This window comes from Phoenix dactylifera, chromosome 2, assembly GCF_051530095.1.
Source record: "Phoenix dactylifera cultivar Ajwa chromosome 2, Ajwa_hap1_PhDact_Kaust_v1.1, whole genome shotgun sequence".
Taxonomy (NCBI): domain Eukaryota; kingdom Viridiplantae; phylum Streptophyta; class Magnoliopsida; order Arecales; family Arecaceae; genus Phoenix; species Phoenix dactylifera.
In genome coordinates, this window is record NC_143191.1 from 7502171 (window position 1) to 7646349 (window position 144179).

General features: G+C 38.3%; 8 protein-coding genes, 1 long non-coding RNA gene and 1 pseudogene across 12 annotated transcripts in view; 5 read left to right on the top strand and 5 right to left on the bottom strand.

Moving 5' to 3' along the window:
- Window positions 1-738: 738 nt before the first annotated feature.
- On the bottom strand, window positions 739-5702 carry LOC103715895 (ubiquitin C-terminal hydrolase 22-like). Its single transcript, XM_008803683.5, has 3 exons — window positions 4582-5702; window positions 2943-3067; window positions 739-1921 (listed from the first exon to the last, which is right to left on the bottom strand). The coding sequence occupies exons 1-3, from the start codon at window positions 5508-5510 to the stop codon at window positions 1155-1157; spliced, it is 1821 nt and encodes a 606-aa protein (XP_008801905.3). The 5' UTR covers window positions 5511-5702; the 3' UTR covers window positions 739-1154.
- Window positions 5703-14028: 8326 nt separating this feature from the next.
- On the bottom strand, window positions 14029-18827 carry LOC103715894 (putative monogalactosyldiacylglycerol synthase 3, chloroplastic). Its single transcript, XM_008803682.5, has 8 exons — window positions 17964-18827; window positions 16977-17149; window positions 16065-16226; window positions 15822-15963; window positions 15520-15744; window positions 15356-15418; window positions 15194-15268; window positions 14029-14658 (listed from the first exon to the last, which is right to left on the bottom strand). The coding sequence occupies exons 1-8, from the start codon at window positions 18285-18287 to the stop codon at window positions 14398-14400; spliced, it is 1425 nt and encodes a 474-aa protein (XP_008801904.3). The 5' UTR covers window positions 18288-18827; the 3' UTR covers window positions 14029-14397.
- A 4788-nt stretch (window positions 18828-23615) lies between these two features.
- LOC103715892 (hydroxyproline O-galactosyltransferase HPGT3) lies at window positions 23616-37464 on the top strand. 2 transcript variants are annotated; one of them, XM_008803681.5, is made up of 12 exons: window positions 23616-24055; window positions 24319-24382; window positions 24471-24520; window positions 24608-24786; window positions 25986-26046; window positions 26237-26309; window positions 27625-27748; window positions 27877-27964; window positions 32911-32961; window positions 33328-33399; window positions 36324-36436; window positions 36568-37464. In XM_008803681.5, exons 1-12 carry the CDS (start codon window positions 23904-23906, stop codon window positions 36588-36590), a joined length of 1050 nt encoding a protein of 349 aa, XP_008801903.1. In that variant the 5' UTR covers window positions 23616-23903; the 3' UTR covers window positions 36591-37464. The 2 variants fall into 2 exon arrangements, with proteins under 2 accessions (XP_008801903.1, XP_088571294.1); XM_088715168.1 differs by lacking the exon at window positions 27625-27748 and having other exon boundaries at window positions 26237-26302; window positions 27890-27964.
- Window positions 37465-44111: 6647 nt separating this feature from the next.
- On the top strand, window positions 44112-66681 carry LOC103698575 (uncharacterized). Its single transcript, XM_088713476.2, has 10 exons — window positions 44112-44611; window positions 44745-44891; window positions 45005-47448; window positions 60322-60745; window positions 60868-61014; window positions 61228-61374; window positions 62327-62473; window positions 62689-62835; window positions 63041-63187; window positions 64434-66681. The coding sequence occupies exons 1-10, from the start codon at window positions 44200-44202 to the stop codon at window positions 66584-66586; spliced, it is 6315 nt and encodes a 2104-aa protein (XP_088569602.1). The 5' UTR covers window positions 44112-44199; the 3' UTR covers window positions 66587-66681.
- Window positions 66682-69807: 3126 nt separating this feature from the next.
- LOC103698574 (uncharacterized) lies at window positions 69808-74277 on the top strand. Its single transcript, XR_005514607.3, has 2 exons — window positions 69808-69946; window positions 73715-74277. It is a non-coding gene; the product is annotated as an uncharacterized LOC103698574 (long non-coding RNA).
- A 2637-nt stretch (window positions 74278-76914) lies between these two features.
- Window positions 76915-91240, top strand: LOC120105136 (uncharacterized). Its single transcript, XM_089929330.1, has 10 exons — window positions 76915-77377; window positions 77495-77641; window positions 77857-77931; window positions 78046-78192; window positions 78812-81018; window positions 87527-87549; window positions 87713-87819; window positions 87944-88090; window positions 88707-90876; window positions 91107-91240. Exons 1-10 carry the CDS (start codon window positions 76933-76935, stop codon window positions 91111-91113), a joined length of 5475 nt encoding a protein of 1824 aa, XP_089785456.1. The 5' UTR covers window positions 76915-76932; the 3' UTR covers window positions 91114-91240.
- A 3200-nt stretch (window positions 91241-94440) lies between these two features.
- On the bottom strand, window positions 94441-100138 carry LOC103698889 (glycerol kinase). The gene is made up of 4 exons (XM_039133118.2): window positions 99444-100138; window positions 99142-99363; window positions 98030-98996; window positions 94441-94858 (listed from the first exon to the last, which is right to left on the bottom strand). The coding sequence occupies exons 1-4, from the start codon at window positions 99575-99577 to the stop codon at window positions 94616-94618; spliced, it is 1566 nt and encodes a 521-aa protein (XP_038989046.2). The 5' UTR covers window positions 99578-100138; the 3' UTR covers window positions 94441-94615.
- Window positions 100139-110848: 10710 nt separating this feature from the next.
- Window positions 110849-116720, bottom strand: LOC103715910 (uncharacterized). Of its 2 annotated transcripts, none has more exons than XM_008803703.3 (6): window positions 116019-116720; window positions 115658-115804; window positions 115304-115450; window positions 114971-115117; window positions 114480-114626; window positions 110849-113252 (listed from the first exon to the last, which is right to left on the bottom strand). In XM_008803703.3, the coding sequence occupies exons 2-6, from the start codon at window positions 115683-115685 to the stop codon at window positions 111067-111069; spliced, it is 2655 nt and encodes an 884-aa protein (XP_008801925.3). In that variant the 5' UTR covers window positions 115686-115804; window positions 116019-116720; the 3' UTR covers window positions 110849-111066. The 2 variants fall into 2 exon arrangements, with proteins under 2 accessions (XP_008801925.3, XP_088573339.1); XM_088717213.1 differs by having other exon boundaries at window positions 116288-116703.
- An 8944-nt stretch (window positions 116721-125664) lies between these two features.
- Window positions 125665-132107, top strand: LOC103715891 (pyrophosphate-energized vacuolar membrane proton pump-like). Its single transcript, XM_008803680.5, has 8 exons — window positions 125665-126352; window positions 128320-128894; window positions 129149-129528; window positions 129610-129696; window positions 129785-130115; window positions 130791-131201; window positions 131280-131339; window positions 131476-132107. Exons 1-8 carry the CDS (start codon window positions 126100-126102, stop codon window positions 131680-131682), a joined length of 2304 nt encoding a protein of 767 aa, XP_008801902.3. The 5' UTR covers window positions 125665-126099; the 3' UTR covers window positions 131683-132107.
- A 10659-nt stretch (window positions 132108-142766) lies between these two features.
- Window positions 142767-144179, bottom strand: part of LOC103715890 (arogenate dehydrogenase 2, chloroplastic pseudogene) — a 1444-nt pseudogene continuing 31 nt past the window's right edge. The window contains exon 1 of the transcript XR_015975042.2: window positions 142767-144179. This exon is cut by the window's right edge and continues 31 nt beyond it. The product of XR_015975042.2 is annotated as an arogenate dehydrogenase 2, chloroplastic pseudogene (transcript).

Below are 144179 nucleotides of genomic sequence, written 5' to 3' on the forward strand. Positions count from 1 at the left end.
ATAACCAAAAGAAATGCAAAATTTGGTGTTTTAACTTAAGTTCTAGAATTGCTATCAACTATAGGCCAATCAACTGCTGTTTTAAATATAGAGATCACACATTGTAACTATATGTTGATGAATTTGCTCTGTTTTAAATAAAGGATATGATCTTAGCTAGAAACTGTAGCTTGGTGCGTTTGGTATGCCCCTACAAGCAAGTCCGTACATCTGCGAAATATTTCATGTTAGTTTTATCGTCTCCGAACAATATCTTCTACTTCCATTGACCAGAGTATGCACTTGTGAGATCATTATATTATAGATATAAACTACATGGGGCATGTTGTTAGACCATCAATTAGAAAGTATCCAAGAAGAAGCAAGCCACCAAGATACCAGACCTGAAAACAGACTACATGAAGAGGGAAGACAAGAAAAAAATGACACTAAGAAGCTTTTTATCTTGGTGGCAAAACTCACAGAACTTCAAGTAAAAGAGAAATATAGAAATATTTTCATCTGTAAGTGCCAGTTTCATGGAACCAAGTATGATATGCTGAACCAAAATGATAAATATGATTCAGGCTTTCTTTTCTCATGATAGGTAAAACTAAAGATTTCTAAGACAATTTACAGGAAGATAAATACCAGCTTCTATTTTTCCCTAATAGGAATTCTAACAAGTAAATAAAAATGAAATACCTCGTTGGAGTGTCACAAATGGACATGCAGTAGAGAAATTAACACACCAACACACAAGCCAAATATTGTACTCATGATGATTTACAGAAGGCAATATGAGAATATCATGTACACTTGTGATCATGCCCACGGAGAGAGAGTATTGAATAGTGCAAACTAAGGTCAAGATTAATTGCTATATAATACTATATCTTCAGAGAGAAGCTTTTCAATTGTTGAAAGGAAAACGGCAAAAATTTAGGTTCCCTTTATCCACAATCTCTTTTGCTTTATCAAAGAAGAGTAACTCATTGGTCAGAAAGAATCCATCAGATCGAACCAATATAATATATATTGGTTTCCCTGGTACAAAAATTGCTCAAAATTGTCTTCCAATCAGAACAACAGGCGAACCAGGATGCAGAAGTCTGAGCACTTTGATCCACTCTTGTTTCAGTTAGAGCTTCTTATTGACCACCATTCTAAACAAGTCACAAGGCACTCACATCTTCACTTGCCTTATAGTAAAGAGTTTTTTGTACATAGAACAGCATATATGCTTGTGAATCCCTCACAATATTTTCGCTGACATGAGCGATCCATGCATCATCACATTTATACCATTGATTACTTAGCCGCAGATAGGTTATGTAATGGCCAGCCTCTATTCTACCACTGTGTGTAATCACTGCAAATAATTCAAACTCTGAAGCTAGCTCAGTAGCTGCATCCGAATCATCACCATCAAAAGCAAATATACGGTTGCCAAATCTACTCCTCAGGATAGAGGATGACAGATAAGGTGCCATATCAAGAGAAAATGGAAACTGCAAATAGCGGTCAATCTTTCTTGACATTCTCTTGATTGATGAATGCTCAAACCTTTTAATATGAAAGCAAGTAACTAGTGGAAGCTTCCTTATAGACATCTGTTTCAGGGATTCTTGCCTCACTTTGCAATGTTGACAAAAGAATTTTTGATCAGAATCTAATCTTTCAGGCCTTGTGAAGCGCTCCAAACATCCCATGAGTGTAGATACTCCACAGATTTGGCTGGATAATATTAAATCTTTCTCCCCATTGCATGCATGTGATTTCATAGTAGGCACATTCATAAAATTGTGGTTTGAGTCCAAGTCTAAAGAGATGTCTAAACATGGGTCATATGTGGTAGATGTAAAACCACAAATTGTACAAGTCACATCAGATCTCAAGACACCAGAGAACACCCTGTGAGCAATGCAACAGTCTCCATTGCCTGTTTATGCATATAATAAGCTTATCAGAAAATTTTGACCAGAGAATCAGGGAACTTCATCTGAGATAAATTGACAACAATTCGAAAACATACACTAGATCTTGAAAAGCAGTTCAACAGTTTACTGTTAAACAAAAATAACATGAAGAGAAAACATCATCTACAATTTTAACAGCATACTTCACCAAACAATTTATACTCAAACTGTACCATCTCTAGCAGATCAACCTTGTATCCCAACTACACACTTTAAAAGCAGTTGCATAGCACCTGTAATCGAGGAAATATTCATCTGCCAGATTAGTGAAAAAAAGTTTGCTAGATGTTGTAACAAATTCAACCAAAATTGATCATTCTACAACAGAGTTTAACTGACCATGTAATCTACTTAAATTAGAAATTTTATGCTCATTTTAAACTAAAAAATGCTGACAAATTTAGCATACAGAGATGTTGCTTAGATTATTTATGACAGCACATAAATATCAATCAACCTTAAAAATGATGCAGAGCCTTCTAATTATGACCAGATGAAATGAAGCTTAGGGTATTCAAGTAATGCAGTCTGATATTGGAGTACATATGGTGCAAAGAACTAAAACTGAAAGTACTAGCTTATCAAGCTGGTAAATTTGTGACCTGGGATAGTATCCCGTCTTTTCACCAGGGTTTGGGTTATTAAGGATATTTAGGGGAGGCCTACATTAAGTAGTTCATGGCCTATGGATCCTTCTATCGCACAGAGAGAAAGAGAGAGAGAGAGAGCTGAAACTACAATTAAGAAGTCATAAGCTGCAAACTTGCTATGAAAGCAAGCAAACACAAAGAAAAAGTGAACTTCAAGGGTTTGATATAGATGGATAACTGAACATCACAATATGATGGATTAACCAGGATAAGCACGCGAACATCAAACTTGCCAAATTCCAGTAACTGAGTTGGCATTTCCAAATTTTAAACAGTGCAAAGGTGTCAAAAAATGCTAAAAGGAAATGGAACCAATACATCAGAAACAAATTACCTTGGCTTTGAGGCTTGTGTCGGTCTTGCTCTACATTTTCATGGATACCATCAAGCACAGAAATGAAAAATTCATGAGCATCCTGTTGTTCATAGCTTGCTAGGTTTGATGCATATTGCCACCACCTGCAAAGCACAAATTCAATAATCAGCACATCTACCAAAACTTTGAAAGGAATTATATCTAAGTAAACAATTTACTATGCCAAAAAAATTGTGGCATGTTTTTTTTTCAATTAAGAAGATAGAAGCAAGGGAATCATTATAAATGCAACTTTTTTTTTATCACTGTATGAGAAACTTTAGGAGGAAAAAAAAAAAACTAAGGCGGTAGCCATATTGTGCCTTGAGACAAACATGATTGCATTAGCTGACAGCTTACAATAATTATTGCCAACAGGTAGGTTCTGACCCATAACAACAACAAGCAACCATAAAACACACAACTTTTTACCGGACTGAATATAGATAAGACAATGCTTCCTGCAATTCAACAGAATCAACCAATACAATACCGTGAATGAAGACCAGGATAGGGTGACGTTGGTCATACAGCTGAGCTTTGGGATCTAAAGCACAAGTATCAAACGATTCAAGACATACTTAAATTATGTCCAGGCTACAAATATGAAAATAAAATAATATGAGATATAACATATTTTGCACAGAAACACCTTGACCCAACAAACAATGAATAAATTCAGCCTATGTCAATAAAAACAAGCAAATTGGTCCTGGGCCATTGCAGTTTACCTTTTAATGAATCTAACAAAGAACTTGATGGAAGAAGTATGTCACAATTAAATTATTCTCAGTAGATGCTTATACCATTGGAAACGGAGATGCAAACAAGCAAACAATGCAGAGGCACAAAACAAAAATTGCAGTTGCGGTAGTACATAGACCTTACCATTCTCAAGAAGTGGACCCACCACAGATTGTATGTTTGTACAAAAGGTTTAAGATCCATGTACTTGCATTTTACTATTTATGCAAAAAAAAAAAAAAAAAAAAACTTAAGTAGCTCAGCAGTCTAAGACAGTCACCATACTTGGAATATTAAATTCTTATTTGCTCTTTAAGCATAAAGACCCAACAGTGGTGTTTCAATATTTAAAAACATCAAAATCGCTTCCTAGAAGACAGCATTTTTTCATCAATGTAATGCCAATTTATGCAAAGGAAAAATACAAGTGATGAAAATGTATACATACATGCATACACATATATAGAAACGACCAAGATCATCAATTCATTTATCCGATCAAGGTCTCTCGTAAACACCCTAGCGTCTAAATGACCTCTTTACAAATTCTAAAATCATATCTCTTTGACTTAAAGCAGAGCCCTCCCACTCTAAAGGAAACTGTTTCACAAGAGGAAACCCGGACATGGTATCACAGCTATTTGGAAAAAGGCAAAAAACTATTTTTTAACACTCATTTCACGCCTTCTCGAGCACTAAACAAATGATAGCTTTTCCTAAACGCAAGTATTTAAAAGAAAAAAATAAAATCCTAACTTTTAAACAATAACGTACCGAGAAGATTAATCTAATAAACAAAAAACATATAAAAAACATAAAATAAATACAAGAATGATACAACAGAGACGTAGAGAGAGAGGGCAGCGGCAAAAACCTGTAGAGAAACCTGGCGGGGCTGTACGGAGACCGATCACCGGAGAAGACGGCGGAGTAGATTGCATCAAGATCGCAAGCCAAGCACACCGGCGACCCACCCGACGGGTTCCGGCGATCTCCTCCCGTGCTTCCGCCACTGCCGCCCTTCTTCCTCCGGCCCTTTTGCTGGCATACGAACCGATTGTGCCGATCGCTCAAGAAGTAATTCCGAAGCGGCGGCGTGTGGAGCAGCGCTTGGAGAACCGAGTTCATGAAGCACGTGTTCCCGAGATTGTTCAATCCCCTCAGCCCCCACGGCGGAGAAGAAGGAGACGAGGTGGAGGTGTTGGCGGTGCCGGCGGAGGAGGGATCGGAGGCGTCCGGGAGGAGGAGAGGGCTTGATCCCCGCCGCATCGCTGCCCACTCCTGCGGATCCGGCGCCCACGGCCGGTAGTCCACCCTCCGCTTCCCCAGGCTCTCTGGGAGCGGGCAGGAGGTGGAGGCGTTGGCTGCCGCGGCGGCTATCTGGGCGAGGACCACGGCCTTATCGAACTCGCGATCGTAGACCTGGTCGCCGCACGCACAGCAGAAGAGCTCCGCTCGGTCGACGTCCACGGCGATCTCGTGCCCCGGCCGGCACTCATCGGCGTGGGACGGCGCGTGGGCGGGGCAGCACACGGCAGCGCAGGCGAGGCAAGCGAACAGCCTCGGGCCCATTCCGCTGCCAGCGGAGTCGGCGGCGGAGCAGGGGCCGCAGCGGGAGATCTCGTGGGGGTCACGGCGGATCTCGGGCCGGCTGAGGGGGCGGACGCGGAGGCAGGGCTGGAGGGAGCGGAAGGGCTTGGCGAGGCCGTGGGCGTTGGATCGGTAGTCGGCGAGGTGGTGGCACGGCGGAGGGAGGTAGAGATTGCGGCGGCCGCCGGCCGTGGCAGCAGAGGAGGAAGACATGGGCGGCGGCGCGTCGATCGTTTGTAGCGGTCGGTGGCGGCGGCGACAAGCCTCATCGATCGGATCGGGCCCGGCCTCAGTGTCGCTCGTCTCGTCTCGGTCTCGGTCTCGGTCTCGGTTCCGGTGGATCGAAGGAGACCCCTATTATAGCTCCATTTATTTTATCTTTATTGTTCTTCTCATAGCTCATCTGCACTGCTATTAAATATTTTCTATTATATATTTTATAATAAAAATTTTATTTTTACGATCTCTCTCTCTCTCTCTCTCTCTCTCTCTCTCTCTAACTTAGACTTAAAAAAAAAAAGGTGGGGGGGGGGGGGGGGGGGGGGGGAGAGAATGAGAAGGAGAGCACTCTGCAACCGGTCTTCCATCTATTGATTCAGCTGGTAGTGGTTGTGCTCTGAGCTGATGTACTTTAAAAAAAAACTTATTTTTTTATTTTTATTAAATTTGTGTAAATATAATACTTACATAAAAATATTAAAAAAATATATAATTAACTCCTTCGGATGGGGAATGAATCATTGGATCGGAAAGGCGAGAGAGGTGGGCAGTGGGTTTAGTCCTGGGAGGGCGAGGGCGAAGGCTTCGCCGGATGCTCTACTGAGCACTGAGAGAGAAGCGGGAGGAGGCTTCGGATTAGATGTATGGATTAGAACAGGACACGATAGTGTGGGGTGGGTGCCAGAATTCCACGTAAGGGATTTTGTTTTGGGGTCTGGGAATAGGAGTATGTGTCACGTGGAGGGAGATTTGGGTCGCGTTGGGTCGAGGAAAGTGGGGAATTTGTTGGAAATTACGAAGAAACCGGGAGGGGGAACAGTGGAACCGTCATCCCGGGCTGACGTGTTTCTTGTTGCCGCGCATGGCATGTGTTTAAGTGGTGCATACACTACTTTACAAACTAGTTATGGTTTAGTTAAACATGGTTTTCATCTCGGCTTAATGATATGATGCACATATTTCAACCTTTATTATCCAAACTTATATAAATAATGATATTTTGACATATCAAATAATATTGATATATTGATCAATATTTGAATTGATGTGTTTTAGATATCTTTTTAGTTAATAAATTTCAAAATTAATGTCGATTTCCAATCATAGCCATACTATTGTGGTTGAGATTTCAAAATTTCGGTCTCCATAAATTTGCCAGAGGTCTTGGTAAGATCTCAATTCATCTTAGGAAGTTTCTCCATTTCTCATCTTAGTGAAAATGAGCTGGGATTTCAATTCTTCTAAATATTGGTCACCCAATAAGTTTATCAGTATCTAAAATTGGATTTTTAAACTAGAATTTATTGTTTATATTAGTATACTACACAAATAAAAGAAGTTTGTAGCATCAATTTAAGATAGACAGCATATTGTGATAGCCAATAGTCCGAATCCAAGTCATTGATAAAAGAGGTTTATCAAGTCAAATCAATTCTAATACCATGTAAAAAAGCTGAAATTTTTGTAAAGTGTTCCTATCTTATGTTGTGGGATTTGTTCGTTAAACTATTTATGACGAGTGACTCACAAATCTCACTCCTAAGTCACTAAGGTTTCTTTTCACCTATCACTCACTTCCCTTCATTATGTAGCATAATTCACAATGTGAATTCAAAGGGAGCAACGACTTTGAAGTAAATTAGCTGAGTGACATTTTGAGTGACAATTTTGAGTTATTAAAGCATTTTCCAGTTATAACATCATATCGTACGTTAGATGTGTATCAATAGTAATGCATATTTTACATTTGCAAGCTTTTATAAGAAAGAAGGCATTCATCAGCCATTGCTTTCATTTATAAAGGGAGTAATGTTATGGGGAGCAGGTTATCATGCACCTTGAAAGCTCATTCAGCTGCATGGTGTCACAAACAGGAATTAATTCTCCACACACTAGGTTAGTTGTTGTTTAAGTTACCCATTTTTGGATCCGAACTAGAATGATATTTTTAAACTAGAACTTATCATCTATATTTGTACATTACACAGCATAAAGGAAGTTTGTAACATCAATTTAACATTGACCAGACAACATGCAAGATAGCCGATAGTCCGAAACATAGCTCGGTTCTCAGCCACTTCCAAGTCATTCATAAAAGAGATTTATTAGGTCAAAACAATGATGATACCATGTAAAAAGCTGAATTTTTTTATGAAGTGTTCCTATCTTTTGTTGAGAGAATTGTGTGTTTACCTATTTATAATATCATATGATATGTTAAATGTTTATAGTATAATATCCAGCTTTATAAGAAGAGATACATAGGTTTTTGCAAGTTGTTAAGAGAAAGAAGACATATATTAGGCGCTCGTCATTTTTTAGAAGGATTATTCGTCTTTGTAACCGCGATAGTTTAACCCTAACAAGAGTAAGATATGGCAGTCTAACACCACATTTGGATAATTGTTGAACCCGTGACCATTACAAAATCACTCTTAATTCATAAATATTAGGTGCACATATGATCGAACATGTAAAATAGCTACTCTTAAAAGCTAAATGGATTGTGGTCTCTTGTAATAAGTATCACTATTTTAAGGGGCTAATCTATATTATCTAAGGTCCATTTGTTGTAATCAAGGTCGCAAAAAGGAGTGGGTGGACCTAATTCTAATTATAAATACTTGACCACCTATCTTGGATCCAATCCATACTCATTATCAGACCTATGATCTCAAGGACATAGGTTCCAAATTAAGAGCTACCTTCACTTCGCTCACCCTACTAGGACCCAAAAGGATTCAGTTGGATATAACAAAAATGCATGCGAAACTCAATTCTACCGGTTCAAGATAAGGCAAATACTATCCAATAACCGTGATTTAAAAATTCATTTTCAAACTTCGGCAATGGCATCTCTTTATATATATTACAAAAGAATTAAAAGAAAGATCTTAGGCCTAATATATACCGGTCTAAGTGGATAGGATCTTGGCCAAGACAGAATCTCACCCAACTGACAAGCAACCACAACAAGAGTAGAAGGTCTACAAATGTTTGGAGCCCTCAGTGGCCTATTACAGTGGCTTAAAAACACCAGAGAATATCTGAGCTAGTTTAGAACTTCTAGATTTGGCCTAACTTTATAATAGCCAACTAGATGGTTCATGTTGTTGTGTGCTGGTCAAGACAAAGTCATCATGCCAACTACCATCAACCTGCAGTCTCAAAATTCAACATATGAGAACAACTTGGTTAGAGGTAAATATTCAGTATTCGGCAAAAGCCTGACCAATTTATCAAAAGTTCGAACAAAAAATAAACAATTAATTGTATTAGCAAATTGAAAGACAACTAATGTAAAACTACTAAAATATTAGGATACATGTTCATGTGAAAATAAACTTGTTAAGACATAAGAATGAAAGATAAGAGTGGAAGGAAACCTATTGTCAAAGGTTGTCATGAATAATTTTGTGAATCATTCTTGAAGAAATCGTAAAATTTGTGAATAAATTGTAAATATTTTGTAAGTAGTTCTAGATCAGTTATCTTTGTGGGGAACAACATAAGGACTTATTCATCTACGAGTACAATTGTGAATAATTCAATAATCTTTCTTGTGATTATGCTTTGCAATTAATCTGGTGCATATATGCTAGCTTATCAAATTGACAGAATGTTGTGGTAAATAGCGACTTGCAAGTAACGTGACCATCTCAGCTCAAGCCTGCACAATATATGGATTGGTCCAAGCTCGGTCCTCTTCAACAACACCCAACTCAAGACTAGCCTATTATAACATGAGTTGAGCCTGGACTAGTAATAGTTCAGGTAAGTTCAAATGCAATTTTATGAACAATCCAAGAACTAACTGATTGCTTGGATGAGGTTTTTTTTTTTTTTTTCTCGGTTGTTTATAAGAGGCATGTCGAGGCATCACACAGGTATTTTCATCGTCAATGCTCATCTACTTTGCTTGTTATTGGCTTTTGGTACACAATATCAAGTTTAATTCTTCATTACAAGATCGTGTTGAGAAATGATTGGCTGCAAATATAGAGATATCTAAAGTTGTGAAAGATACCGAGGTATTGGGGTCCAGTATCAGAGGGGCTGGATGTCCGAGTTTGTTGTTGGTGTCAATACTCAAAGTTGGGAAGCACGTTGTAGAGGTGACGTGCTAAGAGCTGAATGACTAAAGCATTGCTATTGTTGACATAACAATATAGGAGCCTATGAAGGTGAAGGTCTACCAGTTTGTGGCCGAGAAAAGAAATTTAAGGTGAAGAATGCTCATGAATGCCGAGTTACTTTGGCTGCATGCAAAATTGTAAGGTAAAGCATCTTGAGAGACTAGAATCTCCAAAGATTCAAATCTAGATCAAAGGACTGAGGTAATAGCATGGATTTGTAGTTGTTAACACCACATCCAGAATGATGATTGTGATCTTAGATTGATAAATATATAACAAGCCTCGGAAGGTCATCCACCATAAATCGAGTAGCGGTAGGCATTCAAAAGGGATATCTTATGCAGGCTGAAGCACTTGTATAGTAGGTCGAAGTAGTTAGTAGGCTAAAGTTTTAATTGATCAGTAGGCTAAGTTGATCCAATCATGGAGAAGGAAGAATTCCCTCAAACCGCTTAACTTGAATCTCTCAAAATTATAGAAAATTGAAAAAGATTGCCGAAAGTAAGATTTATGTCCCATTTTCTTTTACTAATGATTAATAAACTAAGATACATAGCCTCTATTTTGTAATAGTGAGATCCATTATTGTATAATTCGAATCGAATTTCTCCCCTAGTTCGAATAGAACTAGCTTGTCCAAAATAGATATAAATAGTGGAAATAAACATAAAAAATTTAAAATTATATAGAAGGTAGATCTCAATTCTTGCATCGACTTTGCCTTTAGTTCCTCTATCTAATTTTTCACGAATTAAAATTTATGCTCGGTCAAAATTTTTCTGAAAAAGAAATTTTCGATTTGACATGCTCATTACGGGGTTTAAATAATAAAATTTGGGCTTGATCGATAGCTAAACTCCAAAAATTTGGCTCGCGATTCAGCTTTTCGATATGGCGGATCTTGCTTTTGGTCCATATTCAGCCTTGCTCACAGCAGCCAATAGTCTACATTGAGTCTTGTAATTCTCCTGGTTCAGATGTACTCAAATAATAAGCCGAAATACATGACTAGCAGGCTAAGTACTACTAGAAGAATGCTAACCTCAGACCAAGTATCAAAGAGGCAAGCAAAAACATCCAAAGTGCAGGCCGAAACACCGAAGGGTGCAGGTTGAAACACTCAAAATGCAAACTGAAATAGCAAGGCTGCAAGACGATGCGATAAGGATGCAGGCTAATACACCAAGATATGTAGGCTAAAATACCAAGAGGTGCAAACCGATGTACTAAGGAGTGTAGGCCGATACACATACTAATCGTGCAAGCCGAAATCAAGAGTGCAATTTAAAATACCAAAGGTGTAGTTGGAGCATCAAGATGCAAACCGAGTAACAAGTTGTAGACCACGGGAGGAGAGAGCTAGAGGGCTAGTATGAGGCCTTTCATAAAGTGGAACCCAAGAGAGTGGCTAGTCAATGGTTAATTACCAGTATCAAGAATATGGAGAAATGGCAGCACTATCCAAAATATAGGGGTAATAAACAAGACATAAGTATCATGCACTACAATAGCAGTTCACATGGTGAAAACTAGTAAGGATAAGTGTCAAAGTTAAGTAGTAACATCTATCCCAGCAGTTGATCGGAGCCACTTATAAGTATCAAATTATAATTCCAAGAGGAGGCCCTGTCAGCCACTAGTCGAATCAATTACCTATTTCTTTTATCAATTTATCTTCCAATTATGTTTAGTATTTTTAAGTTATAGTCCGTAGTTTATAGCTTGTAGCTCCTAGTTACCACTTTCTTCCTTAAGAAGGTCATATTCCAATAGCAAAAGTCAGGCAGTAGGATTTGCTACCATCTATTTCTTTCCAATTCTGATATTGGTGGCATATCCATGTATCTGTTCAAGCTTCAGTCATCGACTTGTTCTCCTTCCCATCCTCATCCCTAGAAGAAGGGAGAGCCAACAATAGTGTAGAGGAAAGATGTAGTATCAGAATATTGAAGTTCAAGTTGAGGTGAAAGCTTGGATAGACCCAGTCGACCAAATGTTATATGGGGAAATATTGCAAAGAGCCATCTATTGTGTGGGCAACCATAGCGCTAGGACACTAGAGTGGCAAAAATCAAAATTGAACTTCATAGAACTGCCCTCAAGGTGAAGGCACAAGAAAGAGGAGAGGTAGATATTTGGCTGAGATTACTTGTTAGTTGCACAAGTATATGATATCAGGTTGCAGGAGTTAAAGCATGAGGGCTACATAGTTTGGTGTTGGCTAAGGTGGCTATTGGGAATGGCCATGATGTGAAATAGATCTACTAGATGAGGCATTTGGTTCGGACATGCAATAAGGCATTACATGGCTTAGACGTTAGTTGTAAAGCATGTCGAGGTATTGGACTCAAAGAAATGAGGCAGGTCATTGGGGTAGCCTTACATTAGCACTATAGACATGGGATGAAGATATGAGGGCAGTTGGGAATGGGCTGAAAATAATAGGAGAGCATGGATAGAGTTAGTTCTCCAGAGGTAGATGGTTTAAGTCGGAGTGAAGATGGTTATATCAAGGGACTCAAGCAAGTTTGGAAGTGACCTTGATCAGATATCAGGATCTTGCTTAGTAGCACCTAGAGATCTATGTTGGTATAAGATCGCGCGGAGAAATGAGAACGACTTATGCATTCTTGATCTCTATGATGGAGCATAGAGGCAATAGTGGAATAGTCTAGCAAGGGTTTCGCCTACCCTGATAGGCAAGTCTGAAAAGCATTGCAAGGTGTGATGTCTCGTAGGGATCTATGGGAGCTGGCCATTCTTAGAGCAAGTGTGGCTAAAGAAATATCGATTGGATATTGTGCCTTGGAGCTGGGCAAGGATCAAGGATAGCTAAAAGGGACGTGTCAAAGAGAGGACAATGTGACACAAGGATTTACATATCAAATATATTTACTTTATGAACAAACTTGGATACCAATGCTGTAGTAATGTGCAATGATATGTGAGCAGGCCATGAACAAAAAATGTTAGGATTGTATGGCCATGGACCTTGAGGGCCATGGTAGTGCGGAGCAACATGTGAATAGACCGTAAACGATATCGAGTGGTATGGCCATGGATATGTAGGCATGCCAAGGATGCCAGACCAAGATCGTGGCACAAGAGCTTGTGGGAGAGATTAGATGGTAGAACCAAAAAAGGGCTTAGATATGCACAATCAACCATAGTTTCGAGGGACTGCATGACATGTCATCTTGGTAGTTTAGCTTCGCAACACTAAAGGTGATTAGCCTATAGCCTCATACATAATTGTGCATTGCATGGTCGTGTCATGTGAGTTTGGTCTGTGTATTCCTAAAGGACAACATGGTGGCTTCCTATAGTGGATATGTCGTGATACAAAAGCATTTTGTTGGGCATCAAGATATCAAGGTAAGTAGTCCTTGGCTTTTAGGGCAAAGCTAAGTAATTAGCACAATGGTACCCGGACAAGTTGAGGAGCACTCTTGGGAAGAGTCTAGGATATGGCACAAAGATGCATATGAGCATTGTCATTGACCTAAAGTTGTAGGCACTCAAGAATGTCACATATATTCAGTTTGATAAAATTGCTGAGTAGGGGCTAGGAGTGCATGCTTACTAGATTACCAAAGACTCATGAGGGCTAACCTTGTGGTATGTGGCATGGTCAAGACAATTAACACTAAAGAATGGATGCAACTTTTTTGCAACATTAATGTGGCGAACTTGGGAAATTGCACTCCTTTCTTTCTTTCTTTTCCGATTAACTGAAATTAAGAAAATGGAGACCCAGCCCGGATGGACTGTCTACGTCTCGCTACCTGGAGAAGCAGTACCGAGAACTTCAAAGTCAGAAACTCCTCCAAAGTGGGAGGTACCAGGCCACGCCCAGGTCACATCTACTCTGTTTCGTTAACAAAGCATGAGCAATATGGATGTTACTTCTACGCTATTATTTATACGAACAGCAGGATAATAGACACCATGAGGCTTTCCTTCCGGTTATCTTCCCCATCTTGTCAGAAAAATTGATGCCTTGGAAGTGTTGGCAAGCGTAACTTGGAGGTTTTAATTTACTTATTGCATCATGTAATCCTATTTGTAGAAGGTTTGGTCATAAATCATGTCACAGATTGCAAGTGAAAAATACGTCTCAAATCCCTTTCCAATCATGCATATCCCTTGCTTGCAACACTAGCCTATTTTTCTCTCCTCATGCTTTTATGTTTTTCTTTCACATTGCACCTCTCTTTTAATTTTCAGCTTTGGAAACTACTTGCATTTCATACGTGCTATCCTCCACCAACTTCAAGCTAATTTAGATCTGTATGAATCCAGAATGTAGTCACAACCAACAACAAACCTTCTAGAGCTCTTGGACAAATATGATAACAGTGATCTCGGGACAAAAATTTGATAGTTTTGTCAACAAATTAAACTTAAATAATCAACCACTAGTTTACACTCAATGAGAACATTGTCTTTGAGCATTTGACAGGCTCAAAAACCACAACAACAGGGTGATCAAGCAGAGACCAGTTAGAACAGGGAAAGAATACTGTCCTAAAAGAACAAACAATGCACAAACCAACAGTCCGAGTCCCAAGTCCTTTCTTGAACCAAGACGCCAGCTCACTCACCTGCCTGGTTTTTTCACAGGATTTTTATTGGGCAAATGAGGCCATTGTCCAGGCCAAAGAATGTCAGTGCTAGCTGTACATGTCACGCATGTTGAACTCCCAAAACAGAGGTTAGGTAACGAGCTGTTGACGGATCAGCTATTACATTGGTTGGTAGAATGATGAAGTCAGGGAATAGGAGATGCGAGAGAGGAGCCCACGCTGTTGAACCAGTTCATGGATGTCCTTGACAATGTCGAAAACAGCATCAGGCTGTGCCAGTTTCAATGCATTCTGCGACATCCTCTTTAACTCCTCTGTATCAGGGCCAAACCATCGAGCAACTAGGCTGGCTGTTTGTTTCGAGCTTTTGGAGAATACTCCAGCACCATTGTCGACGACATAAGGTACATTGCCAACTTCCTGCAGCAAACAAACAAGGCCAAGGTCATCCATGCCATAGAAAAGCTAGGAAACAAAGGCTGCTTGTGGGTGGTTTCATTGTGGCAATACAGCATGTAATGAAGCCAAATAACCAAGATGAAGAGTCCTAGACTCGCTCCTATGCATGGCATGCACCTAACACATACTATCATCTACCAGCCCAAACTTTGAGATGACCCCCTTGTAGCTCTCAGAAAGTGTTAGGTGGATATCACATGTAAACTATTTCATGATGCATATTACATGTCGCAAAACTAGACAAATGCTGCAATTTGGATCACAGCTGACCTTTTAGGAAACATCTCGCTGCGTTAACATGGCTTCCTATTTAGTGCAAGTGGTTAATTAGGGATTCAGTCGGTTAAAATTTAGAGTGTTTAAGACTATATTAGTTTATCTCGACTAGAAAACTTAGGCATTGATGATACATGATAGCAATGTGGTTCCATTGCTAAGACCATACTGTACAAATTGCTTAAAATGAGCTAGAGTTCACGTGTATTTCAGCACAAACCTGTCCAGGGATGAAATCATTCAGGATAATAGGAAGTCCCCTAATCAGAGCTTCAGCAATAGTACCTGGTCCCGCCTAACAAAGCAAAAGAGATGCTCAAAAGAATCAGTCAGTGCAAGAATAGCAGGATGGTTGATTCAGATCATTAAGAGAAAACCATACCTTTGTTATAATGCAATCACAAGCTCCCATCCATTTCTCCATCTGGGTCTCAAATCCTCTTATCTGCAGCCACGAAACAACTCGGAGTGGTTAGGCTTCTAATGAAAGCTTGAAATGTTATGCACGATTGATTTATGCTATAAAGTCAGTAAGCATTTCAATACCTTCACAGGGATCTTCCATGGATGGGCCTGCAGTGTGGAGCTCAAGGCTTGGTTTCGGCCACAGATGACAACTAGCTGGCCAATTGGTTTGTCATGCTCCTTGTCGAATAGTGATTCTCCAAGAGCCTTTGCAGTCTTCTTGACTGGACCCATTCCCTCACCGCCTCCCATCAGCAACACTGCAGGCAGTTCAGGATCCATCTCAAGCTCCTTTCTCAAGTCTTCCTGTTTAACAGAGAACTCAGATCACAGATAAACCGGAGAGTAGCAAAACTAGACCTGTTTGATTGTGGGGGGCAAACCTTGACCAGAACTGCACGACAGAAGGATGGTCGGATTGGCAAACCAAACACTCGAATTTGTGAAGGATCTAGGCCATCCAGCAATGCCCTCTTCGACACTTCCTCTGAAGGGCAGTAGCATCTGTTGACACCGGCGTGGAACCTGAAGAAAATTGGGTTGTTCTATTAAGCATTTGCTTTAAGCACTGCATGACCAATGCATACCGAAATGGCACTTGGAATTCCACAAGCAGTTGATCATACCATGTGGGGTGGCAAGTGTTGAGGTCCGTGATGACGGTAACAAAAACCACTCGGTTCTGAAGGCCCTGCCACTTAAGAACCCACAAAGGAATGTGCTGCATGAGGGGATGGACACTGATGATGATGTCTGGCTTGTACTTCTTCAGACCAGCCTCCACCTTCCTTCAGCCACAAATATTAAGCAAATCAGAACCACAACAATATTTCCTCTCCTGCACTTGTGGTGATCAATTTCCTCCAAAAAATGAAGTATGGTGAATAAATGAAAACACAAAATAGCAAGCCCTTTCTTAGTCAGGATTGCTGCTGTGGGCCCAAGCTTTTATTTTTTTTCAAGATTCCATGTTGCTCTCAATATCCTCTACCACTGTTTTCTTCTTACTTCTTTTTCTCAAGGTGGTTGGTTCGACCACTCATTTTCATATCATTTCATCCATTACTTGAACACATGCGATGAAAGAAAAGGAAAGAAAGGAAGAGAAAACCCCTTTCTGCAATCACATCAAACCAAATTCAAGAATCTTATTTGTCGTTACTCCATGGCTAGCAATTCAATGACCTCAAATAATTTGAAGAAAACCCAAATTTTTTGGCAAAAATTGGAGAATAAGACATGATTAGCAAACAAAAAAAAAGTGTCAGGTTGTCAACACTTGCCATTTGCAATTAATGAATGATGACAGCACAATAGCATGAAGAAGAAATCTAAATAATATATTAGATTAAAGAATGAGTCCATGGTTTCAAAAGATAAAATAAGTTTATATTCCAATTAAGTATTACCCACTTATAGACTAGAACTAAGTTAGTCCGAAAACATTCAGAATCATCCGGAGAGACTATTGTTGACTCTATTATGCATAAGAATTACGAGGAAAGAAAAACAAGATAACAGAAGGGAAAGGAACATACTTGGCGTAGAAGGCAGCAAGAGAGGCAAGATATAAGCAATGGACCCAACGAGGAGAAGTGCTGTGGAAGGCCACCTTCCAGAGCTGGACATGCTTCACCATGAACTTGTAAGACCTCTCCATGTCGGTCAGTGGCCAACCAGCATGTTCTTTGAACAAATCCTTCACAAATACCTGCAATTTCTCAGAGAAAAAGTAAAATCTAAGTAAAATCGAACAAATAAACGGAAACTAACCCAAATAATCATTTGAAACACAAACTATAATCGGTTGGTCAAATAGTAGGGAAGCCAAAACAATTTGCTGGGAGCTAAGAATTAATTTTTATTTTAAAAAAAATCAAAGTATCAAAGAAAACTAGCTGTATGAAGGATTATGATCCTGAAATCAAATTTGTAACAAGAAAACAAGAATCCATTAAAAAGACACAAGAGACAGAATAGAAACTCCAATGGAAAAAGAAAAAAATGAACAATATAATCACAGAAGTGCCCAGATGAAATTTCAAGCAAGCAAGCAAACAAAGATTCAGAAAAGGGGAAAAATATGAAAGCGAAAAATCGAACCATTAACCCCCCAAGAAAATCACAGATGAGAAATAACAGATCAAACAAATTAAAAAAAAGAGGGGGGGGAGGATAAATTCCAGCAGTCCAGGGACTCCGGCCAATAGATTTTTCCAGCAAACTAGAGAACGAAAACCTTTAAATTCATCAACCAAATCAAACAAAAACAGAACTTTTGCATGTAGATTCGAGAACTAAGAAGAAAAAGGACAACACTTTAACGTTCCAAAGACTCCAAACGTCAAGATCTCATCTTTGGATGGAGAACCGAAACAAAGATTTCCATATAAAAATAATGAAAAAACAGAACCTCGCAATCCGTTGACCAAATCGAAGAAAGGAGACACTTTTGCACACAGAAAGACCTAGAAACCGGGGGGAAATACAAGAAAGGCGACATCTTTCTATGTGCAAAGAAGTACCCTGTACTCATCCCCGAACTCGATGCGGAAGGCGTCGCGGATGGCCTCAGCGGAGGCTCGGTGCCCACCCCCAGTATCGCTCATAAGAATCAGCACGTTCTTGGTCCGCTCCGCCCCCAACTGGACGAGCTCCATGGTCCCCTCCTCCTCCTCCCAGAACCCGGGCTCGTCGTCATCGTTGATCCCGCCGGCATTGGCCGGCCCGCCCCACGTCAAGCTTCTTTTGTGCTTCCGCTCCTCCTCCTGCTGATGGTGGTAGGCCAACACGCTCTGGAACACGGCCTCCCTTATCGACCTCCGCGGCGACGCCACGGACATCACCATGGCTCCGCCGCCCTCCGCCGCCGCTGCCGCCCGAGGAAGAGGATTCGAGTGGGTGGCGCCGCTGTGCGCTCCGTGCGGTCTCTCAGGAACTCGTCGGAAGAGAAGGCGAGAGAGAGGCGAAGGCGAGAAGAGGACAACAGTTATATCTTTCCTGGCAACGGTTGGGAGAGAGGTGGAAACCAAGCTGGCGAAGCCTGAGGCCGAGACATTAGCGGGGGCTAATGAGGTGTTTAATTTAATCAAATAGCGACACTCCGTTGTTAGATTCGGGAATAATTCCTAGGATTTGCTCCGGTCTTTCGAATTTATTGCTACCGGCCTTTGATTCGCATCTCCAGATGGAATCTACTCGCCGAGAGATTCGCCTGCGATGGTGGGCTTGAGTTTGTCGGTTGGGGTGTTCCTCAAGATTGGTTTTGTTAAATTGCCACGTATTAAATGATGATCTGATGATGTTGAATGTTTAATGTTGAAAATGGCATAGATGATGATCCAGGAGAATTTATTCGTTGCTAAAGGAAGAGAAGATAAGTTTCGTATACGTTTCAGCAGCAGATGTTGGTGATAACTGATAAGGTAACTTAGTTAACACGTATCATTTAATTAATCGGCCAGTTAAATTGTACCATGCATGCATTATTATGTGGGGAAAACACCTTTCTCTTTGATTATTTATGTTAGAGCAGAATGTCCAGCACTAACTTCTCAGCAAAGCAAAGAGATTGTTTAGCAAAAAAAAAAAAAGAAGAAGAAAAAAAAAAGCAAAGAGGTTGTTTATGTTATGTGAATACGAGCCCGCAATGTCTAATTTGGATCAACAAAAATTGGCTCGAGCAGGCTCGAAACCAATCCTACCCGTTCCAAAAACCTAAGCTAAATAAATGTTCTCCTCCTTCTCCTTCACTCCAAATACTTCTCCTAGTTTATTGATGAATTTTCATTTAAACTAAATCAGCTCGACAATTATATCTCCTCGCTACTATTTTCACTTAATTAATTATATTTAAAAATTCAAATGTTCTTGCTCATTTTGATGGATTTGTGTATATATATATATAGTTTGAAAACTTAAGAATGATTAATTACTTGGATAAAATTAAAAGCTTTGAATGAAGATTTCAAGTTTAACTTGACTACCTTTAGTTTTACTTAAAAGTTTTAGTGATTTTCTATTTAACTATCAATTATTATATTTTAGTTGGAAAATGGTAGTTTGATGCTTGACTCAAATTGCAATCCCCATCTGACATGAACCAAATATTTTAGGATAGGTCCAAGATCATACTTGATACCGATCCCACTCAGATGGCCTACTAGGGCTAAAGTCCTTCTCGTGGACTTAACCCAACCCGACCCGAACAACTAATAGGTTTGACTTGGATCCAAAATCATGATCTATATATAAAATGGGGTTGGGTTATGGGTCAAGCACTAACTAATTTGTATTAACCGGGTTGCAACTCTATTGAAGATTGAAAGAGACTCTTCAAATTGTACAACCCATTGTAGAAAAAAAAGAGAGAGGCAATTATCTAGTTATTGACCTAGAAAAAAAGACAAACTAACCTAGGATATTTATTTCACAAAATGGCTACCTCATGACTCGAACCTATGGCATTGCACTTTCCAGCCCAAACATTTTACTATTGCATCAAGTAATGGATCCTAACAACTTGGATGCAACATTACAATCTATTTCTCCATTTCTAAAAAGTATATTCTTTCGAACTTCATTATTGACTTTTCCACCATGGGGCTTTTGTAGCAACATAATCTCATACCTTCCACAAAAAAAGACCATATCCCTTTATACTGTCGTCATAGCCGGATCTAAATATAATCATCAGAAGCAAATATTGAGAATAAAATTTTCAGTCAATAAAATGCTCAAAATACAATCCGGATAGGCAGCCTAGCCCAAATTATTGTTCCTCTTCAGCATGTTAGGAGACGAAGCATCAGAGTTTCGTTTGGAAAGCCTAGTTCTGCTTTTCAAGTTAAGCATATATTTGGAGAGGCTAATAGGATCGCGAACTGAATGGCTGCTTATGTGGCCTGCCATTTCGAATGCATCCTATGGGTCGAAAAGAAGTTGTTTGGGATACTTTGTGACTTGTTGTTTTTTAATTTTATTAAATATATTTTAATTTATGAAATGTCTGTTTTAGTAAAAAAAAGAATTGCTCAAGAATCCAAAAAAAGAGAGCTAATAACGACAATTCCACTATATCATATGGAGAAAGGTTGGTCCAAGAGAGGGAGTGAGGTGGGGACTAGGGGCCGTGACAAATGTCTTTTGATGACAGGGACAGAACAATGAAGCCGAGAAAAAAACAGGTAGCAGTGGCCCACGCACGTGCCTTGGCCTGCTCCTCTGTCTCCGTTACGTAGGCCCAACTTTCGACAGATATAAATGCACACTTACTTGTTTCTCACCCATGCCTACACCCAACTGATACATTATCTAGGATGACGGCTGCTATGTTATTAGTATGGCTGTTACACGTGCAATGGATTTTTAAATAACACTAACTATTTCACTATAATAACCGTTATAATAACTATTTTTAAATAATATCATTGTTTTTTCATAATTATGCTTATATTTATCCCAAAGATGTGCAATAGACATATTAATGTAATAATTTCATTATTTTTTCAAAATACATTTGACAATTATAAAAAATAAATTTAGATTTTGTAAATGGCTTCTTAGGGATAGCAGCAGCATTCAAATCTTAGATCGGTTGCTTGAGAGAGAGTGAGGCAATACTTGAAAAATAGTAAAAAGTCTCATATTTGGTTTAAATTTTTAAAGAAAAAAAATAGAGAAGTAATACTCTTATAAAAATAAGATCCTCATATTTTATTAAAAAATTATATGAAATATAAAAAAGTTCAATTTTCATCGGCCGTGAATTAAAGTAATTTATAAATATATTCTTAAACCATTTTACGAATACTTTACAATTTTTTTTTCAAAAAAAATAGATATCCAATTAAATATAAACCATGTTGAAAGGCATCATTTTTTTCATAATCAATTAAATATATAAAAATTATTTTTTAAATATAGTATATTAACATATTAATTTTTCAGAAAAAATATATGATTAAATAGGAGAAGGACCCTGGTTGGTGCTGGTTTTGTACTATAAGCATGGTTTTCTTTGCTGTACGGGGGCTAGTGATTACAGTTGCCGCTGCTTTGGGATGGGATGTTGTCGTCACTCGTCATGTTACTTAAGACGACGGTGGGTGAGATATTTTCATGGCAGGTGAGTCTGGCCCAGCGGGTTCACGTGGCGTTCGGGATTGGTCGACACGTGACGCAGGAACGACAAGTGGAACCCAGACCGGAGTGAGAAACTTAAATGACAAGTTATTGACAACTAATAAAAATTGGGACCACATGGCCTTTCCTTCCAAATGAGACATGCTGGTCCGGCGACACGTGGTAATTCCTGAATCCTGACCCGTTAACCGTACCGCAAAACACGACCAAGCTTCTTGTAAACAGATTCAAAGTTTAAATGAGTTGACGGACTTATTTATTTTGTTTTTAGTAGTGACTTTTATCTATGTATTAAACGGATCGATTTCAAGTTTAAAGCACTAACCCGTTTTAATCCATCAAGGCCCGAGGCATTTTTAAGACTCACTTAACCCATTTAAAATCTATCTAAAACTTATTTTAGATCTAACCTATTTATTTCATGATGTATGTGGCTTGGGTTTTAATAAAAATATTGGGTTGAATTTTGAATCTTTGACCTATCTTATAAAAAGGCCGGGTTTGGATGCTGAGATTCAATGCCAAATTCTAATTTTATTAGAATTTCTGTTTAGTTAGTTATTAGTTCTAATAACTATAGGATTCGGGTTCATGTTAAGTTAGATTGCATCTTAGGCTGAGTTTCTGTTTTGGTGGAAGATGGACGGTGATGTTTTCTTTTTTTAGTAAGAAATAGTGATGTTTTTGTGTTGTAGTGGGAGAGAGAATATGATTTTATTAAGTATGGGAAACTATTACGTAAAGAGTGATAGTGAGAGTTTTTGTAAGACATCTTTACGAGTAGTAGCTTTCAGCCTTTATTTCTTTTAAATAAATTTATTTCTCTCTAAAAATTTTTTTCCACTATTTTTATTTGATTTAATATGTGTTTGTTTTGGAACATGGACCAGTATATTTAGTCCACATCAAGTAGCACATGGTTATACATGATATCAAAGTCAGATTTTGATATTGGAAGTTCGTGTATTTATAATTCTACATGGTACCAGAGCTATAGGTTTTGGAATTAGTAGTTCATGTGTTTGTGGTTCTCCATGATATCAATGCAAAATTGGAGTGTGGTCAAGTAATGTGTAGCTTCGATTAGAATTTATTTGAAACATAGATTGAAATGGTGCTTTGACTGTTGATGGTTTTGAAAATAATTACTCGGCATGGTTCTAGAGATTCTAGTAATTTATTATGCATGTAGGCAAATATGTGGACTCTACTGTGATTCAATACTCGGATCGTGATGGTTGACTTCATCAATTTCAATATGACTGCTTCTGCTGCCACCAGTTGTTGATATAAGTTGAACAATACTTATTATTCAATTTGAAAGTCTTTGGTCAAATTTTATTTGATGGGAGAAGATTTATAGGATATCTTAGAAAAATCAAAGGTGATGCCCACAGATACTCAATGAGATTGGAAAAAGAAAGTAAAATTTAAAATTTAAGAAGGTAGTGTGAATTATCCATGCTATAATTTATGGATGAAATCATCTTTGTATTTAGGTTGTAAAGAAGCCCAAAAAAGTATGAAATATTTTGTATCATCTACTCAAGATCTAGCAACGTGAGACATCAAAGTATTTTCAAACATAAGTTGTTTGACGAGTGGGTTTAGGTTTTAGACTTCTCTGAAAATCTAAAAGAAGAGCAATATTAGTTTAAAGATGTTTTGAAGCTAAAGGATCTTGATCAATTAGATATTAGATTAAATTTAGATGACTGAGAATATAATAAAGTTGATCAATTATATTATTAAAAGTACAACTATTTCTAGCTCTCTATATATATGGTAGACTAGTAGCACATGAGAGTATTATAACTAAGAGGAACAGCTAGGAGGCTCCCCATGAAAGTATCCAATAGAAGGCTAAAAGATAATGGCTCTGTAGCCTCTACCACTTTTAAGCAAAGATTATAATAATGATATCTCGTTGTACCATTTATATCTTGAAAGTAGGAGAAATTATATTCTATACCATATGCACTATATGGTGGAGCACCATGCCAATCATAGGCGGTTGTTCCTCTGGGCTTGTATAACTTATGATATAATTTTTTTTTTATTTTTTTATTTTTAAGAGGGGAGAGCTAAGATTTAATACCAACCAATCCATTGACTGCCACGTGGAATATAAAGAACAGCAGCAAAATGGAAACCGGTTTGAAACACATGCCATCCGTCTTCCGAGCACCGTAGCTCAACCAAACATCTTTCCCTTCTTGCCCGTCTGGGATCTGTCGTCCTCCGTGTGGATCCGATTGTCGCAGGAGAAACCGAATCTCTCTCTCTTAGGAGAAGATCGCAAAGATTTCGTCTTTGGGCGGATGGAAAGCGGCCACCTCCCGATCCGGGAGAGCCTGGCGAGCGCCATGAGGCACGAGCGCCGATGGCGATCCCACTCTTCCTCTCAATCGAGCAAGGCCCCCTTGATCATGGGATTCTTGTCTTGCCTCGCCTGGCTCTACGTTGCTGGACGGTTAGACCCCCTTCTCTCTCTCCAGATCCAAAACGCATCGCATTCGATCTCTCTCATTGATTTCTTTGCTTGCTTGCTTTAAAGATTGAATCTTGCTTCGTTATTTTTGCTTGCTTGCCCTAAAGTTCGGATCTTTCTTTGATTTTCATGCTTTCTTAGGGTAAAAGATTGAAACTTTTATGAGAATCCTTACCGTGTCTCCCTATTTATGATCTCTTTTTCTTGATTATCCTAAAAGATCAAATTTTTGTTTGGATCTATAGGTTGTGGCAGGATGCCGAGAATAGAATACTACTATCCGGTCTGCTTCAGAAGAATTCTGGCCATGTCTCCATCTCCATCCCTATCTTTTTCTAATGTTGGCGATTTTTGGAGTTGTATTTCTTGAATTGACGTGGATTCTTATTATTTTTAGGCGCCAAAGATTCTTTCGGTGGAGGATAAGCTGATGAATCTCGGATGCAAGTAAACTTTTCTACGATTTGGAGTAGCGATTTTTGAAAAGATCTCGACTTATTTGGAGTGAAAATCTTTGGTTTTGGTTATATGCAGAGAAGTTGGACGGAAGATGGTTGAGGCTGAGATGGACCTGACGTTGGCTAAGAGTAAGGGATTCTTGACGCAGAGTGGGTCTTCTTCTAGGAAGAAGTTTCTTGCCGTTATTGGAGTCTATACTGGATTTGGGAGTCGCCTCAAAAGGAACATATTTAGGGGTTCTTGGATGCCAAGAGGTTGGTTGGATTTCTCCCAAGCTTCTCAACTTCACAATGTCTAATGAACATTGGCTGAGTTGGTCATAATTGTTCGTGGTTTCATGAATACTGGAAAAGTGAACCCTTGATTATTTGGCTTGTGACAAATCTTTCTTACCCTAAATGCGTGGTTGGAGCCGTGTTGATTGCACACATAATATCGCCTGTCAAGATGGGCTTTATTAAATTGAAGCAGGAAAAAAAAAAAACAGAAAATGAACCCTCAACCTTGTAGATGCTACCTAAGCTTATGATTAATTTCGCTCGGTACTTCAAGCATTTATGCAACAGTGGCTCATAATGTACCAAAAAGATATTTAGAGAGTAACATTTCTCCACAATGCATGGATTGCGAGTGAGGTTTTGGGTTTGAGATGCTACAAGACTGTTTTCTCGGTATGCACATGTATGCATGATACCCCTGCCCCAAGAATATCATCCTTTTTGGGCATGCGTTTTCCTTTGTTTACAATGCGTGGTCTATAAAAGGAGTCCAAGTTTGGGTAGTAGTATCTTATGTAATTTTGGTGGAACCATGGTTAGAGAACTAAAATATTTGTTTCAAAAATTAAAAATTGCTAAGTCATTAATGGCAAACGATGGGTGCAAAAAATTGGAGTGACAAACTCTTTTTTGAGTGTTCACTTGTGTAATATAGTGTGACTGATTGATACTGCAGGGGGTTTTCTAGTGAAAGTCCAATACTCATAATGCTAGTCAAAAGACTTGTTGGATTTAGCAGAGTTACCCTTGTAGAGCTTGGTTTTCACTAGTGCCAAGCAACTATAAAGAAGAATTGGATTCACACCTAGCCCAGCAATGAACTAATTCGCTAACTAGATCATTAATGCGCATATTACACACACATTTATTAATTTTTGGATATTTGTGTTTCATGGAAGTACCGCTGGGTGTTTTGGAAGCCAAAGTGCCAAGCACTTTGGGACAGCCAGACATTTGGCACATTTGCAAAGTATCTAGGTAGCACAGTTTGCATGCTTGGTTCCAAGGATGTGTATCACTGAAGTGCTTGGCAGAAAATGTCATTATACCATACAATATCAAATAATGATTTTTACTTGACACATCCTGTCAGTTTTTTGATATCAGCTTCGTACTATCCTATCAATTTCTCAATAAATTAATCTTGTGGTATTACATTCATTGCATTCTTGTAGGTGATGCCTTAAAGAAACTTGAGGAAAGGGGTGTGGTCATTCGCTTTGTAATTGGTCGGAGGTTTTTTCCTCAAATCTTGATATATGCCCTCTTTTAAATTAGTTATGATAGTTAATGCTATAGCTATAATTTCCTTTTTTCTTGTGAAGAATGTGTTGTATGTGCATGCTTGTCCACTTGCCTGTGTATGCACGCCATGTTCCAAATTTTGCTAATCAATCTCCCACTATATAAATTCTGAAATTTGCAGTGCTAATCGAGGTGACAGCTTAGATCGTAACATTGATGATGAAAATCGTCAGACGAAAGATTTTTTGATTCTTGTAAGTTAATTATGATTTTTTAAGGGCGCAAGTTCGAGCATTCAGCTGAGAACTTATATTGTTTATAATTTTAGTGATGGGAATGCAAATATTGTATCTATAAATTTTTCACTGTAGGGTAGGTCTAACTTTGATGTGACACTATGATGTTCTTAGTAGTGGTTACTTCACATAAGTTTTAAATGACAAACTAACACACTAGCTCATACTTTGTGAAATGGCAACCTTGCAACTATTGATAAATTCCGATCATATTGACATACATGGAAGTGGTAGAGTATGTAGATATACATTAAAGCTTATAAATAATTGTCTGGTCGTATGCTAAGTTGTAAGTTGCTCTTAAACCATGTGAAGTATATCTTTCTTTTCTTTTTCTTTTTCTTTTTTCTTTTTTTCTTTTTGGTAAAAGTGAAACTAGGGGGCCTTTTGGTTTTTGTAATTCACTAGCATGGGTTTACACAAAACCTAAGGAAAATGAATTTAAAAAATCACTCACTTGGTGATTTTCATAAAATTTGCTTTGTAAAATGCTAAAACTGATATGTTATATGAACTGAGGATTACCTCACGGTCGTATCCCTCTTATTAGAACTGGCGGTTCTGGGGTTTGTCTTTATTAGTTCATCCTTAAGATTTCGGACCCAGGTAATTATAATAGGAGTGGAACTCCCTCCTGTTTACAAAAAAATATAAATGATAGATCATAAAAACCTACATAATGAGTTTTATGGAGAAAAGGTCCCATCTTGTTTTTCATAGACTGCATTTCATTGAAAATCAGGTTTTATGATTATCTGTCTAGCACAAGGTACGCTGTACCATACCATACTAGATGGTATGGGGAATACCGTACTATGTCGGTTTGGTACCTGCACGCGGTGGGGAAGCGTACCGATATTTGGTATGCCGAACCGATCCCCATACCGGGCGTACCGACATAGTAATTGAATGGCACCGGTACGGGTCCGGGTACTGAGACGACGTACCTTGATTTACAAAGGCTCACACAACCAAACAACCCCTAAAAAGAAAATTCCTTGGAAGCCCCTTGTACGATCTAGAAATTTTCTCTTGTTTTCATAAGCAGGTTTTAAATGGTTATCTGTTTTGCAAAAGGTCACGAACACAGAGTAGCTCCAAAAAGTAGTTTCCCTAGAAGTCCATGTAAAATCTAGAGATTTCTTGTTTACATGTGCAATGTTCCTGCCTAATGATATGTAACAGTTAGTTCCGCTCTGGAATCTAATGTTCCATAAGATTTTGTTTTTTGCAATTATTGCATTCTTACATATGTATATCATCTGTTATTTAGGAAAGCCATGAGGAAGATGGAGAAGAGCTGCCCAAAAAAGCTAAATTCTTCTTCAGTGCAGCAGTAGAAACATGGGATGCAGAATTTTATGTTAAAGTTGATGACAGTATCAACCTTGACCTGGGTAAAGTATTTTACTCAGTTCCTGATTTAAGATGCATAAGAAAATTTCTCATTTCTTGTATGCTTGTGCTGATATTTAGTCATTGTATAGGAAGTTTATAACATCCACTTTTTTTTATGGCCTACCAGATGGGTTAATTGAGATTCTTGAAAGCCATCGTGCTCGCAAGAATGTGTATATGGGCTGCATGAAGTCTGGAGCTGTCATAAGTGAAGAGTACATCCTTTGTCCTTTTGATGTTATAATTAATTTCTTTGTGTACTTATATTCTACAAATCATAGCCAAGGAATAAATTTGCCTTTTCTGTCATGACCAATATTAGTTAGAATAGAAAGTTTGTCTTGGTTAGATAGGTTCAAGTTATGTACATTGCCTTTCTTAAGATAACTAGTAATCTTAATATCGGGAAAAATTTCTAGGTTAATTAATTTAAATGTAACAATATAATCCTAGATTTAACTTTCTTCTTGCTTGATCCAATTTACATGTATACAAAGAATATTTGACAAATAATAAAAATTGAAGTTTTGATTTTGGTGCCAGGATGATGGTTAACAATACTATGTCTTATCATATCAAGCATGACATGTGTTAGTAATAGAGTGCTGGCAGCATGGATGTGTGTTAGTAGTGGCACAGATCTCGTGCCAAGCAATGCTCCATGTCAACATCATGTCAACTTGGCATGACACAGATTGACATGGTCCAAAATCCTAAGTATTTAAAGAGAAACAAACAATTTATTTCAGCTGGTGCTTTCCAAAGTGAACTATGCAACTCTCAAAGTATTTTGTGCAATAACTATCATAAATATTAATTTTAGAGATATGCAATTAAAATATTCTATTTAGCTTGAGGTTATTTCTCAAGCAAGCTAAGTCTAACCAATACTCTCTGCGCAAACCAAATCTTCTCCAATACCTAACAATTACAAATAATTTAGACATCAAAGTATCAAACTATGACCCCTCGAGCCCTTTAATAGGTTTAAATACCCTATCAAAATCCATTTTATTTCTTTAGTCAAATTAACCTTCAAAATTCTTTGGAACACAAATATTCATAATTAACAAAATAGATCTCCAAAAACTATGAAACTTATGGAAAGTATTTTAATTAATTAAGAGAGCCAATCTTGTGTTTATATTTGGCAAAATCGAGTGATTTTGATGGACCCCTCAATTTTAGGCCTAGGTTTTCCTACAACAATAATAGCCCTGGGCTATCAAAAGACATCTTCATAGATTATGATAGTGATCTTCAAATATAGGTCCATGTTGCCAGAAATTTGCCGGAGATAACCAGTGACATAGACCTAGACCTATATTTTTCCCCAAATACATCCGAAAACCACATTAGTCAATTAAATAATATGGCAGTAGGGCTAGAAGTTATGTCAATCATGCCTTTGGCTAGAAGCCGGGGCCTCAAATCCAACTTTCCCTTGCTCAATGTGATAATCTCTACTCCATACAAATAAAAACCCATGATGGGGTTAGATTAGAGAGGGGAATTCAGAGTAGAGAGGAAGAGAGAGTCAGATGAGGACCAATTATGTGCACATAATGGTGGGAGATGGAAGAAAGAAAGGATAAGGTGGGCGGATTGGGAAAGAGATGAGGTTTTAGGGTGGGTGAGCAAGTGAGAGGAGAGAAGAGAGTGTGCGTGTGAGAGAGAGATGTCGCTGGTGGGATGGGAGGCATTGGCTGTGGTGGGGCTGAGCAGTGCTGGTGGCTTCCGGTGAGAAGAGAAGAAGAAAACAAAGAATACAAGAGAAGAGAGAGAGAAAAGGAGGGGGGGTCGGTGAGGTGGTCGCCTGGCAGTGGGATGACGATGAGTAGACTAGGAAGAGGAGAAGACGAAGGAGGAGGGGGGATGATGGGAGCTTGGGGCTAAGGCGGTGCATGAAGGAAGGTGGTGCAGGTGGGGTATGCATGCAGGAAGAGAGGGGGAAGCAGGGAGCAGGATCGCTTGGGTTTGGGGCCCAGGTTGGTTGGCCTAGGTCGTGGGCCTAAGATGGTTCAGGTTCTTTCAATAGTCTAAAAGCAAATTGATGAGCAAAATGATGATTGTGTTGTTGCAACAAATAAAGACACAATGATGACTGCTTATTTACAGCAAGCAGCTTTTTCTTTTGAAAGTTTGCTTTGCCAATTTATGACTCTTACAGCTGAGAATAATAAAAATGAAGAGGAGAAGCGTAATATTGAATGCTTTAGGTGCATGCTTAACTGCATGACAGATAAATGGACATCAATTCATTATTTTCTGGGTTTTCTACTTGGGGTGGTGTAGCTGTCCGGGTACTTTTATTTCCCAGTTCCTCACCTGCTTGCTGATGTTTCCTATTTTCTTCTATCAGCCATTCCTTGCTGCTTCTACATCTGATCAAGACCAATCATAATTACTGAAGTTCTAAAGGATTCTAGTTAAAATTCATGCATAATTTGTCCTTATAGTTACATAATCTCCTGCTTACATTTTGAGAGCAAAGCTTCCCTGTACTGGCACCCAAAATATACTCTTTCCCTTAATCTGAATCTAGGCTTGTTCACTTGTTTATGCCAGATGGCACATTTAACTCCAATTTGACAAATTCACTGCCCTTGGTTCTACCTGTGAATGTGGCATAGCCAATGTCAACTTCCAATGCTACTTGCAATTGACAAACACTGGTTATTGTCGAAACTTTATCTTTATTTTTTTTCTTAGATGTTAATTTCTAAATTGTGAAAGAGAGGCTGCTTTGCCTGTAAATTAATAAAGCAGAAAATCAATCAGCAACTGGGATTCTCTTGAAATTCATGATACTGTAACTTACAGAACTGATGCAGCCTCTAACAAGATGTCTTTTCCCAAAAAAAATGGGATACACATTAATAAATAAACATTCCATGAAGTTTTTCCAGCAGTGATGCATATCTGAGTGGTTACAACGTCTTCCTGTCTTAGATCTAGATATGTTAAAACTTTAAGAAAACTAATCCTCTTAATTTTAAACTCATTAATCAACTCAAACCCAATATTTATTTATAGATAATGAAATCCATAGGCTTCAAACAGAATACTCAGAGATCCTACTTGATAGTTTGTACTTGCCATTCCAATATACCTGAACACAAGTATTTTATTATGGAACCTGAATGTTGCATTTATGAGTAAAGGCTTGTAACTGTTTTGATTCAGTTTTATTGTTCATTCATAGTATTTGTATATTCTTTCAGTACTGCATTTGGACCTCCTTGTCTCAGTTGGCTTTCCAATTTACAACACTGTGGTATATAATTCTTAGTAAGGGCCTGTCAGGTTGGATTTCCTGCTGGATTTATGGATTGGGCAGCTTATTGGGGTAAAGCCCATAGCAACCCAACACTCCTGCAGCCTGAATCCTGTGGGAGGGAAAAAATGACCTCCATGGGTCTTTTTTTTGTTCTTGCAGACCAATAGGCCGATAGGCTGGTATTTAGCTAGGATTTGGATTGGCCTTCAAAATATTGTGGGATGGGTGGGTCAAGAAGCCTGATTCCTGCAGATATTCCAGCAGGAATGCCCAATAAGGACCTAAAAGGTCTTTATGTGTGAGAAATTTCACTCTTGGAAGAAATTTATTGAAGTTTATTCCCCACCTTTTCTACAGTATATAGAAGCATTGCATTTGTCCTCTCACGTTGCTCCTTAATGTCGTATAGTTTTCATGCACAATCACTATAATCTTTATCTAAAGTTTTATGCAGGATTCTTAGATGTTTAACTCAATTTATCATCACAAGTTTGCATATCTTTAGAGACTGTGCCCATAATAGATAATTTTCTTTGTTTTACGAAGTTGTCTGTACTCTTAGAACCTGCATGCCAAACTTGAAGGGGTTTGATCTGGTCATTGTTGGCTATAATGGCAACTAAGCAAGAAATAAAACTAGCTTAACCTGAAAGCCTAGAATAACAGTAGAAAGATGTTAGCATAATCTCTCGTGGATTTCAAACAAGCTGAGGCAGATGATCAACATAAAAGAAAATATAAAAGGTCTGATCATGGCAATAACAGCTATGGTGACAATTATATAATTCACTACAAAAAGGTTGAGATGTTATGCATAGATAAAGATGAGCAAGCAAACTCATACATGGGCAAGATTGTCTCACTTTGCCAACAAACATCATTTGGCAAACCCCTCTTTGTATGTCTTACCACTAAGAGAGGCACAATCAATTTGCATAACATGCATCACATATTTGCCGACCATTATGTTGCTGCATGCCACGTTTATAAGAGATTGCTCTTGAAATTTATAGTTGACATGCAGAGTTATTGTTTCTTGTGCTAGCCTCCTCAAGCAAATAAAGTCAAGAGGGGACGAGGCCCTTTACGATGTTTGCTTTTATATGATGTTTAGATCTAGATTTGTAGAACATGAGATGACATAGATCCAAGTTTCAGAATCTTCTGCCTATAGGAGTTCTGAAGGTTAATAGACCATCTCTTGGACTTATCAGATAGAGCAATCTTTGCGAGATAAAATGAATATGAAGCAGCGAGGAGAAAAGGAGGAAATAAAAAGATATATGAAGAAAAGAGAGGAGAAAAAAGAAACATTTTGGTCCATTTAAACAAAAAATTACTTTATTTTGATTGACACGTCAGGAGATCTACCTATGTGTTGGCAATTGTTGTAAGACACTAATAGTCTAGCTGGCCGCTCAATTACAGTTCCAAAAGACTTGTAATTCGATCCAATAGTGAAACTTTCACATGCACTTGATATAAACCATCAAAGGCCTAGTAATTTAATTTAAACGAACATATCTAACAGGCATGAAGAATTTGAAATTCATTTACATGAGAAGGTGTCACGTTTATTACCTAATCCGGATCTCACAACTTTTGTTTTAGCTTTTCTGTGCACTTGTTATTATGAAATTCTTAATGATCCATATGTAATAATAAACAGTCTCGAATAATACTTTTAATTATGTCAACTATGTAATTGCATGCTTGAGGGTTTCTTTTTCTATTTTTTTCTTTTGTTTGCTTTTTCTACAGGAGAGTTGTTTGACATTTTACCTAGGTAGAATGGCTTTTATTAGTATAGAAGTGTTCTTGCCTCCAGTGGAGATTGAGTCTCTGTATTTCTCTAGTTGATCCATTTCCAAACATTTTCAGGGGAAAGCAGTGGTATGAACCTGAGTGGTGGAAATTTGGAGATGCAAAGTTGTGAGTATATGTTTACATTTGCTTTCAATGTAATAATGCTTATGTTTTATTCTATGCATATATTCTCAAGTTCTTTGAAGTCTGGGCCTCTTATACCTACAATATAGATGCCAGCACACAGAAAATCATTGAGCTGGATGTCGGAAAAAGTCCACAGAAGCTTAAACATTTATGATTGTTCAGTATATGAAATTTCCTTCCTGCTTTTACAATTTCTAGATTTATTAATTCTTCTGCAATAACATAGGGATTGAAGTGCACTTGACATTTACCTTTTTTCAGCAGCGATTCTCTATTTTATTATGGATTTTGGCCTACATTTCACACTGCTGGTAACGCTTACATGATGCTTTCAACTGCCTGCAGGTACTTTCGTCATGCTGCTGGTTCACTAATTATACTGTCAAAAAATTTGGCTCGGTATATCAACATAAACAGGTAAATGTCCTGGAGTAATGATGCATCCTTGCCTTTTGCTTTAGATCTTAACTGTCAAGTCAATTACTTTTAGAAGTAAACATACATGCGCACTATGAAGACCACCTTCCATCAGACAAAAATACTTATGATTGGGCAAAAAGAAAAAATCACTAGTTCTATATTTTTTCTTGGCTATTTCAGCCAATTTGGTCAGTAACAAAGGTTGGCTTGCCTAATCATTTCGAGAATTCCAACTATGTCTATCTTTGGTCATGTCGAAATAATGAGAGTAATCTAGTTCTAGGATTATAGGACATATTTAAGTCGCAACAACTAATGTAAGTCAATGTCATAATTGCATCCCACTTTCAAGTAGTGACTCTAGCTAAATAATTATGAATTCATCTCTTAAAAGGCAAAAGTAATTAAAATAATTTTTTTTTTCTTAAAATGTCTTTTTTCATACTCCTTGATAAAGCATACTTATTTAGTTGTTGCCTTCTCTCTTTTAATATGTTTCTGAAAGTGGGCTCTGTTTGGAAGTGGAATTAGGTCAAATAAAAGTCTCTAAACCCACTTGTTCCACTTCTTTTCAGCCAATCAATCTTGTGAGCACATGGAATGAATGATGTTTCCAGAAGAGCAGAATGGGTATTTCAGAAAAATGGCACCAACATAAATGCTTTTTTCTCCTCCTAACCTATTTACTCCACCTAACCTAGGAATAAGTTACCACAATAAAATGGTTAGCTCTCCATTTTCTCCTCCAACTTACTCCATTTAACCAGATATTCTGAGTCGATTATGCACTCGAGGGACGTCTATTAATGATGGGAAGGCATCTGAGCCTAGGGTCACACTTATGTGACAGAGTGCAGCTCTTACATTTGAGACACCCATTCACTTAAGCCCTCTTAATTATCTCTTAGAGCATGGATCATTTATTCTCATCTATCTAGAGAGAGAACAAGAGCACAATTTAATTGCTAGAATTGAGAGTGGTGTGAGAGTAGATGCAGGCGTAGGTGCAGGGAAGTGAATATTCTCGAAAAACCTTTTAGCAACAATGCACTTGGGAAGTTGCAGCTTCATGATTCCCAGAAGATTTTGGAGCGAGCACATTATCTTAGGTAGAAGATTCCGGTTTCTAAGAACCAAAGTACCATGTTGGTGGAACATGTTGCCGACTTTAAACATTTGTTGGGTTGTCCAGTTGGATGCATTTGTAGATCAAGATATACATGAAGAAGTTGACTGGGAAGTCGGTGTGGTTCAACATTCGAAGAAGATTGAGAACCGGTTACGTTACCATAGGTAGAAGGTTCTAGCTAATAAGAAGATTGAGAACTAGGTACATTACCCAAGGTAGAAGGTTCTAGCTAATAAGAAGCAAAGCACCATTGGTGGAACTAGTTGTCTGGCTTAATTTGAGGTGAGCATTTGTTGGTGTAGTGTCCAATTGGATGCATTTATAGATCAAGATATCCATGAATTATGTTCTTCTTAGGATTTCTACTGGAGCTTTTTCTCATTTTACTGTATTTAAGCAAAGGATCATAGGGTTTGTTGTGGATCCTATTGAGTTGTTGTTGGAAGACTAGAGGTTCCTTATATTTTGGGAGGAGAGTATTTGTCTATATAAGCCTTGGTGCTGGTAAAATTCTACCATGAAGAAAGCACCTTCGCTTGTGTGACTTGGACTAGGTCATATTTCTCTAAGCTTAGTTTCTTTATTCGTTGCGCTTATTGTTGGCTGTTTAGATTATTGTAGGCCTTTTTGGTTTCTGAATAAGTTCAACTCAAATGTTTGAACTACTTTATTCAGAAAGGTACTTGTGTCTCATTATTTGCATAAAGTCATTTGGCCCTTACCTCCAGAATAATTTTAACCTGTTAAAACTAAACAAAAATCAAAAAGGTGCTTTATGTACCTCTCATTCCCAGGGCTTTATTCAAGTGCACGAAAAAATTGTGTGGCTGAATAACCAGAATAAGTCTAAAAACGGTGACTACATTCAGATATATTCAGGAACCAAATGGAGCCTTAGAGCACTGTTTTCATCCACCAGTTTTGTGTACTTCTGGTATAGATGGTTGGGGAAAGCCATTATTGTGGCAAAGGCTTTAGAATACTAAATTACTTGAACTCAACCATGAGAATGTTCCGGAAGGAGATGAAACAGACTGGAAGTTGAAATATTAGATGGTTGGTTGGGTTAAGTTTCCAAAAATTAGAAGGAACAACCTGAACAAAGATGGCAGTAATGGAGCTTGCTCATCCATGCACTTGTAAGAAGATAGTTAAACTGGTATTAGCAGTGATGATATTTTTATTGCTTGGTTCTTCAAATTTCTGATGGATGGATGTGGTAGTTTCTAAGGAATAATGCAAAGGAAGTACATTGTAAAACTGAACTATGAGCCCTTCATATGGATTCTAAGCTGAGTTCGGGTTCTTACTGCAGTTATACTGGCATGAACTTATATATCGATTTCCAATTTGTTAGCTATTTCTACAATAGATTGTTTGATGTATTGCACACCTCTCTCGTAAGTGCACGAATTCACACATACAAAAGCACCAGAAAGGAAAAGAAGAAAGGATGAAAAATGGCATCTCCATGTGCTATTTTCTGTTTTACATATTCTGGCCCAAGGTTCGCTGTACTGGTACTGAACCCCGTACCGATGCCGCACTAGTATTAGCGTACCGAGTGTTGGTACGGTACGGTATGCGGTACGTCAGGCATACCGACATTGGCGTACCGATACTGGCACCCATTGGTATGGGTACGGTATGCCCAGTATCGACCGGTACAGCATACCATGAATCTGGCCTCTACTGTAGTTAGACGTTGGCATTATTTTCTTTTCTTTTCTTGTTTTTTCTTTTTATAGATAAGACAATGACGTTGGTTCCAATGCACTTCTCCTGCATGCAGTGCATCTCTGCAGACCTATGCTCATGACGATACATCAGTTGGCTCATGGATGATGGGTGTTGATGCAACCTATGTTGATGATGACCGCCTTTGTTGCAGCAGTTCTAGACAAGGTAGTCACTCTTCAAAATGATGATATAAATTTCTTTTGCTTCTCTTCACATAATCACTTAGCTAATTTAACTTTAGAATTTTTAAATATTTTGCTCGAATGCTTGCTTATTCTGATTTCGATGGTTGCCAGAAAAAGTCTGTTCTGTAGCTTGAGGAGTTCTCTGTTGTATGGCTTGAGGAGCAAAGAACATGCTGATGTTGCTGACAAGTGTTCTTCTCTTTCACAAACTGTTGGTTGTTGGTAGATCACGATGCACAGAGATTCATGACTTACTACAAATCAAAATTAATGAAATGGACATTGAAAACACTTCTTCCAATTAGAAGAACATGAGAATACAGAACCCATGGTGACAACCATACTGACCTTTCATATGGTTGATACACAAGGACTTCTTCAGAATGCCATATTATTGTTCCTGGAATTTTTGAATATCTAAGCCAAAAAGAGCAGGGACTGGAGTTACGCTTCCATGACAGCTAGTTTACATAATGTGTTCCAAAGTTTATATCTGCCCTACTATAAAAAACCGCTGCTCATTTGTAGATTGCCAAAATTATGATTAGTAGTTGGTTTTTTCGACCAGTAGATAAGTGGTTTGAACAGGAGTGAACAATGCCTTACAATGTGTACATGTTCATGCTGTGGTTGGCACTCTATCCTGAACACAGTAGTGTTCACCATAAGGAGCCATTTGAATTGCTGTTACACCTTAACAGTGTGATCATTTTATCTTATAATTATCTACAGATAGCTATCATCCAGAGAGCGAGTGATTGGCCTCTCTTGCTTCTGCTGAAAGTTAAAGTGTCACTGTCCGAATTCGATAGAAATTATGAGAACCTGCAGCTCCCAACCAGCCAACAAAATGTCTCTATGACAAGAAATTGTAAAGTTCATTTGTACTTTGGAAGGTTTGCCTGATTTAAATTTGTCCAATTGATGGCGAGAAAGCTTGAAACTATTTGTTATTTTTTTTTTCATTTTGTAGATTATGATTAGCAATTTAAACAAGAGTTATGTCTTCCTACGCTTGCACCACGTTCATGGTTAGGCTACCACTACCCCTTAAAAAGTTTGATCATTGTATCTTGGCGGATTGGTATCCTCTAAATTCTTAAGTGCGGGTGTTTGGCCATGCCCTCTGCTATTGATACTTAAACCTTCGAGGTGTGTGTCCCTACAACCAAAAACTGTTCTTCCCTCTCTCCCTTCTTTTCAAACTCATGGTTGTGCTGCTGCTGCCGGCGCCCCTGGGGTGGCAGCCACCGGCTAATGGCCAATCTGGGTGACTGCTGTACCGTGCGTAATTGGCCAAGCCGCTAAAGTAGCTGAAGTAGTGATAAATCTTATTAGTAAAATGGCGATCTATGTAGAGCCGGTCTAATTATATTAATTTTTATAATTGATTTTTTATGTGTAACACTGATTAATAAGACCTCATTGATAAGTACTATAAGCTTTCGTGCATTGGAACTAATGGATATGAACCTGAATACGTTAGTATGTAATATTTTCTTTTCAATTGAAATCTTCTAGTATATGAAAGAATAAAAAAGAACTTATCATTGTTGTGGAATAAGAAGCTTTTGTGTAACAAAATAGCTATTGAAACACGGTTATACACACACAAACATATGCCTGCATACATACATACATACATTGCTGCCTGGTCTTGCAATGATTGCTCAAAACTAGTGACTACCATGTAACAATTTTTTACCTATTTAGATTATTAATTATTTTGTTTTTGGTACTATGATGCAATCAGAAGACGTTGTGATACAACGTCTCTAACAGAGAAATAATTTATCTTGGGCGTCTCTCCAGGAGTGAGATTCTTCCTCCAATTTTTTTCAAGTATTTCCTCCATGGGGATGACCAGACCTCTATTTGCACATTTGGAGGCTATATGTCCAATCCTTTGGTAATTGTAGCATAGAATCAGAGTTGGAATAGCTATAATGGCTATAAGGAGCTGCATCATCATGCTTGCTATAGGAAGGAACTTTAGAAGATCGCGAATCACTCTCCCAGTTGGAAGTGTTCCCATGGGCTAATGACGGAGCTTATCCTGTACTCATTGGCCGCTGCTCCTCCTTATCTTTGATTTGTCTCTCCACTCTGATTGCAAGCTTGGAAACATCATAAGAAGTCCCAAAATGTTGGAGAAGAACAACTTCATGCATCTCCCATCGAAGTCCACCAAAAAGTTGGAGATGAACAACTTCCATGTATCTCCCACCAAAGTCCACCATAGCGAGCAACGGTTTACTCCTCAACTTCCTAATTGAGAGATTTTCAAACCGTTCCATATACTCCTCTATGAAGTAATGTTCTTGCATTAACGGTGGAGCTTAAGGAATGAATCTTGTAGATAATTCCCCGGTAAAATTGTTTTTTGAGTTGTTACTTTATATTCTCCCAAAAATTCAATCTTGAGCTTGCATTCTCATGATCACTGAATTCTGGGTTGCTCCTACGACATGGAAGCATAGTTCTCGAGTTTGATGGTCACAAATTTTAACTTCGTGGCGGTGTGGCACATCCTGTATCCAAAGACTCTTAAATGGTGAGAAGCCAATCTATGAATTCATCCACTTGGATCCTTTCTTCAAGTTTTGGAATGTAAACTTTGACGTCAAATTCTGAGCAAGTTGCTCTACCAACAGTTGCACTTGTCTCCGCAAGTCATCAATCACGACATCCCGTGAAGCACGTTTATAAATCAAAGTGTCGTTCTATTTGGTCCGCTATTAAATTATTCAACCGTCAAGAACCAATAGCTGGGATACCAAATTGACACTAGGATGGAAGGAACGAGACAGAGGAGATAACACAAGCGTAATTTCTTTCAAACACTCATTTCTTATAGAATCTTACAACATTTCTTATATAAGATACAAGAAGAACCTCTCCACGACAAAATAGAACAGCATTGTCAGAGGAAAAACATTATACCTAGACATTTTTTCCACGACAAACAAGCACAGGTTTCACGCTAAGAGGTATCAAGGTCTACATAGGTAGTATTTAATAAGCACAGAATTCCATCGGGACAAACACCCTTCCATTTCTGCCAACCCAATTTGCCCTTACAAATAAATGGACACCGGAAATAACTAATTCTAGTCAAAGCCAAAAAAAAGAGAAAAATATCGTCAAGTTCTCTCAAGTGTACTCATTAGGTACTGCGGTACCCCATCTTTAAATCCAAATTATCTTTCCATTACCGTCCAATATTTCAATCCAATTATGCAAAATGGACCTCGCTAAAAAGCCTCATGCGACCATCATATGAATCTCAAAATATTTTTAAATTTCTAATATGCTCTTGTCCCTTCAACGGTAGGGCAGTCACTCTTTCCTGAAAACCTCACACACAACTCAAGCCTGCTTAATCTCGGCCCGAACTCGATGATTCTATTAGAACTTTTGGGTTGGGTTGGTACTTAGGCTTTTGTTCTCCAAATCTAGCTACATATATTGTCTGATTTATTAAATACATATATACATGATATTAATTTTATTTATATGTGCTATAATTTTTAAATTCTTATCATATGAAACATTGTTCTATGACATTTTTTTTTGGATAGAAGGAGAAGATTGAAACCCAACTTTGTTATTAAAGAATAAAAAAAAGCTAACCATATGTTAGAACAGAGTCGGATGTTTATACTTGATTTTAAGTTAAGTACTATTTTTAAATTAAATTCGGTCATTTATTGTCATATAATTAACCATCTTGTTGTTTATGATTGGACTTTTGTGGTTTATATTAATTTATAGTCAAGGTTTGCAAATAATCTGAGCAACTCATAACCTAAACCAATCCCAACCTAATTACTCCAGCCTGGTCTGTTTCCTTAATCCATGGTCAAATCTGGTTTTTTTTTTTTTTTTTTTTTTGTTTTTTTTGTACAAAGGCCTGGGTATTAAAGGTCAACCATTTGAAATAAATGTCTGGATCCTATTTATTTCCTAGCCGACTCTCACCCTTCTTTCACTTCTATTAAATAAAGTGAAAGAGAAAGATATACGATGACGGACACATAAGACCTAATATTCCATTGCAGTCTTGGCCCTCATCAATAATGCTGTCTACTAAATTCATCGATATAAATTCTGTATAAATTTGTCTGTGCAAATCAATAAACGTGCGTATATATTAATGATCAAATATAAAAATTCTTATCTCTACTAATAATCCAATTTAGCTACAATCTAGCTATACTCTACACCTAACACATTCAATTAAAAATTAATATATAATAATTTGTCCTTGATCAATCCTTAGCAATAATAATTAACTAATCCTAAGTTCCTTAATTCAGTTTTTTTTTTTTTATGTCCAAGTTACTCTTATCCCTAATTTCTCGATCCTACTTAATACATAACTAAATAAATAAAGAAATTAAGGATTTAATTTGATTTAGGGATTAGTATGTAAATCTTCTTACTCAACATCTTCTCGTCAAATTGATCGTACACTAATTGTAACAAATCAATAACAGGGAAATGAGTATAATAATTATAATTTCATGACAAACTAGATAACAACGTCGCATAACCCGAGTGGTTTAGATTTGGATAACCGATGATCATGAATGAGTTAGATCAGAGCAAGGAGGGTAAGACGAGTGTGAGGATGAGGTTCAAGAATGCCCAGCAATGACCGGATAGAAGTCAACATGTTGGATGGTCACTAAGGGACTAGTCTAGAACCCTCTACTAGGGGTCATCTTGGGATCCATGAAGTAGGAGTCTTGGACTCTCTACTGATTCAGTATACAATGTAACGTGTGTGTGCGCGAGAGAGAGAGAGAGAGAGAGAGAGTGAAAAGACTATAATAGAGGAGTGTCAATTATGGGTTCTTGAACTAGATGTGGAGGAAGGCGGTGGCAAAGGTGGGTGGCGTGAGGCTAGGCAACCCTGGCGACCACAGTCAGCCAACAGAAGAGAAGAGGAAAAAAAAAGAAAATAGGGAGGCGGACATGCACAATTCATGATGAAAATAGCCGATGAAAACGAGCAGGAGCATCGACCATAGGTCGGCCTCCGCTATGGACCTCAACAACAGTTACCTCGATGGGGGTCGGTGGTGGAAGAAAGAAAGATAAAGGAGATGAAATCAAAACGGGGGATCTTTGTTATGGTGAGATGTAACAGTCTTTCGAGGAGAATTCAACTGGTGATGGCTGCATAAGGAAAGGACGAAAGGAGAGAGGGCATTGGCAACATGGAAGGTCATAATGCCTCGTCTTCGGCGAGACTGTGGTAGGGCTGAGCAAGGCAATTTTTTTTCTTCCTATATTTTTAGCAATGTGATCAATTGATGGCTCAAGAGGGTGGAAGTTTGGGCGTTATAGGTGATGGAGGCTAGGTTTCCTAGCTTCCGACGAGTTGGGAAGGAGCTAGAGTCAGACTGCTTTCCTGACTCAAACCAAGAAAATTTGTTCCCTTTCTTTTTTCTTTACTTGTTTTTTTTTTGTCTCTAATTTAGGTTGGTCCTCGGACGAAGTCTGGTTCATCCAGCAGGCTTGGCCAAAGGGGTTGGGATTTATATTCTCCCTTTATTAATCATGGAACTATTCAAGAAGTAGAGAAAAAGATGCAATAAACTAGATAACAACATCCAATAACTAGATTGGTTTGGATTTGGGTAACCAATCAATCATAAAATGAGTTAGATCAGAGCAAGGAGAGGGTAAGACACTAAGACATGGGTGCCAAGGATGATGATCAAGAATGCCCGGTAATGACTGAGTAGAAGTCCATATGTTGGACGGTCATCCAAGGACTAGTCCAAAATCCCCTACTAGGGGCCACCCTGGGGTCGACCCTTTACCAAGTCTTGTATACAATGTAACATAAGAGAGGGAGTGAGAGAGAGAAAGAGAGGAGATAACAAAATAGGGTGCTTACTGCGTGCTTGAACCGGAGAGGAGGATGGCAGTGGCGAAGGTGGGCATGCAGCAAGAGGCTGGGCAACCCCGACGATGGCGGTTGGCCAGCAGAAGGGAAGAGAGATAAAGAAAACGAGGGACGCAGGCTTGCACCATTCATGATGAAAATAGCCGGTGAAAACAAAAAGCAGCATTGGCCATAGGTCAGCCTCTGCTAAGGGCACCAGCGATAGTTACCTTGATGGTGGTGGTGGTCTTCCAAGGAGATCTCGGTCGATGATGGCTACACGAGGAAAGGACGGTAGGAGAGAGAGGGCACTGGCAAGGTGGGAGGCCACAATATATGCCTCGTCTTTGGCGACGATGCCACTGCGGTAGGGCTGAGTAAGGTGATATCTTTTTGTTTCTACCTTTCTGGCGACGTGATTAATTGATGGTTCAAGAGGGTGGCAGTTCGGGCTTTATTGGCAATGGGTCAAAGGGCCAGGCCTTACAATAGAAAAGTCTGGATTTTTGTTATTTTTAATACATGACTTGCAAAAGGTCTATGCTTTGGTGAATTAATTTGAATCAAGCACCGTAGAGCGTGAATGCGGTAAATGGCTTAGCAGTGCTTGATTTATTACAAAATGGACAATACACTCAGCGCATGCCTTGGAGGTCCGTCCATTGAATACATCATTAATGTGAAGTATGCGTAATAAATCCGCAGTCAGGAGTATCTTCTCGTTCTAATGAGATACTTTCGACGTTCATTTTGTTTCTCTAAAATCTGCTTTTTATTCTAAAGTATATAATTCATCCATGACTTTGTCCACAGCTCTGTGCTTTGTTGTCATTTGAACAGCATCTATCCTTGGACAACCATAGGATGATAATAAATAAAATATTAGCTACTCCCACAAACATGGCGGATATCTTTTAGAAGTATTATTCTGATATTCCATGGGAGAACTGATTAGATTTAGTAAAAGCTATATCAGTAGTCGTCCCTTCCTTCTGGAATGAGGTAGATATTCCCAAGTTTAGCTGGAGGGTTATGATGACTAAGGTTCTTATATTTCTTAGTCTTCTTTGAAGTCATGAAATTTCCAACCGACCTAATTAACTACTTAGGGTGATATCTTCTGCCCGAGCTACTAATTGAAATAGATGGTAAAAAATATTATTGAGCTTCTTTAAAGTCATTTAAAAATTACTACTCAACTATATGGACTATGGGCATGGAGAAATTTCTTATCAACTACCACGCATAGAGTCATGGCTCCATAGTCCAAGCCATCTCCATTAATTTTACTTTCCATAGTCAAAGCTACAAGCTTGAAACTTGACTCTTTCCATGGAATTCGTATGAACCATATACTTGTATGGTTCAGATGAATCTTGCGTGTGGAATATTACTAGGTTTTCTTTCGGCATCTTTCTTTTCATGGACATAGTTCACCACAATAATTTACTGTACCGACTTCAAGAAGATATTATGGATGGGGCTGTTGAGCCTACGAATATCAATGGCCCACAATCAAAACCTTTCTCTCACGTTTTTTTTTGGCCAGAGAAAAGGCTTGGCAACCCTATCGGTCACATATATATATATATATATATATAAACTTTTCTAGTAATGAAGGGTACGTACACTTTTTTTTTAAGGAGAGCAATGACGAGTGTGTTACGTGTGTAGACTTAGGAGAGCCTCACTCCTGAGCACGGCACAGGTGATGAGGCTTTACACATACGTCAAAGTAGACTGGCTCGACCCTTGACTCTGCCATATCCGTACTTTATGCTTCATATAAATCTTAATGCTTGGTTAACTCCACGTTAAGAAGCAAAATAAGCACTCTCCCCACAATGAAGCCTTACTACCCCTTCAATGGCTACTCATGGTGTGCATTGTTGTTCCAAGTTTCGTTCGTTGCAGTCCTATGCAATGGCCTTCCCAGTTTTGGGTGTCCTTCAGAGGAGTATCAAGCGCTGATGGAGATCAGATCTTCCCTCCTTCGCGACCATGGCACCTCCCCCCCTACATGGGGAAGGGGAAGGGATTGTTGCCTCTGGGAGAGAGTGAGATGCAATAACAGCACCGGACAAGTGTCTGAGCTCATTCTGTCCAAGCTCTCGGAATACGATCCAATGCCAAATGGAACCCATATCCATCAACTTCGCGAATGGCAATTGAATTTTAGCATTCTCTCCTCCTTTCATGAGCTTCGGCAGCTTCGCTTATCTAGAAGTCGAATTGTTGGCTCCTTGGAGCAAATGGGTAAGACTCACCCTCCCTCAAACTACTTCATCCAATATTTAGTTTAATTTTGAATCTATAGATATTTGTTCCCCTTTATATTTAGTTCTATAGAATGAAATTTCTCTTTGACTAGAAATTTTATATTTTGCAGACTTCTCTGGATTAAAGAAGTTGGAAATTCTTGATCTCAACTTTAACGGTCTCACAGGAAATATTCCACTGTCCTTCACAAATCTATCCTCGCTTAGGGTCTTGAAATTGGGAAACAACTTCCTAAATGGCAGCTTTAATGTGGAAGGTATGAACTTATAAGCCTCTGGATACAGTTTGTCTAGAGGATACCATAAGCTTGAAGAATATAGCACTTTAATATTTTTAATGCTTATCTATGTCCATGTCTCTCTGTTCCAGGCCTGCTGGGATTGCGGAAGCTTAGAGTGCTTGATCTTGGAATTAATCTGCTCACAGGAGGGATACCCATAGCTTTGGGAAATCTAACTTCCCTTAATGTCCTACGTTTGGATAAAAATCTTCTATCGGGTTTGCTCCCTTCAAAAGGTATAATTTTCATTAGTTTTTCTGATAATTTTCTCATATTATGGAGTACTACTTTTAATCTCTTTGTTTTCTCTTTCATCCTAGTGATTGATGGACTGAAGAATCTGCATGAGTTGCAGCTCCAGCAAAACCAGCTCAGTGGAAGTCTTTCTTTATCTATGGCAAAACTTGTTTCCCTTCGACATCTTGATCTTTCTAATAACTTGATGGAAGGGAACATTCCACCTTCCCTCTTCCAAAATCTTACCTCACTCGAGTATCTAGACCTTTCTTACAACAACTTTGATGGGCATGTCTCGTTCCTCTCTTTTGCCAACCTTTCGAAACTCGAAGCACTCAGGCTTTCGAACAATGAGCTAACTGCACATCTTGATGGTGGAAACTTTGCTCCATCCTTCCAACTGCGAATTCTCATGCTGTCAGGTTGTAACCTTGATGCCGATGCCTTCGACGCACCATCCTTTCTTGCTTCTCAACACAAGTTAGAAATACTCGATCTTTCTCACAATAAACTAATCGGAAGCTTCCCAAACTGGCTTTTCATAAATCAAACTAAGCTGAAGTACCTCAACTTGAGAAATAACTCCCTAACAGGTGCATTTCATTTGCTCAATCATCCCAGAGAAAGCATGGTAGCAGTTGATCTCTCCATGAATTTACTTGTTGGATCAATACCAGCGAACATAGGCATGATATTTCCTCAATTGATAGCGCTGGATTTATCCTCAAACCATGTAAGTGGAAATATACCTTCTTCATTAGGCAACCTAAGTCAGTTGGAATTCTTGGATCTATCAAGTAATAATTTGTCTGGTGAAGTCCCAACTCACCTGATGACCAATAGTACTCAATTGTCCGTCTTGAAGCTCTCTGAAAACAATTTAGATGGCAAAATTTTTGGTTCAAACTATAGTCATCCTTCGCTTTCAACTGTTTATCTTGATGGAAACAAGTTCACAGGAACATTGCCAGGTGACTTGTCAAACTATCCGCAGTTAGCTATACTAGATGTTCATGATAACCGGTTGTCAGGAATGATTCCAGAGATCGGTGGGATGGCTTCTAATCTGAATACACTTAACCTAAGAGGAAACAACTTCCATGGCCAAATTCCTCATGATGTATGCAATCTAACAGTGCTTAGTGTGATGGACATCTCCCATAACAACTTCTCTGGATTGTTGCCCAATTGTTGGGAAAACTCCTTGCCATACTTGGTGTATCTCAACTTGGCTGGGAATGCTTTTACAGGAACAATTCCAAATATATTTTTCAATATCGCAGAACTTACGACATTGGATGCCAGAGATAATCGCCTCTCAGGTCAACTACCAAGCCAGATAGGAGATGGAATGCTTCTGGAGATTCTTATTCTGCGAGGCAATCTGTTAGAAGGCCAAATGCCAATTGAGTTTTGCAAGCTGCTATCTTTGCACCTGCTAGACCTTTCACATAACAATTTTTCTGGATCAATTCCATCATGCCTCAGCAAGATGCAGTTCAAGAATATGGAGTTCGATTACACATCTAGGCTTCGAGACATGGGGCTCTTTGGCCACTCCTCCTATACGGTTTCAGTTTCCACCTCTTTGAATTCATCTATAGATCTCTTCATTGACTCTGATGAGCAACTAACAGTAGCATTCAACACCAAAGGCAACTCGTATGCCTACTTAAGAGATCAATTTTCTTTGATGAGTGGAATCGATTTGTCTGCAAATAAATTTACAGGAACAATCCCGCCTGAACTTGGAAATCTATATGGAATCATATCACTGAATCTATCCTGTAATCAGCTTACAGGTCCTATTCCTGAAACTTTCTCAAACCTTAATCAGATTGAGACCCTAGATTTATCTCATAATCATCTGACTGGTGTGATACCATGGCAACTGGACCAACTGGAGTTCTTGGAGGTCTTCTCTGTTGCTTACAATGACTTATCTGGATGTACACCGGATTTCAAAGGCCAATTCGCAACATTTAGTGCGAGTAGCTATGAGGGTAATATTGGATTACATGGGCCGCCACTTCAGAAGACCTGCACCTCTGACTCAACTCCAACTGTGACACCTGAAGTAGAAAACCAAGATGATAGCAGTGTGGAGGATGATGCCATCTTCTTTGCAATACTTGCAGCTTCATTTGTGGTTGGGTTCTGGGGTTGTATTGCTCTATTGTTTTGCCATCACACTGGGCAGCACATTTGCCGTATATTGGATGGTTATGTGGACTCCTTTACTAATAGGATTTTAATGGCAGCACATAAGCGAACTCGCATGCAGCGGAATCGCAAGTGAGCTAAAAGGTACCTTGTGCATTTTAGAGAAGGCTTTCTTTATGGCACTTTGTAATAAAGCAAAGTAAGCTTTCGCCCTGTATAGTAATACAAAATCTTCAGTGCAATAAAGCATGATAAAGTTTGTACATGGCTTCTTCCCTAATCTTTTTCTAGGAACAAACCTATGTTTTTTTTTATTTTTGAATGATCGTATCATGCATACACTTTTCGACAAGCAGTAGCAGTGGATTCTGATGAAGATGCACTTATATCCTATTCTTTTCCATTGTATGGACACAGAGCTTTCAGAAACTTTCGTCCAAACTCTTGTAATCAGTGATTATGAACCTCTTGAGGCTTTGTGACGAACTTATCACCTAAAATGCCCATGTCGTCTCCATGGTGGGAGCAATGGAAATTGACCCTTGACCATGAGACTACCATACTACTGTGCGTTGTATAAATCTTGTGCTTGCACAACTACAAGTTTTAAAATTTTCTGAAAAATGGAGAATTACTGCCACTCGCAGTATTCGGGCTTGAGGTCTAATTTATCACCAAAGAAAAATTAATTTTACATTTATGAAGGGTATGAACTGAATTTGATGATTGACTTTCCATTTAATTTTCTATAAAATAAAAGACATCGAACTATTAGCAAACCACTCATAATCAGCTTGCTTGATCAACTGACAAAACTATTTCAAATTTGGATCAGTTAAAAAAATCTCGACATATGATCAACTGAACATAAGCTATTGTGAGAGAATCTCGACATATGATCGACTGAACATAAGCTATTGTGAGATCTGGAGAAACCGGAATTTAGGGATGGGTCTTTTTTCATTCTTGGTTAGGAAGAGGAGAACTAGTCTACTATATGAAATACACAACTAGATCTTTTGCCATGGACGATGTCCACCAAGTCTGTAGGAATACAATCAGATCAGGTCATCACACTGCCAAACACCTGACCAGCAGCTAAATTGGCAAGCCAATCACCTGCCTAATGCACATCTTATAGGTTTCAAAGAATAGAGGTTTGAAAGGCAGTCTCACCAGGATCAGCATTGGCGCCGTCACCGAAACACAAGATCTGGCATAGCCTCCAATCCTTGGGAGACATTGCCCTTGCCTACTCCTTCTCCATCATCGTCATTGAAATCCAGGTAAATAACTCAAGATCAATCGAACACTAATTTTTACCATGCTTTGTATATACTCTCTTATTTTTTTGGCTAAAGATATATACTCTCTTTCAGTCGTCATATTAATAAAGCAATGGTTTTGTTTGGTTTTCCTTCAGGACACAATAAAGGCGCCACCGCCATCAGAAAGTAATTCATTGTTGAAAAAAATCAAAACAGTGAATTACAACCATGGATTGCAGAAACAGGATTTTACATGAAACAATAACTCGAGGATTCTCAGCAAGAATCCAGCTGATTACCAAAATTTTTTTAAGGATGAAGCAGACAACCTGTTGGCACGGCACGGGGACCAGAACTGATTGGAATTTCTGAAAAATGGCAGCAAGCTCAATTGGATCTTTGACAACAGCTCTAAGGGATTTTGAAAAGTGTTTCATTTGTAGATTGCAAAATTTTTTGACTGATTTCAACTTGTCCAATTGATTTATTGCGAGAAAGCTTCAGATTATTTTGTTATTTATTTTGTATTACATAAATTATGATTAGTAGTTGGTTTTTTCTACATGTAGATACAAGTTTGAACAGGAGTGAACAATGCTTTACAATGTGTTTATGTTCCTGCTTCTATTGCCACTCCATCCTCAACACAGTAGTGTTCACCATAAGGAGCCATTTGAATTGCTGTTACACCCTAACAGTGTGATCATTTTATCTTGTAATTATCCACAGATAGGTATCATCCAGAGTGCGAGTGTTTGGCCTCTCTGGATTCTGCTGAAAGTTAAATCTTCAAGTGTCTCTGGTCGAATTCGATAGAAATTACGAGAACCCCACAACTCCCAACCAGCCAAACAAAATGTCTCTATGACAAGAAATTGTAGAATTCATTTGTACTTTGTAAGGTTTGTGTGATTTAAATTTGTCCAATTGATTTATGGCGAAAAAGCTTTAAACATTTGTTATTTATTTTCATTTTGTAGATTATGATTAGCAATTTAAACAAGAGTTATGTCTTACCATGCGTGCACCACGTTCATGGTTAGGCTATCACTCTATCCTTAACATCAGAAATCCCACAATAAGGAACCATTTTAATTGCCATTACACCCCTTAAAAGTGTGATCATTGTATCTTGGCAGATTTGTATCATCTAAATTCATAAGTGTGGGTGTTTGGCCACGCTCTCTGCTGTCGATACTTAAACCTTCAGGTGTGTGTGTCCCTACAACCAGAAACTGCTCTCCCCTTTTTCCCTTCTTTTCAAACTCATGGCTGTGGTGCTGCTGGGGGTGGCAGCCAGCGGCTAGTGGCCAACCTGGGCGACCGCTGCACATTGCTAATATCAGGAAATAGAACAATCGGAAATTTTCAGTAACCGGCCAAGCTGCTAAAGTAGCTGAAGTAGTGATAAATCCTATCAGTAAAATGGGGGTCTATGAAGACCTGTCTAATTGTATTAGTTTCTATAATTGATTTTTTATGTATAATACCAATTGATAGACCTTATTGATACTATAGGATCGTGTGCATTGGAATCCATGGATATGACCCGAATACGTTAGGAAGGAATATTTTCTTTCCTAAATGAAATCTCCTAGTATATGAAAGAATAATAGAGTACTTTATTGTTGTGGAATAAGAAGCTTTCGTATAACAAAATAGATATCAAAACACTGTTATACATACACAACTATGTGCATGCATACATATATATTTTGCTTCCTGGTCTTGCAATGATTGCTCAAAACCAGTGACTACTATTTAACAATATTTTACCTATTCCGATTGTTAATTTGTTTTTGGTACTATGATGCAATCAGAAGACGTTGTGATGCAACTTCTCTAATAGAGAAATAATTTATCTTGGGTCTCTCTCCAGCAGTGAGATTCTTCCTCCAAATTTTTTCGAGTACTTCCTCCATGGGGGTGACTACACTTCTATTTGCACATTTGGAGGCTATATGTCCAATCCTTTGGTAATTGTAGCATAGAATCAGAGTTGGAACAGCCATAATGGCTATAAGGAGCTGCATCATCATTCTTGGAAGAAGACTTTACGAAGAAACTTCAGAAGATCAAGAATCACTCTCCAAGTTGGAAGTGTACCCATGGCCTAAGGACCGAGTTCCTCCTATACTCGTTCGCTGCCGTCCTCCTCATCTTTGATTTGTCTCTCCACTTTGATTGCAAGCTTGTAAACATCATCAGAAGCCCAAAAAAAATGGACATGAATAACTTCCTGTATCTCCCATCGAAGTCCACCAAAGCAGCAAGCAACGGTTAATTTGCTCCTCGACTTCATAATTGCCACACCGCCTTATGAGATTTTCGAACTGTTCCATATACTCCTCTATGAAGTAATGTTCTTGCATTAGCAATGAAGCTTAAAGAATGAATCTTGTACATAATTCTCCGGCAAAATTGTTTTTTGAGTTCTTATTTCATCTTCTCCCAAAAATTCAATCTCGAGCTTGCATTCTCATGATCACTGAATTTTGGGTTGCTCTGACGAAATGGAAGCATACTTATGGAGTTTGATAGTCACAATTTTAGTTTTGTGATGGTGTGGCACATCGCATATATTCAAAGACTTCGAAACGGTGAGAAGCCAATCTATGAATTCATTCACTTGGATCCTTCCTTCAAATTTTGGAATGTAAACTTTTACGTCAAATTCTCGTAGGAATCCATGATCCCTTCGAGTATGGCAAGCGTGAGAAGCCTCTTCACTTGGAGCTCGACGATAAGCATGACAAGAGGAGGTAGCCTCCCCTTCATCATTATTTGAGATATGATGCTCGGAGATTCATCACATTTTAGACCATTGTTACGAGCAAGTTGCTCTTCTAACAATTGTACTTTGCTCCGCAAGTCATCAATCACGACATCCCGCGGATCATGTTTATAAATCAGAGTGTGATTCCATTTGGTCCGCTATTAAATTATTCAACCATCAAGAACAAATAGCTCGGATACCAAATTGACACTAGGATGGAAGGAACGAGACAGAGGAGATAACACAACCATAATTTCGTTCAAACACTCATTTCTTATAGAATCTACCATGAAAGGAAATAATATAAGAAATAAGAAGAACCTCTCAAGGTAAAATCAAATGCAACTCAAAATAGGCTGCCTTCCATTGCGTAGATTGGTTATGTATATAGCCTTCAAATATTCATGATGACAAGTCCCAAAGCATTTATGATGACAATTACCAAAGAGCCATCCCAAATTTCTAAGATATTCATTAGTTACCCAAAAGTCCTACCATTGACACTTTCACAAATGCTCAAAAACTCGCAGATTGCGACAGGTGAAAGCAATATGGTGTCACAATCTGCTGCGTAGTCAGTCTTTCAGGAGGGTGGGGAATTAATTATCCAATTTTTGGGGTAATTAATGAACGGTCCAGGCCGGTATCTAACATTTAATTTCTGTGGAGTGGTTGTTTCCAGCTATATTTCAATATGCCAGAGACAAAAATGCCCCCACCCATCGAAGAAGAGGAAGAAAAATCAATTTCCCGAAGGAGAAGAAAAAGGCCAACAGCCCGCCGCGGTCACCGCCGGCCTCGACTAGCCCCCTCCCACAGCCGCACCGTCGGAAATGCCCCCACCCTTGCCCCCACGGTGGGGAGGTGCCGAAGAAGAGGAAGAAGGATGCCCTTCCGCATCCTGTGGCCATTGCCGACCACGACCCGCCCTTCTCCCATGTCCACCGCGGCCCAGCTCCTTTCCGATGCCGCTGGCCTTACGGGAGGAGAAGATTTCTCCATTGGCCAGCTGCGGAAGGAAGTGTGTTCCAAGCTTACTTAACTGTATGCCAAGAAAATTTAACTGTATGCCATGCTAGATTAAGTGTTCAAACATTGATTAACTGTGTACCAAGCTTACTTAAATGTGTGCCATGCTATATTAGCTGTGTATCAAGCTTACTAACCTAACTGTCACTCGCTCTTTATTTTTCTTTTTTTCTTCTTTCCTTCCTTTTTCTTTTCTTTTCTTCTTTTTTTTTCCTTTTTCTTATTTTTCTTATTTTTCTTCCCTTCTCTTTTTTTTCTTTCTTTTTTCTTCTTTTTCTTCTTTTCTTTTTTTTTTCCTTTTCTTCTTTTTCTTTCCTTTTCCTTCTTTTTTCTTTTCTTTTTTCTTCTTTTCTTCTCCTCCCTTTTTATTTCTTTTGTGCACACAATTAAGTCTTCTCTATATACAATTAACTGTATGCCAGGCTAAATTAAGTCTATTTCAAGCTTACTTAACTGTGTGCCGAGAAGATTTGACTGTGTGACAGACTAGATTAAGTATTCAAACATTGATTAACAGTATGCCAAGCTTACTTAAATGTGTGCCATGCTATATTACCTGCGTACCAAGCTTACTAACATAACTGCCACTCACTTATTATTTTTCTTTTTTTCTTTTTTTCTTTCTTTTTCTTTTCTTTTCTTCCTTTTCTTTCCTTCTCTTTTTTTTCTCCTTTTTCTTCTTATTTTATTTCATTACAATATATTATTTATTTATTTATTCGTTCATTCGTATATATATATTTCTCCTTTTTTTTCTTTCTTTTCTTCTTTTTCTTTCCTTTTTCTTCTCTTTTTTCCTTTTCTTTTTTCTTCTCTTCTTCCCTTCTTCTTCTTTCTTCTCCTCCCGCGAGGCCAGCAGCGCCGGAAGGTGGCCGGCTCGTGGCGGCCGTAGGAGGAGGCTGGGCCACGAGAGGGGGCTAGTCAAACCAAAAAAACTAGTTCTAGTCAAACCAAAAAAAAAGAAAAAAAAGAAAAGAAAATATAGCAAAGTTCTCTCAAGTTTACTCATTAAGCACTGCAATACCCATCTTTAATCCAAATTATCTTTCCATTACTGTCTAATCTTTCAATCCAACTATGCAAAATGGACCTCACTAGAAGGCTCATGCGACCATCACATGAATCGTAAAATATTTTTAAATTTCTAATGTGCTCTTGTCCCTTCAATGGTAGGGCTGTCACTCTTGCCCGAAAACCTCGTACCCAACTCAAGCCTACTTAAGCTCGGCCCAAACCTGATGGTCGAACTTCTGGGTTGGGTTTGGTATTGAGTTTTTTTGTTCTCAAAAACCTAGCTACATATATTGCCTAATTAATTAAATACATATATACATGATATTAATTTTATTTATATGTGCTTTAATTTTTAAATTCTTATCATATGAAACATTGTTCATTTGTTCTATAACACTTTGTTTTTTTTTTGTTTTTTGATAGAAGGGGAGGGTAGAAACCCATCTTTGTTTTATAACTTCAAGGAGCAGAAAAAATAAAAAAAGTTAACCATATGTTAGAACATACTTGGATATTTATACTTGATTATAAGTTAAGTACTTTTTTAAAAAAAATAAATTCGGTCATTTATTTCTATATAGTTAACCATCAAGTGCTTGTTGTTCATTGTTCATGATTTAACTTTTGTGGTATGTATTAATTTATAGTTAAGGTTTGAGAATAATCTGAGCAACCCATAATTAACCTAAACCAATCCCAAGTGAGTTAGTCCAGCTTGGTCAGTTTCCTTAGTCCATGGTGAAGCTTGGGTCTTTTTCTTTTTTGGTACAAAGGTCTGGGTCTTAAGGGGGTGTTTGGTATGGGATGATCGTTCTAGGATCAAGGGTGATATGGGTGGAGGTGATGAGATCACTGCGTTTGGTTGCACCACGTGTTCCTACGTGGCGGTGATCTTAAATCACCTCCGCTCCTCAAATCACCCCCCAACTCGATGATGGGATTCCCGACCTTGAGGTCGGGAATCAAAGATCACCCTAGGGCAGTGATCATGGGTTAAAAATTAAAGACAAAAATATCCCTCAAGTTAGCAGAAAAATTGATATATCAATATACCATCAATATATTATGTCAATATATATATATTATGTTGATATTATATATTATATATATTATATTATAATATATTACTAATCATATTATTATCCCATTATTATTGAAGGATAATTTTAAATTCTAGTAGAAATATATTATTATTTTTTATATTTATATAATGAAAATATTTAATATATTACTATATTACTTCTATTTACCTTACTTTTCTAATCAAAATAATTATTAGTATTAAAAAAATCCTGCTATAAGTATAAATAAAAATATTAAATCTATAATAAAAATAACATATTTTTATAAGATTAATAATTTATAGGAGTAATAAATATATTTTTATAGAATATATTAATAATTAATATATTAAGAAATATATTAATATTTTATTATAATATATTTATATGATTAATAAATATATGATAAGTAGAGTTGGGCAACGGGCCGTGCCGGGCCGGCCCGGCCCAGGCCCCCCGGGCCCAAATTCTAAGCGGGCCGTGCCTGGCACGGCCCGTGAGGCACGGAAGGCCAGCCCGGCCCGGCCCCCGGCCCCTCTATTGGTGGGCCGGGCCGGGCACGGCACGGCACGGGCCGTGCCAGGCACGGCCCGTAACGGGCGCAAACGGGCCGTGCCAGGCACGGCCCGCAACGTCTCTAAACGGGCCGTGCCTGGCACGGCCCGTAACGGCTCCAGACGGGCCGTGCCTGGCACGGCCCGTCTGGAGAGGGGGAGTGAAAATAGCCGTTGGAAACGGCTATTTTCGTGAAAATGACCCTTTTACCCCTCCCAACAGTCCAATAACGGCTGAATTGAGGGGTATTTTGGGAAAAAAATTTTTTGGGCTTCTATAAATAGCCCATTCCTCCCTCATTCTCACCACACCAAACCTCTCATTCTCTCCTTCTCTACTGCTATTATTTCTCTCTTCAAAGTGCTCTTCTAGCAATTTAATTTTTAGTTTGTTCAAGTGCTACACAAGAGGAGGTTCCTGTTGAGAAGAGAAGGTCGCTTCTGTTGAGAGCACAAGAGGAAGCTCGGAATCTCGGCTCTGCCTCTGCCCTCCGACCCTCTACTCAATTCCTTCTTGCGGTTAGTTTTTATTTTTTGAATTAATCATAGATATGTCATCTTTTGAGGAAAGTCAGTTTGGCATTCCTGTTTCTGAGGGAGAAGAAACTAATCCCCAACCCCCTGTTCCTAGTTCCTCTAGAACTGGTGAACCGAGTGAAGGTCAAACCTCTTCTCGTAAGAGGACTAGTACTGTATGGAATGAATTTGATAGAGTTATGGTTGAGGGAGTCTGGAAAGCTAAATGTAAAAAATGTGCCAAACTTTATAGTTGTAGTAGTAGTGGGGGAACAGGGCATTTAAAAAGACATCAAGAGAGTCATAGGATGCATGATTCTCATGCTCAAACTCAAAGTAGCCTTAATATACAAGGGGGATTACTTGTAGGTAATTTTGCATATAATCATGAAAATCAAAGAAAAGCACTTGTAAAATGGATAGTTAAGGATGAATTACCTTTTAGTTTATGCGAATCTTTTAATTTTGAAGAATATGTTCAATTAAACCTACAACCTGCTTACAAAAGAACTAGTAGGCGTACATTTAGAAGAGTAGCTATGACCAATTTTTTAGCAATGAAACAAAATTTAATTGAAACACTTTCTACTTTAAATGTAAAAATTTCATTAACTTCTGATATTTGGTCAGCATCTGTAGGTAGTAATTGTTTTATTGCCATTACTGCTCATTATATTGATAATGATTGGCAATTAAATAAACGTATTCTTGCTTTTCGTGCTTTTGATTTTCCACATTCTGGACAACAAATTTCAAATATAATTTATCAAACTGCATGTTCATATAATATTAATGATAAAATTATGTCTATTACTTTTGATAATGCATCTAATAATAATTCTGCTGCTGTATTATTAAAAGACTCATTGCATCCCATATTAGATGGAAATTTACTGCATATTAGATGTGCATGTCATATCTTAAATCTTTCTGTTCAAGCTGGCATGGGCATGATTCAAGATGTGATTTCAAAAATTAGAAATGCAGTTTCTTTTATTCATGCTTCTAGATCAAGACTTCAAGAATTTAAGGAATTATGCATAAATCATGGTAAACGTTTTAAAAAATTTAAACTTGATGTAATTACTCGTTGGAACTCCACATATAGCATGATACATGATGCATACCCATATAAAAATTTATTAAGTGCATATATTAATGATCGTGGATTAGGATTTACATTGACTGAAACTGATTGGAATAAAGGAAAAATTTTGGAAGATTTTTTGCTTAGTTTTTATAATGCTACCAATATTCTTTCTGGTATTTATTACCCTACTTCATGTTCATTTTTACAACAAGCATATATAATTAGTCAAAAATTTGCAGAACATAGATATGATGATGTTTTAATGCCTATTATTCACCTAATGGAATCTAAATGGAATGAGTATTGGGACAGGATATGTCCTATGCATAACTTAGCTGCTGTATTTGATCCTAGAGTTAAATTAAATGGCGTGCTAATTTTACTTGATGCATACGCTGAAAATATGAATCAAGATGCTGAATCTGCTAAAGATGAGGTAAGACAACTTCTTTATGATATTTATGCTATATATGATGAAAAAATTCGTGGATCTAGAACACAAATACAAACCTCTATTCCTCCTTCTAGTAGTTCTCGTTCGTCATCTATTTTTTCATTCATTGCACAGAGAAGACATACACATGCTTCAAGTTCCTCTTCATCTTCTTCATCTTTAAGTAGTGAACTAGAATTTTATTTACGAAATGATCTTCAGTCTGCATATGATGAAAATCAAATAGAGAATCTAGATGTATTATCTTGGTGGAAGAGTGTTAGAAATCAATATCCTGTTATGTCTGCAATTGCACGCGATATTTTAGCTGTGCCGATGTCCACGGTAGCATCGGAATCCGCTTTTAGTGCAGGTCGGCGTGTTCTTGACGAAAAGAGAAGTAGGATGACGGGCGAAACGGTGGAGATGCTTCTCTGCTTCAAGGATTGGCTGGATGCTGAGGCAAGACTTCAAGATAAAGGTGGACATAATACAACATCCTCTGATGATGATGATACAAACACTACTGAAGACTGAAGACTGAAGACTGAAGACTGAAGACTGAAGACTGAAGAGTGAATACTGATTCACTGAATCACTGATGATTAGTAAGATTTCTTAATTTTTTATAATTGTACATTTTTATTGTATTCTGGAGGTCAGACCAAGGTCCAAACCTCGGCCCTTTCTTAGTTTCTTATTGTATTCTAGAATCTAGAGGTCAGACCAAGGTCCAAACCTCCCTTCATGTACCATTTTGATTTAAATTAATAAACTGGTAGGGGTCTATGCCAAACCCCCCACCATTAAGGTGGCTTTATATTCATAAATCAAGATTTCTTAGTGTTCAATATTTATTAATTTATTAAAAAAATTTTATCGGGCCGAGCCGGGCCCAGGCCCGGACCGTGCCAGGCTCGCGTGCCAGCCCGGCCCAGGCCCTTATGGGCCGTGCCGTGCTGGCCCGCGGGCCGTGCCGTGCTTGGCCCGCGGGCCTAGACCGGGCCGTGCCGGCCCAGGCCCGAAGCGGGCCGTGCCTGGCACGGTCCGCTGGCAAGGAACCTCTAGCCCAGCACGGCCCTATCAAAGGGGCCGTGCCAGGGACGGCCCGTCACTGTAGCTGGCGGGCCGTGCCAGGCACGGCCCGCTTCGTGCCGTGCCGTGCCGGGCCGTGGGCGGCCCGGCCCAGTGCCCATCTCTAATGATAAGGGCTACTAAAAGTAGAATATGTGATAAAATTATGGAGTTATTATAAGAATTAGTATATTGACTTACATTTTTAATTCATGAGAATTAAAAATACATAAAAAAATTCATCTAAGATATATCAAGGGTATTTGTGGTATTATGTGGTTAGCGATCTTCGATCTCCATACCATACCAAACAAGTTACTTATGGATATCCGAAAATTTTTAATTATTGAACCATGGCCTACGAAACACATTGATCTTAGATCACCGGGAATCAAATCACCCCAACATTTGGATCACCGAGGATCTTAGATCACCGTGGTGATCCTGTTGGGGTTACCAAACGCCCCCTAAAGGTCAACTATTTTAAATAAATGTCTGGATCATATTTATTTCCTGGTCGACTCTGACCCAGCCCTTTTGCAAACCGGGTCTAGTTCTTATATTTCTTCCCCTTCTTCCACTTCTATTAAATAAAGTGAAAGAGAAAGACGTATGATGACGGACTCTGTGACCTAAAATATTCAATTGCGGTCCTGGCCCTCATCAATAATGCTGTCTACTTTTCCCAATAACAAGAAGCCGTATAGAAACATTTGCAAGTTCCATGAACTGTTTCTTAATTTCCAGATTGTGATACTTGAACTGCTTTAGAAATGGTTGGCAGTTATTAATTTGATAATACTAGAGCATTCTGTAAGTTTTGATAGTATAAGTGGTGATTCATTTATGCAGGCTTTTTGATGCTACCTTTCTGGATGCTATGGAAATTAACCAACAAAATCCACATATGTCATCAATATCCATCTTATCAAAAAAAAAAATGTCTCAAATACCAACAAAATTAACCATTTATTCAGCAACGGTTTTACATGTCGTGTCATCCGTTTCTTATTATCTCAATTCTAGGTTCCTTATTAATTTATTTTTTGATTTTGGATTAACCAAGATGATATCCTAATCCATAACTAATAAACAAAGTTTCCAAGCATAAACCCATGGAGGTTATCTCACGCATAAGCTCATGGAGACTATTCAATGACAAGGTTAGTCTAAACTACTTCTTATTCATCTGATCATTATATGTTATTTTTGTCACATTAATTCTAATTTAATAGTGTATTCCTCATAATTTCAAGATAATTAAAATTAAAGTCTACATAATCATATCTTCAATAGTTGATATCAACAAATAATAAACACAAATATGTTCATACCTAAAATCATATAGAAATATATCATCTCATCAAAACCAAATCTATCAACACAAATCCCATGATACAAATCCAACGGTACAAATCAATAAACATGTATATATGTTGGTGATCAAGTTCAGAGATTCTTATCTCTAGTGATAATCCAACTTAGCTACCATGCTATTAATCCACACTTAATATATCTAATTAAAAATTGATATAAAATAACTCGTCCTCGATCAATACTTAGAAATAATAATTAACTAATCTTAAGTTCCTTAGTTTATTTTTTTTGATTCACAAGTTACTCTTATTCCTAATTTCTCGATCGTACCTAATACATAACAAATTAAATAAATATATTAGAGCTTTTTTAACTTGCTTTAGGGATTAGAATGTAAATCTTCTTGCTCAACGTCTTCTTGTCCAATTGATCGTACGCCTATGATCAAATTGAATCAATAACCGAAAAGTTATAATAATTAAAATTAGTTATCGAACTATTTAAGAAGTACATAACAAAAATTTACCACCAAACCTTCTTATCCTCAATGAGTGGATCCTAGATCTCATAAGAAATTGTTCCCCACATTTTCCTACTTCGGCTTCTCTCTTTTACCTTCCGTGAGTTGCCTCCTTGTCCCTGATATTTTTTATTTTTTCACTTGTTTTCCCATTCTCTATGTTACTCAATAATTATTCTCAGGCTGGGGTCCACGCCCATCTGTTTTTCCGAAAATAAAAGTCTTGGCATTGAAGAATTGAACATGACGTTACTGCAAGCCATGCAGTCTACCTACTAGTATATTGACTTGGTCGTAGACAGATTTCCATACCTCTATGCCTTTATATGAATTGTGCTAGGATGAGATGAGAAGCAAATGTGCATCAGACAATCACATTACATCATTCACTTCGCTATGGAGAATTGCCACTACTTTGTCACCTGCTTGAGGCTGGCAATTTTGTTATGGACATCACTGATTGTAGTCCTATGCAGCAGCAGCCCCAGCATTGGGTGTCCTTTGGAGGAGTATGAAGCTCTGTTAAAGCTTAGATCTTCTCTAAATCAATATAGCACTTCACCAGCTACATGGGGAAGAGGGCGAGACTGCTGCCTCTGGGAAAGAGTGACCTGCAACAACAACACACGACAAGTGTTGAAGCTCAGACTTTCAAGCCTCGTAGAATCTGACCAACTTCAGAATTGGCGATTGAATTTCAGCATTTTTTCCAACTTTCACGAGCTCCGACAGCTTAACTTGGCTAATAATCAAATTATAGGATCGTTATCACACATGGGTCAGCCCCTCCCTCATCCAACTTGTTTCTCCAATTCTTTTAGTAAATTCATATTTTCTATCCTCTTGTTGTAAATATTTTTGACTTAGACTCTCTTCCTTTGGGAACTTTGTATTTGAAAGACATATCGGGATTGAGAAAGTTGGAAATCCTTGATCTCACCAATAACTTGCTCACCGAAAGCATTCCATTATCTTTCAAAAATCTAACGTCACTTAGAGTCCTGAAGCTGGGAAGTAACATGCTAAACGGCACACTTAATGTTGAAGGTAATAATTTATGAAGTCTTCTGCAGTTATTTTTCTGTCACAAGATCATTAACTCACTGAATATAATAGTTTATATATTATCTTGTTGGTTTATGTTAGCCTCTCCGTCATCCAACTTGTTTCTCCAATTTTTTCAGTCTATTCATATTTTCTATCCACTTGTTGTAAATAATTTTGATTTAGATTTTTTCTTGGGAATATTATATTTGACAGGCATCACAGAATTGAAAAAGTTGGAGATCCTTGATCTCAGCAGTAACAGGCTCACTGGAACTATTTCATTATCTTTTAAAAATCTATCTTCACTCAATGCCTTATATTTGGGAGGCAACATGCTAAATGACACACTTGATGTGGAAGGTAATAAGTTATTGAATCATTTGCATCTATTTCTCTATCACGAGACCATTAACACATCAAGTATAATGCTTTATATATTGTCTTCTTGATTTATATCAGCCTCTCCCTCATCCAACTTGTTTTTCTAATTTTTTCAATCTATTCATATTTTCTATCCTGTTGTTGTAAATATTTTTGACTTAGATTCTCTTCTTTTGGGGACTTTGTATTTGAAAGACATATCAGGATTGAGAAAGTTGAAAATTCTTGATATCAGCGATCACTGGCTCAGTACTGGAAGCATTTTATTATTTTTCAAAAATCTATCACTCAATGTCCTAACGCTAAGAGAGAACATGCTAAATGGCACACTTGATGTGGAAGATAATAACTTGCAGAACCATCTGCAATTATTTCTTTGTCACGAGACCATTAACACATTGAGTATAATGAATTATATTGTCTTCTTAGTTTATGTCAGCTTCTCCCTCATCCAACTAGTTTCTCTAATTATTTCAGTGAATTAATATTTTCAATCCTCTTGTTGTAAATATTTTTGATTTAGATTTTTTTTTTCTTTGGAAACTTTGCATATGAAAGACATATCAAGATTGGAAAAATTGGAAATCCTTGATCTCATTGATAACAGGCACACAAGAATCATTCTATTATCTTTCAAAAATCTATCATCACTTAAAGTCCTAAAGCTGAGAGACAACATGCTAAACGACACACTTGATGTCGTAGATAATAATTTATAGTAATTTATAGTGTCCACTGCAATTATTCCTCTAACACAAGATCATTAACACATTGAGTATAATTGTTTATATAATGTCTTCTTGGTTTATGTCAGCCTCTCCTCATCCAACTTGTTTCTTCATTTTTTTTAATCTATTCATATTTTCTATCCTCTTGTTGTAAGCATTTTTTTATTTAAAATTTTTTAATTTGGGAACTTCATATTTGACAGGCATCTCAGGATTGAGAAAGTTGGAGATTCTTGATCTCAGTAACAGCGGCCTCATTAGAACTACTCCATTATCTTTTAAAAATCTATCTTCACTCAATGCCCTATATTTGGGAGGCAACATGCTAAATGACCCACTTGATGTGGAAGGTAATAAGTTACAGAATCATCTGCATTTATTTCTCAATCACGAGACTATTAAAACAACTAGTATAATGTTTTATATATTGACTTCTTGGTTTATGTCAGCCTCTCCCTCATCCAACTTGTTTCTCCAATTTTTTTAGTCTATTCATATTTTCTATCCTCTTGTTGTAAGTAATTTTTTTATTTATGTTTTCTTTATTTGGGAACTTTATTGACAGGCATCTCAAGATTGAGAAAGTTGGAGATTCTTGATCTCAGCGATAATGGGCTCACTAGAACTATTCCATTATCTTTTAAAAATCTAAGTTCACTCAGTATCCTATATCTGGACAGCAACATGCTAAATGGCACACTTGATGTGGAAGGTAATAACTTTTAGAATCATCTATATTTATTTCTCTATCACAAGACAAATAACACATCGAGTATAATGATTTATATATTGTCTTCTTGGTTTATGTCAGCCCCTCCCTCATCCAACTTGTTTCTCCAATCTATTCATATTTTCCATCCTCTTGTTGTAACTATTTTTGATGTAGAATTTTTTTTTGGGAACATCATACTTGACAGGCATCACAGGATTAAGAAAGTTAGAGATCCTTGATCTCAGCGATAACGAGCTCACTGGAACTATTCCATTATCTTTTCAAAATCTATTTTCACTTCGTGTCCTATATCTGCAAGGCAACATGCTAAATGGCATAGTTCAAATGGAAGGTAATAACTTACAAAATCATCAACATTTATTTCTCTGTCACGAGACCATTAACACATCGAGTATAATGGTTTATATATTGTCTTCTTAGTTTATGTCGGTTTCTCCCTTGTCCAGTTTGTTTCCGCAATTTCAGTCTATTCACATTTTCTATCATGTTGTCATAAATATTTTTGATTTAGATTCACTTATTTTGGAAACTCTGTACCTGATAGTGACATGTTAGGATTGAGAAAGTTATAAATCCTTGATCTCATCTATAACAACCACACTGGAACTTTTCCATTATGTCTTAAAAATCTATCTTTGCTTAGTGTTCTGAATCTAAAAGGCAACATGCTGAATCGTACACTTGATGTGAAATATAATAATTTATAGACTCATCCGCAATAATTCTCCGACAGGAGACTATCAACATGTTGAGTATAATGGCTTATATTATCTTCTTTGTTTATATTTATGGCTTTATATTTCAGGCTTGCTAGGAATGCAAAAGCTTAGAGTGCTTGATCTTGGAGCTAATCAGTTCATAGGAGGGATACCCATAGCTTTAAGAAATTTATCTTCCCTTAATTTCTTATATTTGGATCGAAATAATCTAATAGGCTCAGTGCTTTCATAAGGTACAATGTTTATTTCTTTGATTAAGAATTTAATATATTCCTTATTTTAAGGTCACAAATTTTCCCATATTCAAAGCTAAAACACCTGTACATGTTGGCTGATGGTTTGGCCAAGTTGAATCATTTTTTTAGTCTAAGCCAAAATTGCGGCCAAATTCAATCTTGATTAAGTTAACTTGGCCAAATTAGAAAACTCATCAAACTTATGTTCCACAATTTAAATTCAATGATCGTTGTAAATTGGCTTCAGCAAGTTAAAATGACTTTTGATTCATCATATCAAGCATTTCCACTAAGTTCCCATGACACATAGCCATACTTAATCAGTTATCTAGAATTAATGAGCGAAGAACATAAATTTTAATTGTATATTTTTTTATAGTAATTTTCAAATATTACTTCCCTTGATCATGAGGTAGGTTTAACCTCTTTTTATTTATTCTCTTATTTTATTTTATTTATATATTTATTTAACACGCATGACTAACTTGTGTCACCAAGATGACTCATCAAAGACAAAAAATTAAGAGCAGACAAGTATTGAGTCACAAGTTTTATAACCTTGTTTATATTATGGGGCAAAAAGGCTTTTTTAATTTTCTTCTATTTTTTGTTTCTTTTGCAGGGCTCAGTAGACTGCAGAACCTATGTGTGTTGGATCTCTCTTACAACCAACTCAATGGAATTCATCCTTTATCTCTAGAGAAACTAGTTTCTCTTCAGCGTTTAGATCTTTCACATAACATACTGAAGGGTAATGTTCCCCCACACATCTTTGCAGGTCTTGTTTCACTTCAGTATCTAGATCTTTCTTATAACCTATTTGACGGCCATTTCTCATTTTCCTCCTTTGGTAATCTTTCAAAGCTAAACATTATTGACTTGTCAAACAATGAGGAATTATTTATACATCTAGACCATGGAAAGTTTGTTCCGTCTTTCCAACTGTGGTACCTCAAGTTGTCACATTGTAACCTTGATGCGAGCACCCTCGCAACACCGGCTTTTCTTTCTTCTCAACACCAGTTAGCATTTCTTGACCTTTCCCACAGTAACTTGACAGGAAATTTTCCCTATTGGTTGTTCGAAAATCTGACCGGACTAATAGGTCTCAAGTTAAGAAATAACTCAATCAGGGGGGCATTTCAATTGCCAAAGCATCTAAATACGAGCATGTATGTACTTGATCTCTCTATGAATCTCCTCAGTGGATCGATTCCTACAGACATCGGCACAATATTTCCACAGATGGTGACCCTGAATTTGTCCTCCAATGATCTAACTGGAAATATCCCTTCATCATTGGGTAACATGAGTTATCTCGAGCTTTTGGATTTGTCCCATAATAATTTATCCGGTGAACTACCAACTGGCCTGATCATTGGTTGCCCTCAATTGATTCTCTTGAAGCTTGGCAACAACAGCTTGCATGGAAAGATGTTTGGTACAAATTATGGTCATCCTTCACTTATAATTGTTTATCTAGATGGAAACAAGTTTACTGGACCATTGCCGAGCAATCTGTCATTCTACCAGAAGTTAGGAACATTGGATGTCCACAATAACCAATTATCAGGTATAATTCCAGAGAGTATAGGACTTGTTTCCGATCTGGCTTACCTCAACCTAGGAGGAAATGATTTTCATGGCGAAATACCAAATCACTTGTGTAATCTTACATGGCTTCAAAGCTTAGACTTATCCCATAATAACCTCTCTGGGTTATTACCTCATTGCTTCCAATCATCTGAACTACTGCATCTCAAGTTTGCCGGGAATGCTCTAACAGGCACAATTCCAAGTAGTTATTTCAATATTCCATCACTTAAAGCTTTGGATATCAGCAATAACCAGCTTTCAAGTAAACTGCCAACAAAGATCGGAGAAAAAATGTCTTTGCAGATTCTTGTTCTTAGTGGAAATTCACTTGAAGGCCGTATACCAATTGAGTTATGCAATCTACGGTCTTTACACATTTTGGATCTTTCGAAGAACAATCTTTCAGGATCAATACCCTCTTGCTTTGGCAAAATGCACTTCACAAAACCTAATTCAGCAAATACAGATTTGTCAATAGAAATGGGTTTCGATGGTGTATTGGGGTTTTACGTATCTGTGATATTGATGGTAGACCTCATCACCAAAGGCAACTCATATGCTTACCCAACAGATCATTTGCTTCTGATGTCTGCAATTGATTTGTCAGCAAACAAGTTGACAGAAAACATACCGCCAGAAATTGGAAATCTAAATGGGCTTGTACAATTGAATCTATCGCAGAATCAGCTAACAGGTCCAATCCCCAAAACTTTCTCGAAACTTAGTCAGATTGAGTGCTTGGATATATCACACAATCAGTTGAGTGGTGTTATACCTTCGCAATTGACTCAACTAAACTTCTTGGAGGTCTTCTCAGTTGCTTACAATAACCTATCTGGATGTACACCAGATTTCAAAGACCAATTTGCCACATTCAATGTGAGTTGCTATGAAGGTAATATTGGATTACATGGGCCGCCAATGGAGAAGACTTGTACATCTGACTCAAGTCCAACTGTGCCACCTGAAGTAGAAGAAAACCAAGATTGCAGTGTGGAGGATGATGCCATCTTCTTTGCAATACTTGCAGTTTCATTTGTGGTTAGCTTCTGGGGCTGTATTGCTTTTTTGCTATCTCATCACACTGGGCAGCACATTCGCAGTATGTTGGATGGTTATATGGACTCCTTAATTGAAAGGATCTTAATAGCAGCACATAAGCGGACTCGCATGCAGTAGAATCGCAAGTGAGATAAACAGTACCTTGGGCATTTCATAGAAGTCTTTTTTTTTTTTTGGTACTTTGTAATAAAGCAAAGCAAGCTTCTGTTCAATGTTGTAATTTGAAATCTCAATCAACTTTGTTATAGTTTTTCATGGCTTCTTCCCTAATTTTTTTGAATGATTATCTCTCATATGCTTTTTGACAATCAATTGTAGGTTGTGAAGATGATTCTTATATCCAATTCCATTCCGTTGTCTCTGATCATTCACGACCTACGACGCTATATGGCCGTACAGCTTTCAAAAACTTTCCTCCAGACTCTTGTGATCAATGATTGTGATCCTTGGGATCCTGTGACAAACTTAATTATCACCTGAAATGCCGATGTCATCACCATGGTGGGAGCAATTGAAATTGACCGTCGACCATGAGACAGACCATGAGACTACTTACAGATCTTGCGCTTACACAACTACAAATTGAGAAGGAATTGAAAATAAACCTGAACTTAAAAATTTTCCGCAAAATGGGGAATTACGGAACTACCATTGACAAGTTTTGGGTTGAGGTCTTTTTCATCGCCAAAGGAAATTTAATTTTTCACCTATGAAGGCGATGAATTGGATTTGATGGTTGACTTTTGATTTTTTGTTTTCTGTACGAGAAAAGACATTGAACTATTAGCAAACCGCTCATAATCAGCTTGCTCATTCAATTAACGAACTATTGCAAATTTCGATCAGTTAAGAAACCTCGGCATACAATTGACTAAACATAAGCTATTGTTCTTTATAATAGTTAGTTGGCCAGACCAGAGTTTACGGATTGGCTTTTTCTCTCTTGGTTTGGAACAATAGAACAAGCCTACTATAGATATACCTAGGGGTGGCAAAATATGACCCGACCCGCTAACCCGATCCATGTTCGACCCGCCATAAATAGGTTTGGGTTTGGCCTAAACAGGTTCGGGTCGTAAACAGGTTGACCCGTTTAACCTGTTTATTAATTGGGTCGGATACAGATTTTAGATGTCTGACCCGTTTAACCCGTTTAACTATTGGGCTGATAGATGAGGGTCATAACCCACAAGATAAAGTCCAGAGCCGGCCCAACTCTCCGTCTAGGCCCGATTTCACTCCATAGCCCAGTTTCACTGTCTAGGCCCGATTCACTCAGCCCGATTCAACCCGATTTTAGAATTAGGATTTAAGGTTTGTGAAACATTGAAATGGCGCCGCCGAGCTCTATTCCCTCAGCCCCTCCCCGAGTCTCCTCTCCTCCGAACCTCAAGTCCACCTCCCCATAGCTATTCTCTCCTCCTCTTCTCACCCTTCTCCTCTTCCTTCTCCTCCACCCTTCCTCCTCCTCCAAATTGACGGTACTCGCCCTTCTCCTCCTCCTCCTCCACCCTTCCTCCTCCTCCTCCAAATTGCCGGTTCTCGCCCTTCTCCTCCTCCACCCTTCCTCCGCCTCCTCCTCAAAATTGACGGTTCTCGCCCTTCTCCTCCTCCTCCTCCTCCTCCACCACCACCCTTCTTCCTCCTCCAAATCGATGCCTCCGAAAAAGCCTTATTCCAGATCCAACGGTATCGAGGTCGTCGGAGACGACCTCTCGGTGTCCTACACCAACTGTTGGCCCTCCACCTGGGAGAAGATCTCCGACGTCCCCCCTCGATATCAACAGTCTCAAGCAACATGTCTCCTCCCTTAGCCCCTCCCCAACCCGTCTTCTTCGCTCCCTCTTCCTCTCCCTCATTCGCCGCAGCCCCCCCTTCTCCTCCGCCGCCATCGACGAGTGGCGCCTTGACCTGCCACGACCTGCAGGCCGCCCTCGACCGCCGCTCCAGACCTCCTCCCTTTTCCCAGTCAAGACCTTCCTTCGGGCCGTCTCCGATGCCCGCACTGCGGTTCGCCACCTGAGTCGCTCCCTCGCCGCCCAGCTCCATCCCGACCGGATGGCAGCCCTGCTCCAGCCCCACGATGCTAGGGCCGCCGGCCAATGGCGAAGAACACCGCGAAGAACACCAGGTCCTGTTTTTGGGTTAATTTTTTTGAAATTTTTTATGATTCAATTTGTTCCCCTTTTTTTCTGTTTTGAACACAGAGTTACATAACCTTGTATTAATTTTGACTGTATTAATTTTGAATATTAATAGTTTTAAACACAGATTAAACAGGTCGGGTTGGGTAAATATGTTAAACAGATTGGGTCAGAATAAATAGGGCTAAACAGGTTAAATAGTTCGGGTCGAATTGGCCAAATAGGTTACTTGTTTATTAAACAGGTTAAACGGGCCGGGTCGGGTTACCTGTTTATTAAACATGACATGTTCAGGTTGTAATTTCTGATCCGTTTAATAAATAGGTCGGGTTCAGATTTTTGATTTTCTGACCTGATCTGCATGTGACCCGACTCGTTTATGATCCAACCCGATCCGATTGCCACCCCTAGATATACCCAACCAGCTCTTTCTCCATGGACGATGTCAGCCAAGTCTGAAAGAAATGCCCAAGCTACCACACTATCTGGTAGCTAGGGATGGCAATCGGGTTGGGTCGGATATAAATGGGTCTGGTCAGATGCAGGTTGGGTCAGAAAATCATAAATCTGAACCCGACCTGTTTATTAAACAGGTTAGGAATTACAACCTGAACCCGCACTGTTTATTAAACATGTAATCCAACCCAATCCCTTTAACTCGTTTAAACTGTATAGCCGATACAGACGCCGAACTGAAGAAGTTGCGCACGGAGGGGAGCCGCATCCCGGGGAGCCTTTCGTTGAGGGAGCATAGGAGGGCGAGGGCAGCGCGCGGCGGTGGGGGCACCGGCGATGCGGAGGCGGAAGACCTTGGTGCAGTCCTAGACTGGCACGTATCCAGCATCAAAATTAGCAAGCCAATCTTCGTCTTTGTTATCCTATCATCGAAGGCGAAGATAGGTGGGAAGGGAGGGGATCGGGGTTCAAAACAACGGCTATCATACTTTGTAACGGCCGTGCAGCCGCACGTTAAATACCTGGGGAACATTTAAGTAATGGACTGGCATGTGGACCCAGTGTAGTGGTCCCTACGCTTGTGAGCCGGCCCGAAGAGGGTAGGCCCAACTCATCACGTGCGCTGCACGTGAGGGAGGCGGGGAGGATGACTCCGGCTAGGAGTCATCTACCTTCCCGATCGTGCGGGAAACCGGGAGTTTCATGGCGATCCAAACACCAGCCGAAAAGGGTACTCGCCTATTTCAGACCACCCCCTCCTCCTCCTTTGAGTTCCATCAACGACTAACCGAGATTTCGCAGCCGATCCCAAGCTCTTCTTCGGGTTTTCTCCTCCAATTTCCGCCGGGAAGAATCGCCCGATCGTCGTCGGACTGAGGTAGGACCACTTTTCTTCTTCTTAGGGTCTTCTAGACACATTTTGCCATTATTGGAGCCGGCGAATCGCTGGAAAATCGTCCGAAACAGGGTTGCCCTGTTTTGGTCTTCTTCTTCCGCGATTCCGCCGCCACCGGTCGCCTGGTTTGACCGGGGTTGCGGCCGCCAGTGCCACCATTGGGTGGGTGGTTCGGCCACCGTGGCTGCCACCCCTTCTACCTGCGGGGAGGAAAGGGGAAAGGAGAAGGGGAAGACGAACTTCTCCAGTCATGAAGGGAGAAGAGAGAGGTCTCTCTCTTCTTCCTTCCTCTCTCTCTCTCTCTCCTCTCTCTATTTCTCTCTAATTTCTCTCTCTTCTTTTTTTTTTCCTCTCTCATGGCGTCTCTCTATAGTTGATGCGGGTAATGGTATAAGGGACTCAAGGGAGCCTAGAGATGATGGACCTAGGTGGATGCCGATAGGCAGTCTAGATTATTAGTCTACTGTTCGATTTTTTTTTTTTTTTTTGATAATCAAGTTTAATTCTGTAGAAAGTGAGCCATCTGTACAAAAAAATGCAGTAGAGCTTTGTGCCAACCTCCTAATAACAGTTAGTGAGTCTCCTTTCAATCCAAGGTGGTCTTGTTCTTTCCAGATGATTTTCCATGGCGCAGGCTGCTACTCCCAAAATGCTCATAGTTTTGCCAATGGAACAGTAATCTCGTGAAGGGTTTGCCTGGCTTAGCATTACCTGTCCTCTGTGATCGCTTATTAAGAAACCAGATCCTGCTTTGCCATCTTCCTCTTTTACAAACCATATAAATTGATCTTCAGTGTTCCAGGGGAGAGTAACTCCAAGATAAAATGATTCTGGAGATCAAATTGTCCAGAAGAATAGGGGTCCCTGCTGCCTAGTCTACACACAGCTCCTATCTTGACTGGTTTGAGTACTCCATCGATTTAGCTTTGGCAAGTCTCGCAATTTTTGAAGCCCAATCAAGTAGAACTCATTTCTAGCCTATCATATTCTAAACCTGTGACACAAGCACTTGACAAACAGCTGCACATCCTCCACTGCTTAAGCCCCCAAGATATGCAAGACTTGCTTGCAATTATCTAATCTAACAACTAAACATCCAAAAAGGATTTCCTTACGATCATATCACAGCATTAGCAAGAACAATTCAAAGCATCTATTGAACCCAACCAAAATAGCTTCAACAGCTAACAACCAGTATCGACCTTAAAAAAAAAAAATCAAAGCTAAAGAACATCCGTTAACAACATACTTCATAAATATCATCACTCAAGAATGCTAATAAAACATAATATGAGTTATATTCCATAAACCAATATCAACTAAAGAGAAATTAAATACTATTTTTTCCTAAGCTTTCCGGTACATAACTTATAACCGAAAGTCCAAGGTACTACTCAACATCTTATACATAACAAAAATAAAATAATGATCCAATAGTTCAGTAACTCTACCATCTCTAGTTGAATCAAGCATATAAATAAAATACTTATAATAATAAAGATAGCCCTCCGAGTACAAAAAGAAAATAATTGGGAATCAATATCGGAGTTCCTTATTTGGCCTATAAATAATCAAAAATATGAAGTGAGAAGTGCGATAGCTAGTTTTGAATAAATTTTCTGAGCAGCTAAACAATGTCATAAAAAACCAAGTATATGATTATACAATCCCTCTCCTAGTCCTTATGATTATGGCCATGATTAGACCTATGATAATGATTGGAATCAAATTTAGATCTACGATGTAAGCCCAAAATCATGCTTAACCATGTGATAGATGTCTGAAAGAAATTAGTTTCCAAATACATGCTCTGCCAAGGACCAGTCTCACTAGCTAGGTCCGAATCCTTGTCAAACTAGAAATTAAAGACCAATTTTTCCACACCAACTCCAAAATCAATTTTTAGCCATACACAAATTATTATATTTCCAAATACTCGTAAGCATTAAACCAATCTAGGAGGCTTTCTTTAAATATTTCCATCTTGATCAATTCGACTAACATGTACAATTAAAATGTTTATATACTTAATACATACTTAAAACTTATTAATTTTTTTAAGGTAAATCAAGCATAATATTTATTTCTTAGTCATAGAATTTCCAAGAAATAACTAAATAAAATTAATTACTATTTTGCTTTCATTTACAAACTATATATTCAAAACTAAGCATGTAAAGATGATGGTTTCAGTAAGAGTCACGATGGATGTTGAACCATAATTTTTCTAATACATAATATGTAAAGTGCATTTATAAAATACTTGAATGATAAAGTACTCACCTAATCCAAAGAGTAATTGGGAAAAATAGTCCTTTCAACAAGATGCCAACGTTACACTATCACACTCCTAGATAATACGATTAGCAGTCAATTAGGACCATAAGGCACTGAAACCTAGGGCTCAAATTTACAGGAGCAAACATGAGATGGCATCAATGAAGAATGGTAACTATTACAATTTAAGGTAGGATTGAAATCTGAGCCTCTTCAGATCACCCAACAAATACAATAAGGTCCTAATTAAATTTACTTAGTTATAAAATTTAATCAACTATACATGAAAAGATACCAATAGAGATACAAAATATTAACATTTACCTGTCAATATATATTTTTAGCATACAACATTCTACCCCAACATGCAAATTATATAGGATAATTAATTCAGATAAAAATGCTAAAAAGTCTATGCGCAGATCCTCAAACCTTAAATCCTCCCCTAGCTACCTCTTCGATAAAAGAGCCCCCACCTTCTATTCCTGAGGACGAAAAGAGAGAGGAGTTAGTCTTATGCATAGAAACATTGTTCGAGAGGAGAAATGATTGGATCAAATAAATTTTAGAGTGAAACAAGTAGAGAAGAAAGTGTAGAGATTAAACTTACGGATGCGAGTTAGCGAGAAGAGAGAGTAAAGGCGGAGTTGGGGAGGGAAAGAGAGCTCAATGCAAAAAGTGAGTAGGAGACAGGTATCGCGAGAGAGAGAGAGAGAGAGAGAGAGAGAGAGAGAGAGAGAGAGAGAGAGCGCAAGAGAGAAAGATGGATGCATGCGTGTGTCTATGTGTGTGAGAGAGAGGGCGTGAGCAATATGGGTCAGCTTGTCGAGTTCAAGACTAGGGATTGGGTGTAAAATTAGCCAGAAGAGTGTGTAAACTAATCTTTGCACCCTTAGGTGCTAGGCAAAGGTGCAACTCTATAGAAGACATGTGGATGATTTGAAGGAAGCACAAGAAGCACAATATTTCTTACTACCAGTTTCATAGCTCCTACCTTATGGTGTTATGAAATAGCTGGGTGGAAAAATACAGGGTGCCTTTAACGGCAAGGCTTAAACTACTAGATAAGTTTGGACTGCAATTTGGTTTCATCTCTCCTCACGGGTCTTGTTGCTCAAGGATTCGAAGCAAATAGAAATTCTAAGCTTGCTCAGGGCAACCAATCTTCACTTTCTCAAATAGTGCCTAACTGACTTCATTTGAGGGACAGGTCGAAGGTCACTTCAGGTAAGAAGTCCACAGCGTTGAGTAGTTAAACCCTAGCTCCGTAGACTAAACTTCCTGATAGCTCATAATATGCTAAGTTGGGATTTTATTCTTTTTTTTTGGTACAAGGATTTCATTCTTAATGAATTGCAAGTACAAAGCCTTTGGCAGTAACTGGTTAGATGGAGCAATGCCCTTCTCTCACTCTCTCTCCCATTCACCATTAGCATTGATAAATGGTATACAACAAGGATTTATTTGTTGCAGGAGAGGACGCAGGAAGGAAAACCATTTCTCTCTCCTACGCTCAGTCAATGTATTGACTCATAACTGTCAAGAAATGAGGACAATGGTCTGACCTCAGGTCTTGTCCAATGGCCTCATCAACCTCAGTATGTTGGCCTCTATGCAAATGACACAACACTACAAGGAAATAGATGTCTACCAGCGTGACAAAGTGCCTCTGGATGTAAAAAAGCATGCCACTAATACCTTCAGCGGCATTTTTATCAAATATCAGACTTAATGCCGCCAATAATTATGTCGCTAATTTTTCAGCGACTCCTTCATATCGCAGCAAAAAATACATATTTTTTAACAGCATTTTTTTGATATTTATCACTATTTTTCGAAATGCTGCACATTTTTTTAGCAGCACATCCAAAATGCCACACAAAGAAATGGTAGAAGGGAATGTACCAAATACGGCATGTATAAGTGTCGGTGAAGGTTAATTGGTGGCGTTCCAAAATGCTTGTAAAACATTATTAATCTACGGCATGTTTATGAAAGCTGCTAGAAATCTCTTTTAAGCAGCATTTTTTATAATATATACCAGTATTGCTAAAATGCCACACATTCCTTTAGTAGCAAAAAAAAATATCCCACATAAGAAAGGTAAAAAGGATATGTAGTAAATAGCGATGCTTCAAAATGCCATTGCCGATTAATTAGTGGCATTGCCAAGTGCCGGTAAACAATGTAGAAGATGATTGTCATATTGAAAAATAGATTTACCGACGCTTTTAATCACCGATGATACCTTTATAGATTAATTTGCCGAATATTTTTCTGTGGCATTTTCATAAGCTAAGGATAATTATTTTGAATGATTGAATAACGCTGTTTTATTCATCCTGTACAAAACTTGTTTGAAAAATATGATATAGTTATTAATATATTATATAATGATGCATCCTGCAATAAAAATTATGAAGTTGAGAGTTTAGCTAAATCCATCCATATGAACAATAATTATCTTAATAATGCTTTTCGGAAACATCAATAGCATCCCACAAAACTAAATTGAAAAATGTGAATTGCATTCTAGAAGCAAAAGTACAAATACTCCACAAAAGTAATAAACCAAAAGTAGTTGTTACAATTCATTACAAACTATGTACAAAAATATGAAAATGGAAAATTAAAGTCCAAAGCAATTCATCCTATGCCCAAGCAGGCGGGGCCTGCAAAACAAAAGTAAATCAAGTATTTAGATTATGATTATATAAATTTGTACACAAAAATAAATAATAATTTATAAAATAAATATTAATAACTTTATTACAAAAGTCGAAGGCCATGCAATATTTACTCCAACAGCATCACCAATTCTTAATGGGCCTTATCAGAGGCTCATTATCCACTTTTACCATCTCAGCAGGTAACTCTCAAATTTGAGCTCCAAGCGCATTATTTCCTACTGGCTGTCCCAAGTCATTTATTTTGATAGGCAAACGCACACCTAGTGGTAAACTCCAAATATCTTTGCATTTCGTGGGGCCTCGAACACTCTTCTTGCTACCTACAGAGTTTATGTGACATAAAATAAAAATGCCAAGTGAGCGGTTATCATGAGAATATTTTTCGAAATAGATTTCACTCACCTTTCCTCATCAACAGAAAATAATCCATTTTTGACATGCTTGATCCATTCAAAACATAATTACTTATGTTGCAAGATTTATTCAAAGGAAGTAAAATGATGGTTTCAATAAGTGTCATAATACATGTCTGATTCATAAATCTTCCAATACATAACACATAAAGTGCACTTATAAGACCCTAACTAAGTTTAGCTAGAAAATATAATCAACTATACATGAAGGGATAGAGGAAAGAAGGCTAGAGAGAGAGCGTGAGAAAGAAGGGACGCAAGAGAAGAAAACGAGAGAGCGTGGTCGGGGGCGTGATTAGAGGAAATCAACGTGACTTTTGGGTCAGCTTTTCAGGTTCAATGTTAGGGCTTGGATCTTGGTTTAGGTTTAGATTGCGACGTAAACGTAAATGGAAGAAAGCTAGAGAAAAAAAGGAAAAAATCGGGAGAGAGAGTGGATGAATACTAATACTAGGTGAGAATTCAGAGCTAAGAGGTCCCTAAGATTACTGGCCCGAAGTTTTGGTCTTCCACATTCATTGATTATAGCTATGTTGGCAAAGTTGTCCTCAAATATATATACCCAGATCATAGTAGCCTTGATAATGCCATCTGCTATACAATGTTTACGGCTTCACTTTGTTTTATTAACCATCACAAAGGGTAACTCATTATATTCATATCTTGGCATAACGGATTTCAGTGAATACAGGTTATATAGCTGAATTCAATCTACCGAAATATAGAAGAAGGATTTCGACAAAGGCATGCATGATATTAAAGCCAAATCATGTTTCCCATGATTTTACTAAAACTAACTAATAGACCTTTAAAAGGTTTAAGTGCAACTTAATGAGGTATTGAGCTAATGAAGGGTATGTACCATATACATAACTAATTAACATTCATGAAATCAAGTGCAACAAAGAATGGTTTTACCTAAAGATTTCTGTCTTTTCATTGACCTTCACAAGGCGCATTCAAATGATATGCTCCTCTTGAATGGTAGTTAAAAATGGACTATTTGGTCCACAGACTTCTAGAGTCGGCAGTCACGGAGCCTTTGTTGTTTGAGAGCCAACTTTTCTATGGAAAAACTTTTTGTCAAGAGTCAGTCGAAAAAGTCCTTGATTGCTTTGCTACAAAAGAAAAGTCCTACACAGGTCTTGATGAGTACTTTTTTTTCCACGAAGACTTGGATTTGCTGGTTTGTGGATTCTGTCGGTTTCTACCACGAAGCTTTTTTCTCCTTGTAAAGTCTAGATCTCACAAGAAATTGTTCCCCGCCTGATTCTCTCTCTTACCTTCATGGATTGTTCACTTATCTCTATTGTTTTCTCCTTTGTTCTCCCATTCTCCATATTACTCTTCACTCGGTTTCAAGTTTAATAATTACTTAAAAAAATAGACACGCGGCACAACCTCAGAGATGGACACGCATCACGCTGCGAGTGCCTTCGTATTCCCATTTAATATAATAGTACAGATTTTCAGAATGGGATCCAGGCGCAATCTCTTTTTTCCTGAAAAAGTCTTGGCATTAGTGAAAGCCATGTAGTCTTCCTAGCAGTATGTTGACTTGACCGCAGACTCAAATTTCCATAGCTCCATGTCTTTATATGAATTGGATGAGAAGCAAATGTGGATCAGACAATTGCATTACAGCATTCACTCCACTATGAGGAATCGCTGCCACTTTGTCACCTACTCAAGGTTAGCAATTTTGTTATGGACATCACTTATTGTAGTCCTATGTAACTGCAGCCCCATCTTCGGATGTCCTTTGGAGGAGTACGAAGCTTTGTTGAAGCTTAGATCTTCTATCCTTTACAACGATGGCACTCCACCACCTACATGGGGAAAACGGAGAGACTGCTGCCTTTGGGAGAGAGTAACATGCAACAACAGCACAAGACAAGTGTCGAAGCTCATGCTTTCGAGCCTTGGATTCTATCAGAGTTGGCAATTGAATTTCGACATTTTTTCCTCCTTTTATGAGCTCCGACTTCTTAACTTGTCCGACAATAGTATTGGAGGATTGCAATCACATATGGGTCTGTCTCTCCCTCATCCAAGTTGTTTCTGCAATTCCAGTTTATTTATACATTCTATCATCTTATCATAAATATTTTTGATTTAGATTACTCCTTTGGGAACTTTGTATTTGACAGACATATCAGGATTGAGAAAGTTAGAAATCCTTGATCTAAGCTCTAACCTCCTTGCGGGAACTATTCCATCATCTCTCAAAAATCTATCTTCACTCCGTTTCCTGTATCTAAGAGTTAACGGGTTCTACAACTTACTTGATATAGAAGGTAATAATTTACAGAATCCTCTACAGTTATTTCTCTATCACGAGACCTTGAACACATCAAGTATAATAGTTTATATTGTTTTCTTAGTTTATGTCAGCCTCTCTATCATCCAACTTATTTATCCAATTTTTTCAGTCTATTCATATTTTCTATCCTTTTGTTGCAAATATTTTGTGACTTAAATTCTCTTTCTTTGGGAACTTTGTATTTTATAGGCATATCAGGATTGAGAAACTTGGAAATTCTTGATCTCAACTCTAACATGCTGGATGGCACACTTAATGGGGAAGGTAATAACTTACCGAGTTTATCCGCAACTATTTCTCCATCATGAGGCCATTAACATATTGAGTATGATGGTTTATATTGTCTTATTGGTTTCTATCTATGGCTCTATATTTCAGTCTTGCTAGGATTGCAGAACCTTAAAGTGCTTGATCTTGGACATAATTATCTTACCGGAGGGATACCAATAGCTTTGGGAAACTTATCCTCCCTTAATTTCTTATATTTGGATCAAAATAATCTATCAGGTTCAGTGCCTTCACAAGGTATAATATTTATTCCTTTAACTAAGAATTTACCATATTCTTTTTTTTTAAGCTCACATATTTCTCCATATTCAAAGATAAAAAAATCATATGCAAGTTGACTGATGGCTTGGCCAAGCTGGATCTTTTTTTTTTCTCAATCTAAGCCAAGTTTGGCCAACGTCTATCTTGACTTAGTTAACTTGGCCAAATTAGAAAACTCATCAAATCCATGTTCATGAATTTAAATCAAATGATATATCTAAGTTGGTTTCAGCAAGTTAAAATGAATTTTAATTCATCATATCAAACATCTATGCTATGTTCACATCATGCATGGCCATATTTAGCTATCTACGATCAATGAGTGGACCATATAAATTTTAAATGGATATTTATTTTATTGTAATTCTCAAATGTTACTTCCCTTGATCATTGGGTGGCTTTAATTATTTTACTTATTCTATTTTTGTATTTCATTTATGGTGTTTGTTTAACATGTGTGACTCACATGAGTCACAAAGTTGACTTAAGTCAAAATATTAGGAGCAAACATGTATTGAGTCACAAGTTTTCTAACCTTGTTCACATTATGAAGCAAAAAGTTTTATGTTTTTATTTTCTTCCTTTCTTTTTGCAGTGCTCAGTGGACTCCAGAACCTACATGAGTTTGATCTCCATTACAACCAACTCAATGGAAGTCTTCCTTCATCTCTAAAGAAACTAGTTTTTCTTCAATATTTAGATCTTTCAAATAATCTAATGACGGGTAATATTCCAGCACGCATCTTCGCAGGTCATGTTTCACTTAAGTATGTAGATCTTTCTTACAACCTATTTGATGGCCATTTCTCATTTTCCTCCCTTGCGAATCTTTCGAAGCTAGAATTTATCACATTTTCAGGCAATGAGAATTTATTTATACATCTTGACCGTGGGAAGTTCGTTCCCTCTTTCCAGCTACAGTACCTCATGTTGTCGCAGTGTAACCTTGATTGGAACATCCTTGCAACACCAAACTTTCTTTCTTCTCAATATGAATTACGAATTCTTGATCTTTCCAGTGGTAACTTGACAGAAAATTTTCCAAGTTGGTTGTTCAAAAATCTGACCAAACTAGAAGTGCTCGACTTGAGAAACAACTCAATAATGGGTGAATTTCAACTCCCAAAGCATCTAAAGACAAACATCTCGGTTGTTGACCTCTCTACGAATTTCCTTAGTGGATCAAAACCTGTAAATATTGGCACTATGTTTCCACTGATGAAGGCCCTGAATTTATCCTCAAATAATCTAAGTGGAAAAATCCCTTTATCATTGGGTAACATAAGTCAATTGCAATACTTGGATTTGTCCAATAATAATTTATCTGGAGAGCTACCAACTCACCTGCTGATTGGTTGCAGTAGTTTGTATATCTTGAAGCTTTCCAACAACAAATTGCAGGGGAAGCTTCTTGGTACAATTCCTAGACATCCTTCGCTTTCATTTGTTTATCTAGATGGAAACAATTTTACCGGAACATTGCGGAGCTTTGTGTCACACCATCGGCTATTACTTATATTGGATGTCCACAATAACCAATTATCTGGTGTAATTCCAGAGGATATAGGATCTGTTTCCATGCTGAAAAGCCTTAACCTCGCAGGAAATCATTTTCATGGTCATTTGCCACATCATTTATGCAATCTAATATGGCTTAGCGTGTTAGACGTATCCCATAATAGCCTCTCTGGGTCGTTACCTCATTGCTTGCCATCATTCAGACTACTACATCTCAAGTTTGCTGGGAATGCTTTTAGAGGCACAATTCCAAGTAGCTATTTCAATATTTCATCCCTTGTAGCATTGGATGTCAGCAATAACCAGCTTTCAGGTAAACTCCCAAGACAGATAGGGGAAAAAATATCTTTAAAGATTCTTGTTCTTGGTGGAAATTCTCTTGAAGGCACTGTACCAATTGAGCTATGCAAGCTACAGTCTTTGCAAATTCTGGACCTTTCACATAACAATCTTTCAGGAAGGATACCATCTTGCTTTGGCAAAATGCACTTCAAGCAACCTCATTCAATATATTATTCATATTTTTCTAGAGATATGTATTCCCTCAGCTTTTTATCTCTTGGAATGCCATATCCCGCCTATAATTTAAATTATATATATATGGACGGTGACCCAATTGAGACACTGGCGGTAGAGCTCATCACCAAAGGCCACTTATATGCCTACCGAACAGATCATTCGCTTCTGATGTCTACAATTGATTTGTCAGCAAACAAGTTGACAGGAAACATACCGCCAGAAATTGGAAATCTAAACGAGCTTGTACAATTGAATCTCTCGCACAATCAGCTGACAGGTCCAATCCCAGAAACTTTCTCAAAACTTGGTCAGATTGAGAGCTTGGATATATCACACAATCGGTTGAGTGGTGTCATACCCTGGCAATTGACTCAACTAAACTTCTTGGGGGTCTTCTCAGTTGCTTACAATAACTTATCTGGATGTATACCGGATGTCAAAGGCCAACTTTCTACATTTGAGGTGAGTAGCTATGTAGGTAATATTGGATTACATGGGCCGCCGTTGGAGAAGACCTGCACATCTGACTCAAGTCCAACTAAAGTAGAAGAAAACCAAGATGATAGCCGTGTGGTGGATGATGCCATCTTCTTTGCAATACTTGCAGCTTCTTTCGTGGCTGGCTTATGGGGTTGCATTGCTTTCTTGTTATGTCATCACTCTGGGCAGAACATTCAAAGTATCTTGGATGGTTATGTAGACTCCTTGACTGACAGAATCTTAATGGCAGCACATAAGCGGGCTCGCATGCAACGGAATCGCAGGTGAGATAAACAGTACCTTGGGCATTTAAGAGAAGCCTTTTTTTGGCACTAGTCCTTTCGTAGCAATTCAAGCAAAGCAAGCTTCTGTTTAGTGTAGTAATATGAAATCTTCAATGCCATCTAGCTTGATATTGCTTTTCATGGCTTCTTCCCTAATTTTTATCTAGGTTCTAGTCCTATGTAATTTTTGATTATTATATCACTCATACCTTTCGACAATCAACTGCAGGTTGTGATGAAGATACTTATATCCAATTCTATTCCACTGTCTCAATCACGACCCCTACCACATATGGCTTTCAGAAACTTTCTTCCAGACTCTTGTAATCAGTCAATATGAACCTTGAGACCTTGTGACAAACTTATCACCTAACATGCCCGTGCCATCTCCATGTAGGAGCAGTGGAAATTGACCCTTGACCGTTAGACTACCATTCTTCTGCGCAGTGTATAAATCTTGCTTTTGCACAACTACAAGTTGGAAAGGAATGGGAAATAAACTTGAATTTTAAAGTTTTCTGCAAAGTGGGGAATTACTACCACTCACAGTTTTCAGGTTTGAGGTCTAATTCATCAGCAAAGGAAATTTAATTTTACACTTATGAAGGGGATGAATTGAATTTGATGATTGACTTTCCATTTTTTCTGTATAAGAAATGACATTGAACCATTAGCTGGCCACTCATAATCAGCTTACTCGATCAATTGCTGAAACTATTTCAAATATGGATCAGTTAAAAAAACTCCGACATACAATTGACTGAGCATAAGCTAAATTTTCATGATAGCTTATCTGGACAAACAAGATTTTAGAGACTGGTCTTTTGATCTTCTTAGTTAGGAAGCGTAGAATATATGAAATACACAACCAGATCTTTCCACAAGTCATCACACTGCCTAACACCTGACCAGCATCAAATTTGGCAAACCAATCTGCCACCTAGTTTGCTTCCTAGAAGTGTGGGTAATTCATACCTGCAGCCCACCTGGCAACTGTTAGAAGTTAATATGTAATCAAAAAATCACTGTTGTATTCATCAGTGGTAGCCTAAGTGTCATTTTTGTATCCATAAATGGATGGACTAGAGTCTTGGCATGGACAAGCCATTGAGAGTCTCCTGTACAACTCTACTATGCATGAATGAAAATTCCCTGTTCTTCCCACTAAAAGTTTTCTTTCTTACATCTTGCTTTCTATATTTCTTCTTGTACCCAACAGCAACATCCGTCACAGATCCAGTAAGTATGGATGATGGGCTTCAAACAGAGTAGAGCTTTGTGCCGAGCACCTAATATTAGTTAATGAGTCTCCTTCAATCCAAGGTGGTCTTGGTCTTTCTAGAGGTTTTTCCATTGCACATGCTACTTCTTCCCAAAATGCTTATAGCTTTCCTAATGGAATGGTAATCTCATGAAGGATTGTTGCTTGGGTCAGAATCACCCATCCTCTGTTATCACTTATCAAGAAACCGGAACCTGCTTTGCCATTTTCCTCTTTCATTGACCATATAAATTTATCTTTAGTGTCACGAAGAACAGGGGTCCCTAATGCCTAGATTAAATGCAGCTCCTATGTTGACTCGTTTGTGAATATTCCATAGCTTGGGCCTTGGGATTTCATTCTTAAAGTATCAAAAGGACAAAGCATTTGGCAGTAACTGGTTAAAAGGAGTAATGCCCTTCCCTCACTCTTTCCCATTCACCATTAGCACTGATAAATGGTACGCACGAAGATTTCTCTCTCCTATGCTCAATCAATATTTTGGCTCATAACTGTCAAGAAATGAGGACAACGGTCTGACCTCAGGTCTTGTCCAATGGCCCCATTAAACTCAGTATGTTGGCCTCGATAGCAGCTCTTCATTCTCAAGGTTATTCGAATTGGTTTCCAGTTCAACTAAAACCTTCTTTTGAGTCCTCTCTTATCCCACTCTATTCAGTTTGTGGAGACAAAGATGGAGGTGGTCTTGGAGTTCTAGATTGAATGAATCTCAACACAGCACTTGTCCAAATGCTGATGGAGATTATTTTGTAAAAGACCAACATGGCATTATATGCAAAGGGGAGCTTTTCGAAATCTATTGCACGAGATTCTACAGAGCATATCCATTGTGGAACTGTGAGCATCACCATGGTGGAAGGACCTCCTAAAGGAGAAAGACTTTCTCTTGATAAGCATTAAATTAACATTAGAGAAGGCAGAGTTGGTTAGGTACTAGTGTGACAGATGGGTTGGTCTCCTACCCTTGGAGAAGCTCTTGCCAACACTTACTAACCATGCTAGTGAGACAAAAATATTAGTATTTGATTTCATTTTACTCTCTCTCTCTCTCTCTCTCTCTCTCTCTCTCTCTCTCTCTCTCTCTCTCTCTTTTCTTTTCCTTCTTTGTTGGAAAATTAGGATAGGTGGAAGACACAGCCATACATTAAAATTAGAACTAGTTTGAAATCTAATTACCAACTCAACCAATTAGCACCATCCCCTCGCGTGTTTTTCTTAGTCCGCTTCTCCTGTAGGACACTTGATAGGGGCTTGCAATGCAAAACTCTGGTTACAATTTGGAAATCCAGGATTTCCCACAAAATCAGAATATTCTCTTGGTGTTGGTGAGAAATCAACGTATCCTCTGATGCAACTGTGGTCTTCAAGAAGAAGTTGCCATTCACCTATTCCTGAAGAGCAAACTACCCAGGAGAGTTTGGAAACTAACTGTTGCACCTTTAGGCGTTAATGGATCATGCAAGTTTCCAGAGGGGATGTGGATGATTTGTATGAAGCATGTATTCCTTGACAAATTTTATCAAGACTATCAAGGTAATAGAATTTCTGGTTGAAAAGATGTGCAGAGGTCTTTGGCCAGAAGGCATGGATTCTCCAAGTCTGGACTACAATTTCCATTCAATCCTCTTCATGGATCCTGTTGCTCAAGCACTCAAAGCTAATAGAGAAATTCTGAGCATGCTCAAAATAACCAATCTTTCTTGTTCGTCTCCCCTCCTTTCTCCCTGTTTCCCTCTTACCTTTATGCCTGTATCTAACCTTTGGTTGTCTCTAGCCTCTTGGTTTACTCCTCTTTGTATTCTTACTGCTTTGGTGATGAATCCCAATGTTTACAAATTAATGAGAAAAATAAAATAAAACAAAACAAAAACTATAGGCTTGCTATTGTCCACTTTGTGTATACCCAGAGGATTTGGATATTGAAATTATTTGCGTTTTCCAGCTTTTGATTGCTGGAACTGGTGTAGAAATGGTTACACTTGTTAAAATGATCACATTAGTGCTCTGGACTAGCTCTTGGCAGTAAGCTGTACTGATGGTAACTTTATTATTGTCGAGTTTTTAATCTGTTGTTCACAAAGTCAAGCCATTGGGCCGGGTGGTGTTCCCACTACAACCAAAGATATTGCACAAGGGTTGTATCAAAGGAACTTCAGTTTTGGAGTTATCCCTGACTTTTATGAGCAGATCTTAAACCTCAGAAATTTTGCAATGCAGGGAAGAAAGCTAGAGAAGGAAAAGAAAAAAGTGAGATACAAAATGGAAGAAAATCGGGAGAGAGAGTGGATGAGTACTAATACTAGGTGAGAATTCAGAACTGAGACATCCCTAAGATTACTGGCCCGACGTTTTGGTCTTCCACATTCATTGATTATAGCTATGTTAGCAAAGCTGTCCTCAAATATACCCAGATCTCAGTAGCATTGATAATGCCATCTGCCATACAACCTTTGTGGCTTCCTTCATGGTGGGTTTCAAAGCCTTCACTTTGTTTTATTAGCCATCACAAAGGGTAACCCATTATATTCATATGTTGGCATAACGGATTTCAGTGAATACAAGTTATATACCTGAATTCAGTTTACTGAAATATAGAAGAAGGATTTCGACAAAGGCATGATATTAAAGCCAAACCCTGTCTCCCATGATTTTACTAGAACTAACTAATAGACCTTTAAAAGGTTTAGGTGCAACTTAATGAGGTATTGAGCTAATGAAGGGTCTGTACCATACACGTGCCTAATTAACATCCATGAAATCAAGTGCAACAAAGAATGGTTTTACCTAAAGATTTCTGTCTCTTCATTGATCTTCATAACGCACATTCAAAGGTTACTCCTCTTGGGTGGCAGTTAAAGATGGACTGGTTGGTCCACAGGCTTCTAGAGTCCGCAGTCAAGGAGCCTTTGTTGTTTGAGAGCCAATTTTTCTATGGAAAAACTTCTTGTCAGGAGCCAGTCGAAAAAGTCCTTGATAGCTTTTCTACAAAAGAAAAGTCCTACACGGGGCATGACGAGAACTTTTCTTCCACGAAGACTTGGACTTGCTGGTTTGTCGATTCTGTCGGTGCATGGCACAGAATGCAGATAGGGTCCTGACCCCCATCTCCTCTCTATTTCCCTCGTCTCTCCGTCTCCCTCTCCCTTGCTTTCTCTCTCATTCCCACCCATGGGCCATTGACGACCTTGGTCAATGTGTCCATACGCAGATCCGATTTTCCTTCCTCTGATCTTGTTGGGAGCCCTCAAATCTAATCAGATTTAGGATACCGAGTAGTGCTAGCTAGCTGGGCTTCTTCCTTATCCATCTTTCTTATTTCATTTCCTCCCTAATCATATGATCTCAAAATTTGCAGGAGAGCAGTCATCCAGTCAGGAAGTCATCTAATCTTATTTTATCCTGTGATCTCAAATTTTTGATTTTGCTAAAAATTACAATCCTCTCATTTAATTAATTTTGATAAATTAATTTGGAATGGTGATGGTTAGAGAAAAAAAAAATAGAATTTAGGGTCAAAACTTTTTTCTCCTGACAAGTCTAGATCTCACAAAAAATTTCTCCGCATTTTCGTACTCCTGCTCCTCCCTTTTACCTTCATGGGTTGTTCACTCGTCTCTATTTTTTTCTCCTTTGTTCTCCCATTCTCCATATTACTCTTCCCGCGGTTTCAAGTTTAATAATTACTTAAAAAATAGACACGGGGCACAACCTCAGAGATGGACACGCATCACGCTACAAAGGCCTCTTTATTCCCATTTAAAATAATAGTACAGATTTTCAGGATGGGATCCCTGTGCAATCTCATTTTTTCTGAAAAAGCCTTATCATTGAAGGATTGAATATGGCATTAGTGGAAGACTTGTAGTCTTCCAGCGGTATGTTGACTTGACCGCAGACTCAAATTTCCATAGCTCCATGCTTTTATATGAATTGGATGAGAAGCAAATGTGCATCAGACAATTTCATCACGGCATTTACTCCACTGAGGAATCGCTACCACTTTGTCAGCTACTCAAGGTTAGCAATTTTGTTATGAACATCACTTAATGTAGTCCTATGTAACTGCAGCCCCATCTTGGGATGTCCTTTGGAGGAGTACGAAGCTTTGTTGACGCTTAGATCTTCTATCCTTTACAACAACGGCACTCCACCACCTACACGGGAAAAAAAAAGGAGAGACTGCTGCCTTTGGGAAAGAGTAACATGCAACAACAGCACAAGACAAGTGTCCAAGCTCATGCTTTCGAGGCTTGGATTCTATCTGGATTGGCAATTGAATTTCAATATTTTTTCCTCCTTTCACGAGCTCCGACTGCTTAGCTTGTCCGACAATGGTATTGGAGGATTGCAATCACAGATGGGTCTGTCTCTTCCTCATCCAACTTGTTTCTATAATTTCAGTTTATTTATACATTCTATCATCTTATCATAAATATTTTTGATTTAGATTACTCCTTTGGGAACTTTTTGTCAAGAGTCAGTCGAAAAAGTCCTTGATTGCTTTTCTACAAAAGAAAAGTCCTACACAGGTCATGATGAGTACTTTTCTTCCCCGGAGACTTGGACTTGCTGGTCTGTGGATTCTGTCGGTTTATTTGAAAAGTTCAACTTTGCAGATGAAGTTTCTACCACAAAACTTTTTTCCCCTCGCAAAGCCTAGATCTCACAAGAAATTGTTCCTCGCCTGCTTCTCTCTTTTACCTTCATGGGTTGTTCACTCATCTCTATTTTTTCTCCTTTGTTCTCCCATTCTCCATATTACTCTTCACTCGGTTTCCTAGGAGTACGTTGACTTGACCGCAGACTCAGACTTCCATAGCTCCATGCTTTTATATGAGTTGGATGAGAAGCAAATGTGGATCAGACAATTACATTACAGCATTCACTCGACCATGAGGAATCGCTACCACTTTGTCACCTACTCAAGGTTAGCAATTTTGTTATGGACGTCACTTATTGTAGTCCTATGTAACTGCAGCCCCATCTTCGGATGTCCTTTGGAGGAGTACGAAGCTTTGTAAAAGCTTAGATCTTCTATCGCCTTTTCACCACCTATTTGGAGAAGCGGGAGAGACTGCTGCCTTTGGGAGGGAGTAACATGCAACAGCAGCACAAAACAAGTGTCGAAGCTTATGCTTTCGGGCTTTGATATCGATTGGCAATTGAATTTCAATGTTTTTTCTGCCTTTCACGAACTCCGAAAGCTTGACTTGTCCCACAATCGTATTCGAGGATTGCTATCACAGATGGGTCAGCTGCTCCCTCATCCAAATTGTTTCTCCAATTTTTTCACTCTATGCATATTTTCTATCTTCTTATTGTAAATATTTTGCAACATAGATTCTCTTTCTTTGGGAAATGTGTATTTTATAGGCATATCAGGATTGAGAAAATTGGAAATTCTTGATCTCAGATCTAACGTGCTCACCGGAAGTATTCCATTATCTTTCAAAAATCTATCATCACTCAGCTTCTTATATCTAAGAAGCAACATGCTGAATGGCACACTTAATGGGGAAGGTAATAACTTACTGAGATCATCTGAGTTCATCTACAACTATTTCTCCATCATGAGACTATTAATATATTGAGTATAATGATGTATATTGCCTTATCGGTTTCTGTCTATGGGTCTATATTTCAGTCTTGCTAGGATTGCAGAAGCTTAGATTGCTTGATCTTGGACATAATCAGCTTACTGGAGGGATACCAATAGCCTTGGGGAACTTATCCTCCCTTAATGTCTTATATTTGGATCAAAATAATCTATCAGGTTCAGTGCCTTCACAAGGTATAATGTTTATTTCTTTGACTAAGAATTTACCATATTCCTTTTTTTTAAGCTCACATATTTCTCCATATTCAAAGATAAAAAAACCTACGCAACTTGGCTGATGGCTTGGCCAAACCGAATCATTTTTTTTCAATCTAAGCCAAGTTTGGCCAACGTCTATCTTGACTCAGTTAACTTGGCCAAATTAGAAAACTCATCCAATCCACGCTCATGAATTTGAGCCAAATGATATTTCTAAGTTGGTTTCAGCAAGATAAAATGAATTTTAAGTCGCCATATCAAGCATCTGTGCTATATTCACATCATGCATAGCCATATTTAGCTATCTATGATCAATGAGTGGACCATCAAATTTGAAATGGATATTTATTTTATTGTAATTTTCAAATGTTACTTCCCTTGATCATTGGGTGGCTTTAATTTTCTTACTTATTCTATTTTTGTATTTCATTTATGGTGTTTGTTTAACATACGTGGTTCGCATGAGTCACAAAGTTGACTTACTCAAGTCAAAAAATTAGGAGCAGACGTATAGAGTCACAAGTTTTCTAGCCTTGCTCACATTATGAAGCAAATAGTTTAATTTTTTTATTTTCTTCCTTTCTTTTTGCAGTGCTCAGTGGACTCCAGAACCTGCATGTGTTTGATCTCCATCACAACCAACTCAATGGAAGTCTTCCTTCATCTCTAAAGAAACTAGTTTCTCTTCAATCTTTAGATCTTTCTTACAATCTAATGAAGGGTAATATTCCAGCACGCATCTTCGCCAGTCATGTTTCACTAAACTCTGTAGATCTTTCCAACAACCTATTTGATGGGCATTTTTCATTTTTCTCCTTTGCGAATCTTTCGAAGCTAGAATTTATCAATTTTTCAAACAATGAGAAATTGTTTATACATCTTGACAGTGGAAAGTTCATTCCCTCCTTCCAGCTACAGTACCTCATGTTGTCACATTGTAACCTCGATTCAAGCATACTTGCAACACCAAACTTTCTTGCTTCTCAATATGCATTAGAACATCTTGATCTTTCTAGTAGTAACTTAACAGGAAATTTTTCAAATTGGTCGTTCGAAAATCTGACCAATCTAGAAATGCTCAACTTGAGAAACAACTCAATAATGGGCGAATTTCAACTCCCAAAGCATCCAAAGACAAACATCTTTGTTGTTGATCTCTCTATGAATTCCCTCAGTGGATCAATTCCTGTAAATTTTGGCACTATGTTTCCACTGATGATGGCCCTAAATTTATCCTCAAATAATCTAAGTGGAAAAGTCCCTTCATTGGATAACATGAGTCTATTGGAGTACTTGGATTTGTCCAATAATAATTTATCCGGAGAACTACCAACTCGCCTGCTGATTGGTTGCAGTAAATTGTTTATCTTGAAGCTTTCCAACAACAAATTGCAGGGGGAGCTTCCTCGATATCCTCAGGCTTCATTTATTTATCTAGATGGAAACAATTTTACCGGAACATTGTCGAGCTTTGTGTCAAACAAACAATTTGTTGCATTGGATGTCCATAATAACCAATTATCTGGTGTAATTCCAGAGGATATAGGACGTGTTTCCATACTGGCAAGCCTTAACCTCGCAGGAAATCATTTTCATGGTCATATACCACATCAGTTATGCAATCTAGCATGGCTTAGCGTGTTAGATGTATCCCATAATAGCCTCTCTGGGTCGTTACCTCATTGCTTGCCATCATCCGAACTACTGCATCTCAAGTTTACTGGGAATGCTTTCACAGGCACAATTCCAAGTAGCTATTTCAGTATTTCATCCCTTGTGACATTGGATGTCAAAAATAACCAGCTTTCAGGTAAACTGCCAAGACAGATTGGAGAAAGAATATCTTTGGAGATTCTTATTCTCGGTGGAAATTCTCTTGAAGGCACTATACCAATCGAGCTATGCAAGATACAGTCTCTGCACATTCTGGACCTTTCACAAAACAATCTTTCAGGAGGGATACCCTCTTGCTTTGGCAAAATGCACTTCAAGCAACTTGCTTCAATTTATTATACATATATGGATCGATATAATAGGCTTAACATGAGCTTTGATGCTCCTGGAATGCATTATACGTATACTAACCGTGACTCAAATGAGAAACTGGTGGTAGAGCTCAACATCAAAGGCAACTTATGTCCCTATGTACTGGATCATTCACTTCTGATGTCTACAATTGATTTGTCAGCAAACAAGTTGACAGGACACATACCGCCAGAAATTGGAAATCTAAACGAGCTTGTACAATTGAATCTATCGCACAATCAGCTAACGGGTCCAATCCCAGAAACTTTCTCAAAACTTGGTCAGATTGAGAGCTTGGATATATCACACAATCGGTTGAGTGGGGTCATACCCTGGCAATTGACTCAACTAACCTTCTTGGGGGTCTTCTCAGTTGCTTACAATAACTTATCTGGATATATACCGGATGTCAAAGGCCAACTTTCTACATTTGATGTGAGTAGCTATGTAGGTAATATTGGATTACATGGGCCGCCGTTAGAGAAGACCTGCACATCTGACTCAGGTCCAACTAAAGTAGAAGAAAACCAAGATGATAGCCGTGTGGTGGATGATGCCATATTCTTTGCAATACTTGCAGCTTCTTTCGTGGCTGGCTTCTGGGGTTGCATTGCTTTTTTGTTATGTCATCACTCTGGGCAGAACATTCAAAGTATCTTGGATGGTTATGTAGACTACTTGACTGACAGAATCTTAATGGCAGCACATAAGCGGGCTCGCATGCAACGGAATCGCAGGTGAGATAAACAGTACCTTGGGCATTTCAGAGAAGCCCTTTTTTTGGCACTAGTCCTTTCGTAGCAATTCAAGCAAAGCAAGCTTCTGTTTAGTGTAGTAATATGAAATCTTCAATGCCATCTAGCTTGACATTGTTTTTCATGGCTTCTTCCCTAATTTTTATCTAGGTTCCAGTCCTATGTAATTTTTGAATATTATATCACTCATGCCTTTCGACAATCAACTGCAGGTTGTGATGAAGATACTTATATCCAATTCTATTCCACTGTCTCAATCACGACCCCTACCACATATGGCTTTCAGAAACTTTCTTCCAGACTCTTGTAATCAGTCAGTATGAACCTTGAGACCTTGTGACAAACTTATCACCTAACATGCCCGTGCCATCTCCATGTAGGAGCAGTGGAAATTGGCCCTTGACCGTTAGACTACCATTCTTCTGCGCAGTGTATAAATCTTGCTTTTGCACAACTACAAGTTGGAAAGGAATGGGAAATAAACTTGAATTTTAAAATTTTCTGCAAAGTGGGGAATTACGACCACTCACAGTTTTCAGGTTTGAGGTCTAAATTCATCAGCAAAGGAAATTTAATTTTACACTTATGAAGGGGATGAATTGAATTTGATGATTGACTTTCCATTTTTTCTGTATAAGAAATGAGATTGAACCATTAGCTGAATGGTTTGTGAATATTCCATAGCTTGGGCCTTGGGATTTCATTCTTAAAGCATCCAAAGGACAAAGCATTTGGCAGTAACTGGTTAAAAGGAGTAATGCCCTTCTCTCACTCTTAGCACTGATAAATGGTCCGCACAAAGATTTCTCTCTCCTATGCTCAGTCAAAATTGTGGCTCGTAACTGCCAAGAAATGAGGACAATGGTCTGACCTCAGGTCTTGTCCAATGACCCCACTAAACTCAGTATGTTGGCCTCGATATGCCAATGACACAAGCAGCTCTTCATTCTTAAGGTTATTCGAATTGGTTTCCAGTTCAACTAAAACCTTCTTTTGAGTCCCTCTCTTATCCCTCTCTATTCAGTTTGTGGAGACAAAGATGGAGGTGGTCATGGAGTTCTAGATTGAATGAATCTCAACACAGCACTTGCCCAAATGTTGATGGAGATTATTTTGCAAAAGACCAACAGGGCATGATATGCAAAGTGGAACTTTTTGAAATCTATTGCACAAGATTCTACAGAGCATATCCACTGTGGAACTGTGAGCATCACCATTGTGGTAGGACCTCCTAAAGGAGAAAGACTTTCTCTTGATAAGCATTAAATTAACATTAGAGAAGGCAGAGTTGGTTAGGTACTAGTGTGACAGATGGGTTGGCCTCCTACCCTTGAGAAGCTCATGCCAACACCTTCTAACCATGCTAGTGAGACAAAAATATCAGTATTTGATTTCATTTTACTCTCTCTCTCTCTCTCTCTCTCTCTCTCTCTCTCTCTTCTTTTCCTTCTTTGTTGGAAAATTAGGATAGGTGGAAGACCCAGCCATATATTAAAATGAGAACTAGTTTGAATCTAATTACCAACTCAACCAATTGGCACCATCCTCTCTTGTGTTTTTCTTAGTACGCTTCTCCTGTAGGACACTTGATGGGGGCTTGCAATGCAAAACTCTAGTTACAATTTGGAAATCCAGGATTTCCCTCAAAATCAGAATATTCTCTTTTTGTTGGGGAGAGATCAACATATCCTCTGTTGCAATTGTGGTCTTCGAGAAGTTGTCATGCACCTTTTCCTGAAGAGCAAACTACCCAGGAGAGTTTGGAAACTAACTGTTGCACCCTTAGGCGTTAATGGATCATGCAAGTTTCCAAAGGAGATGTGGATGATTTGTATGAAGCATGCATTCCTTGACGAATTTTATCAAGTCTATCTAGGTAATAGAATTTCTGGTTGAAAAGATATGCAGAGGTCTTTGGCCAGAAGGCATGAATTCTCCAAGTCTGGACTACAATTTCTATTCAATCCTCTTCATGGATCCTGTTGCTCAAGCACTCAAAACTAATAGAGAAATTCTGAGCATGCTCAAAATAACCAATCTTTCTAGTTCCTCTCCCCTCCTTTCTCCCTGTTTCCCTCTTACCTTTATGCCTGTATCTAACCTTTGGTTGTCTCTAGCCTCTTGGCTTACTCCTCTTTGTATTCTTACTGCTTTGGTGATGAATCCCAATGTTTACAAATTAATAAGAAAAACAAAATAAAACAAAATAAAAGCTATAGCCTTGCTATTGTCCACTTTGTGTATACCCAGTGGATTTGGATATTGAAATTATTTGCATTTTCCAGCTTTTGATTGCTGGAACTGGCGTAGAAATGGTTACACTTGTTAAAATGATCACATTAGTGTTCTGGACTAGCTCTTGGCAGTAAGCTGTACCGATGGTAACTTTATTATTGTCGAGTTCTAGAGATCATCTATTATATGCCCATGGTTTGGAGATACTAACCATGTTCTCCTCATTTCTGTTCTTAATCAGTAAGTCTAATTGTCAGCTGTAGAAATTCTTTGATAGTTCAGAACCTTCAACTTCCATGATTTGTTTCTCCAACTTCAATGCATTTTTTTAATTTTTTTTCCTCCTAATTTGGCTGCAGAAGGACATCATTCACGCTGTCTTTAGAACTCCAGCTTCTTAAGGAAATGAATTCATTTATTTAAGGGTCAAGGTTCCACAATATATCTGATTCTTTAATTTTTCAAGACAACAATCAAATTAAAGAGAACAATAGATCTTTGTACTCGCTACCCAGAAAAATAAACTGAGTTATAGCAGTTAGTTCAAACGATAGGAGAAAAAGCCTTTTTTTTTTTTTTTGCTAAAGCAGGTAATTCATACAGTACGTGTACGAATACATGCAATGAAATCAAGAAAAGCTTTGTTAACATATTATTGATTTTCGTTTCTGACACAACCCAAAATCTGAACAGCAACAAGATTTCAACTCATAGTTGAACAAAAATATATGATAAACAATTTCATAAAAAAGATCATAAGTGGCCCTACCAACTCTGAAAGAGATCACAACCTCCTATATTGCACCAATTTCCTCACCATAAATCTGTTGTTCACAAAGTCAAGCCATTGGTCCGGATGGTGTTCCCACTACAACCAAAGATATTGCACAAGGGTTGTATCAAAGGAACTTCAGTTTTGGAGTTATCCCTGACTTGCATGAGCAGATGTTAAACCTCAGAAATTTTGCAATGCAGGGAATTATAGCCATGAATTGGACATTAGACTCTTGTTCCCATTTTTCATTCACAAATTGTCCAACTTTAAATAATTATACAGTAAGTTATTTCATTAAACTTACAAAACATTTACACAAGTGCTTCCCTTGGCTAAAATCTGAAATTCTTATGCATAATAAAAGACAGATGCTTAATTTCAGGATTCACAAGCTAAGGTCGCCTAATATCTTCAAATCATCATTCCTTTAGTTCGAAAAGATATAAAACACACCACAGAAAGCCTTAACAGAACAAATATTTTTCTCACTATTCATCTGCATAACTGAGAAAATGGACATTGATGAACATTTCATATAGTAGCGCAATGCCAAAGCACTAAATAATCCATTTTCATTTCTATCACAAGCCCAAATAACAAGAAGAATAGTCTGACTCAAGTGATGTAAAGAAAACTTTATTTAAAATCAAGATCACAGAATTTAACCTTCCACAGTGGAAAGTTATGGGTTGGGAGCATGAAATCTCATAGCTAAATGGCGAGTTCTGCCAAATCAAAAGTTCTAGTGACAGCTTTGTACCAAGATTCATTCCTCCTCTTCCTCTGTTCCTCATCCAATTTGGGGCGGAAGATAGTAGTCTTCTCTTTATGTTCAGCAGCAAATATCTGTTCTTCGGTCCAGACACCAACAGCTAATCCAGCTGCATATGCTGCTCCAAGGGCTGTAGTCTCAATATCAGCAGGTCTAACGACTGGACTACCCAATAGATCAGCCTGCAAGCAGGTAAAATAAACATATAATATTATCAAGAACAGAATATAAATTTGCCTGGTATTCCATAACACATGTACAAGTAAGAATTTCAGATTGCAAAGAATTAAAGAACTGAAAGGGATGTATTAATAGTTAATATCAAGAAAAACAAAGAAGGGATGATCTATGAAATGAAGTAAACATAATCTATTCATCTATAATTATCAAGAATAGAACTTATGAGTAAATGGACAACTAATCTGAATCTAAGAGCAAACATCGTTTTCCAGGGAACAAGGTTTCTCAACAGGATCAAGTCATGATACCAAGTAACATATCAATGAGGACCAGGTAGACATAGAAGAACGTAATTCTACTCCACTTCATACGATATAGACTACTGTATTCATCGTTAAACTACAAATTCTAATATAACATTAATAATTGCATCATACAAAGAAAATCAGATATCTATAAGATTTTATTCTACAACTCATAAAAAAACCAAAAGAGTATATGGAGAAAATCGCCACGGGGTTTTCATGCAGAACAGGCAGTAAAGATCAGATATCTGCTTAGGTTCAGTCCACATGACAAGAAAGATATAACGGCAAAAAGAAAATCATGACTATTTCAGTCCAAAATCTTTAAAAAAAACAATAGTGGGTAATACAAATTCACAAAATGAGTCAATAGATTGTTAAAATAGATTGTATAGACATTAAGAAGAAAAGAAAGAGAAAGGAAAAGATCAGGTGAAGGGCATAATATAGACATCAAAACTTCTTGAAGAACAAGCTAAATCTGATGGAGCTTCACCAGCATTAGTTGTTCATAAAAATCACCATAAAATTTTCAGAAGACAAACAGACTTTCTTTTGTTAAATTCCCAAAATAACCCAAAAGCTTTTGGGGTCTCATGATAGTTAAAATGGTATCAGAATCCACTATTCCACTAGCCTACTGATGCCTCCACACTCCCACTTACTAATCCACTTGTCCCCTCTCCTCAGGTTCCATCCCTTGGACTCTCCACGTAAAAAGGGGTGTTGAAAAATATTCCTACATCAGATAGGTTACAGATTTGTCCCAAAATGCAAATGCTGAAGCCTTGAGGTTGAGCTTGGCAAACTGTTGTTCGTCGGTCACAATGTTTCCATAGTAGGAGTTGGAGGAGATGGTAGAGTAGGTGGAATTAAAGATAGAAATAGAGAAGGAGATGTCTTTGGGGTTGTGTTGTGGATGGGGATGGGGATGTGGTTGGAGAAAGAGATGGCGTTTGGGTTACGATTGGGGCTGGGGAAGAGGAAGAGTATTAGTACGGGATAGAGGAGATGGTGTTGGAGTTGGAGATGGAGAATAAGGTGAGTGATGATGGGATAGAGAAAGATATGATTTTGGATTGAGGGATGGTGAATGAGTTAAGAATGGCAAATAGCATAAGAATATGGCAGCAAAAGAGAGGGAGAAAACAGGAGTAACAGTGAACAAGGCCATTGTTAATTTTGTTGTACTTAACATAGATAAATGGATGGTCATAGAGAACGATACATGGCCTTATATCTATACAAGTAAATGAAGTTTAGAAGTAGAAAGGGATCAATATGGGAAACTTAAAGACTATTATATAGATAAACTCGGGGAAAATTATAAGTTCCTGCCATCTTACCTTCAATCTCACAACACTGCCACATCTCTTCCAATTCACTGGAGTGGGGCGTCTTCAAGCAGCTTCATAGCAATTTATCTCCTAATAGTAAGCAGGTTTGACTCTCGGACCTCCCTTTAACTCTGAAGTTGAGCATTTAGGGTGCAGTAATAATTTAGGCATCTAGTAGTAATTTAACATAGTATCAGAACCCAATACCCCTCTTGGACATCAATGCCCCATGCTCTCATTCACTAATCCACATGTCGCCCTATCTAGAATCTTTCCCTCAGGCTCTATACATGAGATGGGTTGTAGAGGAATAGTCTGACATTAGATAGGTTAAGAATTTTAGTTTTTCTCACAGGTTCATCCACCTGCTAGCTTAAGCTTCTGAGTTGCGTTTTAACATCTTCCTCTTTTGTGCCTACTCTTTTGAACTTTCTCTGATAAAGATCTAGAAATCCAGGCATTTTTCAGATGTAATGGATCTTTTAAAATAAAGTAAACTATGTAAAAACTGTCCATGATGAAATATCTAGAGTCCTAGATACAAAGTGATCAATTCAAAAGGATGATATGACAGGCGCTAGTGAGAATAGCAGCAGTCCTTTTGGATCTTAATCTCTAGACTAGAATCAGATGCATATGAAAAATAAAAATAGACATCTGATTGGGTATAGCCCCAAACTTTTAACCATGTGCCAAGCACCACAACAAAATATTTAGGCAAAAAACTTACATAAGGTTAGTTAGGTAAAAAACTCATGTAAGGATAAACTCCATAGCAGAGCATTATCAAATTACCCTCCATTACATGTTATTGCAAACATAAACTTAATTATGTAATGGCAAATCTTATATCAGAGGATTACACTGTTTTTCTCAATTAAGTTGGAAAAAATATAGTTTTATCCTCCTTTGGAAAGGAGCCCTTGATATAACCAACTCCTTTGTCAAGGAAAAGGGGATACAGAAAATGCCATGGTTTAAATTACTCTCCGAAAAAGACAATGTCGGGCTAAAAGCAAAGGAGCTAAAAATAGATGTCCCGTACAACCGGACCCACTCATCTGATGATGTAAAAAAATTAGATGAATCATGTTTGCAAAGAAGACAGTGTCACAAGAAACATACTTAAAGCAATAAGGAAAAAAAAAAGATTGTAAATAGAGAACCACATCCACATTTAACAAGTAAAGCTAGTCATCTCCTTTTACTAAGTGACGCATAAAATCGAACATATTCAACTCCATAATAAGTCTAGTAGAGTGATAACCGAAAGAGAAAGAAAGTGCCCCACTAAAACTGTCAAGACCACAAAAAGAAAGCCAACAAAAGCAGCAGATAGCACACTCAAAAGTCTAGAACAAACTGCTCACCTCTAACAGAGCAAACAAACCCACATTTGATGTCAGAAGAACACAACCAACTTACAAAAGCAATCAAAGAACTCGAAATGAAACAAATTTATAATATCATAGCATAGTCTGTTTTTTTGCTTTCAGAAATCATAGCATTGTCAAAGAAAGGCTTCCTTTACCTGAATCTGCATCAGAAGATTGTTGATGGTCGCACCCCCATCAACCCGAAGCAAGAATTCCCCTTCCTTGCTCCTTGCTTCTCCTCCCTCCCCTGCATCCTTATGCATCGAATTGAGCACATCATTCACCTGAAAGCACATGCTCTCCAGCACTGCCCGAGCAAGGTGCCCCTTGTTTGTGAACCTCGTGATCCCTACGCACACTCCTCTTGCGTCCTCCTTCCACCATGGTGCGAACAATCCATTGAACGCCGGCACAAAATACACCCCTCCCGAGTTCTCCACCGACTCCGCCATCTTTTCGATCTCCGCCGCAGTCCGGATGATCCCAAGCCCATCCCTCAGCCACTGGACAGCTGCGCCCGCAATTGCTATCGACCCTTCCAACGCATAATTCGTCGGCGCATTGGGGCCTAGCTTGTAAGCAATCGTGCTGAGCAGCCCATGGGATGATCCGACAACCTCCTCGCCGGTGTTGAGAAGAATGAAGGCTCCAGTGCCGTAAGTGCTCTTGGCCTGCCCCTTGCGACACAATTGGCCTAGCATTGCAGCATGCTGGTCCCCGAGACAGCCGGCGATCGGGACGCCAGAAAGCGGCCAGCCGTCGGCAATGGCACCTACAATCTCCGAGTTGCTGACGATCTTGGGCAATATCTCGATAGGAATCCGCAGGGTCTCCAACGTCGGCCTGTCCCAGTCCAGGGTCTTGAGGTCCATGAGCATGGTCCGGGCAGCGTTCGAGCAGTCGGTGGCATGCAACCCTCGACCGCAGCCGCCGGTGAGGTTCCAAATCGTCCAGGTGTCGATGGTGCCGAACAAGGCGTCCCCTGATCGGACCGCCTCCCTGACCGCATCCACATTCTCCATCAGCCACAAGATCTTGAGGGCACTGAAGTAGGTGCTGATCGGCAATCCACATGTCTCCACAAAATGGTTCCTCCCACCCGACAATTCCTTCTCCAACCTCCTGCATCAATTCAAATCAATCCTACCAATCAATAAAAATTCCACCTTTGGACTAGAATTTACGAAATCCCCTCTTCTTTCTTCACCTCGAAGAAGAAAAAAATAATAATACGAAGGATTACAATAATGGGATTTGAAAGAGTTACTTGCAGATGGAGCTGGTGCGGGCGTCCATCCAGACGATGGCGTTGTAAAGAGGGAGGCCGGTGGATTTGCTCCACATGACAGTGGTCTCCCTCTGGTTGGTAAGCCCGATCGCCTTCAATCGGCCCTCCACCTTGCGGCCGCCGGCGGCAGCCTTCTCGACGGCCTTCTCCATGCAAACTCTGACGCTTTCAAGGATCTCCGCCGGGTCGTGCTCCACCCATCTAATCAAGATCCCATTAACCATTGGCTAACAAAAGATTATAACAAACAAAACTAAGATACTGTTCACAAATCACCATACCCGGCCTCTGGATAGTACTGGGTGAACTCGACCTGGTGAGAGGCAATTGGCTTGGCCTCTCGATCGTAGATTATAAACCTGGTGCTGGTTGTCCCCTGATCAATTGATCCAATGAACACCTCCTCTCCTGCCATCTTTTGTTTACTCTCTCTCTCTCTTTGGTCTTCCACGCCTTCGTCTTCCCAATATAATGGGGAGGTGGAAAGAAGGAGAGGGGTTGGAAGAAGGGAAGGAGATGACGATGGTTGCGGAGAAACCTATGAACAAGTCATTGGGAGTTGGGATCTATAGGCAAAGAAAGCGGAAAAAGTCAATGTTTATCTGATTTAGAGGAGCGGATGAGGTTCTTGTGAGCGCGATGATAACAAGAATAAATACGTTGGGATGATGGCATAATGAGAAGAGGTCCTGGGACTTGGGAAAGGCCGGCCTTGGGGGGTGTCGTTTTCTTAGGTTCCACGAATATTTGCGGCTCTTCACTCGTTGGGTTGGCCGATGGTTGGCGGTGCGCTCAACGGTACCGGCGGTGCGCCGCGTTGTGGGGGAATGTTTCCTTCAATTTGGGGGGTTTGACACGAGCTTCTCCGTTCATGGTCCCTTGGATCTCTGCCGTATCTGTGGTGGGATTTAGGCCGAGATTTTCTAAAATTTTATTTTAAAATCAGGACAAGAAAAGCTCGGCCCGGAACTTGGATGTGGGCAGGAAGCGAATCTAGGTTATTAATACCCAACCTAGAGAGAAACTAATTAAAACAAAAATAGTATCTCTATAATTATAGAATGTTCTTGATTAAGAATTAAACATTGTTTTAGATATTTAGTCATTAGAAATTTGATTTGATATGGTCCGTGATATGAAATTTTAGGTGATATTTTGCTATTGTATCAATTGATATACAAGATACGAGTTCCTACTTGTTTGGTGAGTATCAGATGCCAATATAACAAATCTAAAATGGAAATTTGCGGTTAACATCCATATTAGTGCGGACCCACCTTTTAGTTAAATCCATGTTTTCATTCTGGCCTTGTTTTTGGTTTGTATTAGTATTGATCGCTCACTAATGGTACATACAATAACACAAACCTTGACCAACGCTATCTCGATTACATGAATATTTAATTTGTGAACTGTTTTAGATAAATTTTAACTAAAAAAATTAAATTATTGTCGAGAAGTCGTAGTTAATCCTGAATATACTAGGTTGGTCAAGATTTTGATATAAGGCCAATGATTGATTTTTTCAATGGGCTGTTTTGACAAGCCAAGCTGAAGCAGATAACTATGCGTAGACGTTTAATAAAGCGTTGGGATCACAAGTTCTGCAATATTTGCTCCAAAGAGAGCAATTCAAACAGCCTTATCACTGAATTCAATTACTTTTGGGCTAATAGTATTGCAAGGTCCGCACGGGCAATTTGCGCACCGATATGGATATTGGTCACACGTGGTGCATGCATGTATGGGTCAATCACTCAACCCGTGGAAATGCATATATTTCTGCGAGTCTATGCATGAGCTAAAGTTTCTAATAAGACTTATCTCGAATCCATGAGCCCGGTCAATGCATGATGCAGGACTTCACATGATGCATTCATGCTATATATGAATACAAACTATGGTCAGCTCGGCAAGCATTCACGAGAACGCATGGGTCTCGTTTATTTCTATTCTCATAGGACAACGTATTTTAGTTGAGCAAAGGGTTCTCATGGCACATGAATGTGGATGCTGCATGTCCAATGTCACACGTGCATGTAGGTCCATGAGAGACAAGGCAAAGAATAACGGTGTTATTAACTATTATAATAGTCATTCTATCAACTCTGATACCCCCCACTCCCATTGTGTTATTACTATAATAACAGAGTACAACATGATATTTTGTATTACATGGGTCCATTATATCATGAAGATACCAGCCATCCCCCTTTTTTTCCAATATTTCTTATGCTGCAAGTAGGACCAACTCAAGGTAGTACCTCTAAATCTTAAGCCGAGAGAGCTATCTAATTACTAGCTTTATATACTAAGTTATGGAAGATTAACTAAGCGGACCCTAAAGTAAATAGTTACATCAGCCAACTATGGTTGTGGAGTTAGACAAATTCTATTTATTAACTATGTTCTTCTTTTATATCTACGGTTAGGAAAAAATATGTGACAGACATTTAGAGTATGTTTGGTTAGAGAGAGTTGAATTCTGGAATGGAAATGAGTGTCCCTCCATTTGGACTTTAGATAGAGTCTCATCCCCATCTAATATTAGGAGGAATAGAAATTTATTCTCATCCTTCAAAATCTAATTCTTACATTTTTTCTAGTATTCAAATTTCATTTTGATTTTGGTCACGGATCAAATACGTCAGGAGATATGGCCATCTTACATTCCAATTTCAATTTCAATCTATTCCAATTTCAATTTCGATTTTGATAGCAAACCAAATTTGTCCTGACTTCTAACAAAGAATATCTAATCATAATTAATGGCTCCAAGACAACCTCCAAAGGCTCCAGGTTAGCTGAACAGAACGGCGATTCAATCAATTACATTTAATAGTTATGTATTGTTTCTCCATCAAACCTTACCTGCTCTAATGTTTTAATACCATACTGGGTTAGAAATCTCTTAAACACTACAGAAAACCCCATAAAAAATGTTATCATGAGAGTTTGGATGGCCACCACATAAGCAATCGTCTAGTATCGTACCTATCCTAAATTTGACCTTTCATCTAGAATGATATCACTTTTTCTACGATAAACATTGCCGGTTGTGACTGAATAAACAAAGCTCATATGGCAACAATTCACTGGCAAACAATTATCTAGCTGAAGTGGCCACCATCGTGCAGCTTCTTTTGGGACCACTGAGGTGGTATGGTGTCTTTCGGTTAATTATTGGTCGACACTTGGTCAATGACAAAAGCCGAGGCATAAGATGTCTTTGACATGGTCCTGGTCCTCCCGTTTTTCAGGATTCCAAAACTGACCAATAACCAACTTGGAGACACCAATGACTGATAGCATTGTTGTTTCGTCGTGGATTAACTGCTTAAAGCTATGGCACATGATTGTTGGGTGGATTTTGCAGGTGCCAGATGGGATCGACGACTATCATCCGGTTGTGAGACGAATGGAGCTGCGGATTGGATGGGCTTGCTAATCACTCAGGGGCCTAGATATGGGTGGGCAAGGCGGAGTTGCCTAGTGCCCTCCATGATGTTTTGCTTTTTGATTTTTTTGATTGTATCCGTACACGTTATGTATGATACCACTGTTATTAGCACAAAAAAAAAAAAGAAAAAAAGAAAGAAGAAGAAGAAGAACGAGAAGCAAGAAAGAAAAAGGCCATGACGGACACTTTGTACATGGTCACATTGTTGGTTGCTGGATAAACAAATTGGATTGTTTAGGTACGAGTACTCTTTCATGAGGGGAGAGGAAGAGAGAGAGAGAGAGTTGGTGCTTCCGGTTGAAGTAGTGAGAAATAAAGCGAGAGGTAGATAAGAGGGAGAAAGAGGAGACATAAGGGAGGAAGACGGCCATCGGGGCACACCTTCATCCCTCGCCATGATGATGGGATTGTGGCCACGACCGGCTTGATGCGGAAAAGGGAGGGGCACGGGATAGAGTTACCGTCCTCGACGTATGGAGGAATAGGGGAGGGGGGATGAGAGGTGTACAGGAGGCACGGTGGTCGTGTTGACTTGCACCCCACCTTCCCAGATGAAGGGCAGGTCCAACCTAATTAACAAGTTTGGATCCCACCAAATGTCACGTGGTGGCTTTTCATCGAATGCGTGGCATAATAAAAACTCAACACATGGCACATGTTGAAGAGTGCTGAACTCCGTTTTAATGTAGAGGTTTAGATTTTTCTCCATGGCAAATTCATATATATTGAGGTTGATTGCTCAAGCCAAATACATGCCACTATTCTTACATAAGGCTATCATTTTTACTCTTGAAGTGCGAGGATCTATGCGGGCATATGTTTAGTTTCACATAGGCCATGTACTAGGAGATCTTGGATACTTGTACATGGCCAAGGAATCCAAAGAATGCCTTCTAGCTAGCCTTTTGGAGTGAGATCCTGGGTTGTCATAAAATTGTATATGAGTAGATTCAGCTCATAGCCTATGTGGACTAAAGGACATAGGCCCAATAAGACTGACTACGGACCGATCATGATACTTGTGATTAGATTTGAATTGATTTGAACTTTTAGCCTACTGATGATGCTAGATCTTAAATAGGAGAATTATGTGATCATTTTTAGTCCTATATCAGCTATACATTAGATAAATCTTGTGTATTTATACAAAGCCAAGGAAGGTTGTTATATAAAACCTAAGGATTAGCTCATATAATCATAACATAGCAACTATTGCACGCCCAGAACAAAGCCTAAGGATTAGCTCATGTAATCATAACCTATCAACCTTTGGTGGGGTTTTGCATGCTGTTTTCCTACAGTGCATGCTTCTCAAAGAACACCGAACCAATGCGCAAGTGGCAAATCAATTACCATGCATCTACTTCTTGATTCCAATAGGTTTCGGAAGTTCGAATGACCGTACCTATACCTTCTTGCCATACTCATGTGGTATCCAATACAGTATCTAAGGCTCTCTAACATCCTCCATGAAACTAGTGCCGAGCTCTTTGGGCCTTTTGCCCTGATTCCAAAATCATTTTTATTATCCTTAATGCATCTATTTCTTCTAGATCAATCTTCTGTCCAAGATAAAGAGAGTGGGTTCTTCATTCTTTGTACTAGCAGCATATCATTCTTAATTTTTTTAGTGTGCCATCTTCCATGATAAAAAATGGAACAAAGTAATGTTTTGATGTGCGTATGCTGAACACTCTTGACTAAAATATATAGCTTATTGCTGAAATGAAATAATGGGTCTCATCAAGCGGGGAAGCCTAAAGTCCGGTATAAAACCAAACGAAACCGACGCACAAATCAAACACCACCACCAAACTAAACGACAGGACCGACCAAAGAACTCGTGTATCTTTGGATATCTACTTTAGCAACCAAAGTGAGGTGAAGGCTAATAAAGAAAGACCACCATGCAAAATACTAGCATCTAGAGAAGCTAATCCTTGGTCCCTAATGAGTTTTGCAATAAGGTTTGCTAGAGTCTTAGCTAACTCATAGGTCTGATGGACATGGTGATTGGGATCTACATTAGGTGGGGGCATGTACATAGCTTTCCCATGATGTACATAATATTTAGAGTAAATTATAATTTTTTTAAAAAAATTAGAGATAAATTATATTTACATTTAATAATTTGAAAAATCTACATAATTTATTTTTATCCAATACTTTACTCCATAACTTAACAAAACATTAGTTAAAACCGTTAACCTTAAATCCAACCTAAATACCATATTAAAAAAAATTGAAAAATGATCGAAATAACCTTAGCCACCAAGGAAATATAAAAACATATGCATCTTTTTTTCCACCCAAGGGCATTTTTGATTTTTTGTATGAGATAAACAATTTCACTAATGGCATTAATTTAACTATATGTATGTGTAAGTTTTACACACTATATATTGAATGTAAATAAACTAAAATAAACATTATGAGAATTTTTATAATTTATTTTAATATTTATTAATACAGAAATATAGACAAAGCTCATGGATGGATAGCCACTCAAGAGTTCTATTTGTAGATTAGACAGGTTGGTGCACTGGACATGAGAAGGAAGCTAGAGAGTACGAAGCTGAACTGAAAGTGGATTATTACGTGCCGAAATCTAGAATTGCCGCCGTAAATGGGCTGGGCCTTCCTAATATGAAGTTAGAGCACCATTGAGTAAAACCGACCAGAATCTACTTGCATAAAATATTGGGTCAGGATGGTCCATTTTCTGGGCCCAAATTGACAATGACCTGAAATTGGTGGCTTCCTGGCTTGACCCTTCCAATATTAACCAACCTAAGTCCCATGGGCATGAGTGTGTGTGAAATTAATATTGGTTGCCAAAACCAACCTATGACACTACCATATCAGAATGTCATGTATGAATTATGGCAATCAATCTAATCATTTCAGAACATCTAGCAAGTGAACTGAGCTTGAGCTCCATGGTTGCACCCTCTTGTTTGGAAGTGAGGGGTCATAGACCTGGTTTTGAGTAGTATTATTTATTACGATATTCAACCTTTTAAAATTTTTTATGTAAAAATTCCTAGATTTGTAGGAACCTTGCCCTCTCTTACGGTATGACTTCCCTCACTTATCTCAAGAAAAGAAAATGAGAAAAAATAATCTAGCAAGCACTAATACATGGCCTTCTTATCAAGATTTTAAACAATGCATTATAGCATTAGAATGGACCCTCGTTGAAACCATAATTGACAAGTATAAGGTCATCATGATGGTTATTTACCTCAAATAGTAGCATTTCAGATTTCTAATATTTAATAATAATAATTATAGTCATTCTAACAATGTTATAATGAATAATCATGGGAAAATAACAACATTATCTTTCCCTTCACTTTTCCAAAAAATATTATTTCTAGAGCACAAAACAACTTTTAGAGAAAAATTTAATACAAATCTTAAATTTAAAAATTAAAAATTAATTAAAAAAGGCACAAGTAAAAAATATGAACATCTTGTTTTTTAGTGAAAATGGAGGTAGCCAGAAGCTTCCCCCATATTATATTGTTAAGAAGAGGTAAATTTACCCATGGGAAGAGGTGCAAAGGAATGTAAAAGGGACGTAAGAGGGAAGAAAGAAGCAAGAGATATAAAGTTCATGATAGAGAAGCAAGATTCCTCCATAGTTGCCGGTGATTCTCCTTTATTTTAACTAAGCATATACACTCTCAACTATGAAAAGTACGTAGTGCCTTTTGAAGAATGGAGTAAACGAACCAATTTCTTTTGAGAAAAATTCTCTTATTTCACTGTTTCCAAATAAGAAACAGCTGCAAGAAACTGATCTCCTGTACTTTTCTCGAATAATTTTTTGTTCCTAGATCTCCACTTGGTCCACAAACCATGAAAATTTGTAGGCCGACCCTTCAATTTCAACTATAGTTTGATGGTGGACCAAATGCTTTTACAGGATGGGCACTTTGTAAACAAGTGATTAACTGATTCACTACTATAACCACATAAAGGGCACCCAGCACTAACATTCCATCCTTTATTAGCTAGAGTCTCTCCTATGTGAAGTTTGTTTCTTAAAGCAAGTCAAAAGAAGACGCTTTCTTTAGAATGGCTGCTCTCCATATGATCTTATGATATGGGCATCTCAATCCTCCATTATTCAAAAAGTTATAATAAGAGTCAATTGGATACATACCATTTGGGGTTAACTTCTACACTGAAATATCAACAAGCCTTGAGGATCTCATGCACAATATGTAGTTGTCTCGTCTCTTTCTACATCAAAGGGCCTCATCGTCTAATGTCCCATGCCAGCATCCTCCAACTCCAATGGTTGGTCATAGATGTGTTGTGCTTAACAGCTTTGTCATATAATATTGCAGGAAGAGAGCAAAGTGGTACTAAATCAATCGATGAATCCTTCGAGAAGTGAATGCCACATCTGTTCCGAAGCTTAAAGGAGATACAATTCCAGAAGGTGCCATCCTATTTGCTAAGATCTCTCTAAATAGGTGACAGCTTAACAAAACTTTTTCTTGATCTCATTCCAAACTTGCACCTCTTTTAGTAGGCAATATTTACCTGATTCCACCAATGGTTCTTGAAGCCTTAAGAAATTTCCAAGTCCACTTAATGAGAAAGGCTTGGTTCATTTGATCAATATTTTTTATACCGAATCCTCCCTGCTCCTTTGTTCTACAAGTTTTATCCCAATTAACCAGACAATGAAAGCCAGTGACACTTTCTTCTTCTCTCCATAGGAAGGCCCTCCTTATTTTATCAATTCTATTGATGACCCATTTGGGCAACTTGAAAAGAGACATATAGTATGAAGATAATGAAGTCCAAATAGAATTAATTAATGTTAGTCTACCACCCCAAGATAAGTGTCTACCTTTCCAAGAAACCAATCTTGTATTGCTCTTCTCAATGAGTGGCAACCAACAATGTTTAGGCAACTTTCTGTCACAGAGGGGAAGACCTAAGTAAGGGAAAAGAAAAGATCCTTTTTTTACAATTCATCCAATGTGCATATATTGAGAAAAGTCCCCATGTCTTCCATATTTATACATAGAATAGAGCTCTTATGAAAGTTGTTTTCGAACTAGATGCCTCTTCAAAAGCTAGGAGGATTGCTTTAGCAGCTACTACGCTCTCCTTCTTCCCAGCACAAAATAGCAACGTATCATCCGCAAACTGCAAACTTTTGATTTCTCTAAATTCTTGCTTATTTTCCATTTCTTCAATTAGACCTAGTGCACCAGCTTGCTTGAGCAGTCTAGCTAACACGCCCACAACAATAATGAAAAGATCAGAAGAGAGCAGGTCACCTTATCGTAGCCCCTACCACACTTGATCCATCTTCCAGGTCTACCATGTGCAAGGGGAGCAACTGAAACCGAAGATGGAAGACTATGCACCCAACTATTCCACCTGCTAGAAAAATCTCTGGCTTGGAGAGCTGCAAAAAAGAAAATCCCAATTTATCCTATCAAATGCCTTCTCGAAATCCAATTTACATAAAACACTTTTTTGCTTCGTTATCTTACAATAGAAAATTATTTCGTAGGCGCTAAGAAAATTCTCTATAATGTATCGCCCTTTGACAAAAGTACATATTGTCCTTCAAACTCTGTTGATTGCCCTTTCTGTCGTCAGAAGACTTAGTATTATTGAAATCACCCACCAAAAGCCAAGAGCTTGACAAAGTGCTTCAAACCATCGCCAATTCTTGAAAGAAGACATCTCTCTGATCCCTATCATTCGGACCATAAACAGCCATTTTATAAATAATCTTCCTCACCGTCCTACAATATAGTTCAACTATGAGTGAGAATTCCTTTTTAGCAGAGTTTCTATGATCAAACATTCTGGATATCCATCCGATTAGAATTCCTCTAGCAGAATCTACAGCATCTAAGTGTTCCCAACTGTCCAATTTAGAGCTGCCCATGGAGCTTAGGAAGGCCGATGTAGGTACTGCAATTTTCGATTCCTGTATAAGGATGACGTCGCAAGAGGAGGCTAAAATAAGATCTTTAATTGCACTCCTCTTTTCAGCGGCCCCGGAACCCCTGGCGTCCCATGAAACTGTAATCATAGCAGCATTGATTTCCCTCTCAAAAGAACTCACAAACAGCACCGGTTCATTAACATACAGAGCATCCACAACCATTGCCAATTCCATGTAGGTTTGAACAATAGCATGGATTCATCAGCGCACACAGCATCAATTCGCCTCCACCGCAATGCTAAGTCCACTGTTCCAGGACAAGTCCAAAACGGTAGTGAGCAACCTCCACAAAACCAGCACCACGTCACTGTGTTATTAATGCGAGGCATCCACCGCAAGTTCAGCACACTAATAGATAGCAAAGAGGAGTAGATCGCACCCGCATCTCAGGCATTTCCCCAAGTCAACATCATAGCTCATCCTTAAATAGAGAGACAGAGCAAGAGCCAACTAAATGGAAGGGGGGCAAGCAAGCTAACCATAACCATCACCAACACTAAAACCAAGACTAGGATAAGACCATCCTGGTTGCAAAAGCAAGAGCCAACTAACCATAACAAGTAAAAATCCATAGCAGATTGAAAACCACCACCAACCATCAACCAGAAGCACCACTGCGCCAGCATCGCCGCCTTCCCCTTCTCCAACTCAAGCAGGGTGTCGATGACTTCCTTTGCAACATCCTCTGAGAAAGAAAACCTGCATGTCCTTCCCCATTCCAAGAGAAGTCGCTGTGGGATCGATGAGAGGGGCCTGACATGGGTTTAAGATCAACTCATCTGCTTTATCACCTCTTTTCTTCCTACAAATTGGAATTAACTTAGCAGTTGCCTCCTTCACAGAGCCCCCACAGCCCTTAGTCTTGTTGATCTCCTTAGCCTGGCCTGTGATGCAGGACGGATGTAAGGGATGGAAGGCAACGTGAAAGAGGAGAAGAAGAGGGGAAGAAGAAGAAAAGAGGAGAGAAGGAGGAGGAAGAAGAAGACTAATTTTCTTGCATTAATTCATTCAAAAATAAACAAATGCATGCCCTATATATATATATATATATATATATATATAGGGCCACAAAATAACAAATAAGTCCCAACGAAGAAAACAATTCGAAAAAAGGTCCTCAAGTGACAATATGCAAATTAATCCTACCCACATAAAATAAATAAATAATAAAAAATAACATCAATCAATCCAGCCACAACGAAAGTGGCTGGACTGTCCTCCTACGACGACCATGATTCTGTAAAATAATCAGTTCAGTACTCGTGTCCGCACCGGCCTGAAGCCTCCTCCTTCATTCTCTAAAATTTCCTTTGCCTCAGTGGTTTCCCCAATGTCCTCTGTATCTTGTTCAACGCAGGACGTTATGGTCAGCCTGCATGCTTTCCGCTGGAAGACCTCCCACGTGAGGTCTCCTCCACAACGGTTTCTTGGTCATCTACATTAGGAGAAGGGTCCATCTCCACATGAGACTCAGGGCCCATTGGATTCACGCCAGGTGTCTGCTATTTGATCTCCTCCACCTGTTTCGTAGAGAAGAGTGCCGACCCATAGTTGGGATAAAGACAATAATAGAGCTCATAAATGGAGTTTAATGAGCACCGGACTCCTTTTGAAAAAAGTGAGTTGTTCTGGCCTGAAGAGAAACCTGGCAAGTTTCCGAGCCGTCTGCGCAGCTGGAGCTTGGAAGATGAAAAGAGCGGCCGATTGGCTGACAACCTTCGTTCCTTAGTATTTCGGTGGTCTATTCTAAAATAGTTTAAAGTCCTTTTTTCTTCCTCCTTTGGTTTATTTCGGTAGACATACGGCTTCACTAGGTTCCTCAAACTACCGGTTCCCACACCAAAGCCTTATCCACTAGACGATGGAGCACCAGACATTAAGACATATGGTTCAAATTAATCTGCTGATGACCACATCATCCATCTAAGATAGCATGTCAACATTGATCCAAAGCCGTCGTATTATGTATCAATTTCTCATCTCAAAGAAATCTGATGTCCAAGCATAAGAAGCCCAAGGGTCATGGCGAAGGGTCAATTTCAATTGCTCCCACCATGGAGATGACATAGGCATTTCAGGTGATAATTAAGTTTGTCATAGGATCTCAAGGTTCACAATCATTGATCACAAGAGTCTGGAAGAAAGTTTTGGAAAGCTGCCATATAGCGTGGTAGGTCGTGAATGATCAGAGACAACGGAATAGAATTGGATATAAGTATCATCTTCACAACCTACAATTGATTGTCCAAAAGCATATGAGTGATATAATCATTCAAATAAGTACATATAGAGGACTTGTACCTAGATGAAAATAAGGGAAGAAGCCATGGAAAACTATATCAAAGTTGATTGCATGGAAGATTTCAAATTACTACATTGAACGGAAGCTTGCTTTGCTTTATTACAAAGTACCAAAAAGAAAGACTTCTCTAAAATGCCCAAGGTACTGTTTATCTCACTTGCGATTCCGCTGCATGCGAGTCCACTTATGTACTGCCATTAAGATCCTTTCAGTCAATGAGTCCACATAACCATCCAATATACTGCGAATGTGCTGCCCAATTCGATGACATAACAAAAAAGCAATACAACCCCAGAAGGCAGCCACAAATGAAGCTGCAAGTATTGCAAAGAAGATGGCATCATCCTCCACACTGCTATCATCTTGGTTTTCTTCTACTTCAGGTGGCACAATTGGAGTCGAGTCAGATGTGCAGGTCATATCCAACGGCGGCCCATGTAATCCAATATTACCTTCATAGCTACTCACATTAAATGTGGCAAATTGGTCTTTGAAACCTGGTGTACATCCAGATAAGTTATTGTAGGCAACTGAGAAGACCTCCAAGAAGTTTAGTTGAGTCAATTGCCAAGGTATCCCACCACTCAACTGATTGTGTGACACATCCAAGCTTTCAATCTGACTAAGTTTCGAAAAAGTTTCGGGGATTGGACCTGTCAGCTGATTGAACGATAGATTCAATTGTACAAGCTCGTTTAGATTTCCAATTTCTGGCGGTATGTTTCCCGTCAACTTGTTTCCTGCCAAATCAATTGCAGACATCAAAAGCAAATGATCTGTTGGGTAGGCATATAAGTTTCCTTTGGTGATGAAGTCCACCATCAATATATCAACTTCATAAAACTCAATCCGCACACTTGTACTGAATTCGATCCATCCAATTTCATACCGAGGAATATATGTATCTGTTGAGTCAGCCTTCCTGAAGTGCATTTTGCCAAAGCAAGAGGGCATTGATCCTGAAAGAATGTTTTGTGAAAGGTCCAGAATGTGTAAAGACCGTAGCTTGCATAACTCAATTGGTATATGGCCTTCAAGTGAATTTTCACTAAGAACAAGAATCTGCAAAGACAGTTTTTCTCCGATATGTCTTGGCAGTTTACCTGAAAGCTGGTTATTACTGACATCGAAAACTTCAAGGGATGAAATATTGAAATAACTACTTGGAATTATGCCTGTTAAAGCATTCCCAGCAAACTTGAGAAGCACTGGTTTGGATGATTGGAAGCAATCAGGTAATGACCCGGAGAAGCTATTATGGGATAAGTCTAACACGTAAAGCAGTGTTAGATTACACAAATGATTTGGTACTTCGCCATAGAAATCATTTCCTCCTAGGTTAAGGTAATATAGATAGGAAACAAGTCCTATGCTCTCTGGAATTATACCTGATAATTGGTTATTGTGGACATCCAATAAATATAACTCCTGGTAGGATGGCAGATTGCTCGGCAATGGTCCAGTAAACTTGTTTCCATCTAGATAAACATATTCCAGTGAAGGATGACCATAATTTGTACTAAACATCTTCCCATGCAAGTTGTTGTTGGAAAGCTTCAAGACAGACAATTCAGGGCAATCAATCATCAGGCGAGTTGGTAGTTCCCCGGATAAATTATTATGGGACAAATCCAATATCCCCAGATTACTCAAGTTACCCAATGATGAAGGGATACTTCCGGTTAGATAATTTGAGGACAAATTCAAGACCAACATCTTTGGAAATATTGTGACGATGTTTGTAGGAATCAGTCCACTGAGGAGATTCATGGAGAGATCAAGGGCAAACATGCTCGTATTTAGATGCTTTGGCAATTGAAATGCACCCATTATTGAGTTATTTCTCAAGTTGAGAACTACTAGTCTGGTCAGATTTTGGAGCGACCAATGGGGAAAATTTCCTATCAAGTTATTGTGGGAAAGATCAAGAGCTTCTAACTTGTCTTGGGAAGAAAGAAACGTCGGTGTTGCAAGTGGGTTCGCATCAAGGTTACAATGTGACAACTGGAGGGACCGTAGCTGGAAAGACGGAACAAACTTTCCACTGTCAAGATGTACAAATAATTCCTCATTGCTTGACAAGCCTATAAATTCTAGCTTTGAAAGATTACCGAAGGAGGAAAATGAGAAATGCCCATTGAATAGGTTGCCAGAAAGATCTAGATACCGAAGTGAAACAAGACCAGCGAAGATGTGTGGTGGAATATTACCCTTCATCATGTTATAAGAAAGAGCTAAATGTTGAAGAGAAACTAGTTTCTCTAGAGATAAAGGAAGACTTCCATTGAGTTGGTTGTAAGAAAGATCCAACTCATGTAGGTTCTGTAGTCCACTGAGCCCTAAAAAAAAAGGAAGAAAATTAAAAAAAAACATTTTGCCCCATAATATGAACAAAGTTAGAAAACTTGTGACTCAATACTTGTCTACTCCTAATTTTTTGTCTTCGGTGAGTCATCTTGGTGACACAAGTCAGTCATGCATGTTAAACAAAAATATAAATGAAATACAATAAGAGAATAAATAAAAAAGAGGTTAAAGGTGCCTAGTGATCAAGGGAAGTAACATTTGAAAATTACTATTAAAAAAATTATACAATTAAAATTTATATTCTCCACTCACTGATTCTGGATAACTGATTAAGTATCGCTATGTGTCATGCGAACTTAGTGTAAATGCTTGATATGATGAATCAAAAGTCATTTTAACTTGCTGAAGCCAATTTAGAACGATTGTTGGATTTAAATTGGGGAACATAAGTTTGATAAGTTTTCTAATTTAGCCAAGTTAACTTAATCAAGATTGAATTTGGCCGCAATTTTGGCTTAGACTAAAAAAATGATTCAGCTTGGCTAAATCATCAGTCAACATGTACAGATTTTTTAGCTTTGAATATGGGGGAATTTGTGACCTTAAAATAAGGAACATGTTAAATTCTTAGTCAAAGGAATAAACATTATACCTTATGAAGGCACTAAACCTATTAGATTATTTCGATCCAAATATAAGAAATTAACGGAAGAAAAATTTCTCAAAGCTATGGGTATCCCTCCTATGAGCTGATTAGCTCCAAAATCAAGCACTCTAAGCTTTTGCATTCCTAGCATGCCTGAAATATAGAGCCATAAATATAAACAAAGAAGATAATATAAGCCATTATACTCAATGTGCTGATAGTCTCATGTCAGAGAATAATTGCGGATGAATCCATAAATTATTATGTTCCACATTAAGTGTGCGATTCAGCTTGTTGCCTTTTAGATTCAGGACAATGAGAGAAGATTGATTTTTAAGAGATAATAGAACAGTTCCAGTGAGGATCAAGGATTTCTAACTTTCTCAATACTAATATGTCATTATCAAATACAAAGTTTCCAAAAAAAGTGAATCTAAATCAAAAATATTTATGATAACATGATAGAAAATATGAATAGACTGAAATTGCAGAAACAAATTGGATGAGGGAGAGGCTGACATCAACCAAGAAGACAATATAAAAACCATTATAATCAATGTGTTAATGGTCTTGTGAGAGAGAAATAAATGTAGATGATTTTGTAACTTATTACCTTCCACATCAAGTGTGCCATTTAGCATGTTGCCTCTCAGATATAAGGCACTGAGTGAAGAGAGTTTTTTATAAGATAATGGAATAGTTCCAGTGAGCTCGTTATAGCTGAGATCAAGGATCTCCAACTTTCTCAATCCTGTGATGCCTATCAAATATAATATTTTCAAAAAAAATCTAGATCAAAAATATTTACAATAAGTGGATAGAAAATATGAATAGACTGAAAAAATTAGAGAAACAAGTTAGATGAGGGAGAGGCTAACATAAACCAAGAAAACAATATATAAACTATTATACTCAATGTGTTAATGATCCTACGACAGAGAAATAATTGTAGAAGACTCTGTAAGTTATAAATGAATTGGAGAAATAAGATGGATGCAGGAGAGGCTGACAAAAACCAAGAAGACAATATATAAACCATTATAATCGATATGTTAATTGTCTCGTGATAGAGAAATCAATGTAAATGATTTTATAACTTATTACCTTCCATATCAGCTGTGCCGTTTAGCATGTTGCCTTCCAGATATAGGGCCTTAAGTGAAGATAGATTTTTAAAAGATAATGGAATAGTTCTAGTGAGCCCGTTTTCCCTGAGATCAAGGATCTCCAACTTTCTCAATCCTGTGATGCCTGTCAAATATGTTATTTCCAAAAAAAAATCTAAATCAAAAATATTTACAACAAGAGGATAGAAAGTATAAATATGTTAGAGAAACAAGTTGGATGAGGGAGTGGCTGATATATAAACAATTTTACTTGATGTGTTAATGGTCTCGTGATAGAAAAATAAAGGCAAATAATTTTGTAAGTTATTACCTTCCATATCAAGTGTGTCATTTAGCATGTTGCCCCACAAATATAGGGAACTGAGTGAAGATAGATTTTTAAATGATAATGGAATAATTCTAGAGAGCCCGGTATTGCTGAGATCAAGAATCTCTAACTTTTTCAAGCCTGTGATGCCTGTCAAATGTGATATTCCCAAAAAAAGAAAATCTAAATCAAAAATATTTACAACAAGAGGATAAAAAGTATAAATATATTGGAGAAATAAGTTGAATGAGAGAGAGGCTGACATAAACCAAGAAGACAATATATAAACAATTTTACTTGATGTGTTAATGGTCTCGTGATAGAGAAATAAAGGCAAATAATTATGTAAGTTATTACCTTCCACATCAAGTGTGTCATTTAGCATGTTGCTCTGCAGATATAGGGCACTGAGTGAAGATAGATTTTTAAAAGATAATGGAATAGTTCCAGTGAGCCGATTATTGCTAAGATCAAGGATCTCCAACTTTATCAATCCTGTGATGCCTGTCAAACACGATATTCTCAAAAAAAGAAAATCGAAATCAAAAATATTTACAACAAGTGGATAGAAAATATGAATAGACTGAAAAAATTAGAGAAACAAGTTGGGTGAGGAAGAGGCTAATATTAACCAAGAAGACAATATAAACCATTATACTCAATGAGTTAATGATTTTATGATGGAGAAATAATTATAGAGGACTCTGTAAGTTATTACCTTCAACATCAAGTGTGCCATTTAGCTCGTTGACACTCAAGTTCAAGACTCTAAGTGATGATAGATTTTTGAAAGATAATGGAATAGCTCCACTAAGGCGATTATAGCTGAGATCAAGAATTTCTAACTTTCTCAATCCTGAGATATCTATCAAATACAAAATTTTCAAAGAAAGAGAATCTAAGTCAAAAATATTTACAACAAAGGGACAGAAAATATGAATTTACTAAAAAAATTGGAGAAACAAGTTGGATGAGAGAGGGGCTGACCCATGTGTGATAACGATCCTATAATTTGATTGTAGGACAAGTTAAGCTGTCGGAGCTCCTGAAAGGAGGAAAAAATGCTGAAATTCAATCGCCATTTCTCAAGTTGATCAAATTCTACGAGCCTCGAAAGCCTAAGCTTCGACACTCGTCGTGTGCTATTGTTGCAAGTTACTCTCTCCCAGAGGCAGCAGTCTCTCCCTCTTGCCCATGTAGGTGGTGAAGTGTAATTGTTGCGAAGGAGAGAAGATCTAAGCCCTAATAGAGCTTCATACTCCTCCAAAGGACACCCGAAGCTGCTGCTATAGTTACACGGGACTATAATCAATGAAGTCCATAACAAAATTGCTAGCCTTGAGTAGGAGGCAAGGCGGTAGCAATTCCTCATAGCAGAGTGACTGTCGTAAGGTAATTGTGAGATGCACATTTGCTTCTCATCTCATCCTTGCACAATTCATATAAAAGCATAGAGGTATGGAAATCTAAGCCTACGGTCAACTCATCATACTAGTAGGTTGACCGCATGGCTTTCAGTAACGTCATGTTCAATTCTTCAATGCCAAGATTTTTTTCGGAAAAATAGATGGGCGTGGACCCCACTCTGAGAATAACTATTAAAATTGAAAGCGTTTGAACGGTAACACACGGAATGAGAGAACAAGTAGAAGGACAAAAAAATTCAGAGACAAACGAGCAACTCACGGAAGGTAAAAGAGAGAAGCAGAAGTAGGAAAACATGGCGAACAATTTCTTGTGAGGTCTAGAATCCACACATTGAGGATAAGAAAGTTTTGTGGTAGAAACTTCATCCGCAAGCTTGGACTTGGAATAAAATCTTCAATCTTTCCACATGCGCCGACAAAATGCACAGACCAGCAAATCCAAGTCTACATGGAAGAAAAGTACCAATCGACAAATGTAGAAGAATTGACTTAATTACTATGCAAGAATTGACTTGAGCATGACAAAGGCTCCTTGACTGTGGACTACACGTGTCTGCAGACCAAATTGTCCATCTTTAACTACTATTCAAGAAGAGTAATATTTGAATATACGATGCGAAGATCAGTGAACAGACAGAAATCTGTTGGTATATCTATATATTCTTTGTTGCACTTGATTTCATAGATGTTAATTAGCCATGCATGCGGTGTATACCCTTCATTAGCTCAACACCTCTTTAAGTTGCACTTAGCTCTTTTAAAGGTTTATTAATTAGTTCTAGTATCAATATGGGAGACCTTACCCTCTCCACTTAGCCTCTCCAATATGGACCTTCGCACCTGTTTGACAGGTATTATCCACACGAAGCACTTCTCCTTCTCTGATCCTGAAGTTCTCCTAGATGCCACGGCTGCTGCTTCACTCCCTGTCGATCCTAGAATTGAAGACAGGCTGCCACGTTGGGGTCGTCAATGGAGCTTTTCAATGCAACTATGTTTCAATTCGGTATTATAAGGAGTAATGTAGTACTGCCCCCCGGGGTAATGTTATATATATAATAATAGAGAAAATATTCATTACAACATGATATTTAGTATTATAAGGCCAGATTCATTACCCCATTACGATAAAAGCCATCTTTTTTTTTTCAAATATTTCTCAGGCTGCATTGAAGACCAGGTCAAGGTAGTACCTCTAGATCTTATACCGAAAAAGCTATCTAATATCTAATTACTGGCCTTCAATGCTAAGTTATGGAAGATTAACAAATTTGACCCTAAAGTTAATAGTCACATTAGCCAACTATAATAGTAGAGTTAGACAAATTGTATTTATTAATTATGTTCTTCTTTTATATCTATGGGTAGGGAAAAAAATTCCCTACCCACAGAAAGATTTTGTAACTTAGAAAATATTTGATTAGTATTTCTTAGAATAATTTGATGTGTTCTTATCATTAGTGCTTGTAGACTATTTATTCCCACCACTACCTGAGTTTGGAATGACATGTATGTGAATCAAAAGGCAGACCTTGCATATCCTATAAGGTTAACCCTAGGGATATTCAGTCGTCTGTCATATTCTCGGCTTAGGCTATCGGGTCGGCGTGTGATAGTGAGACTGCGATATCATGGATTATGAGTATAGTTTCAAGCCCAACTATGCTTTATTATCATAAAGAAGGAAAAAACTTATAAAGCAACATATTTATTTCATTATTTATTCTATGATCTAAACCAAAAAAACTTATCAATTGTGTTTACAGTACCCCATCCAACGGTGCGAGCAAGGAGGAGTCATCACTATTTGAGAAAGTGGAATGATAACTATCTCACATTTTCCCCACTGCATTCTTTTTCTTCTCTATCTCTTTTTAAACTAAGCACATCTTGACTCTATTGAGGCAGGGAGAATAATGCAACAAGAAAGAAAGAAAGAAAAGAATAAGAGCATACAATATTTATGGAGATTACATAATATAAAATTTCCTCACCAACACTATCTTCTAATACATTCGATCTCTAGAACACTCAATTGCTCTCCTCATTTTAGGGTTATGAGTGATATATATGATAGAGTAAGTCAATTTGAACTCAAACTGGTGTTCTACAATAATCAAGTTAAGTCTGGCTGGCGGGAGCTCCGACCCCACGACCCCGGTTAACTATTCATGCAGCCCAAACAAAACATGTATGGCAGCCTGGGGGATCTTTTGGCTTTCTAGGACTTGTAAATTCAGGACATGCTCAACAAACTCTATATCGTAGATTTTGGCTGCAATCAGACATCACATGCACGATCGTGACTAACCATGATGTTGTCTGACACTGTGTATCAAAGGAAAACCACATTATAGCCGTCCAGTTGCTCATCACTAGTGATGAATGTGACAAAAGCAAACCAAGATATTAATTCCTGCACATACAATCTTAACAAAAAAGGTGCACTGTTATCGCATGCATTAGAAAAGATTGTCACATTTGTTTGATCCTTGAATGATTTCAAAGTACCATGTGATTTGCGTAGACAAATATGGGATGGAAGTTGAAGGCCAATGTCACATGACACAAGGAATATCCCTTCCCCTGAAGGAATAAGGTACTAATAGAACATAATTTTGCGGCAGGATATCTCAAATGAGTTGGACATCTGCGGTCTCACAAGCACCAATGATTGACAACTAATAGGACTCACATGTCCTTCCAGCCACCAACAACAATCCAATATTATGTCTTGAACTACTACGCAATTACAGCCGTAGATACACCCCACATTTACAGTAACAAGTTTTGTCTTTCATTGAAGGTTAGAGTGGGGGAGTGGGGATGTGGGGGAGGGATTCTCCAACTGGCTAGATTCGCTGGACATGACCAGTCTTTCCATGCACCTGAAGAGAGGGGAGGCATAAACTTTTCTCTTTGTTTTCCCTTTGACAAGGAGAGGTTGGGGCTCTTGTCTGCACAATAGAACTAAGTATGATGATAATAAAAAAACAATCTAGAGGGTCTTCTTCCTAAAGCATTCATTCACATGCCAGTGGGTGGTATGTTCCCCACCCTCCCTACCAACCTAGGTAGCCAAGCATACCAAAATATGCTTGGAATGCTAAAATTTAGACTAACTTTAGGTATCAATTTTTGGCCTCAGTAAGATCACTATCCACCAAAATATAGTTCGAATATCTTAGTTCAAGATAATTTGGATTATTTATCATTTCGGTCTAGTAGCATGAGTATCCATATCACTGGCTTGCTAACGACCCAACCATGAGAAAGGCTAGTTTCACTAACTCGGTGATAAGAACCATATAACTCGTAAACGTTCAGATTTATGAATTGCATTTGTACTGGTAATGCCTCCTCGGCCCTAGAAAACTATCAAATGCCATTGTTGGGCTGCAAAGGCTACATGATGACCTATTAATTTGATCATCCAATTCACAGATCTTCGAATTTGGATCAAAAAAATTGGCTTGATGTCAATGAACTGAGTTTCGATTCTACATATATATATATATATATATAGGGCTTGATTTCAATCAGCCCAGCTTGAGTTGTATCTGTATATCTGATTCGCAAAATCGTTGTACTACAAAGAATGTTGACAAAGTTTTTGAGCAGAAAATATAGGTAATTTTGTTACACCACATACCAAAATAAACTTGCAGTATTAGCATGCAGGGTAACTTTGTTGGTTGCTAAAACAAGAAAATCAAAGGGCGCCCGTTAGCTTCAACGTGCAACTTAATTAGTAGCCAAATCTTTTTGGAACGATACAAAACAAACGAGACTTCAATTGAATAAGCATTTTAGTAATGCCAATATTCTCATAGTGTAGATCTTCTTCTCGTTGTAATGACTTTGTGATAAGCAACGAACTCTAGAAACTAGGGGCTTTTTTTAAACACCTTTGGACTACTTAATTAATTTTGCTTAGACCAGATTTGTCGACTATAAAATATTGACAATGCTCAACATCATTGTTGTTTTTGTATTTTTATTTCTCTAATAATAATATTTGCATAAAACTTTATCTATTTCTCTCTTCTATTAATTTTCATTTATTTTTGAAAATAATAATTCTTTCTTTCTCCAAAGATTTTAGAAATAATTTAAGAAAATATTAAAGTTTATGAGTACATTTCTCTTTATTGTTTTATGGAGGAAAAAAGAGAAAGATAAACCATCAGATGAACCCCTAAAATAATAGCCCATTTGCTTATGGTTGTTCTCTCATTTAAAATAGAGTAAAAAGTCCATAGCGGATACAAAGATTGAACTAAAAGGAATACTAGTTTATGCACAAGAATGTTGCACATGTCAAATAATAGTGTTGAGTAACTTTCCAGGGAAAACAATGGGATGTCTAATTATTTGTATCAAGAAAATGAAAGAGGATATTTATATATATATATATATATATATATATATATATATATATATATATATATATATATATATATATATATATATATATATAATACAAACCGATAGTGGCATCCTATAACGTATAAAAAGAGCATGCCTACTTTTATTATTTTACTTTGATATGCTATTAGTTTAGTTGAGGCACTATGTGCTCTCATCTAATTAGTATGTAGGTTATGTTTTTATCCAAGAAAGATTCGTTATAAGTTATTTTTCTAAAACCTTTCTTTTATGGTACGATCAAAATGGAAGTGTGATATTAACTTAGCATATAAAAAATTCTTTCTTTTGACAATTCATATCAAAGAAAAACTGTTCAAATCAGGAATAAATTATATATAAAGACAACTTTAGTGGGCATACAATATAACAAGAAATATGTAACAGCGATTACAAAGCACGGCAGCCGTTGTTTTGTACCTTGGATTGTAGGAGTTAGGGAAAAATATTAGCAAGCACCGCTTTAGTGACTCACACGTGTATCACGGCACACACCTATCGCACGTCTTCCTAATTTTTTACCACATCATGACGTTGGAGTTGGTGGGAAAAGTTCTTGCATGTGGTCCCGCACGTACACCTATCACCTCCCTTCCCACCTATCTTTGCCTTCCATGACAGGATAACAAAGGCAAAGAACTTCCATGACAGGATAACAAAGCCAAAGATCACCACACAACAAACCATGGCCTCCATCTCCCCAGTCCACACCCACCCCACACCGACGATAATGAGATCAATAAATAAAATCGGTTACTAAAATATCAAATCTCCTATTAGAAATAATAAAACCAAAACTTAATTTATTCCGGTACCTCCTTGTACCATGTTTGCTATTTATCAGGGAAGCCACATGAAGGATATAATGCAATAGAAAAGAAAAGTTTTTAGTAACACAATTATCCTATTGCAATCTAGGGTTACTGCTCTTGAACATTAAAACATGAAAAATATTTACTGTACCCTAGTGCATAGCTTAATGGGAACCATAAGTAATAAAATGGATGTTAAGGGCCTATTTGAGTAATTTAGTCGGACTTGAACTGAATTTCATTCTAGATTCAGGGACTAAGAAGTTTATTTGAGTATGCCCATATCAACCCAATATCCTCGGCTCGAATCTTGTAAAAGTGAGGAAACGACCTTTGTGGGATTTTTTTTCCTCCTTATAAATCAAAAGACCCACAGACTGAAATTTAGGATGAAACTTTGGCTAGCCCTTAGAAGATTCAGGCTAGTTAGGTTGACTTGCCCATTTTCCTCAGAAACCTAGCAATCTAGCATTCTACAGCCACATTGTGCTCGGATATTTTTTGGATTTTTACCAATACCCTCTTGTCATGCTGTGATGGAATCTAATGTTTTCTTGTGAGCGTCATGGTCATTATTTCTGCAATCTAATATTCATGGATTTTAACATCACATCATATGATAGATCACCTTTTACATGTCAAACCAACATTCTATTTAGAAATAAAATTTATTTAATAAATAATGGAAGTAAGAACCATGATAATTGTCACTTGACCTCATGTTATTTGTACTAGAGGCATGCATATGCAAGTGTTATGTAGGTAACTAACACATAATATGGCAATGCCATATACTTGGCAACATATTTAAATTTATATATTAAATACTAGTTTTATAAAAATTAAATTGCAGTGAATAATTTATTCGTCATGCAATATATTGCAGGTTTTGTGAATTCCAATTAATATAGAGATATGTACATTGAATGTTGTTCAACATACTTCATAAAATTATAATGTTGTTTGTGAACCATACAACAATGTTAAGCTAAACAATGATAATGTTTCCAAAGTTTTTCATTTAAACTATCATGGTTAGTTGCTAATATCAAGTAGAGGGATGAATTTACATCTTGATTTATCTTGAAGAAAATGGAAGAAAATAATGCAACATAAAAGGGTATTTAGTAACACAATTACCCTATAGCCCTTCAACATTGCTAGTGTTCAATACTAATAATAGAAGTAGGAAAATGCTTTGGAGGAATTTTTTTCATGCACACACACCAAGGTTAACTGACCCTACTAAAGTTTGCTTGGCAACTAAAAATTTAATTATGATACTATGCTGATGTCATTAAAAAAATTATCTGTGTGCATAATGAAAGTGGCATACAATTACCCATAAAGACAATAACCAATATTATTATTGCAATCTAACTTTTGATTATTTGCATACCCGCCATTAATTTTACCAAAACTATAATAACTAATAACAAAAAGAAAATTGATAGCATCACATCATCTAGCAAATTGCTCACTTTGTGCTTTTCATAAAAATTATTTTTTAGAAATAAAATTATTATAAAAATAGTGGACAGATTAAGTATGAGCTGCTTCACAAATGTAAAGGCTGTGATAATTATACTATATGTCAGACATATAATAAAGGTAAGCACATGAAGGTGTGTAAATGTTGAGGCACATATAATATGATGCTAAAATATATATTTAATAACACATCTAAAATATATATTATACATTCTAGTCTTTATAAAAATAAAATCAATTTTAATAAATAATATCTCTATTTTTATTATGTAATATGTTGCAAGCTATGCATATTTTACTTAATAGAGAGATATGTGAATTTAGTTTCATCCAACAGATTTCATAAAGCTATTATGTCATTTATGAATCATACAATGATGTTAAGCTAAAAGAATGACAAAACTTTCAAAGTTTCTTATCTTGATCATTATGGTTGGCTGCTAGCAAGATGAGCTAAGGTTTTGGTTTGCTTTAGAAAAGATGGAAAATAGAAAAAAAAATGAAAGCTTCAAGGTTTTCTAAGATTTTGGTCAATATTTAAGGAAAGCCTATAGTAACTATCATTTAGAAACAAAAATTATAAACTTAAGAGATAAAATTTCATTAAGGTTAGAAAATTTTAAAGGATGCAACCATGGTATCCTACCAAAGCAACCAAAAAAAAAAATACTAGTTTTCTAAATTATAATAAATAACATTTCTATTTTTATTACATAATATGTGGCAAGCTATAAGTGTTCTAATTCATATAAAGATATGTGCATCCATCATTTTTCAACAGACTTCATAAAATTACAATGTCGTTTCTGAACTATTCGACAATATCGCGCTAAAAGAACAATATGGTTTTGAAAGCTTCCGTCTTTACATCATATTCAGTTGCTAATGCTGAGCTGGAAAATGAGTTGAGATATTGATTTATAATAAAAAAGATAAAAAAATTGAAAAAAATTAAAAGGTATCAGTATCGACATATTCTAAGATTTTAGCCAATATTCGACACTATAAAATCTAGACTAGCCATCATTAAAAACATAAATTTTAAACTAAATAGATAAAATTTAATTCATATTAGAATATTTTGATGGATGCAACCATGTTATCATCCCATATGCACTATTTTTTACAAAATTAAATTATTATATGTAATTTTTTAATTTTATTATGTAATATGTTGCAAGCTAATATGAATTCTGATTAATATTGAGTTATGTGCATCCAATATTGTTCAACAGACTGCATAAAGTCGTAATGTCATTTATGAATCATACAACAATTTAAGGCTAAAAGAACGACAACGTTTTTAAAAGCTTCTTGTTTCAGTCATCATGGTCGGTTACTAACATCAAACGCCAGGATGAAATAAGATCTTGATTTATCTTGAAAAGATGAAAAATTAAAATATAAAAAGTACCGAGATATTTCAAAATTTTAGCCAACAAACTGGGGAGCTGAGATAACAAAACATCAACAGATACAATAAAACCTAAGCTAGCCATCATTTAGAAATATAAATTCTAAATTTAATTGATAAAACTTCATTAAGATAAGAAAATTTTCAAAAACGCAACTTTATTTTACCAAGGATACAAGCCAAAAATAGAGAGGGAGAGAAAGAAAAGGGGCCCCACACAAACACAAAGCTACAAACCAATACATCAGCCAAGATAAAAGAAATAGGTAAACTGGGGTGCGGCAGCCTGTTTTCGGATTTTTCAACGGGAAGTGAAAAAAATAAACAATCGCAACTCGGCACCAAGCGTTATCCGCCGGGCAGCGGCCGCACGCCATCCAATAAACTGTTCCCCCACGCCACCGACGTGGACCCTCGCCCCCTCTCAAACCCATCCCGACCGTCCATTTCATACCATTCTTATCCCCTTTTCCATGCGGACCGTACATTAATCCATACCCTCCACCGGTGTACTCTCGTCACTCCCGAGTTTCTTTTGTCCTGGGCCTTATCCACTCGCCAGCTCCCATTACTTCCCCATTAATTCACCAATTAATCACCAACTAATTATCGTTATCCCCCTCTCGATCCAACGGCCGGGATCGCTCCTGCTGTAACAATCTACCAAATTCCCCTCCAGCACAACCGCGCTAACCTGTCCTACGACATTCTCCCCAATCAAATCAACACACGCGTAGGCGTCACGGAGCCACGCTCGCGTTGGAATAACGCGATACTTTATCCAGGACGGGCTCGCAGGAGCTGCGCGGGAGGGCGGATCGGCTGTGTGTGCTTCCGGGATCTTTGGCCCACAAGGTGGGATCCACCGTGTATTTTTACGTAGGGCCCACCATATTAGCCAGTCATAAATGGGCAGCATAGGAGGCCACACGGTGGTGGCCGCAGAGGATCTGGATTTAATTGAGGATCTCCATAAAAGAGGAAATTGTTAGTGTAATTAAAATTCTTCTTCGTTAGCTTTTTTAATTAATAATTAATGATTAATGATCTCTATATAAGGAGCTCAGTGTCGAGGTATTGGAGGAGTACTCTACATGGAGGGGGAGAGCCAAAAACCCTCAAAAATCGCTTTTTAATCTCTCTTCGACCTTTTCTCGTCCTCTTTTCTTGGAATATTGGAGTTTGGTCCGTGAGGTTGAGGTTTCGTTTTTGCGGGCAGATCGAGCAATGGGAGCGGCGATACTGACGGATCTCCTGACGGAGATCCTGATCCCGGTGGCCGCCGTCGTCGGGATTGGGTTCTCCTTGATACAGTGGGGGCTGGTGTCGAGGGTGAAGCTGTCGCCGGAGAGGCAGGGGCTGCCGGCGGGGAGCAACGACAAGAACGACTATTCCGACTACCTCATCGAGGAGGAGGAGGGGCTCAATGATCACAACGTCGTCGTGAAGTGCGCCGAGATACAGAGCGCCATCTCCGAAGGTGAGGGCTTTTGATGCTTTAGATCCCCAGGTTCTCCACTGTTAAGAAAAAAATAATAATTTGGGTGCTCCCGGATTTGGTAGTTTCGGGATTTGATCTCTCCTTATGGTTTTATCTTGAAAAAAGTTTTTTTTTTTTTTTTTTTTCTGAAGATCTTGTTGCGAGCTGAGGAGAAGTGGTTTTTTTCCTAAAAAGAATTTTTTAAAATTCTGAGAACCAGTCTGCAATTTGGCTTTGTTTATTTCTTATGTTATTTGTATTTTATTTGATCCTTGTCGATTCCTGTGAAAGAAATTTAATATGAAGTGTGTGAATAGTGAAATTAAGAAAGCTATGATTATTTTGGTTCCATTTCCACTTATGTCTGTTTACGTTTTATAGTATGTTATTTATAATTCTTGCTTCTTCTTTCACGCTGGTTATAGAATAATGTTTTCTTGGTGAAGGAAAAAAAAGGAAACTTTTTGTCGGGTACTGGATTCATTCCTTCGTTCACACTTCATACTTTCTTTGTACTTTATTTGGGTTTAGTCGATTCGGTCAGAGTAAGGAACTGGTTCGTTTTTATTAATAATTAGATCACTAAGGTAGTACTTCAATGAGTTTGAATTGTTTCTTTTTCCATTTTTTTTCTTTTTAGTGATCTGAAGAAGTAAGGGGTATAAATTCTTAAATTATTGTGATTTCCTTTCCACTCATCTTTGTTTGCTATATTATTTTTTGCTGCTATTACAGCTCTTTTTATTTGCGTGTGCGTGTTTATTTGTTTTCTTTTGTCGTTTTTTATTCATAGAAAGGATAGGATGTTAATTACAAGACCTATCATGCTCTCTTAGAAGCTTGGTTTATCTGCTGGATATATGGTAGAATTTCTGGAGTTCTGGATTCCTCTCTAAATTGATGAAACTGATCATACCAAGTGTTTTCTCTGGAGCTCCTTGCTCAACAAGTACACTGAGAAAGGTTAACTTTGATCTAATAATCTGTTCTCTGATAAAAATCTGTTTCTTTTGTGCCTAAAATGTGGCGAATGGTGGCTTTCCTAATATTTTTCAGAGCAAGGTAATATTTTTCAGAGCAAGGTTTTAGGCTGAGAGATCTTCACAGATATTTTTAACTTTTCAGTTTTCCTGTCGCAGTATGTAAACAATCTTGACTAATCAATGGAATTTCATTAGTATGGTATGTTTATCATCCTTTTTTAGTATCAACCTTTTCATTTGGCTATGGTCGCACATACTCTGTTCGCCCCAAGGAATACAGACCTATCCACTTATAGTGTCTGCTATCCAATTTCCTGTGGAATCATTATTTTCTCTTTTCTGTAGACTTGACTGGGGCTTTCTTGTGATTTCAGTTGCAAAGTTTTTTATTCACTAGATATTTGTTAGTTAAAATTGTATTCCCTAAATTCTTGCACATTTATCTCTATGTGCTACTCTTTGTTTGCATTTTGCATGACTAATGAGTCTAATTGTTGATCATTGTGAAAGCCTAAGGGATATTCTTTGGGTTGTTGTGCATTTAAAGCTTCGTTTTTTTTGTGCATTTAAAAATTCGTTTTTTTTATTTTATGAGTTTTAATATGATGATTTTTGGGTTTAGGTCTGAAACTGAATCTGGATTGCACACTATATTATATTAATCAAATCATCTTTCTTTATTCTTTGGTTCGCTATAGAAGTCATTCATCTTATGAGGAAACGTTGTAGCTGGTATTGTTTAAATGGCTGATGATATAAGCATTTTACTTCCCCACACTCCCCCCACTTTTCTTTCAATGTGGCCTGTGGTCATGTATAACTTATAAGCCCAGGTGAAACATTTTAGTAAAAAAATAGATACCCCACCTGAGAATGTGTATTATGCTCTGTTTCTATGTATTTTATGGTAATCAGCAGCGAGAACTTAATGCTTATTTCAGATCAAGATTTTTGATATTCTAATATTTGGGTTCATGTAAACAGGAGCCACTTCTTTCCTTTTCACTGAGTATCAGTATGTTGGAATTTTCATGGTTGCTTTTGCAATCCTGGTGTTCCTTTTCCTCGGCTCCGTGGAGGGTTTTAGCACTAAGAGCCAGCCCTGCACCTATAGCAAAGACAAATATTGCAAACCTGCACTTGCAAATGCTATCTTTAGCACCGTGTCCTTCTTGCTTGGTGCTATCACTTCTCTGGTATCTGGTTTTCTTGGAATGAAAATTGCAACATATGCAAATGCCAGGACAACTTTAGAAGCAAGAAAGGGTGTAGGAAAAGCTTTCATTACCGCTTTCCGCTCTGGTGCAGTTATGGGCTTTTCGCTTGCTGCAAATGGGCTTTTAGTGCTTTACATTGCCATCAACCTATTCAAGTTGTATTATGGTGATGACTGGGAAGGCCTTTTTGAGGCAATTACTGGTTATGGTCTTGGTGGCTCTTCCATGGCTCTTTTTGGCAGAGTTGGGGGAGGCATCTATACAAAAGCGGCTGATGTTGGTGCTGATCTTGTTGGTAAGGTTGAGAGGAACATCCCTGAAGATGACCCGAGAAATCCAGCAGTAAGTTTGTGCATTGTTGTTTAACAATAGGCTTTTGTGGCTTTCTTCCAGTATATACGATAATTTTCTGGAAGTAGACAAAACTATTTTCTTGTTTTTGTGCACTCTACATTCATTACCTTTTTTACTGGGTGTCTCTTATCCTATTTCTAACCAAACTCGGCAAATAAGAATTTCCAACTTGTGCTATTTTCTGTATGATATTAGATATACCTCCCTGCTTAAGATTCTTTAACTACTAGAATATCTGACAGGTGATTGCTGACAATGTTGGAGATAATGTCGGGGACATTGCCGGAATGGGATCTGATCTTTTTGGCTCATATGCTGAATCTTCCTGTGCTGCCCTAGTCGTTGCTTCAATCTCATCTTTTGGAATCAACCATGATTTGACTGGGATGTGCTATCCACTGCTTATCAGCTCTATGGGTATCATTGTTTGTTTGATCACCACTCTGTTTGCAACTGACTTCTTTGAAATAAAGGCAGTGAAGGATATTGAGCCTGCACTGAAGAGGCAGCTTATAATCTCAACTTCTCTTATGACTGTCGGTATTGCAATTATCAGTTTGATTGCCCTCCCATCTACCTTCACAATCTTCAATTTTGGTGTCCAGAAGCAAGTGGCAAACTGGTAAGTGATACTTATGTTTGTTTGCTTGAAGGTGTTAGATTTTAATGCTTGTCTAATTGTAATTCGAAATAAAATTTGCAGGCAGCTGTTCTTTTGTGTTGCAATTGGTCTATGGGCTGGCCTGGTTATTGGGTTTGTCACTGAATACTTCACAAGCAATGCATACAGGTGAAACTTCGTTCTTCGATGAGTTGTGACAAATTAATTTCATATGCAATGGGTCATGATAGTTTGACAAAGCTTCCTCTTTTTGTAGCCCTGTGCAAGATGTAGCTGATGCCTGCAGAACTGGAGCTGCCACTAATGTTATTTTTGGGCTTGCTTTGGGATACAAATCTGTCATCATTCCAATTTTCGCTATTGCTGTCAGCATCTTTGTTAGTTTTAGCCTTGCTGCCATGTATGGTATTGCAGTTGCTGCTCTAGGCATGTTGAGCACCATTGCAACTGGTCTGGCTATTGATGCCTATGGCCCCATCAGTGACAATGCTGGAGGCATTGCTGAGATGGCTGGAATGAGCCACAGAATACGAGAGAGAACTGATGCACTTGATGCTGCAGGCAATACCACTGCTGCCATTGGAAAGGTATAGTTATCATTTTCTGCTTCTTATTTGCTTAGAGGTATATATGATCGTAGACATTTAAGTATTAGAGATATTTTTAAGTAATTGCATATTTGAGTGGCCTGACCATGATGCTATGATGATTTAACCTTGCATTCATTACACACAAGAATATGGTGCTTTCCAATCAACATTATGCTTTCATCTAATGATTTTCCGCAAAGCGAGTAACCTCTACAGTCTTACTGTCTTCCAATCTGATCTGATCTATTCATTCAGAGAGCTATTTACTTGATTGTAGACATTTCTGTAACACCTCTAGCAGGGGAACAAGCCAATTGCGAAGAACTTATTTTCAGCCTTTTTCAGACAAGAACCTATCTGATTCAGAAGGGAAGAGCTTAAATCAGTTTCTAACAAATTTCTTGAGGAAAAAGGCACCCACACTTTTATCCCTTAAAATTGGGCTGTCTAATTAGACGGCAGTAATGTTGTGAACTACAACATTGCGCTTGCCCTATTTACTTATAGGACCTGGCATCTATGCATGTCTGTATTGAAGTAGTTTTATGTAATGTATGGAATTATCAATGTCTCTCTTTTCGGTCTGTTGGAACTTTGTGTAGGGCTGAATTCCATTTGTTTTATTTGCACAAGCTCATAAACTAATATTCCAATTAAATCTACCTTTTTAAGGGTTTTGCCATCGGTTCAGCTGCCTTGGTGTCCCTCGCACTCTTCGGTGCCTTTGTGAGTCGGGCAGCGATATCAACTGTGGATGTTCTGACACCTAAAGTATTCATTGGGTTAATTGTTGGTGCAATGCTTCCTTACTGGTTCTCAGCCATGACCATGAAGAGTGTAGGCAGTGCAGCTCTGAAGATGGTGGAGGAAGTTCGCCGACAATTCAATACTATACCTGGTCTTATGGAGGGAACTGTGAAACCCGACTATGCAACTTGTGTCAAAATCTCGACAGATGCTTCCATCAAGGAGATGATTCCACCTGGTGCTCTGGTCATGCTCACACCTCTCATTGTTGGAACCTTCTTCGGTGTAGAAACTCTATCAGGGGTTCTTGCAGGTGCCCTTGTATCCGGCGTTCAGGTCTGTGGGAAATCATTATCGATTTATCAGAGCTTTGACTGTACATAGAAGTCATGAGTGCTCTCTCTTTTCTTACAGATTGCAATCTCTGCATCTAACACTGGTGGTGCATGGGATAATGCTAAGAAATATATTGAGGTAACGCTACCCTTGCATCACTTTGTTGAATTCTTCTTGCATCCAGATTAAGATGTCTTCCATGAAAGTGAATTCAGAACTCGCTAATGTTTTTTGTTTTTTCGGTTCTTTTTATTCCTTTTTTTCTTATGTTCAGGCTGGGGCTTCGGACCATGCTAGAACCCTTGGCCCCAAAGGATCAGATCCCCACAAAGCTGCTGTGATAGGCGACACCATTGGAGACCCTCTCAAGGACACATCTGGACCCTCACTTAACATCCTTATCAAGCTCATGGCTGTCGAATCTCTCGTGTTTGCGCCCTTCTTCGCTGCCCATGGAGGCCTCCTCTTCAAGATCTTCTGAGAAGAGGTAGCCTGATGGGCAATCCTGCACTTGAGGCCAGCAGCATCTCCATTCACCACCTTACGTCTCAGCATCTTATCCTTTTTGTTTTATTCTCTCTTCAATTTTACCTGTCATGTTTAGGCCCTCCTTGTCTACATGTTAGTTTCAAGCTGTAGTTGATGTGACGAAGCTCCCAGGCCTGTACATGTGTGTGCCCCTGGGGCAGCCAAATTTTCCTTATGCTAGATGATGATGATGACGACCATGATGATATTCATGATGGTGGTGATGATGATAATTGTTATTAGGAGAGTGACAAAAAGTTCTTTGAATGCCCCCATACGATGGTTGTAAAAGTTGGTGATGCCTTCCATCATGCATGATGGTGGCATGAGTTACCTTAACGATGTGGGAAACTATGGAATTATGGGTGCATTCTAGAAGCAAGGGTGTTATTGATACGTGACCACCTCCATTATTGGTGATGGCCACAGGATGCCAAAGTTTGATGCGGTGGGTCTGAAGCTGATCGATAATTACTTTTTTTTTCTTTTGTTGGTTCCAAAAAGCTGGCGAAAGAAAGTGCGGAGCAAACCAATTGGGTCGCTAAAAGTGTACGGGCCTGATTGAAATGTATGTTTCAGGCTGTGAAAACAGCGGGTGGTTGACTGGGGAAGTGTAGAGTTCGGAGTTGGTGCCCTTTCAGAGGTGGAAAGCTTAAAAAATAAACGAGAATCCTCACCAAGTGAACCACAAAGGACAGTTGGGGAAGTGCCGTCCAAAATCGACACTTCCAAACCATCAGTAGTCGAGACATTAAGTAGAGAACGGTGGCTAAGCAAGGTATGAGAAATTCCTGTTATCGCACAAAGGGGAGAAAAAGAATGTCCTGGTGTGCTGTATCAGCTCGAACTAGGTAATACAGAATGTATTGTATCATATCAGTTTAATATTGGTAATCAATATAAGTGAAATACTAATATTTAATACAAAAAAATTTCGTATCGTATCGACACTGTATTAGTATGACATCGATATGGAGTTTGGCACCGAGGCGGTAAATTTTGATCTCGAGGTCTCCAAATTGGAAAAGATGAGGATGGGGTCTTGTAAGTCGTATTGTTGCCCTCCTCTCTATAGGTATGTCTGTTCATGCATAAAGTGCAATCTGCAATGAGCCATAAATCATTTTATGGAATGCTTCATAAATCATTTTATGTTTATTATAAATTTCATACATGAAATTAAGAATTATTCCTGTGAGTGTATGAGAGAGAGAGAGAGAGATGGAAAACGTGATTTATCCTAGCTAAGCAGATTACTGATGAAATTAAAAGGGACTGCTACCAAGGTGGAAGAGCTTAATCTGATGCTGTTAAGTGCCAGATTTAGGAGATTTCAGGAGTAAGAACAGAAGTTGGGGCAGTCAAGCTCACAGTGAGCAACTTGGTGGTGTTGATAATTTTAGAAACTTTCGGCACTTCAACAGCATATGATTACTAGGGACCTCTTCTTGCACCATGCCCCGATTGGTTGCTTGAATATTTATAATTTGCAGAGAGAAATATATGCTTCAGATACAACTATAACTAACACCACCCAGTTAAACAAGCACTATAAATTTCTTCACCATCATTCATCACTACCCTCAAAGGCTTAAACTGCTCGAGTCAACTCAGTAGCAACAAAGCTCAGATGTCAAGCAACTTAAGATTACAAAGGTGCCAAGATTTCCTATTTAAAGATTTATCTGTATTTAAACAAGAAATTATGAAATATTTATTGGAGGAACTGTCATCCAAGTTCTCCAACAAGTTCGCCGCAAAATATTTTATCCTAATCATCACCTATGAGTAATCTGACCATAAGGATAGTAATGAAACATGACCTACAGGTTAGGCTTTACTCCAACCATTGGTAAGGTTCATTTACAAGGAATCTGGTACGCCTGACCAGATTAGGTAACTTCAGTAATATTTCTTATATTTCCTCGTGCAAATACACGAAAGGAGAGAAAAATTTTAAAAAAAAGGAAAAGGGAAATAATACTTCTTCACTGACAAAATGAAAAGTGGTTAAGGCTTGTCCACCATAATGAAGTTTAAAGGGCTGTCCTCAGGTGCAGTATGTATGTATCAAATGTGTTGCTAAAAAATGTTTGACATTCATTGTACACAAAGAAAAACTAGGGATGATATAAGACATAAAACTTTGGCATCCTGTGGCCATCATCAAAGTTCCTAATAAATGAAGCTACCCTTTTGATGTTCAATCCAAGTAGATGATTATTACAATCTCCTCCACAAAATGATATAATTGTCCGGCAGGTTATTCTTGCTGGCAAAACAAATAAGATATCACCGAACGTGGTGGCATCCAATGATCTCTTTCAGGGAGCTAATTCATTACTTTCTTCTGACCATGAAAACAGCTATCATCCCTAGCAAAGTTTTCAGTTCAAAATACAATAACACAAAGGAGTAGCTTATATCCCAGATTTATAAACATCCCAAAGAGTTAGAAGTATTATAAGGGAATTTAAGCAGATTCAATTTCTATAGCTCTAGAAGAATTTATAGACTAGACCTGGACCTGATGACAGAAAAGTATTCTGGACAGACCAGACATCCCAATTGATCACTAGATTCCAGGATTAAATTTATGGAGTCTAATGATATTAATAATGATGAAAATTTTCAAAAAATAATTGTATATAAAACTATAGACAAGCCCTTCCCATTGATCAGCATCAGCCTTATGAACTAATACTTTGTTCTTGGTTGCGATCCAAGCAAAGCCATTTGCTTAGGAGTTTTTTTTTGCCCAAATTATTTCTCACTAATTCAAAATAATGGATACTTGCATAACAAAGGTCTTATATCACCAAAAACTGTAACAAGGTAAGCATTTACATTTTTGTTAAAATATAATTTACTTCCTCAGTGCAGAAAGTTGTCATCATAATAGGACTGCAATTAGCTATCATAAAGATCTTTAGCCAGAGCACAATGGTACCTTCCACTCTTCTGGTCACCAGTTCAGTTTCTAAGCTATTCAACGATCAACAACCCGTGACATCTCCTCGATGAATAATTATATCATAGCTAACAAATAGTTTGGCGAACATGTATTGCCGACACTGCAAATAGTATGACACTTAGCACAAAGAATCCAAACAAAAGAAATAACAGAACCTATGTTTTATGAAGTCATATTTTGTAGTTATAACACAAAAAAGTCTCAGGATCCAATTCTTCCAAAAAATGAAAGGACCAAGGATATTGACCCTTTCATATATTAAAAAAAAATGCCTGTAAGGGTATTGCTTAATCAGATACAACATTTTAACAGTGGGATCCATGATAAAGAAAAGGAGATCACAACTGATACATATTCCTTTAATTTATTCAGGAACCAGGGCACAGAATTCAACAGAAACCACGTGCATATCCATTCCGATGTTATTGCCAAATCTTATCAAACTGAATTTTTGTAATTCGACACAGGATAAATTCAGCCATTTAGATGTGCAATTTCTTTTGACTAGCCAAACAAGGAGAAAAAAGCACACCTCACATGTATATTTGATTTCAGGATCTTAACTGACTAGTATCAATCAAAGAAGCCCAGCATGAGCAAACCCCTGGAGCTAATAATTTTGATCCTCCATATTGCCAAATATGTAATGCACTATATTTTTTAAATCTCTCTCACAGTATCCCTATCTATCTGTGTGTGCTCCCATGCAGGGCTGCACGCACACATCCATGTGCGCATGTGCATGCATGTGTGAGTCATTACAATCAATTTTTCCATCATACAAATCAAGGTTTGCCATCTCGGTACCGGACCCCGTACCAGTGCCACACTGCACAGTGTCTGTATGCTACGGTATAATTTTTTTGGCGTACCGAGTATTAGTACGTCACCCGTACTAGGTACCGGTACGGTATGCCCTATACCATCCGGTTCGGGCCAGTACGGCATACCATGATACAAATAATTATTGCCATGATATATCCATAATGCAAAACATGATGGAGTATGATTCATAAAGACTAAGTGAGGTGCACCTCCAAAGCATTGATCTTATCCATCATCAATAATCATGATAGGAAATTTAAAATCATAAAACATGGTTATGAAGCCATTTTTGTTGTATAGATCAGAATATTGGGCAATAAATGCATATAAATATGAGGTAAGCATGATGACATTAATGGTATTAGAGTGGATTCGCGCTAACACTTGAAAACAGAACATTTTAAAACTCTGTTCACTGGACAAACTTAGTAATAGCATTAATAAAGGATTATCACATGATACCCTTAGCCCCAGTCAAGAACATCTGAGATTGGATTAGACCTTGAAATAACAAAAAAGGGTAGACAACAGAAAACTTGGACATCAACAGTGAAAGAGGGATCTAAAAGCATGTTAAAATCACCTGCTAACAAAGGAACCAATAGGTAAGCATGTTTGACAAAAGTGCAACCACCTCTTGCATGTTTTTCTCTAAGAAATAAAATAAATCATAACAGCAAACTTTTCTTTAATTTCCCCCCAATAATGTTCTTACCTTATTGAAAGATAGCACCTTCAAAAATTGAAGATAACTGCCTAGTTTTATATGACTCATGCATATATACATAGAGAGGATAGAGGTTTCCTCTGAAATGAGTGCAATTTATAACTTCAATGTATGCATATAAATTATTCTTTTGAGAGTAATAGTATGTCCCTCTTGCATTAGGATGTTAAGTCTAGGCTAAGCATGCATACACAGATATTGACACATTCTGATTTGGTGTGGGCCAGAAACATCAGGCTTCTTGCAATTTACATGAGGAATTGATCATCCATATATAACATCTCAAGTTACTGTGTTCAACGAACCAATTACCAACAGCTCATGCATTGCTAGATTGAATTCACTGAACAAGTATTCATCTTCTAATGCTACTGACCATAAGGGACTTAACATTGTTAGCCTGTTATTTTTCAATGGACAATTCAGAAGCACTCAAAAACGGGCTACAAATGTGAACAGAATCCTCTATATTCCTCCTTCTGAGTTTTGACACTACAGCATTTTTTCCTCTTGGTATATTCTCATCTTTGTTAATGATAAGTCCCCAGAGATTTCAGAAAGCTGTGCACATAATGCTTAGATCATATTTTTTTTTTATAATTTCTCATGCATCTACAGTGATAGGAGCAACAACTAAAAAGAGGTTTCATCTTCAAACTCTCACCCATGCTTTTATCTGGGTAGCTTGCATGAGAAATGCTTCTAATAGGAACAGAATTTCTTCACAAAACCTCAAACGAATATAAATTCACCTTATTTGACCTAGTCAAAATCATATGACTTTTGATGTTCATATAAGTTGCCCATTCATCTCCCATGGTTCCAAGTGTCAAAGCTCTCCCATGGTTCCAAGTGTCAAAGCCCGCTGTTGATATACCCACTGGTTGAACTTTTCGCTGCTCCTATCTGTTGAACCTTTCTTCTAGTATCACAAGCTTTTCATACATGATCAGGCATGTCCAAGTGATAAATAGTGTTCATTGGTATGTTGTACACACTCCATGTTAAGGGCATTAAGATTCTAAGCTGCATTGGTAAGATCAATCCACTGCTAGGCTGCGTTAGTGGGCCGCTTAACAGTATTTCTTGAATTTCCTTTACTAAAATTTCTTGTGGAGAATAGTATGAGGTTAGTCGGGGGTTATATACACATCAATGTCTAAAGTAACTTCCAGTCGCATTCAGATTAATTTTTTCCAGAGAGTCTATGAGGGTTGGTTTATCATTTATTATAATGTCCAGTCAACTTACACACTAGGACCCTTCTTCTCAATCTTGCATTAACTGAATTAATTTCTATGGAGACATACTTCGTGCTTTGTCAGCACATTACGCACCCCAGGTTGATATTCGTCCTGCAGCTACTTCTCTATCAGGCAGCTACATGTCATCCTCTTTGACCCACCCTCCCAATGTCTATGCCAGCAATAAGAAGTACATAATAGGCTTTAAGGCAGTATGATTTCCTGTGTTTTTGGTACTCCAATCAAACTTCAGGGCATATTGTTCAATCATCAACAACTGCTTTCTCCTCAGCCATGATCCACTCTAAAGATAATTCATCAAATGTCATCTCATAGTGCTAGTCCATCGTCTCTCCATAAAAATTATGGTCTAACTGATTTTTCAAGGGATTTTCTCTGTTTCCCACATTCCCATACTATTATTAGTCTTAAGAATAGACCACCAACAAAGAACTTAAGGCTCCACAGCATACCTCTTATCTTCTCTAATCTTCGGCATAAATTTTTATACCTCACCTGTCCTTTTTCTTACCAAAAGTAGCTTTACTTAAAGCTCAAACAATAATAATTCAATGTCAGCCTGTGTACTTCAAATATAAAGCACATCGCTACTAGTTGGATGAAAATAGAATACACAACATCTTGTACAAATGGCATCTCAAGATATATGGACCTTGGGCTCCAAATATGCCGCTCTTCAATTAATTGAAACCAAGGTTTTAAATATTGGTACCACCAATAGTACTTATCAAAAACTAATGGCTTCCAAAAAAGAAAAATACCATTGGTACTGATCAATATGTCAATACAGTACTGTTGATATGCATTAGTATGGATCGGTACAGATTGGTAAAGCCCATACATACCGATACAACTATTCTGTTAACTCGATACCTGTAGTTTCATGCTAGAACAGTACAGTACCAATAGTACTATCCTGTTCCAATGGTTTTTGAAACCATGATTGAAACTGATGAAACATCTAGGAAAATTTTTGTGTATTGTTTTATCCACTCGTAAAGGGACTTGAAATTATCTGATTGCCACAATGATTTATGGGCTTGCTTTCTAGCTGACAATAATTTTGTTAGAAAACCTAAAAGGATGGATTAGGTTGTGATTTTCGAAGGTGTTCCAAGATTGCGGAATATAATGGATCGCAAACTAGACACAAAGAGGTAAGCCAAATGCCTAATAAAGGTGCTTGATAACGGCACTTGTACCAAGAGAAAGAATTGTAAGAGATAATGGTTACCTGCAAAAATATAAGAAATTAAAGATGTAACACTGGTAGAAACATACACCAACAGAAGCAGTGATGGGATGAAAAGTTAATAGCTGTGACAACCAGAGCCACAAGACTACAAGCACTCAAGTTAAAGGAGGAAAAAATAGTCAGAGTTCATTATCTGCCAATGATTAGGAAAGAATAATTGAAGAAAAAAATAACTTCAAATATTTCTACAAAGTTAAAGAATTAGGAAATAATAAAAAAAAGCAACATAAGGACTGAATGATAGAAAAGGATATGCCACCACATCAAGAAGCTTTTGTATTCACAATATCATGTATCATTTTCCCTCTCTTCTACTTTTTCATGTCCTTCCCCTTTAGTTAACGTGCACCAAGATTCTCAAAGGGTTCTTAGGCAAAATATCCAGCTAGGTGAAGGTTGGGAATGAGAAATGAAGAAAGGGAAAAAGAAAGGGGAGTAAGAGCCTGAATTGGACACAAATGTAGAATTAGTTTTTGGTTTCCTAAAGAAACTCAATCAATTTGAGATTCATGAAGAATTCAGTCATATATATCTATGCATTACCAATAATTAAGCCAATTGGAGGAGGGGGGAGGGGAAGTTATGACAAGAGTTATAAATAATTAGGTGAATATTGAGACTAGGTGGATAGCACTCGAAATTGGTCTCTCAAGGCAACAGAACTGGAAACAAACATGACTTGAAATTCCATTTAATCAGTGTTATAAATTGCTCATTATTATAAATGAATATCATCAAAGAGAGACTCAGTCTTCCATACAGTCTATAGTCTCTTTCCAAATTATGAACAAGTAGATCAGGATGAACTAAAGTGACGGTCAGCATGCATGATACAACATGATTGATACTTTGGTAGGGCCTTATTAATACATGGCATTGCTACTGTACCAGCCACTTGTCAATGCCTGGCATGCAGCTGTGCCAAGCACTGGCACCACACAGTGTGCACTATGCTAGCCATTGGCACACAATATTTTGATCCATGTAGATGATGCAGCATTATTAGGAGCACCAAACCAGGCAGCCGCTTTAATTATACTAAGGTTTCCACCTCTGATCAGCCAAACCATAATAAGATGACCATAATCTGTATCATCAGACTCTAGCGCATTTTGCACATTATCTCCTCCCTTAAGCATGCTCACATCTTAAGCCATTTTCTTTTATTTTCTTCATGAGATATGCATCTTGAAGTTCCATACTTCACAAAGCATAGCCAAAAACACTATGATAGACAACATTGATTGTCACTTTCTTTCTTTTACTCTTATCAACCAAGATTACATTCGTTTAAAGTCCAAAATGTTGCAAGACAAACAAGTAGCTTGAAGCAAGTCTCTTCAGAGAAGGCAAAAAGAAAATCAAAGATGGTTAGAGAAATGCCACCATAAGGAGAGACACTTACATAAAGAAAAAATCATATCTTCAATAGGTAAGTAATGGATTGTAAGATGGTCAATAATCTCAAAATCCTTGCTGCAATGTACACAATGCATATCGGGCGAAGATGCTATGCATGCAAAGTTAGCAAACAGTTCTATCGAGTCTAGTTGCTTGCCAAGCAAAACTAGTAGATAAAAATGCATGCTTAAGGACTATAAAGCTTTCTAATGATAAATGATCCTAGAATTCCCAATAAAGTGACACTACAAAAGACGATGTAAAAAAATAAATAAACAAATCTTCTCTCAGAATAAAATAATGATGTAAACAACAAAAAGCTACAAGCTTGCAAAAGTTCAACCTTGCAATTAGAAATTTTTCCATGAAAGAGAATTGTCTAAAACCACAAGAAGGTTTATAACGTCTATAAGCAGGTCCTTCACTGCCCATGTATAATATATAAGAAGAGTATGCTTTATATGGATAGGAGAAACAACTCTGGCAACATGTTAGTCAGGAAACGTATAGTAATCAAGTTAACATTGGATTCTCCAACTACATTCATATACATAAGAACTTAAGTACTGCATGCTCATAGCATGTCGGTCTGGCACTTACACAGTTTGCCGTGTCATGTTACGCCTACTTGTGCCAGTGCTTAGCAGGCACTGAACAGCAGCATGCAGGGCCGGCCCGGGCCAATGGAAGGCCCCGGAAGATGAAGAGAGAGAGAGAGAGAGAGAGAGAGGGAGGGAGGGAGGGAGGGTCTGACCGTGACCAAAAGAAAGCAAAGGCCCCATATCGAGTCTTCCCCCTTGATGGAAGGGAGGTGGAGAGTTTCTTGGCCTGCAGAGGGGAAATTTAGGAAGTTGGGGACGGTAGTTTTGTTTTGGATGGAGAGAGAGAGAGAGAGGAGGGATTTGGTTGGCTTGATACACGCCTGAAGCCACTCTTATCTTTCATCCCTTCTCTTGTTTGGTTTTGATCTTGGTTTTCCTTCCCTCACATTACTCCTGATCCAGCTGGGCCATCAGGAAGAAAGGGGGATTGGAAATGGACTTCTTGGAGGGTGGAGATTCTTCTAATTTTCTCCTCTCGGTTTCTTCTCCCCTCTTGGGTGGTAGAGAGAGACGGAGGGAGGGGGTTGAATGGCTGCTGTGCTGTGATGTTGCGGTTGCTGCTTGGGTACTCACTTGAAGGGGAGATGGAGGGATGGGACGTTTATTAATTAGATGGAGTCAATTTTCCATAATGCCCCTACTTTCTCTTATAGAGAAGCTCCTTTCTAGACAAATTCTTTTCTTTACCTTGACCATAAAATGCCATGGGATGACCTTTTCCTATTCCGCTCTTGCTTGACATGATAAACAATATTGCCAAGCATTATCTCAGTTATTTAATCAGTTTTATGGCCTTTTTTTAGGATAATTACTTTGCTGCACTTCCATTCAAAAATAATATTAAATTAAAAAAAATTCTTGCCTATCTTTATTAGATTCATGTATCTTTGTTGAAATAGTATACTTGATAGCTATCCATTTTCATATCATTTTTTTAAATATTTTATATTTATTAAAAAAATTTATTATTAAAAAAAAAGGCCTCATTCATTGGATTCGCCTTAGGCCCCCAAATGTATTGGGCCGCCTCTGGCAGCATGCCAAGCACCAGCATGCTGCCAATATTGTGCCACCACCACATGTCAATAAGGCATGGGCATGGTACATAAAATACATGATATATCATGCCAATCAGCTTGTAAATCCATGTACATTATATGCAATCTGTTGAAAAGGTGTTCCTTGATATCGAAAAAAAACTTGGCTTATGGCACTAACAGTGTCTCTAGTTTCTGATCCTTCTATTTTCTCCCTTCCTCACCTCGTTATCTTAGTAAAATGGAAGGATTTCAATGTTATTTTCCTCGCATTACAACATACCATACAAATATAGTAGCTTGGTACCCAAGCACAACTCTATTTCGTTGTTTAATTGCATAAAACCAAATCACAACCTAAGATCCACAACATAAAATGTGAACCACATGACGTAATATTTAAACAACCAATGTTCGGCCTACATCCTTAAGCAAAGGTCAAAGGCACTCCTATTCCCACTCTCACACTTCTTCCCCACAAAAAATATACCCACATCTTCCACATTCCATAACCAAACCTATCCTATAACAACCCATGCTGGATTCAAAATCAAAGCCTAGTTATAGGCCTATTCATGGTTCTGCTCAATCAAAAGCATGTGGTCATGAATTACCTCTTTCTAAGCCCTCTAATCTCACCCATTAAACAGACCCGCATAGTGCTGTAGAGCAATAGTTTCAATCGATCTTGTTCTCCTTCACCTTATCAAATCTCTACTGCCATCTTCGCGCAACGACAAAGTTACAACCCTCCATAAATGACTGAAAACATAAAGATACACCATCTGTGAACAAAGAACATAAACAGGACTATGTTTGCTACTAAAATTGCCAACTTTTTATACCATGCTAATTGCTAAATGTGAATCACCATTTCTCAAAAAAAAACAGCATATTGAAATGCATCTATGATACCCAACTCTCAATCTAAAGACCTTGCAATGTTCAAACAATCAAGAAGAAATGACTTGATTATTAAAATTGAATTCATTTTTTCATGCCATACAAGTACAAGAAACATACATAGTGCCTCCTTCGTGAACCTATCTTATTAGCACGGTAAACTACAAGATGACCACCTATCTAAACATATAATAAAGTATCCCGCAGAAAAACACTCAACTCTCACTAAGGTATTAAGAAAAACAACTTGTAACCATACCAATAATATATGCCTCTACTTCAATTATTAGCCCTTTCTAAAGAACTCGGAGCGCTCTCAAACAGCTGCTTCCTGAGTATATCATGCAAATTCCCGAACAGCTCCTTCTTCAACGAATCAAATGCGACATCCAACCTATCAAGTAGCTCTGTGGAATTCTTGTTGTACATGAACAACCCATTGTACAGCTCAAAACTATCACTACAAGTGTTCGCCACCAGATCGAGCAGCGTCTCATAGCCCATAGTGTTAATTGGTGTTGACTTGAGGTCCAGCTTGGCGAGAATCCTGCCCACAGTGTGAGTCAAGAACTGTATTTCAGCAGCATTCTCATCATGGTTGGTGCAGGACATCTCCACCATCCGGCAGCCTTCACGCTCGAAGATGTCAAGGAATCGCTGGCAGCGCTCGGCACGGCAATTAGCATCGCCAATCCGGACTTTCTCGTACACGAACGGCAGGCCAGCCCAGCCGTCCTTGCCGCTTTCAGGGCCGAACATAGGGTGAGTGCAGAGAATGTCGAAATCCGGCGGAAGGAGCTGGAGAAAGAGGTTCTTGGGAAATTCTTTGACGGAGAGAACGTCGACGAAGAGGGTATTGCGGCGGAGGCGCTGGATGGGGAGGGAGCGGAGGACGGCGTCGGTGGAAAGGATGGAGGTGGCGAGGAGGACGACGTCAGGGTGCTCCTCGCAGAGGTCGTGGGGATCGCGGAAGAAGGAGACGCCGAGGGACTGGGCGGCATCGGAGTGGTCGGAACGGGAGTGGGCGAGGAGGGTGTGGCCCTGGCGGGCGAAGGCGCGGGCGAGGAACTGGCCAAAGTTGCCGAAGCCGATGATGGCGATCTTGAGCTTGGAGCGGCGGTCGAGGAGGTCGGAGGCCTGGGACTCGTGGTCGAACGTCTGGGCGGCGTCCAGGGCCCGGACTCCCAACCGGCGGCGGAGGGCGAGGCGGGGAACGGCGGCGGCTCCGCCGCCGGCGGCGCGGCGGAGAATGGCGGCACGGAGGCGGAGGGAGGCGGCGGAGATAGGGGGGCGGGAGGGGTTGGAGGTCTGGAGAGGAGTGGGGAGGAGGAGGCCGGAGAGGAGCATTTCGCCAAAACCCAAAATCCTAACCCTAACGGCGGGAAATGGTTAGCTGACGGCGGCCGAGGAGCGGCGAATGGGGAAGGCGGCGCCCTGACGGAAGAATGACGGTGGGACGAG

Bases quoted from the DNA above. Each gene is read 5' to 3' on its own strand.
- LOC103715895 (XM_008803683.5), bottom strand. From the start codon at position 5,510: ATGTCTTCCTCCTCTGCTGCCACGGCCGGCGGCCGCCGCAATCTCTAC. The intron at 3,068-4,581 runs GTTTTTGCCGCT...TGTGCTTTGCAG, and splicing joins CCCGCCAGGTTTCTCTACAG to GTGGTGGCAATATGCATCAA. The intron at 1,922-2,942 runs GTAATTTGTTTC...ATGCATAAACAG, and splicing joins ACACAAGCCTCAAAGCCAAG to GCAATGGAGACTGTTGCATT.
- LOC103715894 (XM_008803682.5), bottom strand. From the start codon at position 18,287: ATGGTGATGTCCGTGGCGTCGCCGCGGAGGTCGATAAGGGAGGCCGTG. The intron at 15,419-15,519 runs GTATTGAAATGC...TCGTGGCTGCAG, and splicing joins CATGGAAGATCCCTGTGAAG to ATAAGAGGATTTGAGACCCA. The intron at 15,269-15,355 runs GTATGGTTTTCT...TTGCTTTGTTAG, and splicing joins GTGATTGCATTATAACAAAG to GCGGGACCAGGTACTATTGC.
- LOC103715892 (XM_008803681.5), top strand. From the start codon at position 23,904: ATGGAAAGCGGCCACCTCCCGATCCGGGAGAGCCTGGCGAGCGCCATG. The intron at 24,521-24,607 runs GTAAACTTTTCT...GGTTATATGCAG, and splicing joins CTGATGAATCTCGGATGCAA to AGAAGTTGGACGGAAGATGG. The intron at 24,787-25,985 runs GTTGGTTGGATT...GCATTCTTGTAG, and splicing joins GGGTTCTTGGATGCCAAGAG to GTGATGCCTTAAAGAAACTT.
- LOC103698575 (XM_088713476.2), top strand. From the start codon at position 44,200: ATGAAGCCTTACTACCCCTTCAATGGCTACTCATGGTGTGCATTGTTG. The intron at 44,612-44,744 runs GTAAGACTCACC...TATATTTTGCAG, and splicing joins TGGCTCCTTGGAGCAAATGG to ACTTCTCTGGATTAAAGAAG. The intron at 62,836-63,040 runs GTAATAACTTTT...CATACTTGACAG, and splicing joins TGGCACACTTGATGTGGAAG to GCATCACAGGATTAAGAAAG.
- LOC120105136 (XM_089929330.1), top strand. From the start codon at position 76,933: ATGTCTTTATATGAATTGGATGAGAAGCAAATGTGGATCAGACAATTG. The intron at 78,193-78,811 runs GTATAATATTTA...TTCTTTTTGCAG, and splicing joins AGGTTCAGTGCCTTCACAAG to TGCTCAGTGGACTCCAGAAC. The intron at 87,550-87,712 runs GTCAGCTGCTCC...TCTTGATCTCAG, and splicing joins AGGATTGCTATCACAGATGG to ATCTAACGTGCTCACCGGAA.
- LOC103698889 (XM_039133118.2), bottom strand. From the start codon at position 99,577: ATGGCAGGAGAGGAGGTGTTCATTGGATCAATTGATCAGGGGACAACC. The intron at 99,364-99,443 runs GTATGGTGATTT...GATCTTGATTAG, and splicing joins CAGTACTATCCAGAGGCCGG to ATGGGTGGAGCACGACCCGG. The intron at 98,997-99,141 runs GTAACTCTTTCA...GAATTGATGCAG, and splicing joins CGCACCAGCTCCATCTGCAA to GAGGTTGGAGAAGGAATTGT.
- LOC103715910 (XM_088717213.1), bottom strand. From the start codon at position 116,672: ATGAGGAATTGCTACCGCCTTGCCTCCTACTCAAGGCTAGCAATTTTG. The intron at 114,627-114,970 runs GTAATAAGTTAT...TATATTTGATAG, and splicing joins CGGCACAGCTGATATGGAAG to GCATCACAGGATTGAGAAAG. The intron at 113,253-114,479 runs GTAATAAGTTAC...CTTTTTTTTTAG, and splicing joins TGGCACACTTGATGTGGAAG to GGCTCAGTGGACTACAGAAC.
- LOC103715891 (XM_008803680.5), top strand. From the start codon at position 126,100: ATGGGAGCGGCGATACTGACGGATCTCCTGACGGAGATCCTGATCCCG. The intron at 129,529-129,609 runs GTAAGTGATACT...TAAAATTTGCAG, and splicing joins CAGAAGCAAGTGGCAAACTG to GCAGCTGTTCTTTTGTGTTG. The intron at 129,697-129,784 runs GTGAAACTTCGT...CTCTTTTTGTAG, and splicing joins TTCACAAGCAATGCATACAG to CCCTGTGCAAGATGTAGCTG.